The 144179-nt window shown below is 38.9% G+C and overlaps 4 protein-coding genes across 4 annotated transcripts in view; 2 read left to right on the top strand and 2 right to left on the bottom strand.

Moving 5' to 3' along the window:
• The window catches only part of LOC111150780 (ankyrin repeat domain 45), a 47502-nt gene extending 31829 nt beyond the window's left edge, over positions 1-15673 (bottom strand). Inside the window, exons 1-2 of the mRNA XM_022508378.1 lie at positions 15657-15673; positions 6002-6362 (exon numbers count right to left, since the gene is read on the bottom strand). Coding sequence (XP_022364086.1) covers positions 6002-6347 — 346 coding nt within the window. The 5' untranslated portion in view covers positions 6348-6362; positions 15657-15673. The remainder of the gene's footprint in view (positions 1-6001; positions 6363-15656) is intronic.
• Positions 15674-31432: 15759 nt separating this feature from the next.
• On the top strand, positions 31433-96074 carry LOC111150783 (kelch like family member 20). The gene is made up of 12 exons (XM_022508382.1): positions 31433-31480; positions 32399-32462; positions 49408-49981; positions 63642-63800; positions 64556-64650; positions 67444-67559; positions 77715-77898; positions 79804-79947; positions 89121-89254; positions 90212-90420; positions 93273-93379; positions 95689-96074. Exons 2-12 carry the CDS (start codon positions 32440-32442, stop codon positions 95771-95773), a joined length of 1830 nt encoding a protein of 609 aa, XP_022364090.1. The 5' UTR covers positions 31433-31480; positions 32399-32439; the 3' UTR covers positions 95774-96074.
• A 6230-nt stretch (positions 96075-102304) lies between these two features.
• LOC111150829 (centromere protein L) lies at positions 102305-117043 on the bottom strand. Its single transcript, XM_022508451.1, has 5 exons — positions 116987-117043; positions 112798-112974; positions 109469-109720; positions 105488-106030; positions 102305-103299 (listed from the first exon to the last, which is right to left on the bottom strand). The coding sequence occupies exons 2-5, from the start codon at positions 112969-112971 to the stop codon at positions 103228-103230; spliced, it is 1041 nt and encodes a 346-aa protein (XP_022364159.1). The 5' UTR covers positions 112972-112974; positions 116987-117043; the 3' UTR covers positions 102305-103227.
• Positions 117044-117670: 627 nt separating this feature from the next.
• LOC111150773 (aspartyl-tRNA synthetase 2, mitochondrial) lies at positions 117671-143951 on the top strand. The gene is made up of 17 exons (XM_022508366.1): positions 117671-118404; positions 119035-119134; positions 121508-121574; positions 122359-122460; positions 122856-122951; positions 124001-124124; positions 125047-125093; positions 126250-126356; positions 127532-127601; positions 128955-129134; positions 130198-130305; positions 132212-132274; positions 136673-136825; positions 139682-139900; positions 140116-140226; positions 142192-142267; positions 143265-143951. Exons 1-17 carry the CDS (start codon positions 118284-118286, stop codon positions 143477-143479), a joined length of 1959 nt encoding a protein of 652 aa, XP_022364074.1. The 5' UTR covers positions 117671-118283; the 3' UTR covers positions 143480-143951.
• The last annotated feature ends 228 nt before the right edge of the window (positions 143952-144179 follow it).

Below are 144179 nucleotides of genomic sequence, written 5' to 3'. Positions count from 1 at the left end.
GTCCTGGGATCAAGTCCCATGTAGGGCTCCTTGCTTGGCAGGGACCCGGCTTCTCCCTCTGCCTGCGTCTCCCCCTTCTTGTGCGCGCTCTCTCTCTCTGACAAAGAAATAAAATCTCTCTAAAAAAAAAAAGTCATGACAGTGAATACCATGGCCTTGTTTCTGACTTTTTTTTTTTTTGAGAGATTTTATTTATTTATTTGAGAGACAGAGATAGCAAGAGAGAAAGTAAGAAAGAGCACAAACTGGGAGGAGAGGGAGAAAACCACCCTACTAAGCAGGGAGCAGGTCACCTCACACAGGGCTCCATCTCCTGATCTGAGCCAAAGGCAGACACTTAACTTACTGAGCCATCCAGGCACCCTTCATTTCTGATTTTAAAGAATGTTTCTAAAGATTCAATTCTGAGGTATCTGACACTTGATCTCAGCTCACATCTTGATCTCAGGGTCATGAGTTCAAGCCCCACATTGGGCTTCATGCCCTACTTTTAAAAAATTAATAAATAAAAAATAAAGATTCAATACAAGGTATTTTGCTTCAGGTTTTTGGTAGAGAGCCTTAATTAAGGAATTAAGGAAGGTTTCTTCTATCTCTGTTTCCCTAAGAGCATTCATCGTGGCTGAATGCAAGTTTTTTTTCAAAAGACTTTCTGCATCTTTTGAAATTATCATGTGCTTTTGTTCATTCAGTTTTTTAGTGTAGTCACTTATACTAATCTTTTTTTAAAAAGATTTTATTTATTTATTTGACAGAGAGATAGAGTCAAGTAGGCACAAGTAGGCAGAACAGCAGACAGTGGGAAAGGGAGAAGCAGGCTCCCCACTGAGCAGGGAGCCCAATGGGGGACTCAATCCCAGGACTGTGGGATCCTACTGAGCCACCCAAGTGCCCCACTAATCTTTTTTCTAATGTTAAATCATCCTCTCCTTAATGGGATAAACCCAACCTAGTATATTACATTTTATAAAGTACAATCTTAGATTTAATTTGTTAATATTTTATTTAAGATGCTTGCATCTTTGTTATTAAATGAGATTGGCCTATAATTTTCCTTTCTACCACTGTCCTTAACTTGTTTTGCTATAAAAGTTGTTTCTCTCATAAGTTAAGCAGTTTTACAACTCTCTTTATATGCTGTGAACATTGTAAAAATTAGAGATTACCTTTTCCCTAAAAGTGCAGTAAATCTTACCTTTTAAAACGTCTGAGCCCAGAGTTAGGTGGGGGTGGGGGAGAGATGCCTATTTTTATTACTTATTTATTTTTTCAAAATAACCATTGATATAGTCAAGATTTCTATTTTTTCTTGAATTAATTTTGGTAATTTATACTTTATAAGAAAATTCTCCATTTCATCCAACTTTTCAAATGTATTGTCATAAAATTATTTATAATATTTTCTAATGAATTTTTCTTCAAAATTTTATTTAAATTTTAGTTAGTTAACATATAGTGTAATATTGGTTTCAGGAGTGGAATTCAGTGATTCATCACTTATAGATAATATCCAATGCTCATCACAAATGCACTCCTTAATACCCATCACCCACCTCCCTCGATCAATCCTCAGTTTGTTCTCTATGGTTAAGAGTCTCTTATGGTTTGTTTCTTTCTCTCTTTCTCCCCCCTTCCCTTTTGTTCATCTGTTTTGTTTCTTAAATTCCATATGAGTGAAATCATATGGTATTATCTTTCTCTGATTTATTTCTCTTAGCATAATACATTCTAGCTCCATTCACATCACTGCAAATGGCAAGACTTCATCCTTTTTGGTGGCTGAGTAGTATTCCATTGCATATATACATATATATGTATACACACACACACACACACACACACACCCCACATCTTCTTTATTCATTCATCAGTCTATGGATGTAATTATTTTTTTAAAAGATTTTATTTGAGAGAGAGAGAATGAGAGAGAGCATGAGAGGAGAGAGGGTCAGAGGGAGAACAGACTCCCTGCTGAGCAGGGAGCCTGATGCAGCACTCAATTCTGGGACTCCAGGATCATGACCTGAGCCAAAGGCAGTTACTCAACTGAGGTACCCAGGCACCTGGATGTAATTTTTTAAGTCTTAGTTTTTCCTGTGTGTATTCTCCACCCTTTAAAATTCCAAATATTATTTATGCTTTCCACCTCTCTGATATTATCAAATACCAAAAATTATCAAATATTATCAAAGGTATATCAACTCTGTCTTTTTCACTAAACCAGATTTGGTTTTATTGATCCGTTCTATTGTTTCTTTCCTTTCTTTTTTTTAAAGATTTTATTTATTTATTTGACAGACAGAGATCACAAGTAGGCAGAGAGGCAGGCAGAGAGAGAGGAGGAAGCAGGCCCCCTGCTGAGCAGAGAGCCCGATGTGGGGCTCAACCCCAGGTCATACAGCTAATTAAGAGTGAAGCCTGTGGGGGTGCCTGGGTGGCACAGCTGCTTAAGCATCTGACTTTTGATTTCAGCTTAGGCTGTGATCTCGGGGTCGTGAGATCAAACACAGCAGTGGGTTCTGTGCTGAGTGTGGAGCCTGCTTAAGGTTCTCTCTCTCCAAGGGACAGAAGGTTTAACTGAACAAATTATAGCTGAGAACTTCCTTAATCTGGAGAAGGAAACAGGCATTCAAGGCCAGGAGACACATAGAACACCCCTCAAAATCAATAAAAATAGGTCAAAACCTTGACATATAATAGTAAAGCTTGCATAGTTCAAAGATAAAGAGAAAATCCTGAAAGTAGCTCAGAACAAGAGGTCCTTAACCTACAAGGGTAGAAACCTAAGACTGGCCTGTGTACAGGCCTGTGTACAGAGGTAGGCCTGTGTACAGAGACCTGGCAGGCCAGAAAGGACTGGCAAAATATATTCAATGTGCTAAACAGGAAAAATATGCAGTCCAGAATACTTTATCCAGAAAGGCTGTCATTCAGAATAGAAGGAGAGATAAAGAAGTTCCAGGACAAACAGAAACTAAAGGAATTTGTGAACATTAAACTAGCCCTGCAAGAAATATTAAAGGGGATCCCTTCGGTGGAGAGAGAGCCCAAAATTAACAAAGACCAGAAAGGAACACAGACAATCTAGGAGGGAACAGTGACATTACAGATAACACAATGGCACTAACTTCGTATTGTTCAATAATTATTCTGAATGTAAATGGACTAAATGCTCTAATCAAAATATATAGGGTATCAGAATGGATTAAAAAAAAAAAACCCAAGACCATCTTATATGCTGCTTACAAGAGACTCATGTTAGACCTAAAGACACCTCCAAATTGAAAGTGAGGGGGTAGAGAACCATTTATCATGCCAATGGACATCAAAAGAAAGCTGGAGTAGCCCTCTGTATAGATTTTAAACCAAAGACTAATAAGTGATGAAGAAGGATACTATAAGTGTCTATCCAACAAGAAGATCTAACAATTGTAAATATTTATGCCCCTAACTTGGGAGCAGCCAATTATATAAATCAATTAATAACAAAATTAAAGAAATTCATTGATAATATAATAATAGTAGGGGACTTTAACACCTCATTTACAGCAACAGACAGAACATCTAAACAGAAGATCAACAGGGAAACAAGGGCTCTGAATGACACACTGGACCAAATGGACTTAACAGATATATTCTGTTACATATATTCAGAGTATTTCATCCTAAAGCAGTAGAGTACACGTTCTTCTCAAGTGCACATGGAACATTCTCCAGAATAGATCACATACTGAGTCACAAATCAGATCTCAACCAGTATAAAAAGACTGAAATTATACCATGCAAATTTTCAGACCACAATACTTTAAAATTTGAAGTCAACTACAAGAAAAAATTTGGAAGGACCACAAATAAATTGGGATTAAAGAGTATCCTACTAAAGAATGAATGGGTTAACCAGGATCCGTGGGAGCAAATGAAAATGAAAACATGACAGCTCAGAACCTTTGGGATGCAACAAAGGTGGTCCTAAGAGAGAACTATATTGCAATACAGGCCTTTCTCAGAAAATAAGATAAGTCTCAAATACACAACTTAACATTACATCTAGAGCTGGAAAAAGAACAGCAAATAAAGCCTAAATCCAGCAGGAAAAGAGATATAATAAAGCTAGAGCAGAAATCAATGACATAGAAATAAAAAAATAATAGGACATATCAACAAAACTAGGATCTGATTCCTTGAAAGAATTAATAAGATCAATAAAATCCAGGGTGACTGGATGGCTCAGTCGGTTAAGTGTCTGCTTTCAGTTCAGGTCATGATCCCAGGGTTCTGGGATCAAGCCTTGCAATGGGTTCCAACCTAGCAGGGTATCTGCTTCTCCCTCTCCCTTCACCTCCTTTCCCCTGCTCATGCTCTGTCTCTGTCTCTCAAATAAATAAAATCCTTAAAAACAACAACAACAATAAACTCCTAGCCAGACTTATCAAAAAGAAAAGAGAAAGGACCCAAATAAATAAAATCATGAATGAAAGAGGAGAGATCACAACCAATACCAAAGAAATACAATTATAAGAGAATACTATAAGCAATTATATGCCAACAAATTAGCCAGTCTGGAAAAACGGATGCATTCCTAGAAACATAAACTACCAAAACTGAAATAGGAAGAAATAAAAAACCTGAAAAGACCCATAACAACAAAGAAATTGAATCAGTAAACAAAAATCCCCCAACAAACAAGAACCCAAGGCTGGATGGCTTCCCAGGGGAATTCTACCAAATATTCAAAGAATTAATACCTATTCTGAAACTGTTTCAAAAAATAGAAATGGAGGGAAAACTTCAAATTCACTCTATGAGGCTAGCATTACCTTGATCCCAAAACCAGATAAAGACCCCACCAAACAGGAGATTAAGGACCAATATCCCTGATGAACAAGGATGCAAAAATTCTCACTAAGATACTAGCTAAAAAAAAAACATTAAAAGGATTATTCACCGTGACCAAGTGGAATTTATTCCTAGGCTGCAAGGTGATTCAACATCAGCAAATCATTCAATGTGATTCACCACATTAATAAAAGAAAAGTCAAGAACTAATAAAAGAAAAGTCAAGAACCATATGATCCCCTCAATAGATGCAGAAAAAAGCACTTGGCAAAATACAGCATGGTTTCTTGAGAAAAACTCTCCATAGTGTAGGGATAGAGGGAACATACCTCAATATCATAAAAGCCGTATTAAAAAAATCCACAGTGAATATCCTCTTCGATAGGAAAAACAGAGCTTTTTCCCTAAGGTCAGGAACACAACAGAGGATCAGAGGGGAAGGAAAGGAAAAATAAAACTAGATGAAAACAGAGAGGGAGGCAAAACATAAGACTCTTAACTCTAGGAAACAAACAGGGCTGCTGGAGGGCAGGTGGATGGGGGAATGGGGTAACTGGGTGACGGGCATTAAGGAGGGCATGTGATGTAATGAGCACTGGGTGTTACACGCAACTGATGAATCACTAAATTCTACTTCTGAAACTAGTAATACAATGTTAATTAAACTGAATTTAATTTAAAACAGATTCTCTCTCTCCCTCTGCCACTCCCCCCTCCCCCCCACTCACGCGTGCACATGCAGGCTCTCTCTCTCAAAAAAAAAGCGTTAAGTCGGGGCTCCTGGGTGGCTCAGTGGGTTGGGCCGCTGCCTTCGGCTTAGGTCATGATCTCAGGGTCCTGGGATGGAGTCCCGCATTGGGCTCTCTGCTCAGCAGGGAGCCTGCTTCCCTCTCTCTCTCTCTCTCTGCCTGCCTCTCCATCTACTTGTGATCTCTGTCAAATAAATAAATAAAATCTTTAAAAAAAAAAGCGTTAAGTCTGTGTACTTTACTATAAAATACTCTTATCAACATGTATACACATACTCACATATGCATATATATGTATGCATATATAATATATGCAAAACATAAAGCAGGCACATCAAATTTATCCAGCTTTAGGGATGGTACATAGCGTCTTAAATATTCATAAGTAATACTGATGAGCGAAAAAGACAAAATACCTCTGGTGGTTTTTTCATTCAGATTCACACCGTATTTTGCCAAAGCTCTAATCACATCACTTTGCCCAGCCATGCAAGCTGCATACAACAAATTTCTCCCAACGATGTCTTCTTCCAAGAGTAGCTGCATGGCCTGTTCATGACGAGGGTTCTCAGGATCCTCAAAAATCTTCTGCAAACCTTCTACATCCCCTGTGAGAGCAGGTTGTAAGAGGGGATTAAGAGGGACTATTTCCTCTGGTTCTTTTGGTTCTTCTTCATCTTCTTCTTCTTCATCATCGTCTTCTTGCTGTGAGAAAAATGCTTTTTCTGAACTCTCTGATTCTGGAGGTCCTTCTGGCTCCATTAATTCCAAAAACACCTGAGGCCAAGAAAAAGTAATAGTAATCTACTCAAACTAATCAGTATTTGTTTATCTGCTTATTTCATCAGTCAACTGACAATATAGATGGGATAAAAATACTTAACTGGTTGAAAATAATTATAGAATAAGACACTTCATCCATGGAATCAATAGAGTTTATTGTGAACCTACTATAAGTCAGCACACTGCCTGAATATACACTAAAATGCTGAATGTGTGATATAAACAGTAAATTCAACAGGAACAGAAGAAGAAACAGATCAATGTGGCTAGATTTATCAGGAAAAGATTGAAAGAGAATGCAAATGAGATTCACCTGCCTAAACAAGGGTTTATACTGGGGAAAAGTGAGAAATACAGAGGGATTACCAGAGCCAGATTAAAACCTTAAAATTTAGGCAATGACATTTAGACAGAACTATTCATTCAGTGATGGTTACTAAAAGCTTACTAATATACTAAGTGCTGTGTGGGCACTATGTAAATTACGAAGAAGAATCAAATTTATTCCTGCCCTCAACGACTTACTATTTTAAGGGAGAAAATATGAGATGCACAAAATAAGTGTGATAAAAGGTAACAAGAGCTAAGTATCATAAGAAGGGATGAGATTAATTCCAGGCACAATTAATCAAGGAATTCTTTGTGCTCAGTCTAGCAGAACACATATAAATTAGAGTAGCGTAGTCCCCCCTTCATATGTATAAGAATGTTCATAGCATCACTGTTCATAGCAACGAAAATCCTGGGCAGGAAAATGAAGCCCAAGAACAAAAGCATAAACTGTAGCAAGTCACACAAAATAGTATATAGTAATTAAAATGAATAAATTATAGTGACACCCTGTGGTAGGCAGCTTCTAACATGGCTCCCAGTGACTCTCACCCTGTCTCCTGGTATTCACACCCTTGAATGCAGTGACTTTCTTTTAATGAGAATACAGCAAGAGTGATGGGATGTCATTGCCACAGTCAGTTATAGGAGACTGTGACTTTGTCTTGTTGGTATTCTCTCCCTGGCTCTTCTCATGCAATATGACGGAAAGGGTCACCTTTCAAGCAACAGAGGGCAACGTCTGGCCAACATCCAGTAAGGAATGGAAGCCCTCAGTCCATTAGGTTGTGAGGAACTTAACTCTGCCAACAACCACTGAATGAGTTTGGAAACGGATCTGCCCCAGTTGAACCTTCAGATGACCAAAGTCACTGGCAACAACTTGATTGTAGCTTCATGAGAGATGCCAAAGTGAAAGATCTAGCTAAGCTGCGCCCTCGTTCCTGAGCCAGAGAAACATGGAGATAATGCATGTGCACTATTTTACATGTTTGGGGGTGTTTTGTCACCCAGCAGTAAATAACTGAAGCACATAATATGAATGAATGAATCTTAGCAATACAATATTAATGGGAAAAAGTAGATCCAAAAAGATTATATATATCAAGATATATTTTTGTAAAGTTCAAAGCAATTAAAAATGACATTTTAGGAATACAAATAGACTCAGTAACACTATTTTTTAAAAAAGAAGAAAAGCTGACAGGGGCCCCTCGGTGGCTCAGTCATTGGGTGTCTGCCTTTGGCTCAGGTCATGATCCCAAGATCCTGGGATCGAGCCCTGTGTCAGGTTCCCTGCTCATCAGGAAGCCTTCTTCTCCCTCTCATTCCCCCTACTTGTGTTCCTCTCTCTTCATAAAATAAATAAAAATCTTTAAAAAATATATTTTAAAAAAAGAAGAAAAGCAAGATTCAATAGAAGATTCAGGATCATGTTTGTGGCAGGAGGGTAGGAGGAAGACACAGGAAATGGGATAAATAGATTCATATATTTAGTAAAATATACAGCATTTAAGCTGGGCCATAAAAAATGGGCAAGATTTGGCCATTCAAAAGTCAGAAGGAAGGGCAATCTAATTAGAATAATATCTCTATTTACCATAAGCTTACATTAATCTCTACCTTCACTAAATGTGTATACTTGTAAGCTGTTGAAATTAGGAATTCCTTGATTACAGATAACTGAAAAAATAATAAGACTGACCTTCAAAAGTAAAAGATTATTTTTTCACATAACAAGAAATGTAAAGGTGGAGATGGTTCAGCAGCTCAAAAATACACATGCAAGCTCTTTCTATCTTTCTATTCCACCATACTATGTAAGACTTTCATATCATGGCTGTTGCCTCATAGTGACAAGAGGGCTGTCATAACTCCTGGCATCACATCTGCATTTGTGGCAGGAAAAAGAGGGAATCATCGAGAGGATAGCTATGCCATCCATCTTTTTAAAAGGAAAGCCAAGTAAAATCTCTCCTAACAACCCCTAACAGAGGCCAAACTGTATCCCTATATTTAAAAGAAAGAAACAAACAAACAAAAAGCAAGTTTCTCTATTATAATTATTATATTATGATATTATATTATATTATTATATATAATAGAAGCAAACAAGGTAGACGGGATTGGGAATGGGAGTTGTTAGCCAATCAGCCATGACTCCACCATAAGATTTGACCCAAAGCTTATCTTTTTTTTTTTTTTTAAGATTTTATTTATTTGGGGCACCTGGGTGGCTCAGTGGTTTAAAGCCTCTGCCTTCAGCTCGGGTCATGGTCCCAGGGTCCAAGCTGGGATCAAGCCCCACATCGGGCTCTCTGCTCAGCAGGAACCTGCTCCTCTCTCTGCCTGCCTCTCTGCCTACTTGTGATCTTTAAAAAAAAAGATTTTATTTATTTATTTGATAGAGAGACAGAGAGTGAGCAGAATTAGGCAGAACAGCAGGCAGGGTTCTGCTGAGCAGGGAACCCAGTGGGGGGCCCAATCCTGGGACCCTGAGATCAGGACCTGAGCTGAAGACAGATGCTTAACCAACTGAGCCACCCAGGCGCCCCCTAAGGCTGATCTTTGAAACTGTTTCATTTAACTCCTTCATTTTACAGGATAAATATAGAAAAAAATTTATAATCCTTTTGAGTGCTGGCATCTAACTCTCCACCCTCCCAACACACACACACACACACAGACACACAGACACAGAGCCTTCTTAAAGAATCCCAATCTCCATTTTAGAGATTTCTAGTGGAAGACAAAGCTAATTTTCCACTATATAAGCCACAGAAGCAAGATCCTCCTCCTCCCCGTCTCAGCACAAGGTTGGGGACAAAAATGTAAATTAGGCTCTGCCAGTCAGCTGCTCAATCCTAGGATCTTGACACTTTCTGCTGTTGTTTTTAATCATTTCATTTTTTCCCTTCACATATAACACTGTATTAGTTTAATACAACATAATAATTTGATTTATATATCTATTATAAAATAATTACCACAGCTAACATCCATCACCCCATATAATTAAGAAACATTTTCTTGTGATGCAAACTTTTCAGATCTAATCTCTCAGCAATTTTCAAATACAATAATACAATACAGTATTGTATTTAATTCAATGCAGTATTGTTAACTATAGTCCCTATGCTGTACAGTGCATTCCCAGAACGTATTAATCCTGTAACTGGAAATTTTTACCTTTTGACCCTCTTTACCCATTTCACCTACCCCTAACTCTACCTCTAGCAACTACCAATCTGTTCTCTGTATCTGTGGGTTAAGTTTTTTTAGCTTTTAAAATAAGGGACCAGGATCTTGACACTTGAACAGGGGACACAGGAATATGAGGCTAGTTGAAGGTCATTCATCACAGTGACTCAAGGGTGTACTGATCAAACTTCCTGCTATGAGAACAAGCTGTGGTTCTTGTGGTCTGACTCTCCAGAGCTCCCTTGGTTCCTGCTCATTTCCAGGCTCTGCATGATCATGCGAGCCCCTGATATAGTACTCAGACACAGCTGTTGTCCCTAAAATCAGATCTCCCCTTTCTTTAGGAACAGAACCCTACTCTCTTTTTTTAACCACACATTTTTAAAAAACCAATATTTATATTGGAATAAAACTGCTTCCCAGTCTCTTCTACAACATGATGTGGCCATATGGCCAAATGGGAGACCTAAGATGTAAATCGTCATGTAGTATGCAACTTCTAGGAAAGTGTGGTTCCTTCTCACTGGATTGGACATGACTGCTAGCGCTTGCACAGCTAGTTTGGACCATGATGTGGCTGTCCTGTCCAAACACATATATATTGTTTACATATATATTGTATTATACATAGTATATATAAATAATTTTTATGTATTATATAGTATATATTAGTTTATGATATCTTCTTTCAATTTTACATATGTAAATATATATATATATATATATATATATATATATATATATATCTTCTACTAATAGGTTAACCAACCAATTAATTATCAGTGGTAATGGACACTTGGACACTTGTCCTGGGTACACTGCATATATGGGATATACTTGCATGTATATCATTAACCTAAATACCATTTATCCTTACCATATGTAATACACTGATGTCTTTATTCCCATTATATTTTTAAAATTTTTCTTTTTTTTTAAGATTTTATTCATTTATTTGACAGAGATCACAGGCAGGGAGAGAGGCAGGCAGAGAGAGCGGAAGGGAAGCAGGTTCCTGGCTGAGCAGAGGCCCAGATGTGGGGCTCGATCCCAGGACCCTGGGATCATGACCCGAGCCGAAGGCAGAGGCTTTAACCCACTGAGCCACCCAGGTGACCCAAAGTTTTCATTTTTTTAAGTAATGTCTACACCCAACGTGAGGCTCAGATTCAGCACCCTGAGATCAAGAGTCGCAAACTCTACCAACTGAGCCAGGCAGGCATCCCTATTCCCATTATATATATATATTTTTTTTAAGATTTTATTTATTTATTTATTTGACAGACAGAGATCACAAGTAGGCAGAAAGGCAGGCAGAGAGAGAGAGAGAGGAGGAGGAAGCAGGCTCCCCGTGGAGCAGAGAGCCCAATGTGGGGCTCGATCCCAGGACCCTGGGATCATGACCTGAGCCGAAGGCAGAGGCTTTAACCCACTGAGCCAGCCAGGCGCCCCTCCCATTATATATTTTAAGGCTGGTGCCACCCACCAAACTGATACAAGCCACACTGTGAAAAAACATTAGTTTTGAATAACCTCTATGGAACTATACCAGGAAATCAACAAGAGAGAATTTAGCAGAAGTTAGACAGCATGTGTTTATGGTTAATAACTTGGGTGACATATGTTTCAATGTACCCAGGGCAGTTCCAGTTACATCTGTTCCCCTGCTGTAATTTTTAATAGCACCCTCTTTTACTTTCAAAGGTGTCTATCATTACCACACAATAAGTTATTTTGTCACCCTATTAATAACGTTGTGATCTCCTGGAACATATCCACTATAGATATCCATATTCAAACCTTAGGGAACAGAGGCAGAATATGCTTAAAATGCCTTTCCTCACCGGCCTAGTGGGGGCCCAGACAGGAGACCTTAAAGATACTGAGAAAATCCTATTTACATCTCATATATATTCCTGTTACTAGGTCTAGAATAATGTTTCTTTTCCTCCTCCATTCTTACTATCCAAATCCTATTTAGGCCAAGCTATCAACCTATTTTCTTCCTAAAACTTTCCTTGACTCCTCTCTTGAATGCACAGGGGCTCTTCCTCCTATGATCTCCAAAGGCCATTATACATCGTCTGTAACATACAACTTACCAAGTATGGTATTACATTATGTTCTATTTGTTTCAAATGCAGAAGACATCTACTTAATTAGATTATAAACTGGATGGGGGCAAGGATCAAACCTTAGATTTTTCTTGTGTCCCTTCCAGACTTACCACAATTCTTGACGTATGTTCTCAATAACTCTTAACATCAAGCTTGCGATTCCTACTGCTGCTCTTCACAGCCAAGAACAATGGGTTTTGGAGTCAGAAAGACTTGAGTTTACAATCCAATCCTGCAATTAATTTATTAGCTGCATAAATACTAGGTGATTTACCTAATCTCTTGTAGGAATACCACTAGACCTAGTTTGTAGGATTGTTCTAAGAATTAATAAATTTGATGTTGCATATGCCAAGCCCATGGTGAGCACTCAGGAAACAAAACCTATAATCATCATTATGTCATCATTCCTCCAGCAAGAGCATTCATGAAATAAAAGAAAAGATGGTAATACTATTTCTTATTCTTTTTCTTTAATACACAGTTGTCCTATGCATGGTGTGAGTAAATTATTTTCTACTCTACCACCACCAAACATTTGATTACAGACAGATTGCTTTGCATCTAGAGATCAGTGTGGTCCCAAGTTAATTCAGAGATTGATAAATAAACTAGATCAAATCTGGAAATATGATTCAGGCCAGAATACTCAAAGCTACTTTGATATACCCTTGAATGGAACTTAATTTCCATATCATCCCAGAATTAACATGATTAGGGCAGCATTTCTCAAATTCCCTGATCTCAGGGCTCTTTACACTCTTAAAAGTGGAAAGCCCCCCCAAATTTTTATGTGGGTTATATCTATCAGTATTTACCATGTTAGAAAAAAACATTTACCATATTAGAAATTAAAACTTAAAAATCTTTTAAGATATGTATTAGTTCATGTTAAAACAATTACATGTTAACATACAAATTATAGTTTATGAAAAATATATTTTACAAGGAAAATTTGATCAGAAGAGTGGCATTATTTTACATTTTTGCAAATCCCTTTAATGTCTGACTTAATAGAAAAGAGATGGATTCAAATTCCTGCTTCTGCTTTCATTCCCATGATGTGTGATGTTGTGACAGCAACTGTCATTGAGCCTCCAGAAAACCACCATAACACGTGAGAGAATGAGAATACAAAGACAAATGATGTGTAAGAATGAATATGCAGATAGCTTTACCGGTGAACTCCCTGAAAAATGTCGAAAGGACCCCCAGGGAATCCTCAGACCATACTTTAAGAGCCACTGGACTAGGACAAAGTCCTAGGACTTAAGTCACCCTGGTCTGTGGTCAAACCTACAAGACTGTTCTACTCCAAATCTAGACTAAATTGAGATCAGCCTTTCCGAAATAAAAGAGCAAAGTGAAGTCTTCCAGGGCATTTATCCTTAAGCCTGTCTTTTAAAAGACATGTAAGCTGGTGGAAAAAAGTAAACTCTTCTGTCATATGTTTGGTGGTCTATTGTTGATTGTGTCCTTCATCATACTGTTTTTTTTTTTTTTGAAGATAGAGCAAAGAATTCTATTCTTTATGGTTTTTTCTTCTTATAACATAGAAGTTTTAGAATATTTTAAAGTACTTTTACTGTGACTATAAGTACTACTAGGATGATCATAATAACATAGCTTTTCCTTTCTTCCTGTTATCAATATTCTATATATTGAAATGTTTTTTTAAAGATTTATTTATTTGAGAGAGAAAGAGAGTGAGCATAGGGAGAGGGAGAATCTCAAGCCGACTCCCTACTGACTACAAAGCCCAACACAGGGCTGGATCTCACTACCCTGAGATCACGACCTGAACAGAAATCAGGAGTCAGATGCTTAACCGACCGAACCACCCAGGTACACCTAGACTGAAAATGTTTAACTCTACTTCCTCACTAATATTTTTGTTTTAGAAAATACTTATTTTCCATGAGAAATATGTAATTTATATTTAACATATAATAGAATTATTTTTATTATTGTTAAAAGAAGTAACGTGTTTTTAATTCTCAGTTTTAATTTCTAATTCTTACTATATTTTTAATGCTCATTTTATGGCTAGATAAAACTCACCTAAAGGAAAGCTTTTCAGATCAGTAATTTTTTGAGCATGTAATGGAGTACTGGCACCAAAAAGTTTGAGGACCACTGTTCTAAGACATGTTTGAGATCCAGAAATGGCAGAGTCTTCTTGTAGGGGCCGTTGGAACCAGAGTGGAAGGAAAGTCACAGAAGGTTCAGGGCACTGATCAAACCAGGAGAGATCTGTTCACAAGGGACATGACTCCGAACATGACAAAGGGACCTCAGTTGCCCAAAAGTTTCATGAATCCCCATATATCCACACACCAGAACACCATCTCAAGGACAGTATCAGGGGACAAGTTATCTGAGTACCTAAATATCTTTGCATAAGAGAAATTAAACATTAGACAAAGAAGCCAGTTACAGATGTGTCTAAACTTTAAAACCACTTTTAAAAATTATTTTTTTTCCTGATAATCAATGAGTGAGGGCTCACAAAAGAATCTAGGTCACAGACAAAAAATAAATTCTGTTTTCTTTGCCCATAGAAGTTACAACGTAAATCAAAATTGCAACCCAGGTACCTATAACCAAACATTCATAGAGAATGTAAGCACAGAGAGGGGAGACAGGGTTGGAACTATGAAGGCAGAAGGGCAGAGCAGTCTGCGAATCAGAGGGCCCATGCTTTAGTCCTAATTCTGGTATTTAATAATCACGTGACTTTTCTGAACTCACACTCTTTATTCGTGGAATGAGAACAGCACCTGCTCGGCTTTACTTAATTCATGTTGGAAAGCAGGGCTACAAACTCTTCCTTTTAACCATGAAGTGCGAACTCATTTGAGGTTGCTAAGGCACTAATAATAGAACATCACAGGGGCCACGGTCCTACCCCGTAGGCCACTCCCCAGTCCACTGGGGAAGCCACCAGTAAATCGGCAATGACGGTGAGACAGGGATATAGTGGAGATACAAGCAAAGAGCACTCTGAGAGTAAAGACACTGGACACTTAAATTAGACTGGCAGTGGGTAGGTTTGGAAAAGGCTTCCCAGAAGTGGGGACACCCCATGATGGAGGAGTAGGAAGGTGTCTTAAAACGAGAAGAGAAGGGCAACCTAAGTCATGAGAAGGAAACACAAAGGGCAAGGAGGCAGACAAGCTCGACGTTATGATGAATAGATCTTAAGGCCCTTTTAAGCTAATTGAATTCTTCTTCAAAAAAACGTGGCCCCTCGAGGATTTTAAGTCCCAACAAGGAGAGGGCCCCAAAGTGCAGCCCTGGGCCCCTGGGGTTAAACAAAGGAAGGCCTGAGGAAGCGCAAACAGAGTGACAGTCCCATGAGGCCCGGGCGGGGCGGACACCAGTCACTTCTGGACAGAGGAGCTCGCCTTCCGGCCTGAATCCCTCAGGGACACTCGGGGATCTCCGAGGATGCCCGTGGGGCGGGAGCCGCTCTGCAAAGCTCTGGGCAGAGGCAAAGCCTGAAGACGCCGCGGTTGACGCCCACTCCCCTAGGCTCGGCCCCTGCGGCCACACGGAAAGACGCCCATTCCTCTCCCCATCCCATCACCGCCCATTCTGGAGCGCCCACCGCTGCCCTCCGCGCGAGACTCCGACTCACCGCTCCCCAGGCCCCCGACTTCCGCGGTTACCATGGCGACGGCGCACCCGCGCGCGGTAGCGCCGCCCCGAGCGCCGCGGTTGCGGCGGCGCGCGAGGGTCGAGGTCGGCAGGTGCGAGTCGAGAGGGCGAGAGGAAACCCAGAGGAATTCATCCACCTGCGTTAAATCGCTGCGTTCGGGTGGCGGGGGGAGTGTTCTTTATTTTGTAAATTTTCTACCGTATGGACTGTATGTACTCTACAGTTTAAAAAATAATTTTTGAAAATAAGGCGTGCGCATTGGTTGCAGGTCCGTCTTAAGTCTTATCTTTGGCTTTTGAACTAAAGAATTTTTCCAGAAATACGAAGATGGGTTCTGAAAACTACGAAACATTGTAATATAACCGACAGCTTGCTTAGTGTTCTAGGCTGTTAGAAGTCTTTTTCTTATGGTTTATGGTCATTGTCACCAAGTCCGTTTCCTGAGAACTTACAAGTGCCAACTATGTCAGGCGTGGAAGGGCCTAGGAAATTAGTATCTAGCTTGCTTGAGGAATTTAAGATCCAAAACAGACTTTTTTAAAAAATATTTTTATTTGACAAACAGAGATCACAAGTAGGCAGAGAGGCAGGCAGAGAGAGAAGGGGAAGCAGGCTCCCTGCTGAGCAGAGAGCCCGTTGCAGGGCTGAATCCCAGGACCCTAGGATCATGATCTGAGCTGAAGGCAGAGGCTTTAACCCACTGAGCCACCCAGGCGCCCCCAAAACAGACGTTTTAAAAGGGAGGATGGGAAGGGTTGGAGCAGGGGTATCAAAAGGAGACAGCAGAAAAGTGCCACGCTTACCCAGAAACTATATAAATGTCCGCATTAATCACAGAGTGAAGACCGGGAAGTTTTGGAGCTGATTCATGAGTGAAGGAAAGCATTTGTTTATTTACTATTTCTACAAGGAAATAGTTAAGGAGGAGGTAATATTTTAGAAGAGCTCAGAACATCTGAGCTGAAGGCTGAATAGCTTAGTTTTAAAATAAATATTTGGCTCAAGATCCAAGTGAAATATCAATACCATAGGTCTGAACTTCTGGAATAAAAAATAAGTTTGAGAAAAAAATTTAATTATTAGATTTCTCTTATTCAAAGTAGTTGTAAGAGTCAAAATATTAGAGTTTGACATTATAGACAGGAACCATAGAAATTTTGTCGCCTGCTAGCTCACTCCTGCAATCAACACATAGCACATTTGCTCTACTAAGCACTTATTTCCTACTGAAGTTGTTGGAAGAGCAAGATATTTTAGGTATTTCACTTTTAATATGTTATATGTATGTACTATGTTTTTCATAGTCTGGCTGAGGTTTCTTTTTTAGCATCTGGATGGGAGATGACTTCTGATGCATGATCGCGCTTGAATCTGTTTTTAATTTGTCTTCATTGGGTGTGAAGAATTCTCAAATACAACTGTTTATGGAAAGTCTTAAATGGATTCCAATACTGAAAGTTAAATAGAATTCGTAAAAGATTATTTTTAGTGCTCTGAATGCTAGAAAGGATGGGAAGACTCTAAGTAGGTCCGAGGAACCTAAAAGCAAAGGGGCCCTATTCTCTGCTTAACTCCATGTCAGAAACAATTGGATGATTCATTTAGGCAGACCAGGTGAGAAACAGCCTTGCGGAGGAAAATTCTGGCATGGGAGTGGCCCAGATCCAGTAGAAAGATTTTCATGATCCTCTCTAACTCCCATTCCCTCCCCCGCCCAAGTTTGGCATGAGAATATTGAAGAGAGCCATTAGATCTAAAGGGGCCAAATGGATGCAGAAGAGACGAATCTTAGCAACAACCTGTGGGCTCCAACTAATGATGGAGGTCCAGATACGACAGTGAAGTCCTGGTGTACAAATGGCTTAAGGAGCAGATGAGTTAAACAGTATTCAAGCCCCCTCAAAATTAGGTCAGCTCCAGAAAATTATAGTGGGCTGGAGGTTTCCAAATTGATTGAAAGTAGAAGTAGATGTGCCTGAACCCATTTTTATTCTTTTTTCAATTATTACAATAAATTACTTTTTTTTTAGATTTTTTTAAAGTTATTTATTTGACAGAGAGAGAGAGAGAGATCACAAGTAGGCAGAGAGGCAGGCAGAGAGAGAGAGGGGGGAAGCAGGCTCCCTGCCGAGCAGAGAACCTGATGCGGGGCTCGGTCCCAGGACCTTGAGATCTTTTTTTTTTTTTTTTTTTTTAGATTTTATTTATTTGACAGATAGAGATCACAAGTAGACAGAGAGGCAGGCAGAGAGAGGAGGAAGCAGGCTCCCCGCTGAGCAGAGAGCCCGATGCGGGGCTTGATCCCAGGACCCTGGGATCATGACCTGAGCCGAAGGCAGAGGCTTTAACCCACTGAGCCACCCAGGTGCCCCGGACCTTGAGATCTTGACCCGAGCTGAAGGCAGAGGCTTAACCCACTGAGCCACCCAGGCGCCCCAATAAATTACTTTTTTATAGGGGCGCCTGAGTGGCTCAGTTGGTTGTGTCTGTCTTCTGCTCAAGTCATGATCGCACGGTCCTGGGATTGAGTTCTGCATTGGGCTCCCTGCTCAGTGGGGAGTCTGCCTCTCCCTGTCCCTATACCCCTCCCCTCTGCTCCTTCTCTGTCTCTCTGTCAAATAAATAAGTAAAATCTTTTAAAACACTACTTTTTTCTAAGTAACCGAAGAAAGGATTAGATTTCTGTTACTTGTAACATCAATGTCTCATAATATGGAAAGGGGAAAATATAGTATGGCTTTATTTTAGAAACATGCTGTCCATCGAGATAAATTCCCAAAATGAAAGTTGGAAAGGATAAAATTGCAGGTAGGTGTTTTTCTTATAGATGAAAAAACTGTGCATGAATATTATCAGTTAGAGGATCAATGTTAACCTGGAGGCAGGTTTCTAGCAGGATGCTCTAGTACTCTCTCACCCTCTCCATTTCAACAACTTTGTGTCAGTGACTTAACTATAGCCCTATAAGGCACACCTAACAAATGACCCAATGCTCAGAATAATAAATAATATGATAGAGGATAGCAGAATGAAAATCCAAAACTGTGGGTGCCTGGGTGGCTCAGTGGGTTAAAGCCTTTGCCATTCGGCTCAGGTCATGATCTCAGGGTCCTGGGATGGAGCCCCACATCGGTCTCTCTGCTCAGCAGGGAGTCCACTTCCTCCTCTCTCTCTCTCTCTCTGCCTATCTGTGATCTGTATTTGTCAAATGAATAAATAAAATTTTTAAAAAATCCAAAACCAAAGGGTAAATAGAAATTCAAAAGGCAAAGAAGTGGGAAAAAGCATTCCAAAAAAAAAAATTGTAAAAAAAAAATGGAGTCACAAAATAAATAGAGAAATAAATGCATATGTAGATAGAAACAGGCCAAAGATATGTGGTTGAAAGAGGCAGGAGATGTAGTTAAAGGGATTGGAAGGGGTCAGACAGCAATACGGAGAACAGTTTGGAGGAAGGTAAGACAACAGGCACGAAGAGAAGCCAAGGGTGACTCCCAGGTTTCCCCTGGGTGACCAGGTGGCTGGGGGTCTTCTAATTCAGAGAGAGGGTTTGAATAAGGATGATGTGTGCAGTCTTAGACAAGCAGAGGCAGAAATGCCAGTGTACCTCCAGCCAACATACATTTGAATCTAAAGGTCAGTAGAGGCACCTGGGTGGCTCAGTTGGTTGAACTGAGTTGGTTGACTACTCTTGGTCAACCACCTCTGTTGGTTGACTCTTGGTTTCAGCTCAGGTCATGCTCTCAGGTCATGATCTCAGGGTTGTAAGATTTAGCCCCTCTACCTCCCCCACCAGGCTCTGTGCTCTGTGGGGAATGTGCTTGAGATGCTCTCCCTCCCTCGGCCCCTCCCTGTGCCTGTGCATCCTCACATGCATGCTCCCTTTTTTTTCTCTCTCTCCTCAAATAAACAAATTTAAAAAAAAAGCTCAATAGACAAGACTGGAATATAAATAAAAATTTGGGGGTCCTTGGCATATAAATGTTATTGAAAACCTTCAAAGAGTTATCCAGGGTGATGCATAAAAGACCAGAGTGCTAAGGGCAAGCGATGGGAACAGGAACGTTAAGGAGTAGGCAGAGGAAGACAGGGAGAGAATGAACAGGCCCAGGTAAGCGTGGCAGCATAGAAGCCAAGGAAATCGTTTCAACAAAGACTTGGGAAAAAAAAATAACAATGGAATTTGGCACTTGGGGTAACCTTTATGGGATCAGTTTTAGTGAAGGGTAATAGACAAAAATCAAGAGTGCAGTGGACTGAGGAATGAAGGAGGGAGATGAGGAAGTAGTCCACTAGGGATAGAATATTCTAGCTTTGAAGAAGGTAGAATAAAAAGCTTTTTCAGAAAACTGTCTCTTGCAGGAAGTATCTTTATTTTTAAGGTAAGACAGGTTTGGCATTTGTCAGACATAACATCAGTGTGATTGGTTTAATAACAATAATTGAAATGAAGTGATGGTAGAGAATATCTGCTATTCTTTTGAGAAATTCCAATAAGATGTTGAGAAATAAGAAATGGCTCAGTTGTTAAAGGAATACAAAGTATCAAGGGAGATGTTGTGGCAGGGAGAGGTCACAGAAGCCCACGTGTATCTATAATGTGACAGCAAGGAATTTGCTGAAAGAGAAGATTAAGAAAAAAATGACCCATGAAGTAAGATCCTAAGGGAAATTGAAGGGTAAAGGGCTAAATTATCTATGGAATGATGGCCTCAAATAGGAGGAACTTCACTTGCTCTTCTAATTTTGAAGTGCAAAAAAGTAACAGAAGCTTGGATGCAGTTAATTTTTCATCCTTTGGAATTTATGGTTAAAGAAAACCCAGCTTGGGCACCTGGGTGGCTCAGCTGGTTAAGCGCCCGCCTTCAGCCCAGGTCATGATCCCAGGGTCCTGGGACTGAGTCTCACATTGGGCTCCCTGCTCAGCAGAGAGCCTGCTTCTCCCTCTCCCTCTGCCTGCCGCTACCCCTGCTTGTGCTTGCTCTCCCTCTGTGTCAAATAAATAAATAAAATCTTAAAAAAAAGAGAAGAAAACCCAGCTTGATGACCTTGGACTAAGAATGCTTAAACTGAGGGAGAAAGGCATGAGAAGGGTGAGAATAGCATGAAGATTTGCCAAAACAAGTAAAAACTTTGGTTGCATTGAAGAGGTGATTGAGGTTGAAGACTATGAATTCGAAGTCAGCTCAACCTGCCCAGTTGGGTGATCTTCTCCAGCAATGTCTCCAGCAATGCTCAGACACCCAGTTTGGTCTGAAGTTAGTATGACAGAGGTAGGCAGGTACGTGTGGATGAAAAGCGCTGTGGATGAAAAGCGCTGGGCAGAAAAGTTGGCCCTTTTCCCTCAGCTTCTGGGAGGTAACTTCTAAGCCCTTGGAATGAACTGCCTGGCTTTGTTTACCTGGAGCCCTTACACCATGCTGCAAAAGTCTATGCCAACAATGCAACTTACACTAGGACCTGAGACCATGCAGCTTCAGCTCAGCCTATGCCTCAGCTGGAGACTAACCATTTCTCTAACTCTTACAGATCCCTTCCTTCCACTCTGACCCTGCTGCTCATTATAATAATTTTATCAACCTGGCCTCTGATGATTAAGTTACGTCATCTAGCCTCTCTTCTGTGTATGAGGGAAATGGGGCCATCCTGGCATCCTCACCGTAATCAGGAAGCCCAGTTCTATGTCAGCATCTCCTACAGTCAATCTGGTCGACAAGAAGAGAGCCAATACTGAATTTATTAATGGTTCTGGGTACCCCTCTCAATAGCACCTTCCTTATTACTTTGGTAAATGGTCTGTCCTCCAGTCCCTCCCATGGAATATAATTGGTTGGTGGGTCTTCTGGGTTTACATAGGATATTGACTCTAGCATGTTCATTTCTTTGAACTTCTTGATCTCTTATTCTACTGCCTTCCATGGAAATTCTGGCACCTTTCCTTCACTTAGTATGGGTCATCACTTTCCATGCTTATGAAGCCATTTTACAGCATGTTTGCACCATCTCCTGAGATCCTTGCCAGGTTAAATTCTGTATCCCAGCAGAGTGCTTCAAAATTAATTAACCCCCCTGTTCAACTTTGTATTCTGTCTCCCCAGATCCAGTATCCCCAGAACTCAGTCCCGTGTACACTCACCCAGATCCTGAACTCCTGGAATACAGTCCCTTTTACTCTGTCATTATGTGGATTCTCCCATATCCTGAGCTCCTCGGGGTATACGTTGTCCTTTCCTACATTATCAGGCCTAATGTATCCCCAGCTGGATAACTTAAGTGCCTTATTTCTATTTACTAGCCTATTGGTAAGCGTAGACAAGGGAAGATAGGGCTGATCCTCAAAAGGTTCATTTTGTCCTACAGCAAGGAAGGAACATTAGCCTGAGGGAAGAGGGGGCCACTTCTTTGGCTCAAAAGTTCAGGAATCTTTGGGAATTAAATACTTTGGGGTGCAGGAACCCAGATGTCCTCATGCCATATATCAAGTTCCCACTCTTTCCAACTAGTACCCTGTTCTTGGCATAGCAGACTTGCTGATAGGTTCTGCTGCTCTTATGATTAAGTCCTGGAACTGGTCCCAAGCTTTTCCTGCCCTCTAGTTGCAGAAGATGAGAACCTATTTGTTACCTAGGAAATCCTTTGGTTTTCATGCTTTGTTTTTATTTTATTTTTTTAAACTTTATTTATTTGACAGACAGACATCACAAGTAGGCAGAGAGGCAGAGAGAGGGGGAAGCAGTCACCCCCCTGAGCAGAGAGCCCAATTCGGGGCTCGATCCCAGGACCCTGAGATCATGACCTGAGCCGAAGGCAGAGGCTTCACCCACTGAGCCACCCAGGCGCCCCTCATGCTTTGTTTTGAATAGATAATTAATTACTCTGTGTTTCATCAGATGACATCAAATGAACTTAGCCACAACCCACTCCTATTTCTTCTTTATATTTCTAACACCTGATACATTGGACCCATAAGAATGTTTCCTCCCACTGAAATACACAGTTTGCTAATAGTGGAGGTTTTCACAATTGCACTGCTGTTGTGTTAGGGACTAATTACCCTCTTTCCACTACCGGTGAGTATATATCTCTACTAGCCCGGCAAGCTGGTGCTCCAACACCAAAAATCCTGTCTTCCTAACTGCTTCCTGAGCCACTCCTGGCATTCCTAGCACCAACTGTCATTGTGAGGCTACTCCAGAAACATATTCTGAGATGGAGTTTGGCATGCAGGAAATTAGACTTGGGATCAAGACCTAGAAAGAAAGGTAAGGAAGCAGGTCAGAGAGAGAAGTTAGGCTACAGTGCTATCTCAACTAAGGCCTGTGCAGACTCTCTGGGGAACTCTGTAGTTGGGATGGTCTTTCAGAGTTGTCCCAAGATGGGGCAAGGGAGCTGTGTCTTTGTACCCCCGTATCAACTAGTCACTGGCTAAGCCTTCACTGGAAGGGAGGAAGGCCTTGGGTGGGCAGCTCTCTTCTACCAGGGTGCTTCCCACAAAAGGCTAACAGCTGAGATCTGTCTGTTCACGGCACTTCCAGTGACTGGTGGATTACATCCATCATTTCTGAACGGTGCCTGGCTGGCGTGTTACACGGCTCACTATATGCCGTCAATTCGACATGCAGCTCCATCCGTTTTTCAGTATTCAGATATTGCTTTTTTTCCCCAATTAAATCTTGTTTTGAAATTACTGAACACATTTAAATAAAATGCCTGTAATTTTATTGAAATAAAAATAAATGTTATCTAAGTAAATAATAAAATTTTATTCAAATAAAAGAAGATTTCACTTAAACGAATTTTTAGTTATTAAGAGCATTTAATAAATTAAAATATAAAATGCAATACTCTCAAAGAAATCTGACTTCTATCCCTAACCTTTCTGTTATCTCCTTTTCCTCTAGCCAACCATTTTTATTAAGTTTCACTTTATCAGGGTGCCTGGGTGGCTCAGTGGGTTAAGCGTCTGCCTTCAGCTCAGATCGTGATCTCAGGGTCCCGGGATCGATCCCTGTATTGGGCTCCCTGCTCAGCGGGGAGTCTGCTTCCTCCTCTGCTGCTCATGTTCTCTCTCTCTTTCAAATAAAATAAATAATATTTAAAAAATATATATAAATATATATAAATACACATACACCTTCATACACTTACATATCATATTTCCACACCTTGCTTAATCAACGTTATCATGTTACACACATCACGCACTTAGTTTTTTTCACTTAACAATATATCCTGAAGAAGTGTCATGTAACTGTTCCAAGATCTTCCTCATTTCTTTTTACAGCTGCATAATCCTCATTATGTGGATATCCCATTGTTTATTCAATCAGTCCCCTATTGAGAGGCTCTGTGGTTGTTCCCATTCTTTTCCAGTTACAAAGAATCCTGCAGTTAATAACCTTATGTATAACTTTTTGGTTTGTCTTTTTTTAAGATTTTATTTATTTATTTGACAGAGAGAGAGAGAGAGATCACAAGTAGGCAGAGAGGCAGGCAGACAGAGAAGGAAGCAGGCTCACTGCTAAGCAGAGAGCCCAATGCGGGGCTCGATCCCAGGACCCTGAGATCATGACCTGAGCCGAAGGCAGAGGCTTAACCCACTGAGCAACCCAGGTGCCCCTGGTTTGTTTTTTTTTTATATTTTTGCAAGTGTTTCCTTAGGATAGCAGGATTGGTGGGTCAGAGGGTAAATGCTAATACATATAGGCTAATATACATATGTTATATTTATATTATATATAATATAGCTATAGTGTGCATTTTTCTTATTATCAGCAAGAGTAAACATATTTTCAAATGTTTAAGGGCCATTTCTTTTCTTGAGGACTGCCTGTTCATGTATTTTGCCCAATTATCTATATTATATGTTTTTCCTATGTATATATTTGATTATGAATCTTTTGTGATATGTACTGCTAATATTTTTTCATGTCATTTTTTTTACTTCACTTGTAGTATTTTTCCCATGGAAATTTTTTTTAAAGATTTTATTTATTTATTTGACAGAGATCACAAGTAGGCAGAGAGTGGGGGGGGTGGAGGAAGCAGGCTCCCTACTTAGCAGAGAGCCCGATATGGGGCTCGATCCCAGGACCCTGAGATCACGACCTGAGCTGAAGGGAGAGGCTTAACCCACTGAGCCCCCAGGCGCCCCTGTCAGCATCATTTAAGCCACAGTCCACATAATCATAGTCCATATAAAAGGTGGTATGTGAAAGACCACCTTTATCACATACTAAATTCCTGTATTTCTTGGGTCTATTTCTGGATTTCCTACCCTGCTCCGTTTGTCTGTCTGTTCATACACCAAAACCACAGTTTTAATTATAGCAGTTTCAGAACATGCTTTAATAATATCTGTCAGGGTTAGCCTACTCCTTTGCCACTTCTATTTTTAGACTATTTCTGGGTATTTGCATATGTCTGTTCTTCCATATGAACTTTATAATCAGTTTATCTAGCTCTGTCAAAACTCTGATGGTGACTTACTTGGATTGCACTAAATGTATAAATTAACTTATGGAGCACTACCATCTTTGTGAACTTGAGTCCTCTTATCTAATGACATGGAATGTCTCTCTATCTGCTCGGGGTTACTTCTGTTTCTTTCAGGAGTGTCTTATAGTTTTCATTTAACTAATAACCCTTGACAGAGAGCTGTAAAGAATTCAAATTCTATCTGAGAAAACTGAAGACCAAAATGACCAAGTGATTGCTTGAGATCACAGAGTTAGAGCTGGGACTTGGCACCCATCATAGTGCTCTCCTCTGTCCCACCCTCTTACCCTGTGGATACATCTAGGGAACTGGGAAGATGCTCTGCTGTTGTCTGATTTGTGCTCCGTCCTCCTGCATTGTTCCTGAACTTCCCAAAGCATTTTCCCAGTTCTCCAGCTCTGTCTCCTGCCACTGTCTCTAGTGCACTTCTGCCCAAGTTGTCCTTGCCACTCTGGCTTTGTTGTCTTTGCTGAGAACACTCCTCCTCCCCCCAGCTCTGTCACCTAGTAACCCCCATCATCCTTCATGTCTCAACCAAAGGGGCACACCCTCAGGGAAATCTTTTGTGTTAGTTATAACATAAAAATGTTTTTGCTCCATAAAAATGTATCCCCCCAAAACAAACATGTATTATCTCACAACTTTTGTAGATCAGGAATCCAGGCATGGCTTAGCTAGGTGCTGCTGCCTCAAGGTCTCTCATGCTGTCAAGCTGTAGGCAGAGTCTACAATCTCATCTGAAGGCTCATTTGGGAAAGGATTTGCTTCCAAGCTCACTCATGTTGCTGATGGCAAGACTCAGCTCCTCATGGGCTATTGGATCGAGAGCTTCAATCACTTGCTTGTTCTGAGGGAAGTCAGCTGTCATATTCTGAGGTGTCCTATGGAGAGGTTCTCACGGCAAGGAAATGATAGAGGCTTCTGGCCAACAGTCAGCAAGAGGGAAATGAAATTTGCAACCAAAGCTACAGTCCTTTGGCAAACTAATCCTGAACGTGACATTTCATTACTTTTACAGTCTTCTATTTGTTAGTTACTAGGTGTAGCCTACCCTCAAACAAGGAAATTACACAAGGCCATGAATACCATGAGGCAGAGAACATTGGGGGTTATTATAGACAGAACTGTGTGCCTCACTCCCACTCCCAGTTCTTATGTTGAAGCTTTAAATCTCATTGTGACTATATTTGGAAATAGAGCCAATAAGAAGGTAATTAAAATTAAATGAGATAATAACGGTAGGGCCCAAATGCGACAGGATTCATGTCTCTATAAGAAAAGAACTCTCCCTTACCTTCTTCCCACCTCAACCTTTTATCTTTCTTCGGGGATACAGTGAGAAGACAGCCATCAACAACCCAGGAAGAAAACTCACCAATAACCAAATCAGCTAACACCTTGATCTTGGACTTCCCAGCCTCCAGAACTGTAAGAAATACATTTCTGTTGTTTAAGTCACTAGTTTTTGGTACTTTGTGGTGGCAGCCTGAACTAAGACAAGAGCCGTCTTAGAGACTGCCCACCCCACCTTCCCATACCCTCTAGACGAGGTCTGGACTCCTTACTACATAGTTTCTTTAGCATGTGGTAGGTCTCTTTCAGACAATTATCCCACCAGTAATTAAACAATTAATTGCACAACTGATGGTTTAGTTTTAGAATATTTCTGCAAGAATGGAAATTCCATAAAACAAGGAAACCTGTGCGTCTTGTTTACTGCTGAACCTTGGTTCCAAGCACAACATTTTATACACAGCAAACAATGTGTAATTTCTAATTTTTGAAAGACTATAAGCAACCTTTGATGAACTGTTTGGCTCTTGCTACTGCCTCATACCTAGTCCAGATAAAAATCTATTTTAGGATATTTTCAACCAGAAATGCAGGCTCCAGGGCATCTGGGTGGCTCAGTCAGTTAAGCATCTGCCTTCAGCTCAGCTCGTGATCTCAGGGTCCTGGGATCCCGGGATCCCATTCAGTGGGGATCCTGCTTGTTCCTCTCCCTCTGCTCCTGTCCCTGCTGTGCTCCCTGTCTTTCAAATAAATTAATAAAATCTTTTTTAAATTAATAATTAATTAATTAAAAAATTAAAAAAGAAAAGAAATGCAGTCTCCCCATGGGCACACTTACTGAGGGCGCAAAAATCCCCCAGTTGTTGCAAATGCCAGGTTTTTTGTACTCATATTTCTAAATGGAACTCTCTAGGCCTTGATGTATATAGAAAGGGTTGATTCACACTAAACTGCTCCACTTTAAAAAGAAACAGAGTTAGCAGAAGCACAAACCAGATCATAGTGGGCTGGAGAATGAATCACAGCTTTACAAAAGTAGGAGGAACTGCTCTTATCCTGGCTAAGGACTTGAAAATTCTGTTATTGCTTAGCAGCATTTCTTATATTTTAATACCTCCTTCATTATCATTTTCTCATGTTATAAACGAATCTAAGGATCACCTTTGAAGATGTTTGTTACAACAGGCGATTCATAGAAGAGAAACCTGAATTCCAGCCACACATATGAAAAGATGCCTTAACTGCACTAGCCATCAGAGGAAAGTGCATCTAAACCACAGTGAATTACCATTTTAGACTCATCAGATTGGCAAAACAAATTTAAAGTTGGGAAACACCAAGCATAAGATAAGGTAGACAAACAAGAACCTTCACACTCTACTAGTGGGAGAGGCAGCATGCCGCCTTGGCTGAAAACACAGACTCCGGAGCCATTGTGTATGATCTCAAGTCCTGACTCTGCCTCTTTGGCTTACCCTGACTTTGAGCAAGTTCGTTAACATCTTAGTGCCATCTGTAAAATTGAGATGATGATGATGATAACATGATAGATCCTAACTCAGGAGGACTAGTGTGTGTATTAATGAGTTAAGAAAAGCTCCTAGAACAATGTCTGGCATGTAGTTCATGTTACATAAGTATTTGCTAGTAGTTGTAGCAGGAATAGTAGTAGTTGTTATTGTAAAACAAAACAACCACTTTAGAGAGCAATTTGGCTAGTGCTAGCAAAGTTGAAGATATACATAGCATACAACCCAGCCATTTTACTCATACTTCCTATCCTAGAGAAACCCTTACAGATGTACACAAGGGAGCATATGCCAGAATTTACATTGTCTCATTATAATAGGCAAAACTGGAAATAGTCAAAATATCCAACTGCAGGATAATAGATCTTTTTTTTTTTTAATTTATTTATTTGACAGACAGAGATCACAAGTAGGCTGAGAGGCAGGCAGAGAGAGAGAGGTGGAAGCGGGCTCCCCACTGAGCAGAGAGCCCGATGCGGGGCTCAATCCCAGGACCCTGGGATCATGACCCGAGCCGAAGGCAGAGGCCTCAACCCACTGAGCCACCCAGGCGCCCCAGGATAATAGATCTTTTAAAATCTGTGGTACAATGAAAGTGACCGAACAGGACAAATGGTAGTTACACATGTGGTGAGCACAGCATAATGTATAGCGATGTTGAATTACTATGTTGTATGCCTGAAACTTCATTATTATTCATTAACATTGTGTGCCGACTATACTCACATAAAACATTTTTAATAAAAACAAAAAAGTAAACCTCTCCTTTCCCCAACTAAGTCACTCTCCGTAACATCACCCTGTTTTTCTTCTTCTTAGAGAGCATTTGCCACCTAATGAAATTATTTTGCTTATTTGTTTACTTGTTTTTTGTCTATATTCTTTTATATGAATTAGTATGCTTCTGGCTGCAAGTAATAGAAACCCCCAACTCACTTTAAAATGTGAAATTTATTATCTCACATGAGCAGATGTCCAACAATGAGGAAGTTTCTGGGCAAGGGAAGATGAGTAGTTTAAAAATGACATTCAAGGGGTGCCTAGGTGGCTCAGTCAGTTAAGTGCCCAACTCTTGATTTTCTCTCAGGTCATGATCTCAAGGTCGTGAGTCAGGCTCTAAGTCAGGCTCTGCACTCATTGGGGAGTCTGCTTGAAATTCTCTTCCTCACCCTCTGCCCCTCCCCCCACTCTCTCTCTAAAATAAATAAATCATTTTTTAAAAATGACATTCAAGGACCCAAATTCTTTCCATCTCTATGTTCTACCATTTTTATTGTCTAGCTTCTTTCTCCTGTGGATTCCCTCATGTTTGTGAAATGGTTGCAATGGTCCCAGGTATCACATACAGACACAACAATGGCCAGAGAGAAAAGATGCAATCTCTTCCTACAGCTCTTCTAAAAATGGGAGGAAGTCTTTCTCCACAGTCTTCATTAGATTTTCTCTGATTTTTTCATTGGTTAGTACTGAGTAATTAGAAAGTCAACCGCCATAACCACATAAGTCCTCAGTAGAACTTCAGGATGTTGTCTATTTCATTCACGACCGTATTCCCTAAGCCTAGAGTAGTACTTGGCATGCAACTGCCGCTTCCCAATGGCACATGGGAGAAGAATGAGGCACAAACAAGTCGGCTACGAGAGAAAGGGAGCAGGGGCTGGCTGTTGAGAAGACTGCCGCCCCAAATGACTCCCCAGTCCCTAATTTATTAGATAGAAGACAGCAATCAACAAAGGAGTTGAAGGAGATTACAGATAAGCAAGATATGTCTGACCAAGCAGTATAGGATTTGTGGTTGAGTAAACATATTTAAAGGGATCATCTAATTAACTACAGGTGATCTCTGCAGAAGGGGAGATAAGAGAAAAAAAGAAGCAGGTGGTCTTCCACCCTGAGTGGACTGGGCACTCCCAGCTGCTGAGCTGCTTGGATGTACATCATCCTTTCCCCCAGAAGCCTGCTCCTAGTACATGTTTAAGCATGTTTGGTCAGTACATTGTTCTGAGGGATGGTTACATGCAAAAGGTGTTCATTTAATAAATAAGTCCATTTAGGGGGCATATGAAGAGGAAACAAAACTGACCTTTGTTGAGTGCCTACTAAATGCCAGACACACAACATGATCTTCATTATTATTTACTTCTCAAAACAACTTTTTTTAAAAAAAGGTATTATTCTGGGGCACCTGGGTGGCTCAGTGGGTTAAAGCCTCTGCCTTCGGCTCAGGTCATGATCCCAGGGTCCTGGGATCGAGCCCCGCATCGGGCTCTCTGCTCAGTGGGGAGCCTGCTTCCTCCTCTCTCTCTCTCTGCCTGCCTCTCTGCCTACTTCTGTCAAATAGATAAATAAAATATTTTTAAAAAGAGGTATTATTCTTTCACACAAAGAAAACTAATGCTTAGATGAAGAACTTTGACTAAGTTCATAAAGCCAGTTAGAGGACTAGGATTTGAAACTATGGGTGTCTGGATCTAAAGGCCATACATTTCTCACTACAACCTAGTTAACAAAAGGTATTCTTTCCTTTTCAGAAACAACTGGACAAATATGTTAACCCCAATGAAGAACACCTAAAGAAAATCTGATTAAATTCATGCTTAAGCCTAGCAGTTATCAGGAAACCAGCAACAGTCTTTCACTTATATTATTATACTTGTATCCCTTACCCCAATCACTTGTTTATTTTCAAAATGGATAGCAATGATCAGATGGCTGTGTGCTCTGGTAAAATTGGGCAAAGGACAAACTGAAAAAGAATTTTTCCCCTTAATGCTAAAATGAGTTCACAGAAGAAGTGTTTGAAACGTCTGGATAAAGTGTTTGCACAAACCACTTTGTTTTTCTCCTGTTAATCTGTTTGTTTTTGGTAAAGTGTGTGGATAAAACCCTCGTATCTTGAAAGCTAAACTGTGGGAAATCTAGAAGGTCAGGTCTATTTCTAATTTGACTGCGTATCGTCCGCAGCTTGCACATAGTAGGGGCTCACTAGGGTCGACACCGCTTATGCACGCACCAATCATTCAATCCACAATTGGGGACAACGTCGTGCCTATAGTGTGCAATAGGAGACCCACCAGCTACAAATACATCTTTTTGTGACTACACCCATCTTTTCGTGGCCTTCTGCTGGGGAAAACAAAGAAGAAAGGAGGAGGCTTCCGTATTCAAATACTGCCAGATCACCTGTGAACTCGCAAAGTAGTCTCCCTTGGAACAGGTGGAACTGGCTACGAAGACAGGCAGTCTTCGTGGTTATCCGAAATCTCCAGCAAAGGGCGCAGCTACTTCCTGAGCCACACCGGAACCTTTGGGGGGCCTTACAGGTTCCAGAGGGAACGACTTAGGAACAGGACCACTTCCGCTGCTGAGGAGAGGAGAGGGGTGGGGAGGAAATAGCTCGAGGATCTCCATCCTGCTTGCGCTAGCGGCGGCTGAGCGGCAGGCAGAGAGGGGGCGGCGGCAGAGAAGAAAGTGACAGAGCCGGTAAGTTAGCCGCCTTGGAGCAGGGGACAGTGGACAGCGCCCAGGGCTTGCTTTGCAAATCTTGCCCTAAGTTGCTGAGCTGCCGGGTGGGGTAGAGGGTCGTGCTTTGCCCGCCGCTGTCAGTCGGTGCCGAGGAGGGGCTCTTGGGGCGCTGGGGCTGGGCCTCGCGGGGCACTAGACGGAGCCGAGCTGGCTGACCGCCCTACCCCGGAGTCCGGGGAGGCGCTGGGGTTCTCACCCTGGACAGCTTCCCCGGACTAGGGCTGGAAGTCGGAGGGGGTGGGGGAAGGAAATGGGTACCGTGCGTCTCATTTAACCCTTGGGACCTAGTGAGACCTTGCCAGGTGGGTGTTGGACATTGTTTCGGGCACTGAGGGAAAGGCTTGTAAGGAGAATGTGAGTCTGGAGCCAGAGCTTCTCCGACATGTACGTGCTGCCCCGCAGTCGGAAGCGGAGTTGTTTTTAAAGGCAAATGTCCAACCCCCTACACTCTCCGCCCGCCCCCCCCCCCCACCCCGCTCCTGTCACTTCGGGACAAGTTAAAGCTTCAGATCCGTTGTTAAACCTGCGTGTGCCCTATCCGATCTGTCATGTCAGTACGGCTGTGGGTATCTGGTAAGTGTTCTGTAGGCATACTTGATGGTGAGATCTTCAAGCACTTCTTGAAGAGAGGACTAACCTAGCTATTGGGACTGTATAGCGCACTTTACCTCTCCTTCACTTACAATCGTTTCAGCATTCCGTAGCCTTATCCAGAGTAGGGATAGTCATCTTAAAGACACCAAATAAAGGTTATGTTATGAATAAACGCTTGTGGTATAATATAAAATTTTTTCATTGAACGAAATGATTATGTAGAGGTTGTTACTGGAAAGATCAGAAATAGTTTTTTAAGTTCCTGCTTTTCTGTTGTCTTAGGTTCGGCTTTAGAGCGTTGTGAAGGGTACTTTTCATGGTGCATGGAAGGAAAGCCAATGCGCAGGTAGGCTTTTAGGAAGAAAACCTTCGGTTTCACTGATTGAAATTCAGCACGTAATAATTGAGGACTTCATTTAATTTTTTTTTTAAGATGTTTTCAAACTTTACCAGATTCTGCTTGGAACTAATGAGTCTTGTTCTAAAGTAAATAAAAACTATTATCAGGAATTAATCACTTTTGAAATAGGGATCCAGTATAGTACTTAAATTTCTAAAGGACATTCTGAATTTTATGTAGTTACTAACATTTAAATTTCCCTTTTTGCATGGTAATTTTTGGTGATAAATAATCATCAAGTATAATTACTTGATGGGTTCATTGGTCTTCAATTACCTATACTATACGGGTTCATTGGTCTTCAATTACCTATAGAATATAAAATGTTCTGTTGCCATAGTAGAATATTAAGTGTTTGTAAGACAGTGTACTGTGTATCTAATTATGGTTTTGGTTATTTCGTTGATGATCAATAATACATTTGTTCTGTGAAGTAAAATAGCTGCATTGCAGGAAAGATTGTTGAGGGACTAAAAAAAGGTATTGGCCATAATAACTTAGCCCATAGAGAAATAGAACAGAGTGTTTAAAAAAAAGACAATTTTAAGCCCTCCCAATTCTAGAATTTAGTAAGTTTTTTAAAGATTTTATTTATTTATTTGATAGAAAGAGAGATCCCAAGTAGGCAGAGAGGCAGGCAGAGAGAGAGAGAGAAGCAGGCTCCCTGCCCAGTAGAGAGCCTGATGCGGGGCTCGATCCCAGGACCCTGAGATTACAACCTGAGCCGAAGGCAGAGGCTTAACCCACTGAACCATCCAGGCACCCCTAGAATTTAGTAATGTTTTTTCTTAATCTTTTCTAACAAATAGATTTAGAGTCCTTATCAAAACAAAATCAGCCTAGTTCTATTTCTTTGTTCTTTAAACTCATGTTACATTTATTGAACTGAATGTATTCATTAGAGAAACAGGTCTGGCAGACCCTTTTAAGAGAAGAAACATTTCATGATGGGGGAACGACTTGTAGAACCAGGAGCAAGAACCAGAATATCTATCTTTTTCCAAATCTGTTATTGAATTTTTGATTGACCTTGAGCTATTTGCCTTCTCTGTGCCCAAATTTACTTTTCTAATGTGTCTGACCAGGGTATTGGGAACTAATGGATGCTTACAAATGCTTTGAGATCTCCAGATGAAAAGACATTATGGATATAACAAATGTCATTATCTTATTTGTATCTAACTCTAAGTAGGAGTAATAATTGACTGCAAAGTACATGAAGAAATTAACAAAATATATTAAATGCCTAACAACTTCATCCTTTATCATGGATGCAAAAACCACTCATTGCTTCTCTTCCTCAGCTGCCATAAATGTCATATCTTATGTAATTGCTAAAATAAGAGCTTATTTTTTAAAAAGGGAAGGCACAGCGTGGGAATGTTTTTGGTTTATCAGTAATTTCTATATAAGATATTCACTTAATCATCCATACCTACTCTCTCTTTTTTTTTTTTTTATTATGTAATACTTCCAGTTATTCAAAATCAAGTTGAGGGGGGTGCCTGGGTGGCTCAGTTGTTAAGCATCTTCCTTGGGCTGGGGTCATCATCTCAGGGTCCTGGGATCTAGCTGCACATCGGGCTCCCTGCTCAGCGGGGAACCTGCTTCTTCCTCTCCCTCTACCCCTCCTCCAGCTCATGCTCACACGCTCTCTCTCTCTTTAATAAATAAAATCTTTTTTTTTTAAGATTTTTATTTATTTATTTGACAGAGGGAAATCACAAGTAGGCAAAGAGGCAGGCAGAGAGAGAGGAGGAAGCAGGCTCCCCGCCGAGCAGAAAGCCCGACGCGGGGCTCGAACCCAGGACCTGGGATCATGACCCTAGCCAAAGGCAGTGGCTCAACCCACTGAGCCACCCAGGCGCCCCAAAATCTTTTTTTTTTTTTAAATCAAGTTGGGGAATTCTGGTGGCATTAACTGTTAAGCTACAGCTCTTTCCTCATCATTATCACATGGCCAAAGCCCAGCCCACCATTGCTCTCTGATTTAATTTTACTTTTGCTTGCATTAAGTCGCCTTTTCTTCTTGGGATGTTATATTTGCTGCTGCAGCCCAGAAGTGCTGGGCTGTGAAGTAATGTTGATTTTACACTTAGCTGCTATTGGAGGAGCTTCAAATGAGAAGTAACTGTATGTTAAGATTATTTGAATACCTCTTCATCTTCCTACTAGGATATAAGCTCTTTGAGTCTCATATGTATTCCATATGTTTGTGTCCCTGGCACCTAATGATTACCAAATAGTAGTTTAAATGACTACCCAGTATCTGCAGACTTCTCTTCTGAATGCCCCCTGTGAAAAAATATGAACAAGAGGAAGATTGAAAACTATTGAAGAAGGTATTCTGATGCTTAAATATAACGTTTTGTGAGATGGCTTGACATCTTATTAGTAAAGCTTCATTGCATTCATTTATTTAACTAGTCATTATGTATACAGATAACAAAATTTAAAAGCTACAGTAAGATATTCAGTGAAAAATAAGTCTCCCAATGCCAACCCCAGCTCCGAGTTCTCTTTATAGGCCACCACTATAAACAGTTTCGTACTCATTTTTCATAGACATTATAATACATATACAATCATATATAGAATATCTCTCTTTTTGTGAAAACACTAATGTCAGCATATCATGCACATTCTTCTGTATCTTTCTTTTTTCACTTCCCATATTATTTTGTAGATAGTGACAAATACATATAGATCCACAATATTCTTCTTAATAGTTCAATGGTATTTCATTGTCTGTAGGTGCCATAGTTAACCAGTCCTTTTTAGAGACATTTAAGTTATTTTGCTGTTACAACCAGTTCGGCAGTGACTATCCTTGTCGGTGGTTTTTCCCCAAATGTGTATGTATAGAATAAATTCTTAGATATAGAACTGCCCAAAAAGTATGTGTGTTTTTAAATTTTGGTGGATACTGACAAATTTCCTTCCTGGGAGATTATACCAATTTATAGTCCCACCAAGAATGTGCCTGTTTCCCAAGATACTATCTTCTAACCAATTCTTTCATTTAGAGATATTAAAACATTTTGCAATGTAATTTCCTCTTTCTTTAATTATATAAGTAGGAAACTGAGCCTGGTTTTATTAGGAATTAGTTTATTTACCAAACATTTATGCAGTGCTTGGTATGTGCCTGTACAGTGCATATATACAGATGAAGGGATGGGACGACATGTAAATAGACACCGTAATACAACATGAACAGAATTTTAATAGAGATGTAAACATAGAGAAGGGAACTTCCACTCTGTAGAGATGAGAGCATAAAAAAGATGGTGATATTTGAGCTAGATCTTCTAGAAAGGATAAGGATTTGCTTTACAGTAAAAAATGTACTTTTTAAAAAAGATTTTATTTATTTATTTGACAGAGAAAGAGAGAGAGATCACAAGTAGGCAGAGAGGCAGGCAGAGAGGAAGGGAAGCAGGCTCCCTGCTGAGCAGAGAGCCCCATGCGGGGCTCGATCCTAGAACCCTGGGATCATGACCTGAGCCGAAGGCAGAGGCTTTAACCCACTGAGCCACCCAGGCGCCCAGTAAAGAATGTACTTTAAAAGATAAGAACTTAAAGAAGGAAGTTAATTAAAGACACCGTAAACAGAAGGAACAGTCATGGGCCCTGCCCCCGAAAAGACACCAAGACCTCCAAGTATATGACGTGAATGAGGTGGTAAGTATATCAGGAGTGTAGAGTACGTGGGGGCAAAAAAGTGGAAATGGGAAAAAAAAAAAAATAGAAAATCAGGCTGCAACCATGGGAAAGAGTTTGGCTTTATCCTGTAGGTATTTAAGAGCCAATGTACATTATTACACAGATGAGATTTGTTCTTGGGGCTGAAATTTGGGAAGATAGGGCATAGCCTAGAAAGAGGGAAGAAATGATGGCAAAGAAACGAATTTAAAGGAGTTGTGGTAGTTTAGATGAAACCTGACAAGGACTGAAAGTAGATTTATGGCAGTGGGAATTGAAAGAAGAGGATGGACTTTAGAATTGTTTAATAGTAACATCAGAAGGATTTGGTGAATATAGAGTAAGGAAAAGGTAATGCTATAAATGACTCTAAAGATTTCCGCTTGGGGGACCAAGTGCTGCCATGATGAGATAAAAATTACAGGAAGAGGAACAAACAGGTTTCAGTAAGCCAAGAACAGTTTCTCTTTCATACACTTCAAGATTATTATGTCTAGCAAACAGTAGCATGTAATTAGAATATGGGTTTGGGGCACAAGAGAGCAGTTTGAGCTGGAGATTGAAAAAAAAGAAATTTTATGTCACCAGTACACAAGAGGTTCTTGAAGTTGTAGGCGTGAATGAGAGTAGAACAGAAAAGGAGGATGCCAAGGACCAAATCTCAGGGAATACCATTGGTGTTCAAGGTGAGGCCTAAGAAAAAAAGCCAGTAAAGATTCTAAAATACAGAAGAAGCTTAACATTGCTTGGGTCTTATTTTATTTCATTGTATCTATAGAGTTTTTATTGATAATTTTCACTCATGGTGAAAATTAGATGAGTTTCTCCTTGAGTTCAACTTCAAATGACAAAAAAGAAAATCCCATTCAGATCTAGTATCTTTTTTTTTTTTTAATTTTTAAGATTTTATTTATTTATTTATTTATTTGAGAGGGAGAGTCAGAGTCAGAAGCAGACTCCCTGCTAAGCAGGGAACCTGTTTTGGGGCTCAGTCCCGGGACCCTGAGATCATGAGCTAAGCCGAAGGCAGATGCTTAACCCACTGAGCCACCCAGGTGCCCCAAGATCTCACATCTTTAGAATTTCCTGTTTAGTCAGTCTAAAATGTATGTTTAAAAATAGTTGCATGTGCTGTACCTTCTTGATCTGACTCTCCTTGGTGTGGCAGGCACTGTAGGTTGGCTTGCAGAACACCTCTTCCTCCTTTCTTTTACTATGTAGAAACAAGAAAATGAACTAGCATGTTTTGTAGCATCATCTTTGCATTCTGGGTCGGCTGTATAACACCATGCTGCCAATAAAATGTCAGCAGAAGGTGCTAAGAGGTATTCTAGGAAGGCGTTTGCTTTCCTCACATAAAGGGAGACTAGCTTGCTTGCGTGCTCTTCCTCCATCTGGAATCAGGTATAGAATGTAGTGCTAGTGAGTGCCCTTCTAGTAAGCAGAGCTGGCACTTTGGGATGTTATTTCTGCTTTAAGGATTCATATACTCCTATGAGTAGCTTTCTCTGTTCAAGTGTGTTCAGGACTTTAAATGAGGGTCAGTTCAGCTGAATCTTTTTTTTTTTTTTTTTAAGAGAAGTCTGTTAATTTCCAAATTAAAACTTTTGAAGTATAAAAGGGGAGATGTTCCTTTAGGTAGGAAGCACAATTCCAGGCTAAGAAATGATTCTGTAGGTCTTTGGACTATAAGATAGATCTTGATCATGAATGCTTGAGAAGCAGAGACTATGTTTTCTAAACTTTTTATTGTGTTCGACTTCAAATTTTATTAGCCACTTATGGAAGATGGCTCTTTCCTCAGTTAAGACTATTACCTTTGGAAGAGAAGAAGGTCTAAGGAATATGTGACATGATAGTCCTGAAATTTGAAGGCGACTTACACATTTTGGGTGTGTGGAAATATTATTTACTTAGGGAGGTGCCAAAATTTGTAACATTCCTTTGGTGAACATGAAGTATATTTAAGATATCTGATTTGTTCTTTGGTTTGTGCTTCCTTCCTGCGCTTGATTTGGTTATTCTCACTATTATTTTAGGAGATATCAATTTTCATGGAAATTACCCATCCTTTTACCTAGCCTACATTTCCTTGACTTCCTAAACTGTTGTGACTTTGACCATCATTTACTATATACTTCATTTACTTCAGTAATTTATTCCTACTCTCACTGAGAACAACTCTCTCTCTGAAATCATAAATCCTCATAACTTTTTTCCCAAGCATAACCTCTAGAATACCCTTCCATCAGTTCTTCAATGTAGTCACAAGCAACATGTCTTTGGCCCTTCTGTTTTCACACAGTTCACTTCTGCATCCATTTCAACCATTTTCTAGCCATCACTCAACTCCCTAGATTGTGGCATTTCTGTGGCATTTCCCAACTCTTGGTTAATGCAAGCATTTATATCCCCTGGTTTGAACTATTGATTACTGCTGGATGAAGCCAGCCATGGGATATTCGGGCTACTCTAATCAGAGTCTGTAATATCATTAGAGCCAACATTGTTCTCCAGCAGTACTTCTGAAGGTGCCTGCGTAATGCTTATTCATGCCCCACAACAGCTGTGTCACATCTTCACCCATTCTCTCGTGATCCTGTCGCTGCTCCTCTCACTGGCAGCAGCTTCCCAGAAAAAATAGGGGCCATCAGGTATGAACTTTTCCAAACTCCTGATGCCTCCTTACCACAAAATAAATGTATCATTTCCGGGGCGCCTGGGTGGCTCAGTGGGTTAAAGCCTCTGCCTTCGGCTCAGGTCGTGATCTCAGGGTCCTGGGATCGAGCCCCGCATCGGGCTCTCTGCTCAGCAGGGAGCCTGCTTCCTCCTTTCTCTCTGCCTGCCTCTCTGCCTACTTGTGATCTCTGTCAAATAGATAAAATCTTAAAAAAAAAAAAAAAGAATTTAAATGTATCATTTCCACCTTACTTTCCTGCCCCACTCCCTTCCTCTGATCTCTTATGTAAGCCCTTCTACCTTTTGTCTAAGAGTCATTCCTCTGTATTTTGGTTCCATGCACTCCCACTCTTCCAGGATCTTGCTTCATCATTTATTCTTTCCCTTTCATATTTTTAAATTTCTCCCTCCTTCTCATTCTTCACATCAGTATATATCATTTTCCAGTCTTTCTTAACTTTGAACTGACATTGTATTGGATGTCTCTTTTCACAGGCAACCTTTATTCTAGAAATATTCCATACTCACTGTCTCTTTACCTTCAGTGACCACTGCCATTGAATACCTCAGGTTTTTACTGAAAGTTTAGGGATAATGAAGTTTTTGGCCACACATCATTTTCTTACTGGTTGTCCCTCCTTAGATCATAACCTGACACCGTTTTAACAGTCCCCCTTTCCTTTCCCTTCTTTCTTTCTTATTTCTAAATTACTGTTACTTTATTATCCTGAGCAGTTTAGTCTCTTTGTTACAATCCTGGTGTCTCTAGAAGAGGTTAAAAAACAAAAGCTTGTATCTTCGGGTAGTTCATATAAATGTGGGGTACAGCTTCACAAGACAAAGCATGGTGGGGACTGTGGTGAACTAAGAATACAAGCCCTCCTAATGATACTCAAATTCAATTTCAATTTCAATCTCAAAACAAAACAAACCAAAACCAGCAGGCAAATCTTTCTGATTGTCTTTATCATTCCAAGGGGCCCTCACCTTGCCTTTTATAATTAAAAGGCCTAAATACTTGTTTTCTCAAAAGCACCATCTGTCTCTGAAATAAATGTTGTTCTTTTTCCCAGATTATAAAAGAAAAATAATTGAGAATTTTCAATAACAGTTGTTTTCTTCTCACCATATGTAGAGATTCAAATGTAATTATAGTTTCTTAAACTGATTCCATGATATCCGATGCCTGCCTTACACAATTTTATTAGATTTATTGACATTTTGGTAAATGTGAATCCTTCTTGTTTAATTTTACTTTATATGTTTGATAATGATACTTTTACTTTTTTGTTTGCCTTTATACCTGCATTTTGAATGATTGATTTCTCCACTCTGTTATTTCCCCTCAACTTAGGTTAATATTTTTTTTGTAAAACTGACTTCTACAAAAAGAGATTTTATTAGTCAAATTTTATTAGCCTATTATGAGTCAAATTTTAATGTGTGTTAAAATTACCTACTTGTTAAATGCAGATCCTAGAGTCATAAAACCAGAGATTCTGATTCTCTAGGACCTCAGAAGCCTGCATTTTTTACCAAACACCCCTGTTAATCTGGTTTCAGAGAAACACAGTATTTGAAAAGTTAATATAACAGCGTAATATATAATTAATATATAATTACATAATAATATAACAGCCTAATAATAACATTCCTAATAGGAATTGGGCAATTAGCAAATAACAGTATCTTCTCACATATTCACTTCATTTGAAAGAAGAGCCACAAATTCAAGCCATAATTTTAAATCTGTCAATATTATGTTTAGAAAATCTGATAATAATGAAAGAAGACCCTTTGGATACAAGAGTATTTGACCAGTCAAAGCAAGGGGAAATTTCTATATTCAAGTTGGTTAGTACATTTAGAATATTTGGCTGATTTTACTGTTTTTCTATTTATTCTTTCCCTTTGTTTTTGGTATCAAAATGTTTTGGTATCAAAATGTTTTGGTATCATATTTTAAATACCATGTTTTTGGTATCAAAATGTTTTGGACTGGAAGTCCTGACTCAGACTAGTTTAATCAACATGGAAACCTTTTATTTACATACCAAGAAGGCCAGAGGTAGGGTGCGTTCCAAGTTTGGTTTTAACCAGTGGCCTGATAATAGCATCTTGGACCCAAGTTCTTTCTCTCCAATGTAGCTATTACAATAGCAGCTTCATCCTAACCCAAAATTGATCTTCCATCCCACTACCACCTACCAATGAAGAATGCTACGTTCTTCCTTGTTAATGCCCTGCAGAAGAAACTCCCTAAATCATGAAATATAAGTCTGTTCCTGTAGTTTGATGACGAGCTGAGTTAAGAGCATGCCATCAGCTAATTGATTTGAGAGAATTCAGGATTTCTCCTTAAAAGCTAGGGACATGGTCATCTTCCTCTGAAGCAATTGGCTAGTAGAGGAACAAAATCAAGGTTATCTTTCAAGTTTGAGAGAGTTGATGGTGAAATATATTAATGGAATTTATCTTGAAGTTATCCTTTTCATCAGTACTAAAAGAATAAAAAATCTGCTAAGGTTATTATTAGCAGATCTTATACCCTTTGGTTTTAGAAAGACTGATTCTTTCCCAGAATTGACAGTCATTTTGTGAGAGAAGGCAGCAGCTCTCTTTGGTCTCCCTAGTTTGTTAACTGTGGATAGGGTCCAGAGTAATCCTTTCACTTACCTCCTTCAACCTTAAAATACATGTAGATTAATCTTGCAAATAAAGCTAATAAAAATGTTTTTTGGGGTTCCATTTATTTTTGTCTGTAATATCATTAGTTCAGTATTAGAATAGAAAGCTATAGATTGAAAAACCAAATTATTTGAGATCTAGTTTTTGTAGATAAATTTTTACTTGGACAATAAAGCTTGCTGCCTCAAGGTTTAATTAAAACCTTTCATAGGGTTCTGTCCTGGGGAGCAGTTCACACCTCAGTTTACCATCCCACCCCCCAGGTCTTTAGAGTATTTATTTCATCAGATGCCAAACAAAGAAGTTGTGAATATAGATGTGACAAGGTGTGAACACAGTCTATTTCTAGGACCCTTATTATAACTTCCCTTCGGAAGGTGCCCAGAAAAATGTACAAAAATCCCCACTTTTATGCAGTTAGAATCCTGTTGATGTAATGAGAATAATGGAGGGTGTATACTCCGTTTTTTAAAGTACACATTTACAAAAACAAGTAGCAGAACTGTAGGAGAAATAAGTTAGTGTATAGAATTAAATATGGCTTCTAGAATTAAATTGCTAGAATTAAATACTGCTTTTCAGGACATTTAAGATGAGGTATTCCTTAAAATCTCAGCCTGCCCTCTTCTCATTTCTTTTGATTCTTCTGGAAGGGCAACATGGTCCAACCATGTGGCAGTATGCTTGCTTTTTTTCTCCCATCTAAGAATAACAACCACATAAATCAGATTGCCAGAGTCATTTGTATTTCAAATACTCAATCCAGTTGCCCAAGACAGTTTGGGATAATAAAGCACTGACTTTGAAGTCAAAGGACCTACATTCAGAAAAATCCTAACACTGTCACTCCTTGTAAGGTAAGTGTAATTATCCCTACATTACAAATAATGAAGTTAAATAATTTGCCCGAGATTATACCTCATAAATGATGGAGGTAAAGTTTGCCTAGCTACAAAGCTGGTTTTAAGAGAATTAGGTAAGACTTCGGGGAGTATAGTTTATTTTGGCAGGAAGAAAAGCTGAATTCATTTAACAATAATTTAATGAACACTAGATCCAGGTATTGGGGTATAGCAGTGAGCAAAAAAACAAAACCATAAGGGCCTTGTTCTCATGGACCTTACATTCTATTTGGGGGAGAAAACCAACATATTATGTCAATAGGTAATATATTTATGAAGAAAAATTAGACAAAGTGTATAGAGTGGTAGGGATTAAGAGAAGCTATTTCATATAACATGTTGGAGAGGAGGAATTTCCTCTTCCCTTTAAGGTCCTTCTAGCTGGATTTAGAATCAACAATAAGACAGCTTAACAGTAGGAAGTCAAATTTAATAGACTACTTAGGGGGAATCCACACAGACATGGAAATTCCTAAAGATAGTCGGGCAATGAGATACTTCCATGACCTAAGGAGAGGGATAGGGTCTGGGGATACAAAGGGAAAAAAGACCACTAGCAGAAGGGAGAGATGTCTGGAAAACAAAGGTGCTCTCTTTATGTAGATAAGTTTCTTAGATAAAGAGAGATCTTTGTTAATAGCTCTCTTTCTGGAAAAGCAGGCAGTTGAGGGGGAGGTAAAGAGCTTTTTCTGAGTCTGCTAGGTTTGGATTGCTTTTAACTCAAAATAATGTTCGTGCCAAAGTGGCCCAGTTGAGGGTGGCCTACCACTGGTCCCTACAGTGGTCTGATAAGTTGACATTTGAGCAGAGCTCTGAAAGAAATGAGGGAGTGAGCTCCATAGTCATTTGAGGGAAGAACCTTTCAGGAGGAAGCAGTAAGGCTCTGAAGCAAGCGAAGTCTTGGCATGTCCCAGAAAAAAACAAGGAAGTCCCTGTGACTAGAAAACAATGGGTAAGAGGAAACCAGTAGGAGATAAATTCAGAGAGCTAGCCAGGGGAAGAGTCCTGTAGATGATGGTAAGCCTTATATGCTTTGTTTTTTACTATGAGTGTTTAAAGCATTTGGAGCAGAGGAGTGGCATAACCTGACTTTTTTTTTTTAAGATTTTATTTGTTTATTAGAGTGTGCACAAGGGGAGGGAAGGGGTAGGGGAGAGGAAGAGGGAGAGGAAGGAGAAAAGAATGTTAAGCAGACTCTTCAGTGAGCATGGATCCCAATCCAGGGCAGGGTCCCATGACCTGAGCTGAAACCAAGAGTCTGACGCTTAATTAACTGAGCCACCCAGGTACTCCATAATCTGACTTCTCTAAAGGATCACTTAGGTTGTTTAAAGAAGAGAGTATAAATTGGTAAAAGTAGACCAAGAAGACCTTTTATGAGACTAATGTAATATAAAAAACAGAGTGAAAATAGCCTGAATTAGGGTGGGGCTGATGAAGAGGTAGAGAAATAGTTGGAATCTAGATATTATTTGACGGTAGAATGACAGGATTTGTTGATAGATTAAGTTTGAGAGTGTGCAGAAGGGAAGAGGCTACAAGAGGGAAGAGGCTACAAGAATTTTGGCCTGAGCAACTGGAAGAATGAAATTGCTTTTTATTAATCTGGGGAAGGCTAGAAGAGAGACATGTTGGATAAGATAGAGAACCAAGGAATCAATTTGATAGATCATTGAGATCTATTTAATTTATGTGATAAGAGACATTTATATGGATCCAGACTGAGAATTTATCCAGGCAGGAAATAAGGGTCTTTTAGCCATTCATATATGGGTGATGGAAACCATGAGATTAGATGAGCTCCCCTAAGAATGTGTATAGAGAGCAGAGAGGATAGAACTTTAGAGCATGACCACATTTAAGAGATTTTTTTGCAGGTTTGCAAACCAAACCTTTGATATGAGTTTACAGATTAGCTATTATTAAAAAATTTGAATCCATACTAATACAGTAATAATAGCACAATTTTTATTGCTATGGTATACTTTTAAATGAAAAAGATATGTAGAAATTAGCTATGTGTTGAACTTAGGCAAAATAAAAAATTGTTTATAACTGAATTTAATAGTACTATCTTTTTTTTTTTTTTTAAGATTTTTACTTATTTATTTGACAGAGATCACAAGTAGGCAGAGAGGCAGGCAGAGAGAGAGGAGGAAGCAGGCTCCCCACTGAGCAGAGAGCCTGATGCGGGGCTCGATCCCAGGACCCTGGGATCATGACCTGAGCCGAAGGCAGAGGCTTTAACCCACTGAGCCACCCAGGTGCCCCAGTAGTACTATCTTTATGTACATAATTATGGTTACAACAAAAATGTTTTCAACATGCAGGGTCAGTATTAAAATGGGAATTTTTTAATTTGTCTTGTCTTTAATGGTGGTTCTTTTATAAGAAGCTTGATTATACCATTGTTAAGTATGTGATTTAGTATTTCAGCTTCTACTAAGTACAAGGCATCTTTAAGCACCATGGTCAAAAGCTTCCTTGATTGTTTAGTGGGTGGTAAAAATTGTTCTTTAACTGCTCAGTTTTTTTTCTGCCTTTAAATTGTCAAACATATTGGGGTGCCTGGGTGGCTCAGTGGGTTAAAGCCTCTGCCTTCGGCTCAGGTCATGATCCCAGGGTCCTGGGATCGAGCCCCGCATCGGGCTCTCTGCTCAGCAGGGAGCCTGCTTCCTCCTCTCTCTCTGCCTGCCTCTCTGCCTGCTTGTGATCTCTGTCTGTCAAATAAATAAATAAAACCTTTAAAAAAATAAATAAATAAATAAATAAATAAATAAATTGTCAAACATAAACAGTGCTGTTTCTACCAGATGTCAGGAATTTATGAACATTTCATATTCTAGAATACAGAATCACCTGTGGGCTAAGGCCAAGCACAGAAAGATTGAATTTAAGTACTTTGGAAAAACAGGTTGGTGTTGGAGAAAGGAACAACTGTCTTTGCTTTCAGGCTGTGCCTTTGTAATGTAAATATAGTTTCTTTTCCCCAAAATGTCCTTTTCTATTCTTCTCTCCTTCCCTGGGGACTCTTTCAACACAGGTGTTTTATTCTACTGTAGTTCTTGTCGGTGCTAGGAGCCTTAGGGGTAGTAAACTGATAGTGTCCCTTGCAGGCCACATATTAGACATATTAGAGCCTGCTTCCCTCTCTCTCTCTCTGCCTGCATCTTTGCCTACTTGTGATCTCTCTCTCTCGAGCGCTCTCTCTCTCTCTCTCTGTCAAATAAATAAATAAATAAATAAATCTTAAAAAAAAAAAAGAGGGGGCGCCTGGGTGGCTCAGTGGGTTAAAGCCTCTGCTTTCAGCTCAGGTTGTGATCCCAGGGTCCTGGGATCGAGCCCCACATCGGGTTCCCTGCTCAGCAGGGAGCCTGCTTCCCTCTCTCTCTCTCTGCCTGCCTCTCTGCCTACTTGTGATCTCTGTCAAATAAATAAATAAATAAATAAATAAATAAATAAATTTAAAAAAAGAGTTGTATAGAAATTTGGATACCCATAAGGAAGAAAACTGAGAATCTTATTTTGAATTGTTAAATAATTCTATAGTTCACTTTTTTCCCCAACACAGCATTCACATCAATCCCAGTTATTAAATATTCGCAGTGCCTCAGGAGATAGTTGTGGTTTCTCCAAAAGCATCAGGAGACCTGCTCTGCTACTGAAAGGAAAGCTTCATGATTTTAGCAAGTCACCTAACCAAATCAGTTTCTTCACCTGTTAAAGGAGGTTATTATTCTAAATGATCTAATGATCTATTCTGTTTCAAATCTCAGTCTTCATTCTTCAAGCTAGGTAACAGAAAATGTGTGGTTTTCATATTTAAAGACTTCTGGAAAACATTAACATGTAAAATTTACTAATACATTTATACCCTGGTTCTGTGATGCAATGTGTATCATATTTGAGAAATTTACAGGGCTGCTACTACGGCCTCGCCAAAAGTGTGTCCTGTAGCACCGTTAGGGTAACACGTACTTAAATATATAATAAATGCCCAACTTCCAGACTTCCAGAGTCTTTGTGTAAAAGTAGCTTCCCAAGCTCCAGCCATCACCCTACCCAAAAGCCACTGAAAACAGCAGCAACAGCAAATCCTAGATCAGTCCCAAAATGACAGTTATTCTTTTCCTTCTCCTTGTACCTCTTGGCCCTTTTATCTTAGGACTTCAAAACTCAGGTCAGAATTCTGTGTCAGTAGCTTTTGAACTTTTTTGATACAGCATAGAGCCCGCAAAGGAGCCTAATTATACAAATGTGTATGAATTTAAATGTGTATAGAGTACATAGTTGAAACATAGTTATTTAACTAAAAGGAATGTATGCCAATATTTTTTATTTTCTGTTTCATTTTTTTGGTGCTGCTTGTGACACACTGAATTGATTTTACAACTAAATGTAGCCCCCATTTATAGAACTCCTACTAAAGAAAAATACAAACCTCCAGTCGACATAAAATTAAACTTTCAGAAAAGTATTTATTTGTAAAGTGAGGAATGTCTGTTTATGGACCTATACATTTCTTTTGTAATCATACTAAACCTTCATTGATTTTGAATGATTTGATAGGAACGATTGGGCATATGTAGTACTTTTATTGGGGGGGGGGGACAGGTAGAGGGAAAAGGGGAGAGAGAATTTGAAGCAGGCTCTATGCCCAGCACAGAGTCCAGTGTGGGCTTTGATTTCACACCCCTGAGATGATGACCTGAGCAGAAATCAAGAGTCAGATGCTTAACTGACTGAGCCACCCACATGCCCATGACATATGTAGTACTTTTGAACGAATGAGGCTTATTGTCAGATTTAATATCTCTAGCAGCAAATTAGTCTAACAAAATCTTGTCAAGGTTTGTAAGAGTTCTACTAAATAAAAAAGTATTTTGCCTTTCATCTTCTTACCACTTTAATATTCATAAACTATGAAGAAAAGATTTCTAAGTAAAGATAAACTTCAGTCCAAACTTGCTGGATTATCATTAATTCAAACTTTACGTGAAGATTAATTGAAGCATATCAACTCAGGTTTGATTTTTTTTATTTGATTTCTAATATGGATAAGCATAACCACCTTATTTGAAAGGAATATAGATATTTCTATTACTAGAGTAGCTACAATTTAAAATTCTTAACAGGTAGCAAGCTCTGAGCTGGAAGTTATGTACATTCTATCATTTAATCTTTGCCATATGGGGTAGATACTTACCCATTTTAGAGCTAAAGAAACTGGGGATTAGGAAGGATAAGTAACTTGTCCGGTAATTGTCAGTAGCATTTCAACCCAGGTCTATCTGTTCCACAGCGTGCTTTGAGACTTTATGCTAGCTAATGTCAGAGTAGCCATAGTACCTAAGTGTCAGAGCTGTTAGACTTGGGGAGAAGAATAAAGAAATCTTAATTTAAGGTATGGTAAAATAGTTTGAGACATCTATGGTTGGACTAAAACTTAGGCAGAGAAGAGAATTTTAACTCGTTTCTCCCTGCTAGTGGCTTCTAAAATATTTGGTTTGATTCTTTCCCTTTTTTACAAACTAATGTGATTACATAATTATTTACTATGTTTCCTTGCTTATAAGACTACTGGCTCATTTAGTAACTTTTTAGAAGTGTAAATATTGCCTTAAAAGTATGTAAATCTTTTATTAGCTGTTGGTCTAACAAGTATTTATCCATATAATCGATAACTAAGTTTTCTTCAGTATCACAAAGTTTGATTCTAAGCTTTCCTCTCATTCTCAGATCAAAGAATGTCTTGAATTATGTCTGGCCATCAGCAATTTTCTGTAGTATCCCAGCAACAGATTAGTTTTTGGGATGCCTGGGTGGCTCAGTGGGTTAAGCCTCTGCCTGTGGCTCAGGTCATGATCTCAGGGTCCTGGGATCAAGCCCTGCATTGGGTTCTCTGCTCAGCGGGGAGCCTGCTTCCCCTTCTGTCTCTGCCTGCCTTTCTGCCTACTTGTGTTCTCTCTCTCTCAAATAAATAAATAAAATCTTAGGGACGCCTGGGTGGCTCAGCGGGTTATAGCCTCTGCCTTCGGCTCGGGTCATGGTCCCAGGGTCCTGGGATCGAGCCCCACATTGAGCTCGGCAGGGAGCCTGCTTCCTCCTCTCTCTCTGCCTGCCTCTCTGCCTACTTGTGATCTCTGTCTGTCAGATAAATAAATAAAATCTTAAAAAAAATAATAAATAAAATCTTAAAAAACAAAACTAGTTTTTGTAACCCGGACTTGTGATTTTCTTTTTTTAGTTTGTTTTTTACTTAACACCTTTGTGATAGCCTATACAAACTGTGAAAATTACCCATCTTAGAATAAAGGAAATATAGTACTATATATAAAGTTAATTTGGGGGTCCCTGGCCTCATTTTTCTGATCTTTTCATGCAGCATGAGCTATGTTTTATAGCTTTTGTGCTAAACCTGAGAGAAATCTAAAATATTATCTATGATAATGAGAAATACATATTTCTGTGTTTTAGAAAAATAACAAATACCAATATTTTGGTTAAACTAGTTTAAGAAATTAAAGTCCCATAGGTGTGTTTTGTGAAGAGAGAGAATAATTTTACAAGTGTTTTTCATAAATTTTTATTAATATATTGCAGGTAGTTATAGAAGATATGGTCCAAGACAGTCTAGTCTGAATACTTCGGAGATGAAAAAAGAATTCTCCTTTATTTTATGGGAGTGCATAATGAAAGTGCTCTGATTTGGGATTATTAATGTTTGTTCTTCAGAAGACGTTAAGAATGTGTATGAGTTCTGGCGTTCTTAGAAAGGAAGCTCTTTGGGAGCCTTGTTCTCCCTTTTGATTACCTGCAGGTTTCCCCTACTTCTTGAGTATGAACAGTTTATGGCAAGAGTGAGTTTCTAATAATATTGCCATCATCTTTCTTCCCTCCTTCCCCCATTCCTGTAGGTGTACCAACATTCGACCAGGAGAGACTGGAATGGATGTAACAAGCCGCTGCACCCTTGGAGACCCCAATAAACTGCCAGAAGGGGTTCCCCAACCCGCCCGCATGCCCTATATCTCAGACAAGCACCCTCGACAGACCTTGGAAGTGATTAACCTTCTGAGAAAGCACCGGGAGCTCTGCGATGTGGTGCTAGTTGTGGGCGCTAAGAAGATATATGCCCATCGAGTTATTTTGTCAGCCTGTAGTCCCTATTTCCGAGCTATGTTTACTGGAGAATTGGCAGAGAGCCGTCAGACAGAAGTAGTGATTCGAGACATAGATGAGAGGGCTATGGAACTACTGATTGACTTTGCATATACCTCCCAGATAACTGTGGAAGAGGGCAATGTTCAGACCCTTCTGCCAGCTGCTTGCCTCCTTCAGCTGGCAGAAATACAGGAAGCTTGCTGTGAATTCTTAAAGAGACAATTAGATCCTTCTAATTGCCTGGGCATTCGGGCTTTTGCTGACACACATTCATGTCGTGAGTTGCTAAGGATAGCAGACAAGTTTACTCAACATAACTTTCAAGAGGTGAGTTGTACTTGGTGGTTTGAATGCAGTCATAATGTATTGGTCAGGAGAGCAATATGAGTTCATGTTCTGCTAACTAACATGTACCTGTTCGGATATTTACTGCTGATTCTAACTCATAATACCAAAGATAAAAGTTGTTATAAATTCTAAGCCTGATTTTTATTTTAGAGACCAATTTTATGTTCTGTCAATAAAAGTTATAGTTTAGGGATTTGATTCTACCTAGCCGTATTAATAAACTAGTTTATAAGTCAGAATACAGTTTATTAATTCATTAGGAAATCGGTGTCTGATAGGATACCTGGTATCAGTCATTTGTATGAAACATTACCTTCCCGATTATGTGGATTTTTCATCAGAATAAATAATAAATCAGCAGTTACTTGGAGAACTAACAATCAGAAAAATTAAGTTAGAGATGTAAATGAAAAGAATTTTTCATTAAATCTTATTTTTCATTCATTTATTTAATAAATACGTGAAAAGCTACCGTTTCAGACACTGTGCTTGGGAAAAAAGGCTAGACGTAGTACTGAACAAGATGCCTAGAGTGTCTCTTCTCGTGGAGGTTATAATCAGGCAGGGAGTATATCCACTGAATGCATAATTACATAAATAATTATATAATAATTATAAATAAATATAAATAATTATAAATAATTATAGTTAATAGGTGCTACAAAGAAGCCTGGATGATTTAACATATTACAGAGAGATTCAACTTTGGTTCTGTAACAGCTGATTACAAAATTCTGAGACATGAAAAAGCATAACTAGGTTGAGAAACTGAAAGACACCCAGTGAGAGCCAGAGAACAAAAGAGAGGATGTTATTACATAATTTTACAGAAAGAACAGAGCCCCATCATATTGGAGTTAATAGACCATGTTAAGAATTGGAAGTTTAGGGGTGCCTGGGTGGCTTAGTCATTAAGTGTCTGCCTTTGGCTCAGGTCGTGATCCCAAGGTCCTGTTGTCAAGCCCCGTGTTGGGCTCCCTGCTCAGTGAGACACCTGCTTCTCCCTCTCCCACTGCCCCTGCTTGTATTCCCTCTATGCTCTCTGTCTCTCTCTCTGTCAAATAAATAAATAAATAATCTTTTAAAAAAGGAGAAAAAGAAGAATTTGAAATTTAATCTTAAGAGGAATAGAAAACGATTGAAGAGCTTTAAGCAAAGACATGGTCCCTTTTGCACTCTTCTCCTCACCAGGATAACTTCCAGTAGATCAAAGATTTAAAAATACAAATAGAACCATGAGAATATTAGAAGATGATATGGAGCAATTCCTTTTTTGTTTTTTTTTTAGCAATTCCTTTTTAATCTTGAACTGAGAAAGGCCTTTCTAATTGACTAACACAGAAGGCATAGAAGAAAATATAGATAGATTTGACTACATAAAAGTAAAAAAATTTTGGGCGCCTGAGTGGCTCAGTGGGTTAATCCTCTGTCTTTGGCTCAGGTTATGATCTCAGGGTCCTGGGATTGAGCCCCACATCAGGCTCTAGGCTCAGCAGGGAGTCTGCTTCCCCCTCTCTCTCTGCCTGCCTCTCTGCCTACTTGTGACCTCTGTATGTCAAGTAAATAAAATCTTTTAAAAAATTTTTTTGCATGGCAAAACAAAAAAACAGTAACAAGATTAAAGTCAAAGACAAAGTGAGGGCCTGGATGGCTCAGTTAGTAGAGCATGCAGCTCTTGATCTCAGGGTTGTGAGTTCGAGCCCCACGTTGGGTATACAGATTACTTAAAAATAAAATCTTAAAAAAAAAAAAGACAAAATGGAGCAAAATATTTGCAGCTATCACAGATAATAATCTCTTTAATACAGCAAGAAATCTTATTGGTCAATAACGTAGCCAGTGATGTAACCAAAAAATGGGCAGTAAACACATTCAGATTGCCCTTAAACATATAAAAGTCTGCTACAAGTTGTTTATAATAGCTGAAACACAAACTAAAACTATATCAAAGTACTATTTTTCACTTCTCAGATTACAAAATTATAATGTATCAGATTACAAATATCTAGAAGTTTGATTCCACATCCTGTTGACAAGGCCATGGAGACAAGGTAATGAAACTACATTGCTAGTGTCAATATAAATCGAAACAGCCTCCTTGAAAGGAAATTTGCACACTTTTTTCACACTCTTTGACTCAGCAGTTCTATTTCCAGGAATTTGTGCTACAGATATACTGGAGAAAGGAGCAGTTTGAGATGAGATCATGGGTTTTGTTTTAGATATATTTAATTTCCTATATTTATATGTCATATATATATATACACACACATACACATTTATTTATTTATTTATTTATTTTTAAGATTTTATTTATTCATCAGAGAGAGCGCACACACAAGCAGGCAGAGGCGGAGAGAGAAGCAGGCTCCCTGCCGAACAAGGAGCCCAATGTGGGACTTGATCCCAGAATCCTGGAATCATGACCTGAGCCGAAGACAGCAGCTTAACCAACTGAGCCACACAGGCGTCCCTATTTATTTATTTATTTATTAGATATATTTAATTTTGTAAATAGAGATACTGAGCCAGACCACTGTTTATGAGTCCTTTATCTTAGAAGTTAGACTGAGATTAAAATTCATCAACTCATAATGAAACTATGATGACATAATCCTTTTAAGGCAGGATTCAACACAGAAACCATAAAAGATTGGTATATTTGATTGCATTACAATTTAAAACTTTTTGGTAACAAAAAGGCACTATAAACAAGGTCAAAAAATCAGTACCACTGAGGTCACTAAGAAGGAAGAGAGAAGAGAAGAGCTTTAACATTTTTCCAACATTGAAGGATGGTTGGTGAAAGAGCAACTGGTTGAGGAAATGGAATAACGAGAGAAGAGGAAAACCAGGAGTGTGAGATCATGAAATGGCAACAGAGGGATTTTTTTATTTTTAAAGAATGAGGACAATTACATATATATATATATGTAATATATATATTACTTATATATAAGTATATATACTTATATATAAGTATATATACTTATTACTACATATATATATATGTATTGTCCTCATTCTTTAAAAAAAAAAACTTACTGGCTTATGCATTTTATATATATATATAAAGTGCATAAGCCAGTAAGTTTTTTTTTAAAGAATGAGGACAATATATATATATATGTATATATATACTGGCTTATGCATTTTAAATATATATATATATATATATATATATATTGCATAAGCCAGTAAGTTTCCAGAAATTAAGATTAGGGCCATTGACCTTAAGAAATATTAAAACATCACAAACATTTTAGTACTAGAGAAGGTATTGATCTGTTGAGCTGTAAAGAGTCCAGAAGTTGACATTTCAAGTCCGTGGAGGAAAGTGGAATTGTTTAATAAATAAATGTCATTTGGAAAATGGTGATTTGAGGGAAAAAATAAAGATGGAATTCCCAATGGATGAATAATTTAAACCTAAAAAATGAAATTCTAAAAGTTAGTTATTAGTTGGCTGGTAGTAAAAATGACCTTTCCAAGCAGGATACAACCAAGAAGCCATTAAGAAAGATTGATAAATTTGATTGTCTAAAATTAAGAATTTTTGTTCTTTATAATGACAATAACAACAATAAGAGCACCATAAACTAAATAAAAAAATCAATGTCAAACTCATACCTGGAGCATACATGAGGGAAAAAAATAGTAATTTCCATAAAACTCATACAAATTCAGTAAGAAAAACCATGAAAAACAACAGAAAAATAGGTAAAGGGTATAAAAAAGTAATGTGTAAAAAGAGATACTCAAATATAAGTAAACAGGGGTATCTGGGTGGCTCAAATGTAAGTAAACATATGAAAGTTTAGTCACCCTTACATGTAATTAAAGAAACATACATCAGAACAAGATACCTGGGGCCCCTGGGTCGCTCAGTCTGTTAAGCGTCTGCGTTTGGCTCAGGTCATGGTCCCTGGGTACTGGGATGGAGCCCCTCATTGGGCTCCTTGCTCAGCGGGAAGCCTACTTCTTCCTTTCCCTCTGCCTGCTGCTCCCCTGCTTGTGCTCTCTCTCTCTGTCAAGTAAATAAATAAAGTCTTAAAAAAAAAAAAAAAGAACAAGATACCATTGTTAACGGATCAGGTTGGAAAAACTTTAATTTTATTTGAAAGAAAATAGAAATTTATAAGAAATTATAAGAAAAAGAAAAAAAAACTTTCATATATCCCTTACCAAGAATCCCAGTTGTTAACATTTTGCCACATTCGTTACTGTTCTCTCGTTATGTCAAATATTTTTCTCTGAACAATTTGACAGTAGATTGCATACATCATATTCCTGTACTCTTGAACATTTCAGTATGTATTTTCTAAGACCAAGGGCATTTTTTTTACATAGAATTCTCTTACAACAGTTGATTTATCAAATTCAGGAAATTTGACATTGATTAAAAGCAATATTTAATGCATAGTTCCCATAGTTCCCTTTATAACAATTATTTTCCAGTCCAGATTCTAGAGCAGATGATTGCACCGCCTTTAGTTGTCATGGTTTTTGAGTTATAGATAATCTGTAGTAATTCTTTCCACATTTAAGAGCATAAGCAACTTGTCTGATGTTTCCTAATGGGCAGATTCAATATACATTGAATACTCAAAAGTGATATTTTGTTCTTCTCAATGCATCACAGAAGTACCTGGTATCTATTTGTCCCATTACTGATTATGCTAACTTTGATCACTTGGTTAAGTGGAGTCCTAAAGTTTCCTATTAAGTTATTATTTATCCTTTTTAACTAGTAAGAACTTTTACAGAGAGATGCTTCAAATCCATGTCAATGTCCTATTCCTTATCAAACTTCTACTCACTTTCACTTCCATCCATTGATAATTTCTGCCAAATTAGTTATTACTATGATGGTTGTAAAATGGTGATTTTAAAAAATTTTAAAAATGGTGATTTAAAAAAATTTTTAAAAATTCCCACTTTTCTGTAAACATTCTTCTATAAGGAAGAATTTTCCTTGTTCTGAGTGATTAACATTCTGGACTCAGACTTTTATTCTAGTTGATGGATGATAGTCCTTCATTACCATTTATTATTTTGGTGCTTTATAGTCTGATTTATCCTTCCTATGCTTACTTTTGCAAAATTAAGCAGAGATATGCATGTTTTTTATTTCCATTTCTGTCCTACACAAAAGGTAGCATTGTGTACGTTCTCTTTTGCACTTTGCCTTCTATTTAATTTATTCTGAAATTCATTCCGTATCAGTTCATAGAGATCTTCCTTGTTCTCTCTCCACAGCTGTGTTCTTCTCCTTGTGTGTACCACATTTTGTTCAGTCAGTTTCCCGTGTTTGAGCATTTAGATGGTGTTCAGTGTTTTGCCATTATAAATAAGGCTGCAATGAATAGCCTTGTGTGTGAATATTTCAGTGTTGTTGGAGGTTTATTTTCAGGATAAATTCCTAGAAATGCGACTGCAGGGTCAAAGGTTAACTGCGTATGTAATTTTGTTAAATATCACCAAATTCTCCTCTATGGGGATGGAACCATTCTGACCATAATACATGAGGGTGATTGTTTCCTCATAGCCTCGCTAACAGAATATATTGTCAACCTTTTGAGTTTTTGCTAGTCTATAGATGAGACGTGGAATCTCAGTGTGGTTTTAATTTGCATTTCTCTTAATATAAGTAAAGTTGGATATCTTTCATATGTTTAGGGGGCCTTTTTAATATAATTTTTGTTATTGTTTATTATTATCTTTTGCCCATTTTCCTATTCAATATATTTTTTTCTCATTGTTTTAAAGTTCTCTCTATATATTAACAGTGATAACCTTTTATCTGTGTTACATGTTACAAACTCTTTTTCCCACTTTGCATTTGCCTTTTAACTCTGCTTGTGGTATTTTTGGTCATGAAAAGGTTTTTTTTTTAATATTGTCAAATGTATAAATCTTTTACTTTATTGTATCTGGGTTTTGAGGCAGAATTTGAAGCCTTGCCCTTTCCTCAGGGTACAAAGGAATTCACCCATATCTTTTCTAGTATTGAATATGGCCTCTCTGAGTTTTTCTTGTATAGGATATGAAATACTACTTTCTTTTTGTAAATACCCAACTAGTCCCAATATCATTTATTTAACCCACTGAGCCACCCAGGCGCCCCAATATCATTTATTTAAAAGTCTCTTTTTGCCCCCAGTGATTTGAGATAACATTTTTATTATATATTGAATTTCTGTGTGTGCTGGGCTCTAGATCTTCTAGTGTAGGCCAGACAGCACTACCACACTGTTTTCTACAATGTTTTAATTATTGAGGCTTTGTAGTATATATTAATACATAGTAGGGTTGTTAATACCCCTCCCATATAACTCTCTTTCTCAGTGTTTATTTTTCCAAATGGACTTAATATCACCATATCTAAGAAAAAAACTTGATATATTTATTGGGATCAATTTAAATGAGAGATGTCTTTCTGTTTCTTCAGTTCTATTTTTTTTTTATCAGGAATATTTTATACTTTATTTAAATTTTGTGCATTTCATCTTGTTATTCCTAAGTGTATTTTTTTGTTCCTTTTGTAATTTTTCCCATTAATGAAGCTTCTAACCAATTGCCATTAATGTATATGAAAGCTTACCTTACTGAATTTTTATTCTTTGAGTTACTTTTCCCATTGATTCTTTTTTTTTTTTAAGATTTTATTTATTCATTTGACAGAGATCAAAAGTAAGAGGAGAGGCAGACAGAGAGAGAGGGGGAAGGAGGCTCCCTGCTGAGTAGGGAGCCCGTTGCGGGCTCAATCCTAGGGGCTCAGGGCGATCATGACCTGAGCCCAAGGCAGAGGCTTAATCCTTTGAGCCGCCCAGGTGCCCCTTGCCATTGATTCTTTAGAGTTTTCTGAACATCCTGTTGTATCATGTGGATATCAGTATTTTATTTCCTCTCCAATTGTTAATACCTTTAATTGTTTTTTTTTTTCTCTAGTTGCTAGGGTTAATACTTCTAGTAAAATGTTAAATAGCAATGGATTATTGGACATACTTTGTTTCTGGCATTATTAGGAATGATTTTGGTGTTTTCCCATTAAGTAATATGCTCTTTTTAAGACTGAAGTATGAATATCTTATCATATTAAGGAAGTATCCATGTACAACAATTCCTGTTTTCTTAGATACTTTTTATTAGGAATGGTATTGAATTTTCTCAAGGGTTTTCTCAGTATTTATGGAGGTAATGATACGAATTTTCTCCTTAAACCCATTATTATGAATTACATATATGAGGTCCTAAAATTAAAGCCTCTTTGCATTCTACATACACACATTTTGGTCATGGTATACTGTTAATGTGATGTTGGAATCTATTCACTAATATTTTATATAGTGTTTTTATATTGATATTCAGAAGTGATGCTCGTCTTTAATTTTCTTGTGCTGTCTTTATCAGGTTAGATATAAATGTTATACTTCATGAACATGAGTTAGAAGTTTTCTTGCATGTTTTGTGCTTTGAAACAATTTATATAACATTGAGACTATGTCCTTTCTGAAAGTTTGGTAGAATTCCTTTGTGAAACTGTCTAGGCTTGGTGCTTTTATGTGAAGTAGTTTATTGATAATTTTCTCTATTCTATGAAATTTCCCCTTTTTACTAGGATCAATTTTGGTAGACTCTATTTCCCTAGAAAATTATCAATTTTATCTACATTTTCGAGTTTATTTGTATAGAGTTGTACAAAGTAATTTCTTTTAATTGTTAAATTTCTGCATCAATGGTTACTTGCCCCTTAATTTTTTTTTTTTTTTTTTTGAGAGAATGATTATGAGTGAAGTGCAGAGGAGGGGTGCATAGGCCAGGCAAAGGGAGGAGGAGAGAAAGAATCTTAAGCAGGCTCTATGATTGGTACAGAGCCTGACTCCATGTTCAATCTCACGACCCTGAGATCATGATCTGAGCTGAAACCAGATGCTCAATAAACTGAGCCCACAAAGGCGTATCTTACTCCTTGATATTTTACATTTTGCATATATGTGCTTTCAATGTTTCTTTTCCTTGAAAAAGGTAGCTAGTGGTATGTCTGTTTTATTCATGTTTTTCCAAAGAATCAGTATTTCAACTTACTCATTAGATCTACAATTGTTTTCCCTATTTCATTACATTCTGGTTTTACCTTTATTAGTTCCTTCCTTGTGTTTTCTTTTGACTTGCTGTGTTCTTTTTCTAGCTGTTTGAGTTGAGAATTTGATTTGTTTTCATCCTTTTACATTAACTACTATAAGTGTTTAAAGCCATAGTTTTCCTTTGATCACTGTTTTAAATATATTTCATAGATTCTTATTTTTATCGCTCAGTTGTTTTACAGTAACTCCATTTATATTTCTCTCTACGAGGAAAAATTAATAGCAAAATTTTAAATATTTAGGTGGAAAGAGTTTTTTTAATTTCATTTTCAATTTCTAGTTTTAGTGCACTGCAGTGTTTATAGTGTTTCTACTTAATGAAATTTACTGACTTTTTTAGTCACATAATATATGATCAGTTTTTCTGACTATTCCATATGTGCATGGAAAGGAAGTATATTTTCTTGTCTCTATTCTCATAGTATTTGATATATGCATAAAGTCCATCTTATTGATAGCTCTTTTATATTATTTTGTCCACAGACCTATGTATTAGTCTTTTATTATTTATTATTAATTATTATTTATTATATTAATTATTATTTATTAAAGTCTTTTATTATTAGTGTATTTCTGTTTCTCCTTGCCTCATCTGTAGTTTATATAGGTGGTCACTATGTTGCTTAATGCATATATAATCATAATTCTGTATCCTAATTACAGATTGTGACTTTTAGCTTTATAAAGTATCCTCCTTTGTCAGAATTACTTCATTTGTTGTCTTAATTCTACTTTGATACCTGGCTTTCAATTCTTGTTTTCTTTTGTTTCCACCTGCCTGATGTATCTTTGCCCATTTGCCCTTTACTTGTAGCCTTTTTGCATCATGTTTCAGGTATTTTTCTTGAATTTGCATAGAATTAAGTTTTACTTTGTGAGCCAGTTTGAAAATCCTTTTCTTTTCTTTTTTTTTTTTTTTAAGATTTATTTATTTATTTATTTGACAGACAGAGATCACAAGTAGGCAGAGAGGCAGGCAGAAAGAGAGGGGAAGCAGGCTCCGTTCTGAGCAGAGAATCTGATGCGGGGCTCCATCCCAGGACCCTGAGATCATGACCTGAGCCAAAGGCAGAGGCTTTAGCCCACTGAGCCACCCAGGTGCCCCTGAAAATCTTTTTTTTTTAAATAGGCAGTTAAAGCCCATTTCTATCTATTTCTATTACTGATATGTTTACACTCAACTCTATCATACTAATTTTTTATAAAAGGTATCTAATTTAGTTATATTTACTGTATTTCTTTTTCTACATGAAAAATCTGCTCTTCGTTTTTATTTTATTTGTTTTGGTATATAAGAACATTTGTGCTTTTGTTCTAGTGATTACTTTTGTAAAGTAGAAAAAGAAGAGCAAATTAAACCCAAAGTAAGTAGAAGGAAGAAGAGAATAAAGGTTAGAGCAAAAAACCAATGGTTCTTTGAAAAAAAATTAATGAACCTCTAGTTACATTGATCAAGAATAAAAGGAGGGAAGACAAAATTTACCAATATCAGAAATAAGAGGATATCACTACAAATCCCTCAGATTAAAAAGCATAATAAGGGAGTATTAACAACCTTTTGCCAGTAAATTCAACAACTGATGGGAAATGGACAACTTCTTTGAAAAACACAGATTACAGAAACGGACTCAAGAAGAAACAAAACCAGAACAATCCTAAATCTATGAAAGAAATTGAAACAGTAATTTAAAATCCTTCCCACAAAGAAAATACCATCCCGGATGGTGAATTCTATCAAACACTTAAAGAAGACATAATATTAATTTTATATAAAGTCTTTCAGAAAAAGAAGGAGGAGGCTGACAAATAAAGACAAAATCACCCTGATGTCAAAACCACAGATGCTAAAAAAAAACCTACAAATAGAGCTCTCTCATTAATTCAGATACGACAAAATTTAATAAAATATTAATAAATTGATTCCACTTAAATAGAAAAAGTGGAATACACCACGACTAAATGGAGTTCATACCTCACTAAAGTTAATAGAGTTAGTTTCTCATTTAAAGTAATCTAACTACTTCATACACTTTTTAAAAATAGATTTGACTCTTAATTTCATCCCACTATTTTCACATGTCAAAATCCACTCTCTAAAACTAAAGATTTGCCAGCACTGAGAATTTCCAAAATAATTTGCCAGAGTCAATGGACGCCACATTAAGAATTGCCGGCTTTTAGGATGATGGTAATATTTTGTATCTTGATTGAGATCATGGTTACATGAGTACACTGTTCAAAACTGATTGATCTGTACACTTAAAATAAATAAGGTTGATTTTTAAAAATTTCCTGCCTTAACCATAGCTTGTGTTTTGGATCTAAAGTAGTAGCAAATGTCTGAAGAATATCCTTAATAGTACAGAAAGTTTTAGAATCCCTTCCAGTTCTAACCGGGCCTCTCAAGTGAACCTGATATATACCATAATGAAATCCCCTTGTTCATGGACTAAAATGCACTAGTTTTTTCACTAGTTCTGTGCAGATAGAAAAATTGTCACCATTTGGGGCTTAACACGTGACTCATTTAAATTATTCTCTAACTTAAAACTATATTTAATTTCCTTCTATTTCATTAGACCTAGCTTAATTCATGCAGTGTTATTTTTGTCCATAAACATAAATTTAAAAATTGTCTTTCAACATTAAGTTTACCATTCACTTCTAGATGACTTTGCTTATTCACTCTTGTTGCTTTGAGCTTTATTCATTCTTCAAATTTCATCTGTATTCATCTGAAGAAACTAAAAGTAAGCTCATTACCAAAATAGTGTGGGACTTAAAATTCAGATCTCCTATAAACTTTTACTTAAAACAGATACTTTCAAGAATTATTTTCTTGGGGCTCCTGGGTGGCTCTGTTGGCTAAATGGTGGCCTTCAGCTCACGTCATGATCTCAGGCTCCCTGCTTAGTAGGAAGTCTCTTCTTCCACTGTCCCTCCCTGCTCCTCATGCCTGGGCGTTCTCTCCCTTCTCTCTCTCTCTCTCAAAAAATAAAACCTTAAAAAAAAAAAAGGAATTATTTTCTTAAACTGGTTGTTTGGTCAAGGATAGACTTCAGTGCTAGATTTGCTTTAATCGTGAGCATTAGTATCTTTTTCCTCTTGGTGGAAAAAGGAGAAGTGACAATTTAACCAGACCGGACTTTATCAAAAGTATTGTTTTTACTCTTTGCTAAGTGCCAAACAAATATTTTCTCACACAGATTTTTATGTTTTCTTGCCATTTAGTGTTTCCAGTAGGTGACTAGTGAATATAATACTGATTTATTCATAAACTTTAAATTTGGTGATCATTGGTTTATAATCACTAAGTTGGGAAAAAGGATTTATACTTCGAACAAGATTCAAAAGAATGCTAAGGCGCTTCACAGAGATATATGATACCACCTTTGTGTTTAAGAGATCAGAGTGAAAATATTCATAAGGGGAAAGTAAGATACAGCCATGGCTACAGGGGGCCAGCACACTTGCTGTGAGGGCCAGCACACTTAATTTGGGGTCAGGCCCCGAATTTTGCTCTTGGTTTTATAACCCTATCATGGGGTTATCAGATAAAAAACAGGGTGCCCAGTTTAAGTATAAATTTCAGATGAACAACAAGTAATTTTTTAGTGTAAGTATGTCCTTTGATTTACTAATTCTGACAACCCTGCCACAGAGAGTACAATGCAGTCATTCTAACTACTGAGTCACCTGCGTGAGCAACCTCAGCTAAAATATGGAGGTAGCCTATTTAATTTCCTGACCTCCAGAAGGTTTCTCACTCAGACGATTTGAAAATTTGTGCCTATAAAAATCGTAGAGTTCATTAGTATTTTCTACTTTAAGTACAGCTGACCTTATGGCTCTCATGGTTTTGGAATTTGCATTTTTTTCTGACGTACTTGGGAAAAAACATTCTTAATCAAATATTCAAACTGCTATGGCTTATCTCCTATCCTGCTAAATATTCTGACTTTTTTATCCTAAAAAAAGCCCTCTTAAGAGGGTACATCTTCTGGGGCACCTGGGTGGCTCAGTGGGTTAAGCCTCTGCCTTCGGCCCAGGTCATGATCTCAAGGTCCTGGGATCAAGCCCCAAATCGGGCTCTCTGCTCGGTGGGGAGCCTGCTTCCCCTCCTCTCTCTGCCTGTTGCTCTGCCTACTTGTGATCTCTCTCCCTCTATCAAATAAATAAATAAAATCTTTTTTTAAAAAAAGTACATCTTCTGCATTAGAGGTTACACAGTAGGAATTAGAGCTCACACAGTAGGAATTAGAGCTCTTAATGGTATCCTTCCTGCACTAATAAATAATAGACATGACAGGTAGCACAGTCTTCTGAATGGGAGAACTGACCACATGGAGTGTAGCAGTCCTGTTTCCCTCCCTTCTCCACCTTGCACCCTGCCCCCTTCTACTCTACATACCGATGACAAGATTTACAAGATCTTGGGATTTGTGGCTGGACTGCACAACAAGGTAATATCCTTGTTGCCATTTCATCCCTGCGGTTGCTCCTCAGAGTGGTTTGATATTCACAGGTTTTCATGGGTCTAATGCTCTCCTGAGTATATTTGTTCTTGGTTGCAGAATTGTTAATACCCACATTCTTTTTTTTTTTTTTTAACTGGCCCCTTTGTGTTTCTGCCCCAGACATTTCTCTTTCAGCTACTAGTCTTCCTCTGAAAGCTTCCTCTGATTTTTTGTATGCCTCATATTTCTGGAGTTATAATTTGGTGTAGTTAGTTTGGTTTATTTTGAATGTAAACTTATATTTTGATACTTCATTATAGAAAAACAGAATTCCTTTTTCTTAAATAGCTTGAATCACAAATTATTATTTTTCCTCGATTTTAATTATGTCCTTGGTACGCTCCTTTGTTCCCCCACCCCTTTTTTTAATAAACTTTATTTTTTTAAAGATTTTATTTATTTTAGAACGAAAGAAAGTACGCGGAGGGAAGGGGCAGACTCTGTGCTGAGCATGGAACCTAACGCAGGTCTCAATCTCACAACCCTGAGATCACACCACCCATGAATCCCTAAACTTTATTTTTTTAGAGCAGTTTTAAGTTCATGGGAAAATGGAGCAGAAAGTTCAGAGTTCCCATGTACCCCAATTACACACACACTGTTATCCCTGTTATCAATATCCTGCACCAGAGAGGTATGTGTGTTACAACTGATGAACCTACATTCACATGTTATCATCACCCAAAGTCCATAATTTAAATTAGAGTTCACTGTTGCTGTTATACGTTCTATGGGTTTTGACAAATGCTTCCATCATTGTAGTAATATAAAGGGTAGTTTCATTGTCCTAAAAGTCCTCCATGCTCTGCCTATCTTTGTTCCCTTTTCAAAATTTTTTTCTTCTCTGGTACTCTTTTGAACTGCAGCTCCATTATGAAATAGAGCTTTGTCCCATAACCCTGAAGAACAATATCAAAACAGTACGTTAAATGTGGTCACAGGGTCTTTTCTTTATTCTTACCTAACTTTGAACAGGTGATGGAAAGTGAAGAGTTCATGTTGCTTCCAGCCAATCAGCTCATTGATATAATATCTAGTGATGAACTAAATGTTCGCAGTGAAGAACAGGTGTTCAACGCAGTGATGGCCTGGGTCAAATATAGTATTCAAGAAAGACGTCCTCAATTACCCCAGGTATGATGGAAATGTTTCTCCACGTAACTGTCTTTTTTGTAGTGGATGAAATAGTATATATTTGACTTGCAAAAAAGAAACAGTTGTCACTGTCCCTTATGTTAGACTGTAACAGAGATCATCTGTCTCCCAATAAATCATTAGATAGTGTTTAGAAACATTTTAAGTGTTTATCACTATGTACTTTTGCTCCTTGGCTTCCTCTCTATTTTGCCTCAGCTGTAGGTTACGGTATAGGACTAGTCAGAATCCGAATGGTACTAAAGGGACAAAATAAAGCAAGGATGGCAGCTATCTTGCTTCCCATCCCAATGTGGCTTGGAAATCCTATCTGTTGAAGAGTACAGGGATGGTATGGGCCATAAGTGGTCACTAGATGAAATGTTTAAAGTTCTTGTTATTATGACTATATTTTTAGCAATTTAATAGGATATTCTTCCAGATTGTTATAGTCCAGTTATATAAGGTAATTATAAAAGAGCTTATAACATATTGCTGAAAGCTCAAAATAGCATTCTAAATTGATATTAGTATGCTTTCAATTTTCTGATTATTCTGATTACTGAAATGGTAGAATAAATTTAGGTTTAGTATTTGTGCCTTCCCTCCCTCTTTTTTATTTATTAATTAAATCAAATTAATTCAGTTAGATCCCAAAACAATTGAAAACACAGTATGGGAACATGGGTTATGTATTCTCTTAAATACCCTGCAAGTGGGAGCTCATGCCTTTAACAGTATTTATTACCTCTTAGGTGCTGCAGCACGTTCGTCTGCCTTTACTTAGTCCCAAGTTCCTGGTGGGCACCGTAGGCTCTGATCCCCTCATCAAAAGTGATGAAGAATGCAGGTATGAGTGGCTCTGGGTGGGAAAAATCAGCAATGAGTGTTCCTGTTTTCTCCTAATTTCCTTATTTGTGTTGCTTCCTAAATATTTGTATTTCATAGTGCTGACACCAGGGCAGTATTTAACAGGTTTTTCTTCTGGGTTAGGGTCAAGAGGAGGAGATGGAAGAAGAGAGAACTGAGCTTCCAGGATTCCATTCCATTAGTTTTTATGTATGATGCTAATTGGTGTAGAAGTGGCAATAAAGAGGTAGATTTCTAAGGTTTTAATGCAAGCTTGAATTTGAAGAGGCAATTCTCTGCTAATTTATGTTTTTCTTGAGATAAATAATGCTGTTGACTCTTGTCAGAAAGTGTCAGGAGCAGTTTATCATTCTATCACATATGCCTGCCTAGGGAATAGGACCAGCTTTGCTTTCTGGGGGTGTGGACAGAGTCAAAGGACTACTCCTCACACAGCTGTGGAAGGGGTTCCACTAGAGGTTGGTGGAGTAGTTTCATAATGTATTTTGACTGAAAAAAACTCTGAACACTTTTATAATACAAACAAGATACCTCTTTTATTGGGCTATTTCTATAAAATAGACATGATTTAAAAATTACTTTTCCCAGTATGATAGGTTTTAAGATTTAGATTCCAGTCAGATCATACGGTGTTTTTAACCATTCCCCCCCCCCCCCGCACCAGCATGTTCTGTATATAAAAATGAAAGAGCAAGTCAATACTCAGAACTCCTTAAACTGTATTGACCTTTGGGTCTCCCTTAGTGACTAAAGAAACTTGCTCTAGTATTAGGAATCCCTAGAACAGAGGTAGAACATGAGGAATCATTTGCCTTTCTTCTGTAATCTGAAGCCTGTCCCTTTAACAAGGTATGTCAGAGGGGATTTAGATATTTGTCTCTTAAATTTAAAAAGCAGACAGATGGCAATTAATTCCCTCAAATATTTACATTAGCAGAAGGAAAACCGCATGAATTATGGATTCAAAAATCTAAAGAAACAATGCAAAGTGCCTCTCCCCCATAAAACATAAATCAGATTGTACTGATTCTGATGCACAAAGTGGTACTTTGATGCACAAAGGTACTTCCAAAGTCACTTTTAAAAGAAGCTCTTTCCTGAATTCGGAGTGGGAGACAAACCATGAGAGACTGTGGACTCTGAGAAACAAGCTGAGGGTTTTGGAGGGGAGGGGGTGGCGGGACAGGTGAGTCTGGTGGTGGGTATTATGGAGGGCACGTATGACACGGAGCACTGGGTGTGGTGCATAAACAATGAATGCTGGAACACTGAAAAGAAATAAAATAAAATAAAATAAAATGGGGGGGAAAAAGTTTCTAAAATAAAAGAAGCCCTTTCCTGGTATCCTGACCTCATGACATTTATTAGTTGTGAGACCTTAAGCAAGTTACTTTAACCTCTTTCTTCTATAGTATCTTCATCTGTAAAGTAGGATGACAATAGTACTTATTCCATCGGGCTGCAGTGGGGATTGGCAAGTTAATACATATTAAGCCCTTAAAACAGGAATTGACACATAGCTGTAAGTGTTCTTGTTCTTACTATTAATTTTGGTTGGCTTGCTAAGTATTAGCTCTATAGTACTCCTTCTAGGAATCCCTGAGCACTCAATTAAAAACCAGCTATTAGGGGCACCTGGGTGGCCCGGTGGGTTAAAGCCTCTGCCTTCAGCTCAGGTCATGATCCCAGGGTCCTGTGTTCGAGCCCCACATCGGGCTCTCTGCTCAGCGGAGAGCCTGCTTCCCTTCCTCTCTCTCTGCCTGCCTCTCTGCCTACTTGTGATCTCTGTCTGTCAAATAAATAAATAAAATCAAAAAAAGAAAAAAAACCCAGCTATTAGGAGATCACAATCTTTGTTTTTAAGGCTGAGGAAACTTGAAAAAGCTCTTGGTCATCAGGTTGGGATTTGGGGGCAGGGGTTGTTGGTTTTTTGGAAGAGTCTTATCAAAACCATATATTAGAAGTGCATTATTGGGTCATGCTTGGGACTGGTCCTGCAGGAATGAATTACTCTTTGTAACATAAAAAGCTAGAGAAATGAAAATATATTTTAGGAAACACTTCCAAAGTTGAGAAAGAATAGCATAACAGATTGAATTTACACTGATTAGGCACTGAATAACTCGGAGGACTCAAGTGAGCGGAGTACATACATGAATGGTTTGTATTTGGATATTGTATTCAACAAGTATAATTACTAGGATCTTCTCAGAAAGTACCTTAATAGGCAGAAAAAAAAATTTGTTCATCCTCAGTAGACTTGTTGAGAGCAAACCATTTCATATGGTACTGGGTAACAACTTAATTATTAAATGACAGTATAGTTTTTCTTTTTAGCAATCCAGTTTTTGACATAGTTATATTGTTTAATTACAATAACAAATATCTAGTGCCAGAGCTGATGTACTGCTTTGCCAGTATTCTGCAGAATCTAGTAAAATTCATTAGAAAGCAATAAATATGCAGGCTGGTAATTGAGTTGTAAGTTTTAGTTTCCCGTAAGTTGTTGTTGGCCCCAAGCATATTAAGTTTTAGGCTAAATTTTATACTAAGATAAGAAGTCATGATGGAAATACCAATCAATTTACAACTCATAGTGTGACTGGCATCATTTCTCTTATATTTGTGACTTTTTAAATACTGGCTGGCATTCATGATTTGGTTTGATTTATGCTTGTTCCCCTTTGCCAACTTACATATTCCTAAACCATATTGGGATTTGATTAACAATGTTATTTAGACATTTGGAATAAAGGCAAAATTTCCTCCACAGAGACTTGGTAGATGAAGCTAAAAACTATCTCCTATTGCCTCAAGAACGACCACTAATGCAAGGACCAAGGACAAGACCACGGAAACCTATTCGATGTGGAGAAGTACTCTTTGCAGGTTTGGGACTTACTGTACTGTGACTAAACTGAATACTTTCCCACATGTTAAACTGTCACTTGATCTATGCTTTGGACAACTGTGATATCCACTGTCATAAGAAACACATAATAAGTTACCTTGTAGCTTGACTGTTAACTCATGATCCAACACTGGTATTCTCTGAGAGTGCTCTATTTTATATAAGTCTAAAAATGTCATGCAAAGGATGTTTTGTTAAAATGAGTCATATGCATTAATTTTATACCAGTGTGCAAGACACCTCATAATTATCTAGAACTGTCAAAAAACATTACATTAAACAGTTACATGCTTTCCTAGCTCTGTTGAGCTAGACTGAGCCCAAGACAACCTGCTCTATCATTTTGCTCCTACTCTCTATTCCTAAATCTCTGAGAATTTTCAGCCTCAGATGTTTCCCTTCCATCTATGTAAATTCAGCTACCTCGCTCACTTGAATAGTCAGACTACTTCTTACTAGTTCTTTCTTAGTTCATTTGGGCTACTCTAACAGAAACCCAGGAACTGGGTGGTTATAAACATAAATTTATTTCTCACAGTTTTGGAGGCTGGGAAGTCCAAGATAATAAACATAAATTTATTTCTCACAGTTTTGGAGGCTGGGAAGTCCAAGATAAGTCACCAGCAGATTCTGTCTTATGAGGGCCCACTTGCTTCTTCATGGAAGGTTGTCTTCTCATCTTTTGGCTGTGTTCTTTCTCAGTGGTAGGGGCAAGGGAACTTTTTGAGTTCTCCTTTATAAGAACACTAATCCCATTCATGAAGGCTCTGCCCTCATGACCTAAGCACCTCACAAAAGCCCTAATACCATCATACTGGGGACTAGATTTCAACATACAAATTTTGATGGGATACAAACATTTAGTTTGTATCAAGTTCTTTGAATATTTTTTCTAATTCTGATTCATGGAGCTAGCCAGGATTTATTGTAGTATTTTTATTTTAATTCCCAACTTTCTCTAATTCCATGGCTTTTTAGATGTAGACATGCTTGGATTCTTTTGTCCAATTTTATTTTTTATCTAGCTATCTATCTATTTATTTATTTTTATGTGAAGTGTTCTATTCCTTTTCATCACGGAATTTTGTGCAATCTCTGGGGCATAGTATCCTTTTCCATCAGCCTAACCACTGTCTATCTTTTTCTTTCCAGTTTAATTTTCTGTTGGCATGTGGAAATATATTTTCCCCTATATTTTTAGAAGAAGAGGCACGTCGGTAGCTCAGCCGGTTAAGTGTCTGACTCTTGGTTTCAGCTTAGGTTATGATCTCAGGGTCTTGAGATCGAGCTCCAAGTCAGGCCCGCAGTCATCATGGAGTCTGCTTGAGATTCTCTCTCCCCGGTCTCTTCCTCTCCCTCTGCCCCTCCCCCTGCTCTCTTTCTCTCAAATAAATAATCTTTTTAAAAAAAGAAGAAAAATGTGATAATTTCTGTTTTGAGTTCTTTCTTTTTAAATTTTTTCATCTAAATTTCTTCTTGTAGAGGATATTGTAGTATTTCTTTTTTTATTTATTTGAAAGGGAGAGAGAGCGCACGTGTGAGAACAGGGAAAGGGACAGAAGGAGAGGGAGAGAGACTCCCAAGTAGACTCTGAGCCCAGAGCCCAACATGGGGCTTGATCCTATGACGCATGAGACCAGGACCTCAGCTGAAATCACAAGGTGGACACCTAACCAACGGAGCCACCCAAGTGCCACCCCCCCCTTTTTAAAGATTTATTTATTTATTTATTTGAGGGGCATCTGGGTGACTCAGTCAGTTAAGCATCTGCCTTTGGCTCAGGTCATGATCCCAGGATCCTGGAATCAAGCCCCACATCAGGCTCTCTGCTCAGTGGGGAGCCTGCTTCTTCTTCCTCTGCCTGCCCCTCTGCCTATTTGTGCTTTCTCTGTTGGTCAGATAAATAATTTTATTTATTTGAGAAAGAGAGAGAGTAGTATTTCTTCAAGAAGAAAATTGATGCCAAGTTTTCTTTTTCTCCTTAATCCTCATCAGGCTTTTTTTTTTTTTTTCTCTTTTGAAGGAATTTCTTCATTCTTGTTTAAATTTCAGACTTAATTATTAATTCACTATACACTGAATTCTCCCATACTCCTAGTTGTCCGTATGTCTCTGGTGTTATTAATAGATTGATCATTTGATTTAGCACTCTTATTTATTACTGTGTCTTTCGTTCCTATGTGTGCAACAGGTACATATTCACCTGTTGATGTGGGTTTATGCAGACACTTGCATGCTCACACCTACATCTTGCATCCTTGCCCCCGCATACAGTCTTAGAGTTTCTCTTTCCCAATTTTGATATTTTATTTAAAAAAAAATTTTTTAATAGGCTCCACACTCAGCATAGGCTTGAACTCACGAGCCTGAGATCAAGAGTTGCATGCTCTATCCAACAGCCAGTCAGGCACCCCCTCTCTTTTCTTTCTTTCTATTTTTTTTTAAGATTTTATTTATTTATTTGACACAGAGAGAGAGAGAGAGATCACAAGCAGACAGACAGGCAAGCAGAGCGAGACGGGGGGGGGGAAGCAGGCTCCCCACTGAGCAGAGAGCCCGATGCAGGGCTCGATCCCAGGACCCTGAGACCGTGACCTGGGCCGAAGGCAGAGGCTTAACCCACTGAGCCACGTAGGCGTCCCCCCCACCACCCTGCCGCCGCCTTTTCAACTTTAAAAGTCAATTGTCTGTTTTTAGAATTAGAAGACTGCAAGATCTAATTATTTGCTACCTGTGGCTTCATGATGTATTGGTTTTAGGAATGTAGTAGTAGGGCCATCTTTGTGGAGTTATGTCCATTATTATGAGCTCTATTAACTGTTTTGTATGGCTGACTGTTAGTTTTAATTTCCAGACTAGGGATGACAGTACAGTACTGTTTCATCAGCCTCAGAACTTTCTGGCAATGATTAAGAGCAAGATTAAGGTAGAGGGGAAGGTGACAGGAACTCAAACAAATGAAATAGAAGAGAACCTCCCTATGATGAAAAGCTAGAGGCTAAGCCAAATAGGCATATGGAAAGTATATTTCGTGTCCAGGGTCCTCTCTGGGTTTGGTGGGGATACCAATCCAGTGGAACTAGACAAGGTATACCTTTGGGAATGCTGAGAGACACTAATGTAGCTCCTTTATTATTTTTTTTTTAAGATTTTATTTATTTATTTGTCGGAGAGAGAGAGAGAGAGAGAGATCTAGAGAGAGCACACACAAGCAGGCAGAGGCGGAGAGAGAAGCAGGCTCCCTGCTGAGCAAAAAGCCCGATGTGGGACTCGATCCCAGAACCCTGGGATCATGACCTGAGCCGTTGACAGTGGCTTAACCGACTGAGCCACTCAGACGTCCCGATGTAGCTCCTTTAAATAGAAATTTTTTGTTTGTTTGTTTTAAGATTTTATTTATTTATTTATTTGACAGAGAGGGAGAGAGAGATCACAAGTAGGCAGAGAGGCAGGCAGAGGGAGAGGGGGAAGCAGGTTCCCCGCTGAGCAGAGAGCCCGGTGGAGGGCTCGATCCCAGGACCCTGAGATCATGACCTGAGCCGAGGGCAGAACCCACTGAGCCACCCAGGTGGCCCTAGATAGAAATTTAAACTTGACTTCACTTAGGTTATTCAATAGCTGTCATCTTTATCCTGCTGGTTTCTACCATATTTTTCCAATGTGACCTGATTATTAATTGCCAGATGGCATGTTTCCAGTGTGTAACCATCTTCGTGAAAATCTCATTTGCCTCTTTGATTAAATCATGGTATTGGGTGACTAGCTTGCTCAGTTAGTGAAGCATGTGACTCTTGATCTCAGGGTTGGGAGTTCAAGATCCACTTTGGGTATAGAAAAGAAAGAAAGTACCCTTTGAGCAGCTGGCTGGCTCAGTGCAGTATGCGACTCTTGGTCTCAGGGTTGTGGTTTTAAGCCCCATGTTGAGTGTAGGGATTACTTAAAAATAAAATCTTTAAGAAAAAAAGATCATGTTATTAATAAAACCACATTTTATCTTTTTTAGAAGCCAGCTAAATTGGATCAATTTTATGATCTCAAATTCCTCCTAGTTATCACATAATTTCACATTGCTGATTGAATATCTGATTCCTTGACAATGTTGTTAATTATTTGAAGGCAAAGACCATTTCTATTTTTTTTTAAAGATTTTATTTATTTATTTGACAGAGAGAGATCACAAGTAGATGGAGAGGCAAGCGGGGTGGGGGGGAAGCAGGCTCCTTGCTGAGCAGAGAGCCCGACGCGGGACTCGATCCCAGGACCCTGAGATCATGACCTGAGCTGAAGGCAGCAGCTTAACCCACTGAGCCACCCAGGCGCCCACAAAGACCATTTCTAATATAGCTTTGTAGTTTCCGGATTGCCGAGCAATCTTGTCAAACTAGGCACTCAGTAAAGATTAATTGCTTGCTGTTGATCCTGAGGAATACTAGTGAGAAATGAGCATCAACCCACCATGACTGATGGAAAAAGAAAATTGGAAAGTACATGCCAGGAACTTTAATGGATTACTAATATCACTTTGCATATGAAAGATAACCTATTTTTAAATGACACCTTTGGGGCACCTGGTTGTCTAAGTTGTTAAGCATCTGACTTCAGCTCAGGTCTGATCTCAGGTTCCTGGGATTGGGCCCCACATCGGGCTCCACACTCAGCAGGGAGTCTGCTCTCGCTCTGCCTCTGCCCCTCCCCCCACTAGAGCACACACACTCTCTCTAAAATGAATGGATAAAATATTTTAAAATAAATAAATAACACCTTTATTTTTCTGATAATATATATGCAGTGTAAAATTTTGATTAACAGAGTGCCTGGGTGGTTTGGCCGGTTGGGTGCCTGACTTTTCATTTTGGCTGAGGTCATGAGCTCATGATCATGAGATCAAACCTGGTGTGGGGCTTCACTGGGGGGCAGAGCCTGCTTGGGATTCGCTCTCCCCCTCTCTGTCCCCCTTTCTGTCTGCCCCTCCCCCACACATGCCCATGCACACACATGCTCAAATAAATAAATAAGAAATTTTAATTAATAGAAAAATATAAAGAAGAAAAGTTAAATTATCTGCTATCTTTTTTTTACACTATGAAGCTTTATATTTTCATTTGTAGAGAAAAGACATTAGGTCTTTTCCTTTACATTGCTTTGGTTTTTCCAGCCTTCTCTATTTTCCAGATCTGAATATCATTCTTGAGTGATACTGTCCACTGACATTATTTTCGATCTTGACCTGTCTCTACTTAGTAAAGCTTAATGTTCAATTTCTTTTGGTTTTTATTGCAATTTTGTTTTCATTATCTTTAGAATGCCAAATTACCAATTCTCGCTTAACTTTAGAAAATTTAGCCTTCCTTTCTTCATCACTCTGTGGAAATAAACTCTGGAAACCTAAGATATAATCTTAGTAGCTTTTTACTCAGGAGCATTTTACTTCTCTTACTATCTTCTGGCCTGTCCTCTTGTTTTCCATTAGACTTCTTGATACTTATCATTTTGTGTTCCTATTTTGTTTAGGGGTTTTTTTTTTTTAAGTTTTCAGGGTTCAGTGATCCTCATTTCTAAAAGTTGCCTTCTTTAAGGTAATGCTTTTTGACCAAATCTGTCTTTGAAGTAATTCTTTTTATTGTCAACATCTCACCCATATAAAACTACATGTTTCTTTATTTTTCAGCAATATTTTTTCTTAGGTACATTGCTTAACTCACATTGAGATTTCTCATGGCAAGGACATACGTACACTTTATTTTGCTAAGTACAGCTTGTACTTAGCTTATAATAACTAGTTCTGTCGCAGCTATATCATCACTTATTGCCTCAGAAATCATAATGCAGGTGAAGTTGCCCTGAGACAGTGGAATTGATCCTTTCCTTTTCTTGTTTCCTCAGGTCACAGGAAATATTTAAATTTTCTTTCCTAAAGGCCCATTTTTTTCATTAGTATCAAATAACACAATTTATGAAGTGATAATAATTTGATTTGGAGCCAGATAATCCAAAATAATTGGTTTTAATGGCTCCCATTATAAAATTATGCCCAAGTTTGGTGGTTAGGGTATTTGATTCATCTTAAATGCTTATAACCCTCACATTTGCAGCCAAATTTTATTTTGGATTTTAAGATGTTTTCTCTGATATTGAAACTCCTGGCATATATCCTAGAACAGAATTAAAATTTAAGCAAATTAAAATACACAAACTTCCTGTGATTTAGTATTTTTTTTAAATTAGTTAACATGAAGCACAATATTGGTTTCTAGAGTAGAATTCAGTGATTCATCACTTACAAACAACACTCAGTGTTCATCACAAGTGTCCTCCTTAATATCCATCCCACATCTAACCCATCCCCCACCTTGCTGTGATTTAGTATTATTTGAATATTCTGATTTAAATGCAACCATAAGGGGCACCGGGGTGGCTTGGTTGTTAAGCATCTGCCTTCAGCTCAGGTCATGATCCTGGGGTCCTGGGATCGAGTCCCACATTGGGCTCCTTGCTCAGTGGGGACCCTGCTTCTCCCTATGCCCCTCCCCCTGTTTGTGTTCCCTCTCTCACTGTCTCCCTGTCAAATAAATAAAATCTATAAATGAAACCATAAAAAATAAAATGTGTACAGCACATTGAGATTTGAAATACAGAAATGAGTTTTCACATCCATCTAGAAGAAGATTAGAAGCATTATAGAAGCCACTATTTATCAAGTATTTTGAGACTAAGGTATTCTTACTTAACTTCTTAAGCTCCAGAGTATAGCTCTTATTTTGGATTGGAATAGAGATGATTTGAAAGAATAACAAATATATCTGGTATAACTACATTTTTTTTTTTCAGGTAGAACTCAGGTAGTACTCCAAGAAGCTCTGTGGAACTCATTTTGAACCTGTCATTCTGGTTATGAAAAATGTAGTTTTTTCTAAAAGTCTTCTGACCTTAAATGTCATATTGGATAATGTAGAATTCAGTACAGATTGAAGATTAAATAAAGTATTTTGTAGTGTGTATCATAAGAATTTTTGTATGATTTTTAGTCACAAGAGGACCTATTAAGAGACCATGAGTAGATAAGTAAAAAATCCCTTCCCCTATTAGAATAAAAGCAAACCTAAGCTTCTGGTTTATAGTTTTTTAAAGTATAATTAACATAGTGTTATTTGCAAATATCTTCTCCCACTCTGTGGGTTGCCTCTTTGGTTGACTGTTTTCCTTTGCTGTGCAGAAGCTTTTGATCTTGATGAAGTCCCAAAAGTTCATTTTCACTTTTGTTTCCTTTGCCTTTGGAGACATGTCTTGAAAGAAGTTGCTGTGGCCGATGTCAGAGAGGTTACTGCCTGTGTTCTCCTCCAGGATTTTTATAGATTCCTGCCTCACATTGAGGTCTTTTATCCATTTCAAGTTTATCTTTGTGTATGGTGTAAGAGAATGGCTTGCATTTCATTCTTCTATGCATAACTCTCCAGTTTTCCCAGCACCATTTATTGAAGAGACTGTCTTTTTTCCACTGTATATTTTTCCCTGCTTTGTCGAAGATTATTTGACCATAGAGTTGTGGGTCCATATCTGGACTCTTTACTCTGTTCCACTGGTCTTTGTGTCTGTTTTTGTGCCACTACCATGTTGTCTTGGTGACCACAGCTTTGTCGTAAAGCTTGAAATCAGGCAACGTGATGCCCCCAGTTTTGTTTTTCTTTTTCAACATTTCCTTAGCAATTTGGGGTCTTCTCTGGGTCCATACAAATTTTAGGATTGTTTGTTCCAACACTTTGAAAAACACGAGTAAAATTTTGATCGGCTGATATTCAAGATCTATAAAGAACTCCTCAAACTCAAGACTCAAAAAACAGATTATCACGTCAAAAAATGGGCAGAAAACGGGGCACCTGGGTGGCTCAGCGGGTTAAGCCACTGCCTTCGGCTCAGGTCATGATCTCAGGGTCCTGGGATCGAGCCCCACATCGGGCTCTCTGCTCAGCAGAGAACCTGCTTCCTCCTCTCTCTCTGCCTGCCTCTCTGCCTGCTTGTGATCTCTCTCTGTCAAATAAATAAATAAATAATCTTAAAAAAAAAAATGGGCAGAAAACATGAACAGACACTTCTCCAAAGAAGACATACAAATCACTAACAGACACCTGAAAAAATGTTCATCATTATTAGCCATCAGGGAGATTCAAATCAAAACCACATTGAGATACCATCTTACAACAGTTATAATGGCCAAAATTAACAAGACAAGAAACAACAAGTGTTGGAGAGGATATGGAGAAAGGGGGACCTTCTAACACTGTTGGTGGGAATGCAAATTGGTGCAGCCACTTTGGAAAACAGTGTGGAGATTCCTTAAGAAATTAAAAATAGATCTACCCCATGACCCTGCAATTGCACAACTGGGTATTTACCCCAAAGATACAGATGTAGTGAAAAGAAGGGCCGTATGTACCCCAATGTTCATAGCACCAATGGCCATAATCGCCAAACTGTGGAAAGAGCCAAGATGCCCTTCAACAAATGAATGGATAAAGAAGATATGGTCCATATATACAATGGAATATTACGCCTCCATCAGATAGGATGAATACCCAACTTTTGTATGAACATAGACTGGACTAGAAGAGATTATGCTGAGTGAAATAAGTCAAGCAGAGAAAGTCAATTATCATATGGTTTCACTTATGTGTGGAGCATAAGAAATAACATGGAGGACATTAGGAGAAGGAAAGGAAAAGTGAATTGGGGTAAATCAGAAGGGGAGATGAAACATGAGAGACTGTGGTCTCTGAGAAGCAAACTGAGGGTTTTGGAGGGAAGAGGAGTGTGGGAATAGGTGAGCCTGGTGGTGGGTATTAAGGAGGGCACATACTGCATGGAGCACTGGGTGTGGTGCATAAACAATGAATCTTGGAATACTAAAAAAATAAAATTAAAAAAAAGTATAATTACATATAGTATCTTGTTAGTTTCAGGTATACATCATAGTGATATTCATATTTTTATGCATTACAAAATAATCCTTGTTACCCTGTGTCACCACCAAATGTATTACAGTATTATTGACTGTATTCCTTCTGCTATACCCAATGACTAATTTATTTTAAATTGGAAATTTGTACCTCTTAATCCCCTTTCCCTATTTCAGCCACTCCATAAACCTTCCTCACTCTGGTAACCAATAGTTTGTTTCCTATATCTTTGAGTTTATTTCTGTTTTGTTTTGTTTGTTTGTTTTATTTTTTAGATTCCACATAAGTGAAATTGTATTCTGTTTGTTTTTCTGTGTCTGACTTATTTCACTTAGTTGGATCCCTCTAGATTCAACTATATTGTTGCAAATGGCAAGATTTCCTTCTTTCTTTTTTATGGCTGAGTAATTTTCAGTTGTATATATGTGATACATACCCATTCATTTATCAGTAGATACTTAGGTGGCTTTCATATCTTGCTATTGTAAATAATGCCACATTGAAAATTGGGGTTCATGTATCTATTTGAATTGGTGTTTTCATTTTCTTTGGATAAATATCCAGAAGTGGGATTGCTGGATTGTATGGTAGTTCTATTTTCAATTTTTTGAGGAGCCTCCATACTCTTTTCCAGAGTGGCTGTACCAGTTTGCATTTCCACTAGTATTAGAGGAATACATGCCAGCATCTGAGGATGCCCTTTTCACCGTATCACCGATGTTTGTTATTTTTTTGTTCGGTTTTAGTTCTTTCAGTTTCCAATAACGAATTACATTTATGTAGTGTTTTATTCTTTAGAAAGCAGTTTCGTGTGTATATTATTTCACTTTTAGTTTTTATTCCTTATTTTACAAAATAGGTAGTTTACAAGATAGTCCCAAGATCATATTGCTTAGTAGAGATAACAGTCAGACCCCAGTTTCCTCCCTAAATAAAGTGCTCGATCAATTAAATGCCACATTACCTTTCAGTCCAATTTAAATTAGTGTCCTTGCCCTCCTGTGTAAAATGGACCTAATACTAACTTATTTAGAAAACTAAAGTTATAACAACCCTAGTAGAATAAGTAGAAGTCATAACTTATGTTTTGACCTGCTTCTAGAGATAATTGGTTTTGCAGTGAGTGATACCTTCTGTGCTTTAGGACAGGTATTCTCCTGACCACTTCTATTACTTCCCCAGTCGGTGGCTGGTGCAGTGGAGATGCCATTTCTAGTGTTGAACGATACGATCCACAGACCAATGAATGGCGAATGGTAGCTTCAATGAGCAAAAGGCGATGTGGAGTTGGGGTCAGTGTTCTTGATGACCTGCTTTATGCAGTAGGAGGCCATGATGGATCTTCTTATCTCAATAGTGTTGAAAGGTAAGGTCAATTTGAATTTTTTTAAATTGAGATGTTAACTAGGAAACAAATGTGATTGCTGCTTTACTGTTACATCTGTGACTCTAGTTGGCAGCCTTGACCCCTTAGCATGACATATGTCCTTCATAATGTAACCTCGACCTGACCTATTTTTGCAGTCTGTCTCCCCCGGCCACACCACTGTTCCCTAGTGCTACTCCAGATCCACCAAATTGCCTGTAGTTCCTTGGACACACTAAACTCTTTTATTGCTCTTTGCCTACCCATATGCATGCTGTTCTTTCTTCCCTGGAATATCTCTTCAAGACTCAAATATTATTTCCTATAGAAAGCCTTCTCTGACACCACACAATTAGTTACTCATTCCTCTGCCTTTTTGTAAGTATTTTGAACATAGTTGTACATATCTGATTGGCTATCATTGTTAAAATGTCTTTCCCTTATCTGTCACCATGCTTGGCACATTGGAATCCTACAATAATTGTTCTAGTTTCTTGCTTTCATATACCCTTCTTCATTCAACTGTGTTTATTTACAGTGATTCTTAACAATTCTGTGACATCTGCAGCACGGAAAGATCTAGATTGTATAGCTGAAAAATAAAACAGGGATCAGCTCCATAGAAGCTAAAAAAAAAAAAAAAGCACACTTAAAAATAAATTGAGTTAGAGGTGCCTGGGTGGCTCAGTTGGTAGACCATGCAACTCTTGATCTCAGGGTTGTGAATTCAAGCCCCACATTGGGCATAGAGCCTACTTAAAAAAATTGAAAATATAAAAATAAAAAAGAATGGAAATGATTAAATATTTACAGCTTAATAACAATTAAGCCCAAATATATCAAAATGTGTGGACTGCAACTAAGGTGTATTCAGAGGGAAATTTATAGTGCATTTTAACTTAATATGCATTCATTTGAAAATAAGAAAGATGAGAAAATAAATCATGCTTTTAAATTATGAGGTTATAAAAAGAACAACAAAACCCAAGAAAATAGAAGGAAAAGAAAGAAATAGAAAAAAAGAAAAAGTTAATTAAATTGGAAACAAGTAAAATTAATGTAATTACACAAAGAGCAATTTGATAGTTTTTTTGACAGCATTTTTTTAAATTGAAAATGATTCTACCCTGTGCCCCATGATTCTACTTGTCATTGTCTATTTACTCAGGTAAAAATATATAAGGGCAATCACTGTTTTTAATAGCAAAATGTCAGACACAATGTAAGGATACATCAACAGGAATAGTAGTGGCACACACAATTAAAAAAATCTAGAATATTATCTATTAGCATAGATCTCAGAAGTACATTGAGTAAAAAAGCTATGATTACTTCAGTATTATTTATGTAAAGAAAACATACTTGCATATAAATATACCTTTTTAAAAGTATTTTACTGGGGCGCCTGGGTGGCTCAGTGGGTTAAAGCCTCTGCCTTTGGCTCAGGTCATGATCTCAGGGTTCTGGGATCGAGCCCCGCATCAGGCTCTCTGCTCAGCAGGGAGCCTGCTTCCCCCTCTCTCTCTGCCTGCCTCTCTGCCTACTTGTGATTTCTGTCTGTCAAATAAATAAATAAAATCTTTTTAAAAAATAAATGAATAAAAGTATTTTACTGATAAGTCTTGAAGGACATACACCAAGTCACAATGGGAAGAGACCAGAAATTAGTGGAACTCAAAGGAAATTTTAGCTATGGCTATAACATTCTGAAAAAAGTTTTAAAGAAAATATATTCATATGTAATTTATATGAGTAAAAATTAAGTTTAAAAAATAAAACCTAAATTAGCTTTTCATATGCTTTTGTTATTAATCAGCCCATATTTAGAGGAAAGAATAGAGAATATGTAAATATAGCCAGACTTTCTTTGTGAAATACAAACTGCTCTTACTGTGTTCTCTGCAGGTATGACCCCAAAACCAACCAATGGAGTAGTGATGTGGCTCCTACAAGTACCTGCAGGACAAGTGTTGGCGTGGCAGTGCTCGGAGGCTTTCTCTATGCTGTGGGTGGCCAGGATGGCGTGTCCTGCCTCAACATTGTGGAGAGGTGATTATTTTTTTTTAAGTCATTTTCAATTTTTTAAAAGAATATAAAGGGTATTTGGCCAAAGGATGTAAGCATAGTGATCTGAAGGGGCACCTGTACCCCAATGTTTATAGCAGCAGTGTCCACAATAGCCAAACTATGGGAAGAGCTCAGATGTCCTCCGGCAGATGGATGGATAAAGAAGATGTGATAGATAGATAGATAGATAGATAGATAGATATGCACACACATACATATACAATGGAATATTACTCAGCTATCAAAAAATGAAATCTTACCATTTGCAACAATGTGAATGGAACTAGAGGGCATTATGCTAGGTGAAATCAGTCAGAGAAAGACAGTTATCATATGATTTCAATATTTCATTCATAAGTGGAATTTAAGAAACAAAATAGAGGCTCATAGGGAAAGGGAGGGGAAAATAAAACAAGATGAAATCAGAGAGGGAGACAGTCCGTAAGAGACTTTTAACTTTAGGAAACAAACTGAGGGTTGCTGGAGGGGAACTGAGGAGGTGGATGAGGTAACGAAGTGTTGGGCATTAAGGAGGCCCCTTGATGTAATGAGCACTGGGTGTTATATACAACTGATGAGTCACTAAACTCTACCTCTGAAACTAACTAACTAACTAACTAACTAAATAAATAAATAAATAAATAAATGTAAAGGGCTCTTTAAAGGAAACAGATTAGGATACCAGGGAATCCAACATTCAGTGGATATCCCATGGGCTTTCGGGGAATGTTTTCAGATGATCTTAAGGGTCTAAGAAGATGAGAGATATAACCTGATTTTTCAAACTGTTTGTTATACTGATGGAGCCTAACTGAAGAGTTGGAATCATATTCTAAATTATAATCCATATAGGATATTAGGCATAACACTTCTGAAATCTGCTCTGATTTTTTTTTTCCCCAGTACTTGGAGTGTACTTAATGTATGACTGCCCAGACTTCCTCCAAAAAAAGTAATTAAAGTAGTAATACTTTGTTTAGCACATCTTATAAATACCCTGAAGTATTTTGTATATGGAGTCTCATTAATTCTTGAAGTGTACTTAGGGAAATCTAGGTTGGCTATGGAAGTTTAATTTATTCTCTTACAAATCAGTTAATTTTAGTGAAATACATCCTGGTTCTTAATTTCTTGCTCCATCACTTTTTTGTCATTCTGCCCTAGAGATTAGATTTTGGAGTCTCATGTGTTCCATATTTCTTTTTTTTTTTTTTAAGATTTTATTTATTTATTTGACAGAGATCACAAGCAAGCAGAGAGGCAGGCAGAGAGGGGGTGGGGGGAAAGCAGGCTCACCGCCGAGAGAGAGCCCGATGCAGGGCTCGATTCCAGGACCCTGGAATCATGACCCGAGCCGAAGGCAGAGGCTTTAACCCACTGAGCCACCCAGGTGCCCTGTTTTCCATATTTCATCTTCACTTCATAAAAAGAAATGCTTCATGACTTTTCAGAATTTTTCAAATACCATTTACTAGTTGGGTTGCCATGTTTAAGTTGAAGTGTTTAACCATCTTAAATAGAGATAAAGTTGTAGGTAATTCTTGAAAGCTACTTCTTTTTTCTGTTAGGAAACTTATTTCTCCACTTTCAAAACTCTATGCAAGGGGCGCCCGGGTGGCTTAATGGGTTAAAGCCTCTGCCTTCGGCTCAGGTCGTGATCCTGGGGTCCTGGGATTGAGCCCCGCATTGGGCTCTCTGCTCCGTGGGGGGCCTGCTTCCTCCTCTCTCTCTCTGCCTACTGCTCTGCCTACTTGTGATCTCTGTCTGTCAAGTAAATAAATAAAATCTTTAAAAAAAAAAAAACTCTATGCAAGAGGATTCTGGGAAGATAACAACAATAGCATAATTCTTTAATCTCTCCAAATACCCACAGAAGAACAGAGCAATAGATAGCAAAGCTAAAACCCATGGACAAGTTACAGAACTTGGTTCAATGACTGTGAATGTACCTAACACTGCTGAACTGTACATTTAAAAATGGTTATGTTGGTAAATTTTACCACAACTTAAAGAAAAAAAAAGCCCTATGGACATTTAAAATATAACTAGGGGAGAGAGGATTTTCATAAACACCAAAATACGAATGGGCAAAGGCAAAGTACCGAAAGCCGCAAGACCTGCATGATACCAGTGTCTATGCAGGAGAAAATACAGAAAAGCAGTCAGAACTATGACAGATCTAAGAACAGAAGACCCCCAAAGCAGGCAATGTTTATTTACTAGAAAGAGTGAAGGGAACATTTATGACCAACAGCTGAAACAAAGAAGGGTTTGGCTCAATCCCAGTATAGAGTGCAAGGGACCTGTAATAAGATCTGAAGGATTAGAAGAGGGATGCTCAGCTTCAGCACTACTGCCATTTTGGGCCAGATAATTCTTTGTTGTGGAGGCAATCCTGTGCATTGTCAGATGTTCAGCAGCATCCTTGGCCTTGGCCCACGAATTGCCAGTAGCACACACCTGGTTGTGACACCAGAAGTCTGTAGACATTGCCAACTACTCCAGGGTGGAAAGAGGAGTGGTGCAAAGCCACTGTAGCGGGGAACCAGCTGGGCTAGAGCCATCTAGTCCCTAGGAACCCTCAAAACTGACCAACAGTATGACCTTCCCGAACAAGGCCCACACTTCTGGTGCAGGCTCAAAAATGAGCAAGACAAGATTAATATACAGTGAGAAGAGAAGGCCAAGATAAAAAGGAGGACCAGTGAATAAAACCCGTAAATCTCAGGAGGCTATACTTTTTTTTTTAACACTATATGAAAAAACTAGAAAGAGTTCCATGAAGTTAGAAAATTACCATGAACCACTACCTCAGGAAAACTCGTTTCATATAAAAATGAACAACAGGGACGCCTGGGTGGCTCAGTGGGTTAAGCCGCTGGCTTCGGCTCAGGTCATGATCCCAGGGTCCTGGGATCGAGTCCCGCATCGGGCTCCTTGCTCAGTGGGGAGCCTGCCTCTCTCTCCGCCTCTGCCTGCCTCTCTGCCTGCCTCTCTGCCTGCTTGTGTGCTTTCTCTCTCTCTCTTTCTGACAAATAAATAAATAAAATCTTTAAAAAAAATAAAATAAAATAAAAAATAAAAATGAACAACAGCAGAGTACCCAGGTTAGATCCAATACAAAGTTATTGTAGAGAGAATAAGCAGCAGAATAACATCTCTATAGACAGTGAAAGCACAGCAGAAAGACATACCCACAGAGCAGATCAAAAACAGTGATCAACTATTTCACAATGTACTAACAGACATTAGGAAAGTGATATAAGACATGAAAACACTACGTAAGTCAGAATTTGAAAAACCCAAATATGAGATGACAAAACTCAGAAAAATATTAGAAATAAGAGAATTAAACTAGAACAAGTAAACTAAACAGATAATACTGGAAGACAGAAGGTGAAAGAGGAAATGTTTTAAAGTCAGAAATATAAAAAAGAAATAAAAAGGATATGTGATAAAGCAACAAGTATTGACAATAGGTTAAAAATCCAATATACAGATAATAGGAGTCTGTGAGGAACCAAAACAAAGCAAAGGAATAAAACAAATGCTAATAACTATAATTCAAAATTATTTTCCTGTTCTAATAAAAAATTTGAAATTGTTTATTGAAAGAATATACTGTATTCTCTGAATACTGACCCAGAACAGTCAACACCAAGACATATTCCAGTAAAATCATGGGACCTTGAAGAAAAAGGAAACAAATTCTTTAGTTAATCAACAAAAAAGTACGCTATTTATTTTATAGGAAAAAGATTTAGATTACTATCATACTTTTTGAAAGCAATATTTTATGCTAGAAGAATATGGAATAACATTTAAGATATTCAAAGAAAATGTAAGCTAAGGATTTTATACCTAGAGAAAATGACTTTGAAGTATGAAGGGCGCAGACAAACTGTTAACACGTAAGAAATCGCAATAGTATTCCCATGAGTCCTTACTGAGTAATCTACTACGGAACAAGCTTCAGACAAAATTACTAGAGACATTGATGGAGGGTGAGCATGAAACATAGAGGGAATTGGAGAACTCTGAGTAAACAGAGTTAAAAGAGAGAGTAGTATGCACTGGCTATATGCTCAGTCTGTGCAGATGTGGTATAAATATTTTCAAAAGTGGGAGGAGAAAGGGAAGAGATATGCAAAAAGAATTTTAATTTTTCTCAGGGATACTGAAGTGATAGTATTGCTAATCCAAAATATAAAGTGGAATAAAGGAAATGGGTATAGGTTATTATAATTCTGTCATCTCCTATGTTCTTGAAAACTAGGGTTCTTACTATGGAAGAATAATAAATGTAAAATAGAAGAAGTTAAGTAAAAGGACCCGTAGTCCTGAATTTCAATTTGAATTAAGTTCTTCATTAAAAATAAAATTATATTCTAGTCAACCAAAGAGGCCTGGAAATAATGACCAACTAGTGGCAGTGAACAGCTCCGTTCCTAGATTGTGTTTTGAAGTTCCATTTCCCTAAAAGAAATAAGGGATTCTTGGAGAAATATCTGATTCCAGATTTAGGACAGAAAATGTACCAATAAGCCTGGGCTAGCTTGTCATACCAGATAATAAGCAACCTATCAAAGACTAGGAGATGTCTAAAAGACTCAAGAGAAAACTTGAAGATGTTCCCATGTGACCAGAGATGAGATAGTTTTTGGTTTGTTTTGGTTTGTTTTTTAAAGATTTTATTTATTTATTTGGAGAGAGAGCGATCCCAAGTAGGCAGAGAGGCAGAGAGAAAGGGGGGAGCAATCCAGGACCCTGAGATCATGACTTGAGCCGAAGGCAGAGGCTTAACCCACTGAGCCACCCAGGCGCCCAAAATGGGACAGTTTTAACTTTAAAAGAGATAATAATTGTGAATGATTAAAATCCAATAAATATATTTAAATCTATGAGTTCCTGTTGATGTTTAAAAAATAAAAACCCTATTTAGTTGCCTTCAGAACATCACAGGGAATGAATTTATCATGTTGAGTACTAGTAAATAAAGTGAAAGAAGCACACATATACCCAACCTTTCTTGTATAAACTGTATCACATATGAATTGGATACAAAACAGTTGATGAAAGGATTTTTTCTTTTTTTTTTTTTAAGATATATTTATTTATTTAAAGAGAGAGAGTATGAGGGGAGGGGTACAGAGGGAGAGAGAGAATCCTAAATCAGACTCCCCACTAAGCACAGAGCCTGATGCAGGGCTTGCTCCCAGGACCCTGAGGTTATGACCTGAGCCAAAATCAAGAGCCAGCCACTCAACCAACTGAGCCATCCAGGCACCCCGAGGATTGTTTCTTTATAAAAATATTCCAAAAAAAGAAAATAAATGGTTGGATATGACCATTTTGTAACACTCAGTAAATAAATGGGCCTAAGCATTAATACTTAGCAGTTGCTAACATATTACCTTCTGTAGTTTTGCCAAAGGGACCAAATGTGTCTGATCAAACTTGTGGATCCAGCTGCCAATTTGTGGAACATACAGAGGACAAGCCAGTGTGTGCAACTGCACTATGAGTGTCTAGCCAGTCAAATCCTTGTTGTGAGGGAAATTGCGGGTCAAATGCCCCAGGTTCTAAAAGATGAATTGGAGTGGGGGGCGGGAGGAAATGGGAAATGGAGGAAAAAAATCTGTAGATAAAAAGAGACTTTTAAAAAAATTATAACAAACACAAATAAGGGATGCACACTTGGGTGGGAAAAACTATAAAGAAACTCAAGGAGACGATTACTGTAAAAATCAGGATAATGGTTATCCTTTGGGGAAGAAGGCATTGAGTTTGGAAAGAGACACATGGGAAGGCTTCCAGTGTGGCAGGCAAAGTTATTTTTCTTGGCCCAGGTGATGGGCTTTCCTTATAATAACTCAATAAACTGCACATTTTTGTGGCTTTCTGAATCAATGTTTTATTTTATAATTAAAAATTATGCAGAGACTTATGCTTCCAAGTAGCATGCAGTAAGTAGTGCCAGCCATCACTCCCACTGCAACAAGTAGGAAAAAGTGAGAGTACAAATATATTTTTTAAAACATCAGAGACCTGTGGAAATAACAAGAATGAGATGAACTAAAATTCCATTGAAGAGAGAGCCCATTTATGTGAGCTGAGATCATCAGCTGTTTTCTTCCCTGGGGATATTTGCCAAGTCTGAAGCATTGAATATTGGACTTGAAATATTGAAAGGGATTCACCTGGAGGAGAGGTAAAACAGTAGAACTTTAATAGTCATACAGGTTGGAATCTAGAACAGTTCCAAACATACTGCTGTTTTTCTCCATGAGATGGTTGCTGAGTGCTGGGGTAGCTCAGGAGACTGGGGTACTAGGGGGAGTGAAATTTCATGCAACCTGACAGTGCTTAGAAGATAAAGTCCCGCTGTGGGGGTGGCGGGGCTGCGACAAATACAGGATAGCTTTCATCCTTGCGACATTTGAAAATTGAGGTGGACTGAGTCTAACAAAACTCAATTCCTGATTGGACCAGGGTGATCAATATTTCATCCTCCCTGCCTAATACAGGAGAGAGTGGATCCACCGCTGGTGGCTGGGAGGGGTGTGTGCAGGGGCGGTGCAGTATGAAGGGATAATATCAACTTCAATTTCTAGAATTCCATCCCATTATAAAAATGTCCAGCTAAAATAAAAAATTACTAAATGTGTGCAGAAAGAAAAATATGGCCAGTAGCTGAGAGAAAAAATAGACAATAGAAGCAGACTTACCTACGTTTAAGGGCTCCTGGTGGCTCATTCAGTAAATGATTCAGTAAATTTCAGCCCGAGTCATGATCTCAGGGTGGTGAGATCGAGCCCTGCATAGGGCTCCATGCTCAGAAAGGAGTTGGCTTGAGATTTTTCCCCTTTCCCTCTCCTTCTGCCCCTCTCCCCACTCACATATGTTCACTCCCTCTCTCTCAAATAAATAAATCTTTTTTTAAAAAAAAAATAAAAATAAATGATCTGCAGAGTTAACAGAAAAAAAAAACTTTAAAAGAAGTATAATGAATACATTAAATAAAATAGGGGGAAAGATTAAAAATGAATAAAAGATTAGAGAATTTTAATATAGAATTGGAATCTAAAGATGTGCATTTTACAACTGAAAAATATATCTAAAATTAAGAACTCATTGAAATGAGATTAACTAGACACAGTAAAAGTAGACCAGACACAACAGAAGACTGAGTTAATGAACTCAAAGACAGATTAATAGAAACCATCCAAACAGAGGACGAACAGAGAAAACAGAATGGAAAGAACAGGCTGTAAGAGACTCATGGGATACACAAACAGTACAACATACATGCAATTGGAGTCCCAGAAGGAAAGGAGAGTGAGATAAGACCAAAAGCAGTATTTGCAGATAGAATTTTCTGCTGAGAATTTTCCAAAAGGGTTGAAAGATAGACTTTATTCAAAGTGCATGAACTGGGGTGCCTAGGTGGCTCAGTCATTAAGCATCTGCCTTCAGCTCAGGTCATGATCCCTGGGTCCTGGGATTGAGCCCGACATTGGGCTCCCTGCTCAGCAGAGAGTCTGCTTCTCCTTCTCCCTCTGCCCTTCCCCTTACGCTTGCTCTTTTGCTCTCTCTCTCTCAAATAAATAAGTAAAATCTTTAAAAAAAGAAAAGTACATGAACCTCAGGAGACCATCACTGACTTAAAGACAACCTTTCTCCAGGACCTCCAGGATTTATATTTCTGCTGCATTCATCTGTATTAGTGACTACGTTCGCAGAATCTGTTGGAGGTTTTTCCTTAAAATGTGCTCCATCTCCCTCACTTGCTTCTTAAGAGCGAGGTCTATTTCCAGTATCATTTGTTGTGTATTTCCTGCAATAGTGGTAGAGTTTGCAAACAGTACTTAATAGACTAACAGAATTTCCCACCCATGCAATAAAATGCCAACACTATTCCAAGTGATTTTTGTCATATTTCTGAACACTAGTAATTTATCAATCAGGACTCAATAAAGAAAACAAGCCATACCAGTTATTTTGGTAGAGAGAAATTAGTATTCAAAAACTGGCTAGCAGATCTAGAAAGGCTGAAAAAAACAGAGGACACTGAATTAACTGTATGAACCTAGATCTGGGAACATGAAGGAGAGAGAGGAGAGTTATGGGAGCCTAGTAGCCTAGAGGAGAGATGCCATGGAGCTTGAACTGTGACACGCCTCCACGAAGGCTTCTCTTCCTGGCTGATTGTGGAAGATTTTCTTTTCCGAAGGTGGTAACAGCACCTGTCGTTTCACATGCTGTGTATCATTTGGACACTCTTCTGATTGAAAGGTAGGATTTCCGTTTTCGCCTCTTGGTTCTGGGCTGCCTTACGACAGCGGCCAAGATGGCACTGTGTGTGTGACTTTTGAGGCCGGGTCATAAAAGATGCATCTTTTACTTGGATCTCTTGGGGCACCTGGGAAGCCTTGAGCTGTCTGAGGTTGCTGTGCTGGGAGGTCTACCCGGAGAGATCGTGAGGCTCCCTGGAGGGACGGCCAGCCAGCCGCCCGCTGCTTTAGTGCTCTGCTCCTCCAGCCGCAGCCACAGTTGGACAGCAACCACGTGAGACACCGAGCCAGGACTTCCATGTGAGGCCCCTTCCCAAATTCCTGACCCCGAGACAGGAAAGGTAGTAAAATTACCTGAAGTCACGGAGTTTGGGGTGATTAGAACACGGGTGCTGCCTCCAAGAAGCACCAGGCTAGTTTGGGAAGTGCCAGGAAAAGGCTAGAGACTGGAAGTAGCCAGTTTAGTCAGAGTTCAAGGGCCATGGCTGAGGCAGCACTACCAGGATTGGCAAGCAAACAGGAGTCTGTCCCTTCTCCCAGAGACGTCCAGCAGCTAGTCCTTCCTCTCGGCAGAATCTGACAGAGAGCCAGCTTGGCAAAGGAGAAAGGTTGTTTTCAGAGTTCCGGTCCCAGTACCACAAGTCAAGAGTGTAGAAAACAACTTAGGTAACTGACACAGGCACAAATTCTAAGACTTTTTACCCTAGTAACTAAGTAAAATCTGCTAGATTCTCATTGTGCATTTTGACCATCGCAGGTGTGTGTAGCCAACATGTCTTTTTAGCATGATTTCACACCTTACGAAAAAGGCCTCACTTCAGAGAAGCAGGCATGCAGTCTTCGGTTTCTCCCTCACTGCAGGTATGATCCGAAGGAAAACAAATGGACGCGAGTGGCTTCTATGAGCACCAGAAGACTAGGTGTGGCCGTGGCTGTGTTAGGAGGGTTCTTATACGCTGTGGGTGGCTCTGATGGGACGTCTCCACTCAACACAGGTTAGTCCCTTCCAGCATCAGTCCGGTTCCCCCAGAGCAGCACACGCCTCAAGAGACCCCCCCCCACAGAAAAGTATAAAAAGCCACATTATCCTATAATCTTAAATTGTAAATATAAATTGTAAAATTAAAATGATTTGTATAATCATATTTATGTAAATGATATGATTATTTATAATAATCTAAATAATTGAAAATTGTTTTCCCCTTAGGAGAGTACAACTCCCAGCTCTTCCTCAGCTCCTTCTGCAGCCGTATTCTTCCAGCGTATTCCCAGAGTACTTCTTTCTCCCTTCTCTTTATAAACTTCTAGGAATTTATAACGAATCAAAGAACTATTTTCCTAATATGATTATTTCTCTGCCTCACCCCCAACCAGCTCTCCTTAAAAAACCAAAACCAAGAAAAAGACAAAACCTATATTGTAATGTAAGAATAAATAAGAAGTTATAGCTATAAGCTGGTTTATGTGTTAATCCTTTCTGTTGAGAGATAATGGATATTTTTACCTAAGGACATTAGTGTGGCACTTGCATCAGACGCATGGTCACATATCTCGTCTTCTGCTTGGAATACAGTAGGAATACAGGCAAAGGGAACGCAGTGTCTGATTATGACAATCGGTTACTAGTATGGAACGGTGCTACAGACCCTGTAGTCTAATCCCCTCATTTGAAGATAAGGTGAGGCCACGAGTCATGTAGTCAGAACTAGAACTAAGGTACCTTGACTCCAACACACGCCCTTTCCACCATCCCTTACACAAATGAAACCAGTAGTCCCTGATGAGATTATAATGGTTTTGTCCAAGGGTACACAAGTCCTTTACAGAAGCAAAAATCAGACTGTGTATTAAAAATCTGTATTACCACAAAGTTTTAATGGCTATGAGGAAAACTAGAGGTGAGAAGAAATGGTTGAATGGTCACTTGCTGGGTTTTTTTTCTCCCCCTGCAGTGGAGCGCTACAATCCTCAGGAAAACAGATGGCACACCATAGCTCCTATGGGGACGCGGAGGAAACACCTAGGCTGTGCGGTGTATCAGGACATGATCTATGCCGTAGGAGGCAGAGATGACACTACAGAGCTTAGCAGCGCGGAGAGATACAACCCCAGAACTAACCAGTGGTCTCCGGTGGTGGCTATGACATCCCGCCGTAGCGGAGTAAGTGTCCACCTGCTGAAAACTGGAAAAAGCACCAAGACAGGGCTGCGCAGGAGAGCTCCGATCTATAAAATACTGGCGCAGGAAGGAGGTGCACTGTTGAGGCAATACAACCCCTGCTACTTTCTTTCATCCTGGAAAAAATTAATTTCTCCTAATTGCTGTTATCTCAAGTAGTTAAATATCTTATAGTCAATCGTATCCTTAATAATATAATTATTTTTTGTGATTTATCTTTCATCAATTGTTTTCTGGAAAGACCTTACCCTATCTTATCCACTACCTTATCTGACTTCACCTATATTCATCCCTCTCGATTAGAGCTAAATATTCCTAATGAATGTTCCTAGGTAATATTGTAAGTAGGTGGCACACCAATACAGATGTTTAGTCAGAAACACATCTGGTCCCACCACCAGTCTCCACAGACTGGTTGGAGCCTGTCCCATCTGTGGTCTAGACCTGGTCAGGGTGACCTGTGTCATGTTCTAGACCACGGATGACATGTGACTCCAAGAGACTTCCAGGGAGAGTTCAGCATTCATCCATCCTAGGATGTTTGGTTCAGAGTGAAATGTAACCCATAAACCACTGATTGTGTCAGGAGTGCATCGATGTAGGACAACGGGTGGGAGAACATAGCAGCAGCTAAGACTCCATAATCTGAGGAGAAAAGGGAGTAAATTCTGGTTTGTGCAAATTGGGGACTATCAGTGGTAGGCATCAGCGAGTCAAAACATTCCCACATCTGTGGCTCTCTTTATTACTGGTGATTAACAGCTTCTAGGTCACATTCCTATTGTTTTCACTGCTACATTTGGCAAATATTTATTTATATATACAAATACATATTTATATATATTTAGCAAATATTTATTAAGTGCTTACTCTGTGCTAGGAAAGAAAAAAGTAAGTACAACCCCACAGGGAGCTCCCAAGTTAGTGAAGGAAATGGAAATGTTTACAACTAACCGTTTAAGAAAAATAAAATAAAAAAACCTCATAGTCAGGGCAAGTGCATTATAAGAGAGCCTGGGAGATTATGCTTATTGTGTTTGGGGGCAGTGAAGAGACTTACCAGAGAAAGTCTCATGTAGGCTAGGCCATGAAAGAAAAATAAGATTTTCCAGAAGAAGGAAAGAAGACACCAGCCAGGAACTACATGTACAAAGTATGGCGGCATGAAAAACGTGGTCTTTCTGGGACTAGCTGTTGAATCAGTCTTCTTGCAGTGGTGGGTACCTAAGGCAGTGAGACTAAAACGTGGGCTAGTATGGATTTCTGGAGGGCAGTAGGGAGGCCTAGAAAGTTTTAGAGGAGAGTGACAGTGTGCCATGTGCTCAATGTTCCTGAAGAGCTATATACAACAAACAAATGTCTCTAAACAGAAACACACGTTAAACAAAGGTTATGCAGTAGTTGGTTGATGAAAATACTATGACCAAAAGCTTGCGGGAACCTGTGTATTATTTCCCCTAGGAGGGATGGGTCAGTATTCACAAATTCAGGGTCTGTGGCAGTTGTATGGAGCAGAACTCCCACGAGTAACATGAACTAGCTGTACAATAGTCCCCCTTATTCATGGTTTCACTGTCCCCAGTTTCAGTGACCCATGGTCAGCCATGGTCCAGAAGCAGATGGCCCTCATTCTGAGCACTGAGCTTGCTTGGCTGGGAGCCTGGTTCTCCCTCTGCCTGCTGCTGCTCCCCTCTGCTTGTGCTCTCTCTTTCTGACAAATAAATAAAATCTTAAAAAAAAAAAAAAAAAAAAAAGATTGACAGCAGCCTAACACTACATCACGTGCCAACATCGCTTACCTCACCTCCTCTTAACACCCAGACAGTTCATCATCTCACATCATCACAATTAGAAGGATGAATGAGTACAGTAGAATTAAGGTATCTTGAGAGAGACCACATTCACATAACTTGGATTGCAGTACATTGTTATAATTGCTCTATTTTATTGTTGTTAATCTCTGTGCCTAATTTATAAATTAAACTTTATCATAGGTATGTATGTATAGGAAAAAACATATTTAGGGTTAAGCACTATGCAGTTTCAGGTGTCCACTGGGGGTCTCAGTGTATCCCCCTGGATAAAGGAGGACCACTGTATGTTTTTAATCTGTTATCTTTATATCAGATTTTGGTATTAAGATAATGCTATCTTCATAAAATTAATTAGCAAGTTTTGCACCCTTTAATATGGTCTGGAATCATGCAAACACATTAATTTCTTTCCTTGGGCCAATCTGTAATCAAGGCCAAACCCTCCCTATTCTATTTTCCAACCTAATTACATCCGGCCATATTGTCAGAGTTTCTTCATGGTAATGAGCTAATCCAATAACTGTTTATATAAAATCTTTTGTTATTTAAGTTAATAAAATTCCAACAACATAAAGTTACTTCACATTTGAATGAAAACCCCTTCCCATTATGAATTTCTTCCTGAGAAATTAAAATTTGAAGATTAACTTTAAAAAAAAAATGGTTAGATCTGTAATTTAAACAGAATTTTAGGGGCAGTTTAGATAGTGGGTTAGAATAGGCAAATACCAAAAGAAGTGAGAGCAGTTTGGAAGTTCTTGCCCATTCCCAGTGATGCTTTTCCAAAAATTTAAGAAATTTATGTTTTTGACTGTAAAAATATTCTAATTGTATATATAATTTTATTGTTCCCACGATGTAACAGATTTTTGTCATTACTTTTTTCTCTGTGTCCAAGTAAACCAGAATGCAAGGTCATAAAGAATTATCTTTTGTTATGAAGATTTATCTAGAAACTAGTCCAGATTTTCCCATTGATTCTCTGGCATCTTCAGCAGCCGCTGTGTTTTGGTCCTGTAGGTTGGCCTGGCTGTAGTGAATGGACAGCTCATGGCTGTAGGAGGCTTCGATGGCACCACATACTTGAAGACCATTGAAGTGTTTGATCCTGATGCCAATACATGGAGGTAACCTTTAAGCTACACTGCAGAGCACGTCAGTGCTGAGTTGAAAATCATGGGCATAAGGTCTGCATGACCATCAAAATGGGGATGGTCCGTACATTGAGAAGTGCTCTTATAGCTCATGAGAGAGCTCCAAGTTGCCCAGATTTGATGGCTTATTGTGACTTCATTGCTCTGAAGTGGCTGACATTTTACAACCTCTTCCCTTTGGTAACTGTTCAGTTTTATAGTGGAGATGGAAAACACAGAAACAAAATAATTTCCTCTCTAGCCCCATCATGTTCCACTGAGGTAAGTGAGGCACTGAGAAATGAAATGAAGCAAGTTAGTGATAGAACTTAGATCTCTTGCTTCTAATCTGTCACAGTTTTTTTGGTGTTTTTCTGGGCAGCTTTATGCCCAGGAAAAAACAAACTACAGTTACTTTATTTTTATTTTTTACTCATTTATTTTTTAAAGATTTTACTTATTTGAGAGAGAAACAGAAGGACCGAGCCAGAGAGAGAGAGAGAACATGAGGGGAGTCAGGGGCAGAGGGAGAAGCTGACTCCCTGCTGAACAGGGAGCCTGATGTAGGGCTCCATTCCGGGATCATGACCTGAGCTGAAGGCAGGTGCTTAACCAACTGAGCCACCCAGGCACCCCTTACTTTTTTCTTAAATAGCTTATTTCGGGACACCTGGGTGGCTCAGTTGGTTAAGCATCTGCCTTCGGCCCAGGTCATGATCTCGGGGTCCTGGGGTTCAGCTGGGAGCCTGTTTCTCCCTCTGCTTCTGCCCTTCCCCCTTCCACCCATGCATGCTCTCTCTCAAATAAATAAATAAAATATTTTAAAAAGTACAGTCTTCGTGTCTTGGAAAGCCACACTTTTACAGATGTTTAAATGACATTCTTTGGATTCTTCTGCCTTTCTCTCATGGCTCTGTATGACTTGACCACAATACTGAAGTCAGACTACAAGTCAGGTCACTTTTGGCTTCTACGTCACATTTTCACAACCTTGTTAAGTAGAGGTGTACTGAGTGTTCTAGACATCAGGGATACAACAGTGAACAAAAACAAAATTCCCTGCTCTCCTGGCTCTGATGTTCTAGTAAGGAGACTAACAAGTACCATGTCAGGGGGTAGAACCACTATGGGGAAGAGCCAAGGGAGTGGGGCTGTCCAGGGATGAGTTTCTTTTAAAATGTGGCCTAGGAAGGCCTGATTGCAAAGGTAACATTTTTAGCAAAACCTGATAGAGGTGAGGGAGAGAGAGATAATCGGAGGTTTTCCTGAAGAGGAGCCTCCCTCTTGTGGCATATTTTCTTGCATATTCAGCTTTCAGTGTTTAGATCTTTGGGAAGATTGCCAGATTTACTTTTGCTACTTAATCACTATGATCCTACATAAGGACCTATTTCTCTGTAGCTGTCACTAAATAGAATTAGTAATATGTGACCGAGTAATATTTATGAAATTCTTAAGGATCTGTTGAGAATTACGATCTAAATTTTTGTAGAATTAAGATCTAAAATTTTGTATCCCAAACTTAAAACCAGTTTAACCTTACAGCTGACAGAGGCTCTATTATTCTTTTCCATGTAAATCTTTAACTTTGGAGATGATCTTGTTCACAAGTCAAAAATTAAATGCTAGGGGCACCTGAGTGGCTCAGTTGGTAAGCGTCTGCCTTTGGCTCAGGTCATGAATGATCTCAGGGTCCTGGGATCAAGCTCCAAATCGGGCTCCTGCTTACGGGGAGCCTGCTTCTCCCTCTCCCTCTGCTGCTCCCCGTTTGTGCTCTGTGTCTCTCTGTCAAATAAATATATAAAATCTACAGAAAGAAAAAAAAAAACCTAGATGGCTGACTTTATTTACTTATAGCCAGGTTTGTTCTATAAAGGAGGAGGCTTGTAAGAATACATATAAGATATTTAAGGATAAAAATAAGTTATCAGTGTTTAGGCTGAAGGAATTGTGAGTAGGAAAATAAGATCGCTGTGGTCAAAACTAGACAAAAATGTAGGATATGATTCTATGTAATTGTTAAAAGTCAGTTTAGGGTGTAAAGGTATAAGGTTGTTATGCAAAATAATGGATACAATGCTCTTTTATTCTTAAAACAGTATCCTAGAAACAAGACCTTTTCACCCAGTGTCTGACATAATTCTGTTACTTGCCAGTGCTCAATTCCAGATCCTAATCTTTGGAAGAGATGTATGAATCTAAAAATATTAGTTATGATAAAAAAACATGTGTTTTATTAACATCTAAGTTACAGAAGAAACAGTGCTTTTTCCACTTTGAAATCTGATTTTCTTTCTTTGCAGGTTATATGGCGGGATGAATTACCGTCGGCTAGGTGGTGGTGTAGGAGTTATTAAAATGACACATTGTGAATCCCATATATGGTGAACATCTAGAAGACAGTCCATGCTCCTCTGTATTCTGGAGAGCTTTGACTTTTGACTTTGGAGCTTTGTATAGCTCAAGAAAACATTAGAACAAATTTTATTCGTTGCCGGTGCCTCAACATATGGAAATACAATGAAAGTACTTCAACTGCAAGATGCCATCTTTGCACAAAAATTCTCAACTCTGTGCAGAATATTTATTTTTGGTTTTAATTTATCATGGGTTTTTTGTTGTTGGGTTTTTTGTCATTGTTTGGTTTTATTTTGCTTTGGATTTAGCCTTCCTCCCACTAAAAAAGGACAAAAAAAAAAAAAAAAAAAAAAAAGGAAAAGAAAAAAAGGATAAAAATTCCAAGCAGTGAAAGTTTATTTTTAAGATATTAAGTTTGAAAATACTAATAAAGGGAGAAGGGCTCTACACGATCTGGTTATTTCCAGGCACTCCATCCACACGACTCCGTGACTTACAAGGACTACCAGTGACAAAGATAGGTATGCCAAGGGCACTGTTTAGCCATCATGCTTACACTAAGCACCAGAAGACTTGAAAATCTACAAACAAAACAAACAAAAAAAGAAACACTCATTTTAAATAGTACAATTCAAAAGGAATAGTAAGTAGATAAAAGCAGGACTCAGACTCTAAAGTTTTCATCAGTGCAAGTTTGCATCTTGTTTCCTTCCATATGAACTTGTTTTCCAGTGTATTTACTCTTTTTTCATAATATTTTCATAGAACTTCTGCTAGCTCTAGAGCTCTGCTCAGTGCCTCTATTGAAACAGTATACCCTTCTTATATGCTGTCTTGAGAATCCTCCGATAGAATCATGTGCTACTCTGCAAAAGTTTTTGCTCAAAAATATTACTGACTGAAACAACTTTCCTTCTTGTTTCCTTATTGCTACTAAGGACCAGCAGGGAGAAATATCCTCTCCCCAGCAGTGAATACTGTTATGCAATTTACACTTGACGCTCAGGCCTGCTGAAGCTGAGGCTTACCTGTAATCACAGCCTCCAAGGGAATGAATTCTTCAGTTCATGTAATAATACACGCTAATGAGTGTGAAATTGAGGCATTTTATTAATAAAATCTTGGTTCTTTTATACAAACTATATATCATTATCCTTATCTGTAAAGCCACTGTTACTACTTTAAAATTGCACTTTCTGGTGAAAAGTTAAAATTTTTAAGGAAAAAAAATGATACAAATTTCAGTGGTCAAGTGTTCACAGACCAATTTTTTTTCAATGTATTTTGCAGGAAGATCTTTGAATAAGACTTTAGCCACAACCAAAAGGAATAACCTTCTCCTTCTCCCCACCCCCACTACAGAAATGTTTGGCAACTTTGTGTTTACATTTAAAGATCATTTGCACCTTTACAAGGAAAAAAAGTATTTGGTAAACAATTGTTTACATGTATCATTTATGCTTTTTTCTAGCATGTATAACTTTTTTAAATAAAGGTAGTACTTACCATAAAAAAATTGGGGGCTGATGTTTTTTGGTGCTTGTGTCTTTGCTGTTTAGTTTCTATACCATTTATATGTCCTTTATGTAAAGTTGCAGGTACTTTCAACCTGAAGGAATAAAGGGACTGCCAGCTGGAATTCTGAACTTATGTATTTTACATAACAGTACTATATAACCTAACCTCTAAACTTATTTTCTGGTGTAGCACTTAGAACCATATAATTTTGAGCTAGAAGGACTCTTAACAATCATCTGGTCCAAACCCATCTATTTCTTTGCTCTAAGCCTGAAAACCAAAGATGTCCTTCCTAAGAGTAAATATAGTCAGTGATAGGACCAACATTAAAAATCAGTTCCCCCAACTCCCACTCCATTTCTCTTTCTGTGCCATACTGCCACTCCACCCCCACTTGAAACACGGCCTAGAATTAAACGTACTAACAGACTTCAAGTAAATCTGGTATGTAACATTAAAAAAATACAAGCACTTCATGAGATCCTTAGAGTGCTGCATCATTAAGTCAGTCTTCAAGATAAAACTCACTTACTTCCCAAGATTCTACTATTGCATGTACTTTATAGGAGCAATTCACATGGCAGGGGTTCAATAGAGACCCAGGAACTATAATACTGACCAAAGTGTTCACTGGAGCCTAAAGGGTTATTTTTTCCCTCCACTGAAAGTGGTCCAGTTTTATTATTGAGAAAATGTACCTATTATATAGTGTCACTGCTGTAAAAGAACATTTGCCTATGATTTCCACAACTGAAGTGAGCTCAGAATTGGGTTGGGTTGGCAGTCCACTTCATTTTATAAATTAGTAAATTGAAGCCTAGAAAGTTTAGAAGGACATGTTAGAAACGGAACCTCATATCCACATCCTGATCCCAAATCCATTCATTGTTCTTTATACTACTCTCCAATGTAGGGGACAGCAGTTTACCCTATGTCCTCCCCTCTTACGGATCCAAGAAGAGTTGTTGATTTTTCCATCTCTTCAACTTTTTATTTGTTAGGACACAGTGGCTATCCTCCTAGGAGGAACTGGAAACTGGAAGCAAAATGTGTAGCTTTAAGTAAAAAAAAATATGAATTACCTCAATAGTGCAGGAAAATAATTTGACAAGATCCAACACAGATGCATAATAAAAACCATCAACAAATTAGGAAGAGAACTGCTTTAACCTGACAAAGGGCATGTATGAGAAACCTACAGCTAACATCATATTTAACAGTGAAATATACACTAAGATCAGGAACAATATAAAACTACCTTCTCACCACTTCTATCTGCCATTGTGGTGGTAATTCTAGCCAAGGCAGTTCGGCAAGGAGAAGAAATAAAAGGCATCCAGATTGAAATTAAGTAAAACTTTTTATTCACAAATGACATTTAGTCTTGCATACAGAAAATCCTAAGGAATTCACTGAAAAAATTACTAGAATAAACAAGTTCAGCAAGATCACAGGATAAAAGAGCAATATATACTCACAACAATCCAAAGATGAAATTAAGGAAGCAATTCCAAATGTGTAAAAGTGTAAGCATATTTTTAAAAGGTGTTCTCTTCAAAAACAGAAAACACATAAAATTATCTGTCATTATCGAGTATGGATGGACATGGAGTTCTACTTTGAAACTCCCTGGCTACTGACCTATCCAAAATAATTTTCACTTATTTTGAAAAAAAAATTTGTGCCATTCTCAATAGCATGAAATAAATACTTAGGAATAAATTTAACAAAAAAAAAGTGCAATACTTGTATGCTGAAAACTCCAAAATGCTGCTGAAGGAAGTCTTGAAATAAATGGGAAAATACCCATGCTCATAGACTAGATATTAGACTTAATACCATTATGACGGCAGTACTCCCCAAATTTATCTATAGATTGAACACAACCACTATCAAAATCCCAGCTAACTTTGTTTCAAAATTGACCAGCTGATGCTAAAATTCTTTGGAAATGCCAAAGACCCAGAATAACCAAAACAATCTTTAAAAAAAAAAAAAAAAGGAAAAGCTGGAAGACTCATACTCCCTGATTTCAAAAGGTACTACAAAGCTACACTAATCAAGACAGTGTGCTACTGGCATAAAGACTGACATCAATGAAACAGAGTTGAGAGTCCAGAAATAAGCATCTATGGCCAAATGATTTTTAAGAAAGGCGACAGAGGTGACATGGGAAAACAAGTCTTTTTAATAAATGGTACTAGAACAAATGAATGATAAGAATGAATGAATATGCAAAATGATGAATCTGAATGCTTACCTCACCCCATACATAAAATCTCAAAATTCTGGATAACAGACCTAAATTTAAAGCTAAAATTGTAAGATCCTTAGAAAAACACAAGAGTAACCCTTTGGGACCTCAGATTAAGCAATGACTTCTTAGACACAACACCAAAGGCATGAGAAATAAAATAATTGATAAGCTGGACTTAATCAAAATTTAAAACTTTGACATTTTGAAAATAAATGAGTTCACCCTGGTATCTCCAATTCAAATTTAACATTACAGAGTTTCTACTGAGCTTACTTTACTTTATAATTGTGTATCTTTTATGCTCAAAATCTTGGTTCATAACATTGTTATGTTTTATCTTATTACAAACAATGATAAAAGAATACCAATATTATTAGTAACAAGGTAACTGAGTACAACTTAAATTCCTCTGCTGCTCTTCTTTTCCTAAGATATAGCTGACAATATAAAGTCAAAATACTAGGATTTAAAAATACTAAAAATAATTCTTTGGTGATTATGGCATGAATTAAATATAGTTAGGTTTATTTATTTTCAGTTTTTAAGGATCACTTTTTCTTTTTGATCCGATTTTGTTTCTAACTAAATAAAACACTTACATAGTTCTAAACTCTAAACAAGGAACAATCAAGTAAGTTTTAACTTCCATTCCTGTTCCCTTTATCCAGTTTCTTCCTTCCCCCTAATAAGTAACATTTTTATTTGTTTTTGGTTTATCCTTCCATTGTTTTTTGGAAACATAAAGGAAATACACACAAACTCATATTTTACCCATTTCTCCTATAAAAGAGAGCATACTGTATTTACACTGTCCGCATACTCTTCCAACAACGCCTCTTAGAGATCAAGATCACTCCATGGTAGTATTAGATTATCTTCCTCAAACCTTTTTATAGTCAGATAGTGGTAATTCACTGTGCAGCTACACCATAATTTATTCAAACAATCCCCCTTTGATAGGCATTTGGGTTTTTTTCAGTCTTGCTATTACAAATACTATTGCAATAGATAGCCTTGTACAGGCTTCATTTATGTTTTGCCAGTGAGTTTTGGGGATAGAATGCCAGAAGTGGGACTGCTGGTTAAAGGGTAAATCCCACATAATTTTGCTAGATATTAATTTCTCCGTAGCAGTCGTACCATTTCAAACAATCTTTTAACTGTTTTTCCTTTCACTCTTGTCCACCTATAACTCATTCTCCCTCAAATCTTATAAAACATGTTAGATAATATTACTCTCCTGCTTAACACTTCAATGGTTTCCCATTGCATTTAGAATAAAATCCAATTTCTTCACAGTATCTACAAAAACTTAGATGATGTAGATACTGCCTAGGTTTGGCTCTGAGCAAGAGACCCAAAATAGCAACAGCTTATACAAGATAAAAGTTTACTTCCCTGGGGCAGTGGATGGCTGTCAGTTAAGCAGACCCTTGCCTTCAGCTCACATCATGGTCTCAGGGTTGTGAGATCAAGTCCTGTGTCGGGCTCCGTGCTGGAGGTGGAGACTGCTTAAGACTCACTCTCTCTACCCCCCTGCCCCTACAACCCTCCCTCTCTTAGGAAAAAAAAGTTTACTTCCCCGACACATAAGTCTAGAGGAAAACTACCCAGGGGTGGCAATGGTTCAGCTTTAAGAAGTCCCTGAAGCGGGGTGCCTGGGTGGCTCAGTGGGTTAAAACCTCTGCCTTCGGCTCAGGTCATGATCCCAGGGTCCTGGGATCGAGCCCCGCATTGGGCTCTCTGCTCAGCGGGGAGCCTGCTTCCTCCTCTCTCTCTGCCTGCCTCTCTGCCTACTTGTGATCCCTGTCAAATAAATAAATAATATCTTAAAAAAAAAAAAAAGCACAAACTCTTTTCAGACCATGCTCCACCACCCCTATGATCTAACCTGCATCCCCGTGACCACAAATAATGGCTAGAATTCTAGTCACCTATAGTCATTATAGGTGTTCCAAGCAGAAAAGATGGAAGAATAATTAAAAGGCAAAGGGTACTAGCCCACTGTTTTTTAAGGAAGATTTCCTGGAGGCTCTACACAATCCTTCCATTTATAGACCATGGGTCGGAACGTAAGTCATATGACTACCCCTAGCTCTGAGAAAGGCCGGAAAAGGTCATCTTTATTCTAGACAGCTACATGCCAAGTCAAAAATTGGAAGACAGTCAGTGGAATAAGTCTCTGTTGCACAATTTCTTCACTTTCATCTACTACTACTCCACCCTTACTCTGCTCAAGACACACACAGACTTCCTATGTTCCTCAAATGAGCCAAGTTCTTAGCCATCTCAAGGCCTGTGCTCTTGCCATTTCACCTGCCTAGCACATTCTTCCACACACCTTCCCACAGCTGGTTCCCTCTCACCACTCAGGACTCAGCTCAAATGTCACTTCCTCAGAGAGACCTTGGACAACAGTATAAAAAAATCACCCCTTTCCGTAATGTACTGCCTTACTTTCTTTATAACATTCATCTCAACTGAAATTATTTTTACCTTCCTCCACTAGAATATAATTTCCACATGACAGGGATATTTTCTGTCTTCATTGCTATACCCCTGTTGCTCAATACAATTTCAAGTACAACATAGGAGCTTAATATTAGTTAAATGAAAATACTGTCTGACTCCAAAGCCCATGCTTTTTCCACTATCCCTGCTATTTATGATATATGTGAAATAATACCCCAATCCAGAAGTTAACCTTTGTTTTTAGAAAGACAGCCTATTAAAGTTATTTTCTTTCAAACAAATTTTAAAAAACATCATTTGCAAAGTAAAACAAAATATTCCTATGCTCAATAAATTAAAATTTAGAGACATCGATATAGCAAGTTGGGCAAGTCTCCCAGGTTGCTCGAACTCATAGTTTGCATCTATAAAATGGAAGAGCTGGTTAAAATGCGTTCACTTAACCTGCAGATATTTACTAAGTACTGTGCTAAAGCAAGATTAGGGACATGAAAGTTAAGATAATTTCTGCCCGCAAGAGACTCACAGTTGCCTCTGATTCTATATGATTGTTGGCTTATAACATTTGTGCTAGAGAAAAAGACTACAATTCTCGTTCTTGATACATTAAAGATCTGTCACCAAGACACTGATAAACACACTGCTTCATTTTAAAAATATTTAATTCAACATTGCAATAAGAATTGAACAGTATTAAAAACAGAAGCATATTAGTGGCTTTAAAAAGTGTATGTTAATCTCCAGGTTCCTTTGGAGATTTTAATTGCCAGCTCTCTACAGTGAAATGATACTAGGAAAATGTCTTTAGAAGACAGAAATTCTTTCTGGATCCAACTCTAAAATGCTTAAAAGGAACTGACGGTTTTAAACATCCAAATCAGAAATAATATTAGAGATACCTCATTTGAATCCTAAAAATTTGATGTAATAAACATTACATATTTTTTAGAAAGATGGTCCAAGAAAATAACAACTCAGCATTTTCTAGACACTGCCATCCCAGATCATCATGACTATTATGGAGCACCTGGCTGTGATTCATTCACTATCACCTTCTTTTTTCTTCTAGATCCTTCTTGAATTCCATTCCATCTGGGCAATTCCAAAGGCACTGAGAGGAAAACAGATGCAGAGACAGATGCTTATTTCTCCTGCGGGGCCTCTCAGAATAGCAATTAGGCAAATAATCAGTGAGAAAAAAAGCATATAATCCATCATTTATAGTCCCCACAAGACTTCAATCAATTTGAAAAATTGCCAGTTCTGTCAAATATGCCAAGACTCCAATAAGGTATTTATGACACAGAATCTGAAAAAAAAAAAAACAAAAACACACACACACACACAAAAAAAAAAAAAAAAAACACACACACACACACACAAAAAAAACAGATACTTAAAATCAGAATTATGATAACAAAGCAGTTTGCTATTTGATAAATATTCCAGGCTTATTTTAAATTCCACATCTGGAAGCTAAGATGAACCCAAACCACTGCTGCTCTAAGTCAAATAAATTTTGATCTATTTAATGAAGACTAGTAACTTTAATAAATACACAACTATTAGTCAGTGGTGCTTAGAAATAAGTAAAATTCTTAATTTTTTCTGATTTCCACAGATGGGCTAACTATGTATATAAGGAGTAAGGAGAGGAAGGGGATATCCCTGAACCCCTTGGATTTCTATGCAAAATAAGTATGTACATTTTCTACAAAGAGGTTCCATACCTTCCTTCTTTTCAAAGGGATATATGATTCCAAAAGTACCTTGTAGAAACTAAGCAGATAGCAGAAACCTGGTTAATATACTAATTTCAAACTTTTGAGAGGCAGTACACTGTTGCAGTTAAAGGCATAAGCTCAGATGACTGGGTTCAAATTCAAACTCCACTTATTAGCTATTTGATCTTGGGGAACCTACTTATCCTCTGTGCTAGTTTCCTCTTCACAACCTATCTCAATAGGTTGTTGTGAAAAACTGAATGAGATGGTATATACAAAATGCTTTGTATGCCTGGCACCATTACTGCTTAATAAAAGTTCACTATCAAAAAAAATGTTTAAATGTTAGCTATCACCATGGCATTATATGAAGGTAGGAGCCAGTCACCATCTTAAATCATTAAGAGAGGCTCTTAGTGGGGCGCCTGGGTGGCTCAGTAGGGTAAGCGTCTGACTTGATTTTGGCTCAGGTCATGATCTCGGGGTTGTGGGATCGAGCCTGGCGTCAAGCCCTGAACTGGGCTCCACACTCAGCATGGAGTCTGCTTATCCCTCTCTCTTTGCTCTCCCCTCCCACTCACTTGCTCTATCTCTAAAATAAATAAAATTTTTTAAAAAAGAGGATCTTAGATATAGTATAGACCAGATAAAATCAATGTGTTTAAGAACCACCTTTATATTCACAATAACACATTATATGAAGCAGTTTTTATAGAGTGGGCATATGACCACAAAATCTTAAATACACAAGGACTTCATGAACACTGAATTCTGAGGTGCTAAAATGGAATTATTTTCCTTTTATAATATCAAATTAAACAAGGTATGGTATAATCTTTCAAACGTTTCACTGAAAACCAAAGAAATAAACTTAACGTCATGACCCAGTACAAGCAAATGTTACCCTTACTACATATGATACAGTCATTTTTATATTTTCTATTACATATCTTTCTTTTGTTTTTTAAAGCTGGTCTCTTCCCATCAAAATTACTTTCCAACTTACTATTGCAATAGGACCTTCAATTGAAAAACACTAATACAGTGTTTATAGAGTATGAGCTTTTTGGAACCTAAGAGATAAGCATTCAAATACTGACTCCTCCTCTGACTAAGCTATTCTGCTGGTATCACTTTCACCTAACTTGGCCTGTTCCCTTGTTTTAAAAATAAAATGTGGATAAAAACACCTACTACAGGGTTGCTCTAAAGATTAAAATTAAGGTGTATTAAACTCCTAGCACAGACACAAGCTCAACATTCACTGTTTACTATGGCTACATTTTAAAACATTTTAAATATATTAATATATTTTATTATATTTAGGTGCCCACTCTCTTATTTCTGATATTTCCTCTAGTAAGTATTTCATAGAGAGTAAAACAATGTCAATTATTTCCTTCCTAGGGAGAGAAAAGCCTAGATGACATCTTAGTTATGTATTTCTGGCTATAATTTTCTGATCTCACATACAAAATCCTCTGTTGCTCCGATAATTATTTCCAAGTTTGACAAAACAATTTTTAATATTTCAAAATTACTACAGAATAATTCCTATTTTCAAAGTCTGTAGCTCACAGCATATAGTATTCTCCCATTATAAAGCTATATCTAGAGACTGAAGACTTTCTAGTAAATTATTTATAAAGCATAAAATATCCTACTGTCTCGAATTAGCATTCAAATGTGTTTCTTCAATGTAGCAAATGCATACATTTTGAAAGCTACGTAACAATAAGGAAAAATTACTTAACTAGATTTGTTCAAACTAACCTTTATTTTTCCATCAGTATGTGCTGAAGCTACAGATGTAGAAACACGGACCAATCTTGTGGCTGATAAATGAATTTTGAAATGCCTATGGAAATGTGAATAAAGGCAGTCCATAAATAAGTCAACTTCTTCCTGAGTAACTTCCCCAGGGGTTTTGTGGACACTGTCCCACAAAGCTTTTGCATCCTCTGGATGTATGGCATAAGAAATGTCCAGACTTTGAGGGCTACAGGGTACAGACCAAAGAAATTCGGTAGCAGCCATATACTGGTCCATTTTGCATGCAGTCCACATAGCAGCCATCCAGGAAAGATTAAAAGCATTGATTGCTAAGGGACTGAAATAACAATCGAAAGTTTTCTGAAACCATGTTCCTACTATGGCTGTATTTGTCTCTGCTCCATTTGCAAGGAATAAGGGTACACAGGTGAAATCTTCTGAAACAGTCTCCAGAAGACTGTCTCCAAATATACAGCAGAACCAACCAGTCCACAACACTTTAAGTTCTCTGTTCTCAGATGGCAATTGAGATCTTGACAGAATCTACAAAGAAAAAAAAAAGGTTCATTAAATTCAAAAGTACACTTACTCCAAATTACAGCTTCTCAAAATTAGTACATTTAAAAATAAGAAGATATGTTGTACTGCTTGCCAATAAAACACAAAGGAAATAATCTCCCTAATCATCATTAGGCTTTATCAAGTTAATTGACATTCCTCCTAATAGTCTTATTAGGACATGGTATATGGATGGCAAGATCTTGGTGCAGCCAAAATGCAAAATATGGAATGCCAATATAGTGTAACCAAGTACACTATGCTGAAAAAAAAAAATCTCAAAATCTCAACTTCAGAAGGGACTATAAAAAGTCACCAAATCCAACGTGCTTGAATTCTTCCATAAAGGAAGAATTCAGGATTTCCCAAGGCAGCTCTATCAACTTAAAAATGTTCTTTCATTGGTTAGGCCCCCAGTTTCCATCCGTAGGTCCTGTTTTCTTCCTTATGTGCATGTAGAACAAATCAAATTTCTCTTCTACAGTCAAATATTTGATGATCTGTATCATATGTAATGTCAAGTTCAACATCTCTAGTTTCTTCAACTATTCCTCCTATGAGATACACGTCATCCTGGTCACTCTGAAATTCTTCAGCACGGGAGTCATTCATAAGTGAATATAATCACTTCAAAAGGATCTGATTAAAGGACTGCTACCATCTTTAACCTAGATTTTACTGCTATTAATATAATCTTAGATTCAGTAGTGTTCTCATTTTTAGTTGACAGCTTTATATAAATTATCCCTATTCATTTTTACTATGAATAGGTAAATCTTAGGGCACCGGGGTGGCTCAGTCAGTTAAGCAGCCAACTCTTGATTTTGGCTCAGGTCATGATCTTAGGGTCCTGAAAATGAGCCCCACATCAGTGCTCAGCAGGGAGTCTGCTTGAGACTCTCTTTCTTTCCCCTCTGCCCCTCCCCCTGCTTGTGCACTCTCTAAAGTAAATAAACCTTTAAAAAAAAAAAAAAAAGTAAACCTCCCCTAATATAGAGAGGCGATATATTTACTCCTATTAAAATTTTAATCTCTTTCAATTTGACCCATTGTGCCAATCCATTCAGATTTTTTAGAATCCTGATTATGTTTCCCAGCAGACTAACATTTCAAACTTCAAATCTCTAAACTACAGGACAAACGTACCTTCCAGATTCTCATAGTTTTAAAGTCTGACCAGGATAAAGTGAAGATCATAGCCTAGTTTCCTATCCCTTTAGAGATAGTCATTTTAACAACTACTTTTAGCATATTTCTCCTTCTTGTTCAAGAGAGTGTAAGAGACTCAAAAGCCTTGAAGCCCAGATAGGTCTATCACACTTTCATAACCTAAAAGTTCTGTAATAATACGAAGAAATGAGATTTACTTCGGTCACTATTAGGACACTCTACTAAGAGCTCAAGAGGTCATGTCTATTCCTGAAAGAATATTTGCCTGTTGACATGCAAATCACATCCCTTCTCTGGGAATTTGACAAAGACTGCTAACTGTCTACCCGGTACCTACTTTTCCTTCCACAATAAAACTGTGCTTTTAATGAGGTGGCAAAGTACCCACTAAAAAAGAAAAAATTCCTAGTCTGCCTTCCAACTGGGATGTAAAGAGAAGTTGTTGGGTCTTAGTCTCATTAAAGGTTTCCTCAGTGGCAGGCACCCTCTTTGCCCTCCTACTTCCTGCCTGGAACTTGCAGACAATATTTAGAGTTTCAGGAGCCAAGTCAGACTACACGCAACCTTACGGAGAGAAGCCATGCACCAAGGATGAGAGAGAAGGCAGAAGGAGCCTAGATTATTCATTCATAAAGCATATGCCAGCTTTGAACACCTTACCTCCACTTTTTTGTAAGACAAATAAGGCTCTATCTATTAAACCTCAAGACAGACATTTCATTCACAGTTATTTAGGCTTTCTGTTTTATGCAGCTAAACCTAATCCTAGGAATCTTGAAGATCCTTGTCAATATCATGACCTACAGCAGGGGTTAGCAAATTTTTTCTGTAGAAGTCAGATAGTAAGTATTTTAGGCTTTGCAAGACATATTGTCTCTGCAGCAAATACTCAAACGTGCTGTTGGAGCACAAAAGCAGCCGCAGACAGTATGTAAACAATGAGAGGAGCACTGTTCCAACGAAACCTTATTTACAAACATAGCAACAAAAACAAAAACAAGTAACATGTCAGATTTGGCCTGTAGGCCATAGTTTGCTGATCCCTGATCTACACAAATAAGCAAAATTAGGCCTTTTTGATTATTTCAGAACTTAATTTATAATGATTAAGATGAGTTCACTCAAGAAACAGAAGTAGCAAGCATGAATAATAAATCCAGTTTCTTAATCAATCCAAAGATAGTCCTACTACTTTTAAATACTACACACAGGAAGGAACGTTACATTTCTTTTTTTTTTTTTTTTAAGATTTTATTTATTATTTACTTGACAGACAGAGATCACAAGTAGGCAGAGAGGCAGGAGCAGAGAGAGAGCGGGGCGTAGGCTCCCCGCTGAGCAGAGAGCCCGACGCGGGGCTCGATCCCAGGACCCTGGAATCATAACTCAAGCTGAAGACAGAGGCTTAACCCAGTGAGCCACCCAGGCACCCCAGAACGTTACATTTCTAAGAGTAACTTGGCATGATACATCACAATATATGATGATAGATTATATATATATACATATCTTATATATGTATATACATATACATTTTTTTTGCTAAAATTCCTCTTCTAGGAATTTAGTCCAGATTTATGCAGGTTTCCTTACAAACATGTAGTATTCTTAATGACATGAGTAATTATAATATTATTATTAATTTTTTTTAAAAAGGCCATATGCAAAAGTGTGGGCAATATAATCCCAATTTTAATAGATCCAGATAGCCACACAGACGTATCTATGTTCATGAGAGATACTGACCTATAGTTTTAGTAATCTTCATGTAGTTTTAGTATTGGGTAATGCTGGCCTCACAGAATGAGTTAATCTCATTCTATTCTCTGAAGAGACTGTAGAGACTGTAAAGAACTGAAATAACTCCTTCCTTAAATGTTTGGCAGAATTCACCAGTGAACCCATCTGGGCCTGATGCTTTCTATTTTGAAAAGTACTGACTCAATTTTTTAATAAATAGAGGCTTACTCAGATCGTCTACTGTCAGACGTATACCAAAATGTTAAACTGTGGTTTTCAATTTTCTTTATATTTTTATGTATTTTATGATAAACATGACTATAATGTAATTGGAAAAAAACTTACGTTGGCCATATCTAATCACTGTAATTTGGACAAACGAGACATAAGATAGGTTATAAATCACAACCTTAAGTTTCTTTTTTTTAAACGGTAAGAAAATACCACAATTTCTAAACCAAGACAGTGCAGATTCTTTCCCCCTGGGAAGCAAAGACTGATTATATAACATACCTGGACGAGAAAGGCTTCAGAGTCTCTTTGTGTTCCTTTCATTCCTAGGAGAGTGGAGAAAGTCACTTTGATGTTGAAGTCTTCTCCCACTTCCACAGCAAGCCCTTTTTGCTTCTCAGCAGCAATAAATGCACTCAGAAGTCTAGAATACTCTTTGAGATTAGTATAGGAGAATTTATACAGGGGAGTTAAACTATATAAAGTCCATTGTTTATGCAGAAGGAATGCAACTTTTTGAGGATCATTATCTTCCTACAGAAAAAAAAAATCAAGACAAAGAAGTTTAAATTCTCATTTACTAATATTTCCTAATTCTTAATCACAGTATTTTTAAAATATTTAATATCAATCCATTACTGGGTACCTAATCTTTACACTCCAGCCAAAACAGAGTTTGCAAGACTCTGAAGATCCCTGAACAAGCCTTTTCATTTGCTATATCTTCACTTTGGAATATTCTTCCCACATGTGTTCATATGGCATGTTCCTTTCCCTCACTCAGGTCTGTCCAATGTCACTCAAGAGGCCACCCTATCTAATTTTGTCTCACTCCAATTTTGTCACTTTACAGACGCTTTTTTTTTTTTAAATATGGACTGCTTCATGAATTTGCATGTCATTCGTGTGCAGGGGCCATGCTAATCTTCTCTGTATCGTTCCAATTTTGTTTTTAAGATTTTATTTATTTACTTGACAGAGATCACACTCAGGCAGAGAGGCAGGCAGAGAGAGAGGAGGAAGCAGGCTCCCCGCTGAGCAGAGAGCCCGATGTGGGACTTGATCCCAGGACCTTGGGATCACGACCCGAGCCGAAGGCAGAGGCTTTAACCCACTGAGCCACCCAGGTCCCCCTATCGTTCCAATTTTAGTATATGTGCTGCTGAAGCAAGCACACTTTCTAGCTCCTTAACCCGCTTTTTTTTTTTTTCACAGCATTTATGACTATATGACATGATATGTTTACTGGATTTTTATTGTTTGATTCCTTACTAGAGCATGAGTATGATAAGAACAGGGATTTTGCCTATTTTACTAGGTATTATATCTCTAGCATCTAGAACACTTGCTCAATAAATATTTATTGGATGAACATTTACGTTTCACCTTTAGAAATTTAAAATTATAGATTTTCAAAATAGTAACTATTCCTGGAGCATTTAATTTGATTAGTTTTAATTATGTAATTTTTTTTTAATTTTTTTTATTTTTATTCATTTGACAGAGAGAGAGATCACAGGTAGGCAGAGAGGCAGGCAGAGAGAGAGGGAAGCAGGCTCACCGCTGAGCAGAGAGCCCGATGCGGGGCTCGACCCCAGGACCCCGAGATCATGACCCGAGCCGAAGGCAGAGGCTCAACCCACTGAGCCACCCAGGTGCCCCTAATTATGTAATTTTCTTAAACGTTTGGCAGTAAATCTACTCTACGAAACAATGTCAAATTCAGCAGATTAAATAAAAAGATACTTCGGAGCATTTCTACCATGCTCTATTAGAACCACGGGTACCATCAAAAACAAAAACACTTCCTTCCTATTGGCCCTATGGCATTATTGAGGGTCTTCATACATCCCCATACAGGTTCCTACTTTGATACTAAATTGAAATTTTCTATAAAATCCACACTTTCTGACAGTCTTACAGCTCCAACTATCTTTTGGAACTTTCATTACAGTTGTCTACTTGATAGAAATCTTTCTTCTGACTAGAGTGTTCATGGAAACTTTTATAAAACTTGTATAAAAAGGGGCGCCTGGGTGACTCAGTGGGTTAAAGCCTCTGCCTTCGGCTCAGGTCATGATCCCAGGGTCCTGGGATCGAGCCCCACATCGGGCTCTCTGCTCAGCAGGGAGCCTGCTTCCTCCTCTCTCTTTCTCTCTGTCTGCCTCTCTGCCTACTTGTGAACTCTGTCAAATAAATAAATAAAATCTTTAAAAAAAAAACTTGTATAAAAAGCTATAAACTTTTTTCTTGTTATGATCAAAAGGTATGGGGAAATTACTTATTTCGCAGTGGTAAGGAAATGAATTGAACATTCCAATCTTTATTTTATATGCAATTTCTATTTTATGGTTAGGAACCATCACTTTCATTACCAGCACTAGTAATTTAAGAAACTTTTCAGAAAGAAGCAAAAATTTTCCCATATCTCAAGAGATATGAGGCACACAACATGGAGAAGAAAATAAGACTCCAGGGAGGATGTGGGTGACTGATCAACCACACTCCTTGCTATGTTCCTCAAAACCAAACACCAAACCCACACTGTCTAGGGTTTTATTTCATGTTCCAGTGAAATCACAAATTACTCATGTTCTAAATGTTCAGAGTTGTTTATAAATAATCAAAACAGAGAATGTTGCTGTAGACAAATTGGAGACAATATAAACACCAAAATAATTTAGTAATGATTTAGAAAGTTTTGAAAAACAAAAATTAAGTCTGATAAATTACTAAGTGGGGAGAAATAAGAAGCGTTTACAATAGAATGCCAAAGGCTGGTTGGTAAATAGGTAGCAAATGGGAGTTGGAAAATCATGATACTGTGACCATAATGATAAAGATAGAATCAAGCAAATATTATCGATGGATGTTAAGTATGAGGGGAAATTTAGAGAGGAACGGAATATTTACATTATCCTAAAGTGTCTCCCAGACTGCTTATCAGATGCAGAGATGAATAAAACAACAATTACTGAGCAACACCTTGACAGGATGATCAAAACTGACATCACCTCTGTGCTACCTGATGTTATTCCCCAAGAAGGACACGACAGCCTCTACGCTGCATTCCAGCCAATATGCGGCTTCAATCTAACCACGAGGAAACATCAGACAAATACAAAATGAAGAATATTCAATTTAAAAAGGAAAAGGGAGGAAACTACATTCTTCAAAATGTCAGTGTCATAAAAAATACAGAAATACTGTGGAAACGCTCCAGATTAAAGGACGTTAAAAGACATAACAGAGGTGGTATTGATAGTGTGAATAACTGTTTTTGCTATTTCTCATTTTATTACCTGAGATTAAGAAGATACTAAAAATACTATTAAAAAGTAACAGAAGTCGGGGCGCCTGGGTGGCTCAGTGGGTTAAGCCTCTGCCTTCAGCTCAGGTCATGATCCCAGGGTCCTGGGATCGAGCCCCACATCGGGCTCTCTGATCAGCAGGGAGCCTGCTTCCTCCTCTCTCTGTCTCTGCCTGCCTCTCTGCCTACTTGCCTGTCAAATAAATAAATAAAATCCTAAAAAAAAGTAACAAAAGTCAAAATGTTTTGCTCACAGATTTTCTCAATTATTGAGTAACATGAAGGAACACAAAAGGCATACCTGTAATTGTGAACACTGAGGAATTTTCCTTCGAGGTGGCGTTGGGATAAATGAAGTCTGCTTCCTGACTGATTCTAATCGTTTCTGCAAAGGGGTGGCACCTATAAAGTAATCTTTAAGCCTTGAGGACGCACTGTGCCTAGGAGTCGATCCTGGTGTATCATAAGAATCCATGATCTACATAAAAAGAAATAAAACCAGAATTCTGAACACTAAAAAATTAATTCAGGCTCACAGCTTCACTGATTCTTCTTCTCCTTGCTATAAGTTCTTTCTTTCCCTTTCATTCCCTGCCCTCCCCCCCCACCCCAGTTTTGACTTTTTAACCAAGTTCTCATTGGCTATAGGCTATTTTTAAGAATATCTTACCAGGGGCGCCTGGGTGGCTCAGTGGGTTAAGCCTCTGCCTTCAGCTCAGGTCGTGATCCCAGTGTCCTGGCATCAAGCCCCATATCGGGCTCCCTGCTGGGCAGGAAGCCTGCTTCTCCCTCTCCCACTCCCCCTGCTTGTATTCCCTCTCTTACTGTGTCTCTCTCTGTCAAATACATAAATAAAATCTTAAAAAAAAAAAAAAAATCTTACCAATGCCTCAAACACAGAATGTTCAAAACTACATTCAACTCCCTCCCATTCTCCTCCCAAAATTAGCTGGTCCATTTTCAAATTCCTGTCAATTTTCTATGTTAAAATTCATTTAAAGTGGCTCTTGAACATGTAGTCATTAAGCAGATTCTTTCTAGTTTTTCCTTCAACAGTCTCTGTCATCCACTCCCAAAGCTACTTCTAGGTTCTGATGACCATATCTAAGGGTAATCCACTCTTCAGTAATGACACTTTATCATTAGTCACCTGTGCAAAAAACTTTACAGTGATGAGAAAAATGCTACTTCTCTGCTATTTAAGATCTCTCATAATATAGCTTGCCCTTATCCTACTTCTCCTAGGCATAAACATATTCTTGTCTTCATGTTTTTGCCTGTCAATCATGTTCCTTATCTGAAGTGTCCTTTTTCCAATCCACCTCCTTTAGGACCATGCTTGAATTTGATCTCTTTCCAAGTAGTAGGGTTTTGTTAATCTTTTTGCCCCAGAAGTGTATATTATACACTTCTGCCTGTATCAATAGCTCATTCCTGGAAGCAATGTGTATAGGGGCATGGCTGTGTGTTCATAAAATGTTTAGAGATTAATAAAATGCCATTCCACATAGCTCTCCTTGATCATCTTGTCTATACCACTCATTTTGGCCCACATTCATACACTTCCTTGTATAATTTTTTTGGTGTGCATTTTTTCTCTTCCCAAGAAGACAAAAATACTTTGACTGAAATCATGCTTTTTATGTCTCTTGTATAATTATCCTAATATAATGCTGAGTGTTCTTTAATTGTTAGCAAGTATTGTGGATTGTCTTTTTATTTGTTTTGCAGTTTCAAGTTTCTCTTTAAACTCCAGTTAGTTAACATACAGTGTAATAGTAGTTTCAGGAGTAGAATTTAGTGATTCATCACTAATATACAACACCCAGTGCAAGTATCCTCCTTAATACCCATCACCCACTTAATCCATCCTCTCTCTGCCCACCTCCCCTAACAAGTATCGGTTTAAATGAACAGAAGAATTTCCTAGACCTCTGAAATTATAATTTTCATTAAAAGAAATTATGATTTAAAAATTACAATAAATAAAAATAAAATAATTACTCCCAAGTATTGGCACAGTTACCCTTTGATAAAAGTTTTTCACAAATGAAAACTTGTAGGGGCAACCTGGGTGGCTCAGTTGGTTAAGAGTCTGCCTTAGGCTCAGGTCATGATTCCGGGTGCGCTCGTGCACACTCTCAAATAAATAAAAATCTTTTTAAAAAATGAAAACTTGTATTTATTACTATATTTAAATTTCATTATGTCAAAATAGGGCACCCTCTGTATCTTGCACAAAACTTCACAGGTTAAATATTATTTAAATATATATATAATATATATATATTTTATATATATTTATAATATATAAATAAAATATATATTTAAATATTAAATATTAATTCACTTTTTACACTGTCACCAATACCCAAATGTTCAGATAATACCCAAGGAACATCATACACCCCACAACTTAAATAGCAGCTACTTTAAAGCATTCTACCTTTAAATGCATACTGAATTACATCTTTAAAAGGCAGTTTTAGAGCACCTGGGTGGCTCAGTCAGTTAAGAGTCTGCCTCCTGATTTCGGCTCAGGTCATGATCTCAGGGTCATAGATTGAGCCCTGTTTCGGGCTCTGCACTGGGCATGGAGCCTACTTGATATTCTCTCACTATCCCTCTCCCTCTGCCCCTACACCTACCCCTCACTGGTGCTCTGTCTTTAAACAAACAAACAAACAAATGGGGGGGATTTTAATCAGTCCCATCTACACAGAATGCTTCTCTCAAATTTTTATTTGGATTAATGGCTAACATTTATTGAGTATTCATCAGGTGCCAGGTACTTGTCCAAGCCCCTAACAAATTCTGTCTCATTTAATCCTCAAACCCCATGAGGTGGTTTATTATATTCCCAGCTGACAGACAAAAAGACAAAGAAGTTAAGTAATTTGCCAAACTCATACAGGTAAAGAAGGCCAGAACCAGGATTTGAGCCCAGACAGTATAATGCCAGAGAAGGTGCTCTTATCTCTTTCTTTCACATTGCCTTTCAATAGAGATCAATTTCAAGGCAAAAGATGCCCTGATGAATTTGACTCCTTAAAAGAAAAATGCTATGAATTCCAAAAAAAGATTTTAAAAATCTGTCTAGGTGCGATAAAGACTATTAGCACTGAGACAGTAGGTTTTTTTTTTTTTTAAGATTTTATTTATTTATTTGACAGACAGAGATCACAAGTAGGCAGAGAAGCAGGCAGAGAGAGAGAAGGAAGCAGGCTCCCTGCTGAGCAGAGAGCCTGATGTGGGGCTCGATTCCAGGACCTTGGGATCACGACCCAAGCCGAAGGCAGAGGCTTTAACCCACTGAGCCACCCAGGCGCCCCGAGACAGTAGGTTTTGAGAAAAACCGTCCCCTAAGTATTTAACATTATGGTAATGTGAAATATCCCAGTCCACACATGAAAGATCAGAAAATGACTTAACGTTTATTTTACCCTCTCACTCTGCACTCCGTAATGGGCAATTTTGCCCTGCCCAATAAGTTAGAGGTTCAAAATATATCTTGACTCATTATTTTAGTGTCCCAGTCTTAACCCCTTTCCCCAGTCCATAACCAGTGATCCATAGACCCTACTTCTATCTTGTCATTACCTTGCTGGAGATCCCATAACAATTCCCACTCATCTTTCAGATGAAGTCAGAACTTCTCCGAGTTTCATGGTACCACATTATGTGATCTTATTATCTGGCACTATTAAGGTTCATTTTCCACTCCAGGAGTTCTCAGCCCAAGATCTATGGACAAAATCCAACAACCCTAGGTTGTATGCAAAATGTCGTATGCATGTGTATTTGGTGGTGGAAGGGCAGGAAGAAAGGTCTCACAGACAATTTTTGCAAAGGTTAAGAACCACTGCCCTAGGGGCACCTGGGTGGCTCAGTGGGTTAAATCTTCTGCCTTCGGCTCAGGTCATGATCCCAGGGTCCTGGGATCGAGCCCCGCATCAGGCTCTCTGCTCAGCATGGAGCCTGCTTCCCTTCCTCTCTCTGCCTGCCTTTCTGCCTACTTGTGATCTCTGTCAAATAAATAAATAAAATCTTAAAAAAAAAAAAAAGAAGAACCACTGCCCTAGAGAGATCATTACCCTACTACCCCCCTTCGTGCCTGTCATGTTCGCCTCTGCTCCCTGACTTTTTTATTCAGCCTACAGCCAACTAAGAATGCTGCTCTCCTCCCATACGCCTGACCAAATGCAACCCATCCTGGAGGTTTCACGTCCTCAGAAGCTGGCCGGTATCCAGAGTTATCACCAGCTCTTCTCGCACTTGTAGTTCATAACACACAGTTACAACTTAGTTGTTTTTCTTGTGGTAGGCCCTGACTTAATTCACTTTTTACACTGTCACCAATACCCAAATCCGAGTGCCAAGCACGCAGCGTGCAGCCATCTAAACACACAAGTGTTGTAAAGAAAACGGGCACATTTCAGGGCACAACATAAAGTGTACTGCCGGGCCTGGACAAAGACAAAGGGTCTTACCAATAAGATGCCGTGATGACGCTGTCACCCATTCTGGCTTCACGAATCATTCTTCAAGTCTGGTTCCAAAACTAGGTAGAAACTAAAACCCCCTGAAGTTTAAAAAAAAAAAAAAAATCGCCAAAACGGCAGCTAAGAGAGAGTTCGGAAGGAATCCTTGGCCCCTTCAAATTCCCTCTCGCTCCACAATAACCGGGTTCACCAGGGACACAAACTGTTTCCTCAGACGTCCGGCGACTTCACCCCAGGAGGGGCATTTCCGCTGACCCACCCACCAGCTCTGCGACCCTCGCTCCTGCGGAGTCGGCTTCTGCCAGAGAAGAGAAAGAATAAGGGGCAGCGGGTCCCAACTCAACCCCTCTCCACTTGAGCCCTTCAGAGGCCCAGCTAGCTCTGAAATCCCGCCTTTGAGAAGCGGCACCCCAGGGCTCAGCCGCCGCCTCAGTTTAAAATAGTTTCCCGTCTCGCTCTGCGGCCGGACGCCGGAAGCCTCCCTGGTACGGATTACACGTTAGTGAAGCTACTACGGTCGCCATTTTAACTGAAGTCGAGCGACCTGACCGTAATTGTCAACGTGGCTAATAGCGATGCGTTAGTCTTCAGAACTTTTCTACCTGCGTGAAGCGTTCCGGCAAATTTCCGCCCATAATAAGCATGGCGACGGCACCTCTGCTCTGATTGGTTGAATGCCTTCACCGAATCTTGGGCGCTTTCAGGCGGAACAAGGAGTGTTTGTCTCTCAGCGGTCGTCTGCGTTTGGGTACTGGATGTGCGAAAGTTTTGGGTTTGCTGGCCTTCCTGTTTCTGAAGACCGGAGGCCGGCCGCCAGGTCTGGGAGATTTGAAACCTGAGGCCGAGTTCCTTGCTGTATCCCAAGTTCGGCCTGCGGGGACCTTCGGGGAAGCGTGGAAGGAGAGGAAGGGCGTGCTCCTAGTGATCAGCCCATTCGCCTCTGCATGGTCGCGGAGACCCCCTTTGCCCTGCTGTGTGGAAGGGTTCTGTCGGCTCTTCTGGCCGCAGTTCTGTTGGTTAGAAGTGGAAACTGATGCACTGAGATGGAAAAAGGAGCTTTCCCCTACCCATTCTCCAGGGGCCCCAAAGAACTTGCAGATTTATCTAGTTTCTAGACACGTGTACTTGAATGTTCAGCGAAGGAGGGCTTAAATATTGGAGAAGAGAGCGAAAACAACTAGCATTTTAAGGGATTTGTGTCTATTTCCAAAACTGACTTTCGACCATCATCCAGCACCGGCTGCTTGGGATTCCTGAGTGTCTCTTGCCATCCAGTGGCTCCAACATGTTCTGTTGGTTAAGTCGGCTCTACAGGGGTTTTTCCACACCCACCGAAAGGATCACCCACCTGATCCGGAGTTCTCTCTCCAGAACGCTGGTGCTCACTTCACAGAGGAGAATTCCAGGTGAAAGCAGTGAGGGGCCCTGTCCTCTAAACAGTACTTCTTCCTGGTCTTTGCAGTCAGAGTGCTCTTACTCCATTTCCCTGTAGTCTGAACTGGATAGCTTTATGTGTAGAGGCAGATCTTTCACTCTCCATTTCTTACAATGTCAGTTTTTCTCTGGAGTTTTAAAAAGTAACCACATGAGTTCTGCTTTTAGCTGATGCTGTTAATAAGCCTAAAAAATTCTTTAACGTTTGAGAGTGTTTCGTATAGTCTTTTCTGTCGTGCAAGTGACCGGTTTCACTCTAGATTCATACCATCAAACTTCTGTTATTTCCAAAACCTCATTTCATTTTGGAAAGGAATGTGCACTATTGAGAATAGAGTAATTTTAGGTCTCAATGCAAATGCTATGTGATCAAAATTTACATTTCCTAATGCAGGGCAAAACTATACAGTAAGACCGTTAATTCACTTGGATTTTGACACATCTGCAGGTAAATTTAATAATGACTGAATCAAATTACACACTTGAACTTAATTTATAAATTCCATTCATAGACATTAAATACTTAAGATCATATAATTTCAGGGTCTTTATTTTCAAGCAATTTGGAAATAATATGTTTTTAATCTTGCTTTTCTTTAAAGAATTCAGTAGCTTTGTTGCTCGGACCAACACGTGTGGAGAGTTGCGTTCTTCTCACGTAGGCCAAGAAGTCACTTTGTGTGGATGGATTCAGTACCGAAGGTAAACTGGCCTACGAGTATCTGGTGGTGAGGGGTGACTGGGTGGCTGAGACAGTTAAGCTTTCAGCTCTTGATTTCTGCTCAGGTCATGATCTTAAAGTCCTGAGATAGAGCCCTGTGTTGGAATCTGCCTGCTTAAGATAAGCTTCCTGCCCCTCCCTCCCCCAAAAGAATGACTGGAGGTTGTTTTCCCCCAGTCAATTCCAAACTTTTATTAAAGTTTCCAATCAGAACAGCAAAAGCTTTGCAACTCCTGCAGGATTCTCAGAATTCCTTGAGTTTTCAGATCTGTTTTGCAAGACCCAAATAGAGTCACTGGAGTGGCATGTGTTGAAGGGTGTAATAACACGTGTTCCACCAGTGGACTGAAATGTCCCTTAGCCTACTCAAGTTGAGGAGTTTCTAGGAGCAGTAATTGGGAGTGGGCCAGCTGGTAGCTTCAATAGCATGAAAAAGTTTTATTATTCTAAATTTAGGTAGAGAAAAAGCCTAAAAACATGAACAGAGATTCGTTAAGATTAAAGCCTATTTTGTTGTTCATCTCGATATTCTAGCACATACCTGAATAGTACATTAATTAACAATGAAGAGTTCCAAAATACAGAGACTGTGTGGCCTTCCTGAAGAATATGTTCCAAAGGGGGACACTTGAGTGGCTCAGACGGTTAAGCATCTGCCTTTGGCTCAGGTCATGATCCCAGGGTCTTGGGATGGAGTCCCACGTCAGGCTTCTTGCTCAGCACGGAGCCTGCTTCTCCCTCTGCCTGCCACTCCCTGTACTTTGCACTTGTGTGCTCTCTCTGACAAATAAATAAAATCCTCAAAAAAAAAAAAAAAAAAAAAAAAGAGTATGCTCCAAATGGGTGGATATTTGACCCATAAATGTGGTGACTTCTGAACTCAAAATCCAGAGAGGTTTTCTGTACCTGCCTGGTCCTAAGGATAGTATAAGAAGTGCGGGTTGAACACTAAAATGTTGGGATTTGGGGAACCTTCTTGATGGTTTGTGGAAGTATTAGTACTTGGACCACCTGTAAAAAATTATAGTTGTATTTTTTAAGAAAAGAGTTTATAAGGACACATGGGTGGCTCAGTCGGTTAAGTGTCTGCCTTCATCTCAGGTCATGATCCCAGGGTTCTGAGATCAAGCCTCACTATGGACTCCTTGCTCAGCGGGGAGCCTGTTTGTCTCTCTCTCTCTCTTCCTGCTGTTCCCCCTTCCTTATACTCTCTCTCTCTCTCAAATAAATAAAATCCTAAAAAAGAAAAAAAAGAAAAAGGAAAAGAAAGAGAAAAGAGTTTATATTTCTATATTTAAGAAATGACCAATTGGATATTTCTAATATCCTAAAATATCTTCGGATTTTAATACTTGAAAAGTTTCCAAATTTAATAAAATTTTCTTATAAAGACTTAAGCCAATGAAAATTAAAAATTTGCCTGTTACTAACAAGCCAGCTGGATAACATTAGCTGCATGTATAACCAGTAAAAATTGAAATTGAAAATGAAAAGCCTGGGGTGCCTGGTTGGCTCAGTGGGCAGAGTGTGATTTCAAGCCCTTCTTGTGGAATGGAGTTTATTTTTTTAAAAAAAATTTTTTTTAAAGATTTTATTTAGGGGCGCCTGGGTGGCTCAGTGGGTTAAGCCTCTGCCTTCAGCTCGGGTCATGATCCCAGGGTCCTGGGATCGAGCCCCACATCTGACTCTCTGCTCGGCAGGGAGCCTGCTTCCCCCTCTCTCTACCTGCCTCTCTGTCTACTTGTGATCTCTCTCTCTCTCTGTCAAATAAATAAGATCTTTAAAAAAAAAAATAAAGATTTTATTTATTTGTCAGAGAGAGAACGAGAGTGGGAGTGAACAAGCACAAGCAGGGGGAGTGGCAAGCAGAGGGAGAAGCAAGCTCCCCACACAGCAGGAAGCCCAATGAAGAACTCCCATTTTTTAAAAAAACAGGAGCATCTTGGGCAGCTCAGTTGGTTGAATGGCTGCCTTTGGCTCTGGTCGTGATCCTGGGATCAGAACCTGGTGTTGGAGCTCCCTGCTCAGTGGGGAGCCTGCTTCCCCTTCTCCCTCTGCTCCTCTGCTGCTCCCCCTGCTTGTGAGCTCTCTCTCAAATAAATAGATAAAATCTTTTTAAAAAAATTTATAAACAGAAGATTAAGAAAATAACAAATGCAAAGTCTGGTTTTTTTTACATTAATAAATTTATATAGATAATTGCATGAATGTAGCACATAATGAAAACATATAATTATTTATTATAAAAAGAACATGGGAAATTGCATGCATTTTTGTTTGTTTGTTGTTTTGCCTGCTTAAATTTTTCGCTCAGAGATTTTTGTCCTCACATGTTCATTTTCTTCATTGATCAGGCAAAACATCTTCCTGGTCCTAAGAGATTTCCAAGGGCTTGTTCAAGTTGTCATTCCCCAGGAGGAGGTAATCGAAGGATTCCTATTATTATCTGAAAGCCTCTTTGATGCTGTGGTAGAGTAAGCTAAGTATGTTGGATAAGCATGTGTGTGTGTATGTGTGTGTGTGTGTGTGTGTGATGAAATGTTCCAGGAATAATACATTGGTTATCTCTGGGAAAGGCAACTTTTTACTGTCTATCTATCTATACCCTTTGAATTTTGAGCCATGTGAAGGGTACTACCAGCTCAAAAAAATTTACCATAAAAATGAGATAAAATATCTCTCATCATGCTTGTTGGGCAATATTGGTTTGTCTTGTAATGTTTACAAATGCATGTATACCCAACAAACATATGGTTTACTCAGTTCTTAGTCTTTGAAGTAAGTAAAGAGCAATGAATTAACTTTCAGGGATCAAGATTCATAGACGAACATAGGCACCCAGGAGAGTTCCTTTCAGTTGGACTCCATTATTGCTATTGGATGTAACTGTCCCTAAGCTAACTCTGGAGACAGTTGCCTTAAAAGTATGTAGGAATTGTTTCCATCGATCATTCTTCTCCTTATTTTCCTTTAAGGAAAACAATTCTAAAACCCTTAACTAATAGTTTTTACCTGGTATATTATGTATAGTCAAAATGGGGATGCAGTTTACAAAATTCTTTGAGAAAGTCATTAAGGGCAGCCCCAGTATTTATGGCAATCTAACTATGAGTGTTAATATTTTTCTAAACCATAGACTGCAGTTACTACATATTCCTTTAAACTCATTTGTTTGTCGGAACTGTTTTTCTCTCTCATTCTGTAGTCAGCTGCTTCTGTGAGGAAGATTCTCTGTGAAGCCCCCGTGGAATCTGTGGTGCAAGTATCTGGGACAGTAATTTCCCGACCTCCAGGACAAGAGAATCCAGTTAGTAGTTTAGAAGCGGTCTATGTAAATTTTACCTGTATACCTGTGCACTGTCTACACATTCAGGCAGCAGCGACCAAGTACCTATTAGACATCAGGCACTGAAAGTTCTGCAGGTTCTACAAATGAACCTGCAGATTCCAAAATCTTCACCAGAAGCACACACCAATGTGCACAGGCATGTTAAGACCTCTGTCAGTGAGCACATCGGCCCCAGATACGCATAAGAATGTCAAAGCCACACACAGACAGGGATGCTTTAGACTCTGCCCTCCAAGCACCCACACACTTTACATATGTAAATAAGTGCATGCGTTTTACAAATGACCACTGTGTACTTGTCCTGATGAGAGATTTTTTTTTTTTTAAAAATAGGTCTTTTCTCTCTCTTTAAGAAAATGCCAACAGGTGAGATCGAAATCAAAGTTAAGACGGCTGAACTTCTGAATTCCTGCAAGAAGCTGCCCTTTGAAATTAAGGACTTTGTGAAGGTGCCATCCTCTGTTTTTTTAAGATTTATTTATTTATTTGATAGAGAGAAAGAGTACAACCAGGGGAAGCAGCGGAAGGAGAAGGAGAAGCAGGCCCCCCGCTGAGCCCAATGTGGGACTCCATCCCAGGACTCTGGGACCATGACCTGAGCTGAAGGCAGACGCTTAACCAACTGAGCCACCCAGACATCCCATCCTCTTTTATTAATAAAATAGAGTATCTTATGAGTATCTTAAATTCTCAATACTTCATCTTTTAGTTAGAAAAAGCAATATAATTACAGGGCTGACATTTTGGGGGGGGGGGGAAGGAAATATACAGTTTTCCTCCAGCTAAGCTTTCACAAAGAAATGACAGTTGTATTTCTGATTAAAAAGTTGTCAGTGCAGAGAGATGCAGAGATTTACAGCTTGAAAATAAGCAAACCTTACTGATTCCTACAAGTACCACAGTGGAGATGCCCTCTGCTGTTCCTTGCATTTCTTACACTTGTAGCTCCACTCAGGTAATAATGTCATAGCTGTTTTTACTGTGGTGTATATATATTTTTGAAGATTTTATTTATTTATTTGAGAGAGAGAATGAGCAGGGGGAATGACAGAGAGAGAGGAGAAGCTCAGTAGGGATCTTGACTCAAGGTTTGATCCCAGGACACCCGGATCATAGCTTGAGCCAAAGGCAGATGCTTAACTGCCTTTGAGCCACCCAGGCACCCCCTACTCTGGTGCATATTTTGAAACGATCGTTGAAGTCTTTAAATATATTTTTCAAGACTCAACTATGGGCTTAAATGAACAGATAAGTGTTTAGTGAGGGTAGGCAAATTGTGATCCATGAGGGGTAATAATAATAATGAAGAGTAAAAAAAAACATAAAATCTATGCTAGTAACAAACTTAGAAGCTGTAGGAATTAAGGATGGTGTATTCGTGAATGGTGGAAAGTAAAGACAGAACTGAAGTTGTTGAAAATCCAAGCTCTGTATTAAAGTTAATATCTTTTTAATATTCAAAAAATATTTAAACATTAAATTCTTCCCATTTGTTTAGAAAACAGAGGCTCTTCGTTTGCAGTATCGCTACTTAGACTTGCGAAGTTTCCAAATGCAGTATAACCTGCGACTGAGATCCCAGATGGTCATGAAAATGCGGGAGTATCTCTGTAATCTACACGGTAAGGGACATGCCTGAAAGTTCTTAAGCACTTTTAGCATCTCTTCTGTTCATTCAACGTCTTATTGCATCTTCTCTTTAGCACGATTGAGTCAGAAGTTGTCAGACGTCTGGAATTTACTTAATGTGTAAAGCAGTTTTTGAAGAAAGGTTCATTTCCAGGTGTTCTGTCCTAGGGCATAATTTGGTAACTTAGAGCGTAATTTCGTTCTACTAGGTCACAAATACAGTCTTTTAAAGATACTGTGTGGAAGGTAGAGAAGCCCCTTGTTATTTGTGAGTTTTCTTAATTCTTTTTTTTGTTGTTTATAAATTTTTATTTTTTAAAGTTTTATTTATTTACTTGACAGACAGAGATCACAAGTAGGCAGAGAGGCAGGCAGAGAGGAAGGGAAGCAGGCTCCCCACTGAGCAGAGAGCCTGATGCGGGGCTCGATCCCAGGACCCTGGGATCATGACCCCAGCCGAAGGCAGAGGCTTCAACCCACTGAGCCACCCAGGCGCCCCGAGTTTTCTTAATTCTTTATCACGTTTATAATAATTTGTCGGGAGCTCAGAAATGTCCTGTGAATTAAACGAAACTGTTCAATCAGTCCTGGGCGGGTGGGGGTTTCTACTATGTTTGAGTTATTTTTGCTATCCAAGCAGAACATTTAGAAAACAGAACAATTCAGTAAAGAATCCATCAAATAGTTGGAATTATTTCACAACAAAAGTGTCACTTTATGAGCCAAATAGGGTTTTATGAAAATCTTAAGCTTCCATCTTGGTTGTGTGGAAATCAGTATTCAATGAGCTTGGTAACTTCTTTTAGGCAAAATTCCTAATTAAAATGTAGGAGTTTCAGATTTGTTGAACTGTACCCTAGACAGCATATTTGACAAATTCCTAATTATTAAATTCTGATGCTTCTCTCTTTTCAGGATTTGTGGATATAGAAACACCGACATTATTTAAGAGGACTCCCGGGGTATGTATATCCCTTAAATCAACCTACCAATAGTGTCTTATTAGTTATGAAATTGGACCACTTTGTTTTTATATTCATGTGGCTATATTTTTTTAATATTTACTGTTTGACAGTGGTCACATTAACTGGGTTTTGTTAAGAGAGGAGAAAATTATATGGGTATTTTGACTCAGAACTTTTCTCCTACATGAGTTTTCTTTCCCTTAATGTTTATAAATGCAAACCAATAATGAATTATTTCCTTAAAAATAAACCTCTTGTGGGGTGCCTGGCTGACTCAGTCAGGAGAGCATGTGACTCTTGATCTCAGACTTGTGAGTTCGAGCCCCAAATAGGGTATAGAGATTACTTAAATAAAAAATTTAAAAGAAAATAAACTCCTTATTCATTAAGAATTGACATTTCTAGGGTGCCTGGGTGGCTGAGTCATTAAGCATCTGCCTTTGCCTCAGGTCATGATCCCAGGGTCCTGGGATCAAGTCCCACATCGGGCTCCCTGGTTGGCAGGAAGCCTGCTTCTCTCTCTCCCACTCCTCCTGTGTTCCCTCTCTTGCTGTGTCACTCTCTGTCAAATAAATAAATAAAATCTTTTTAAAAAAATTGACATTTCGGGTGCCTGGGTGGCTCAGTGGGTTGAGCCTCTGCCTTCGGCTCAGGTCATGATCTCAGGGTCCTGGGATCGAGTCCCGCATCCAGCTCTCTGCTCAGCGGAGAGCCTGCTTCCCCCCTCTCTCTGCCTGCCTCTCTGCCTACTTGTGATTTCTCTCTCTGTGTGTCTGATAAATAAATAAAATCTTTATAAAAAAAAAATTGACATTTCTAAACATTGTTATTTATACAGTCCGTGGACTTATAAAAACATAGTTTAAAAAAGCAGTTAGCAATTACTGGATAGGAATTGCACAAAATTCTTTCAGATCATAACAGAATTGGGAATTCATTTCAGCAAGCGTGTTTATTACTTACCATGTACAAACATTGTTAAAAGCCTACTATGTGCAAGCCTTTTGGAGCACTAAAAGATGAGCAGGAGATGATCTCTATCATTTGCTCTTTAGTTAATTTCATTTGTGATGAGCTGAAGTATCAAGTTCCACCAGGTCTTAGGTTCAGGTTTTTTTTAACCATATTTCTGCTCTCCTTCTCTCATTAAAAGGGTGCGAAAGAGTTTGTAATACCATCGAGGGAACCTGGAAAGTTTTATTGTCTCCCTCAGAGTCCTCAACAGTTTAAACAGCTTCTGATGGTTGGTGGTTTAGACAGGTGAGCCTTCTGTGTGCTAGTAGTAAGTTGTCAGAAAAAGAAAAGGGAGGAAGGTGGGGGGAAAAAAAGGAAACACAAAATCATCTGATCTCTTAGAAGAAGGTAGAAAATGGGGGCGCCTGGGTGGCTCAGTGGGTTAAAGCCTCTGCCTTCGACTCAGGTCATGATCTCAGGGTCCTGGGATCAAGCCCAGCATCGGGCTCTCTGCTCAGCAGGGAGCCTGCTTCCCCCCTTTCTCTCTGCCTGCCTCTCTGTCTACTTGTGATCTCTCTCTCTCTGTCAAATAAATAAATAAAATCTTAAAAAAAAGAAGGTGGAAAATGTTTGAGCATTTGGAAAATACTTGTAAAATACCCCAAACATTTGTAGTCATTATTTAGTAAAGATGTATTGGGTAGCTGCCATGTGCAAAGCTATATGCTAGTAGATGTGCAGGGAATTAAAAAAAAAAAAAAAAGCAAAAGTTTTAGGGGCACCTGGGTGGCTCGGTTAAGTGTCTGACTCTTGATCTCAGCTTGGGTCTTGATCTCAGGGTCGTGAGTTCAGGCTCTGAATTGGGCTCCGAAGTGGGTATGGAACCTACCTAAAAAGAAAGAGAGAAAGAAAGGAACAAAGACAAAAAGTAAAGATTTTGCTCTCCAGGAGTTACTGAATATAGTAAGACAGAGTAGGGTAATAAATAAATAAACCAACTGTGATAGAACCCAAAAGTGAGTTTGTCGACAGTGGCAAACTAGGCGTTGTTTGGGGACATATTATTAAACAACTTTGTGAGCAAGGCCTTCTGGGACAGTGCTGCATCCCAGCAGATGAAGATGCGAATGGGACTGGCATAGCACAAGAAAGCTCAAGTGTATTCATGGAGCAATAAGTATTTTGATTTGGGCAGAGCAAAAGAGTCTATATAAAGAGGCATAAGCTGCCTTGCATGCCAGTCTACTATATGAATATTGAAAGGTGCCATTGTATGTTTTTAAAACTGCATAGATTAGTTAGTTTCTTATGGGTCTACCGTACATCTGCTTAGAGCATCATGAAGAATTTTTAAAATTTCATATGTCCCTTAGGTACCATTATTAATTTATTTCATAGACTGCACTGCCAAGAACTTTTAGGGAAAAGTATGTGTATCTTCCTAGAATCATGACTCAATTCATGTTATTTTTCAATTGTAGATATTTTCAGGTTGCCCGATGTTACCGAGATGAAGGTTCGAGACCAGACCGACAGCCCGAGTTTACTCAGGTACTGCGTGATACTCACTTCTGTCTCTTGGTCAGCCTTGCTCCAGCCAAGTAGTTCAAGACCGGGCAGTAATTTTTATATGTAGGCAGACCTTGTTTTGTTGTACTTTGCTTTATTGTCCTTTGCAGACGTTGTGTTGTTTACTGATTGAAGCTTTGTGGCAACCCTTCAGAGCAAGTCTGTCAGCACCATTTTTCCAACAGCATTTGCACACTTCGTGTCTCTATGTCACATTTTAGTAATTCTCACGATATTTCAAACTTTTTCATTATTGTATTTGTTTTGTTGACCAGTGATCAGTGATTGTGGTTCCCTGAAAGCTCAGATGATGTTTAGCATTTCCTAGCAATAAAGTATTTTTTGATTATGGTACATATATTTTTTGACATAATGTTATTGCACACTTAATAGACTACAGCATAGTACAAACTTAACTTTTATAGGCATTGCGAAACCAAAAAATTAATTTGACTCACTTTATTGTGATTCTGCTTCATTGCAGCAGTCTGGAACCAAGCCCACAAGAGCTCTAATGTGTGCCAGTGCTTTACTTCTTATCACATTTTATCCATCAGATATTTAATTAAACGAACCTGCAGTTGAGACACTATTTAATTTTTGATTCATTTAATGTGTCCTTCTTAGAACGCTTATGATCATCAACTAAGAAATGCCAAAGATTCCTGCAGTGTTGTAATGGTGTTGCTACGATAAAGTTCTTCTTCTTTTTTTTTTTTTTTTAAAGATTTTATTTATTTATTTGAGAGAGAGAGAAGAGAGCATGAGAGGGTCAGAGGGAGGGAGCCCAATGCAGACCCCATCCTGGGACTCCAGGATCATGACCTGAGCCAAAAGCAGTCACTTAATCAACTGAGCCACCCAGGCACCATAGGATAAAGTTCTTTAAAACAAATCCCTTGTACATTAAGAGCCAAGATTTCTGTATGTTGGCATTTAATCTGACTCATCAAAGCTGTCATGATTTGGTTTTTATATGATTGCATGTTAATCAGTGTGGTAAAGGGGCAAAAATCATAAACTTTGGAGTTGGACATACCTGGGGTCAAGTGTGGCTTCACTACTTACTAACCACATGTACACAGTTAAGTTACAAAGCCTCTCCGAGCCTTAAGCCATGAGGAGAGTGATGGGAACTAAACAGGTTGATCTGAAAGCATTAGGAAAATGCCTGACACAAAACAGATGTGCAGTATATCCTCCCAACCCCCATCCATGGATTAAGTATTTATGTGCAGAATCCTGTGGTAACTTGAAACCAGCAGAATGTATAAATATGTACATATTACTACTGTGACTGTCCAAGTTAGTTTCCCTGTGTTATTTTGGTTTCAGATTGACATAGAGATGTCTTTTGTAGACCAGACTGGAATCCGGAGTTTAACTGAGGGCCTGCTCCAGTATTCCTGGCCCAGTGACAAAGATCCTGTGGTGGTTCCTTTTCCTTCTCTGACTTTTGCTGAGGCATTGGCCAGCTATGGAACTGATAAACCTGACACTCGCTTTGGGATGAAGGTACTTCTCTTCACTTTTCCAGGACTCTGTCCTACCATCGTCCTGCAATCTGTTAAACCACTTTGAAATTTACAACCAGTTACACACATTGTTACATCATATTTTTTGTTGTTACCTTAGCTTGTTACCAAACTAGAACAAGAGAGAATAAAAGCATGTTAGCACTACAGTACTTTTGTCCTATCTACTATGCTCCAAGACCGTTTCCAAGAGTAAGGTGTTCTTGCCATAAAGTTTTTATTATTGACAACTTAAGGTAATTATATGGACATGAATGGTCACTTGAAAGGAAAAAAAAAACAAACCTATTCTTTCCTCTTTAATTTTTCTTAAGCTAAACTGGCACTTGGAAGACAAATGATTAAGATTTATTCTTTTTCCCTAGCCTATAAAGAGCTCAAGTATATGGAAATGTTTATTCAAATTATTGAGATCTATACATATTTTAACTAGGGGTAAGAGTAGGATTTATATGGAGCAGTTCCATTAACAAGCCTCTCCTTATTTGCTCTTAGAAAGCAGTGACCCTTTATGTCTATAATGCTGTTGGCATTTCTCTATCTCAGTTCTCAGTGCAAATTCCTTAGAAATCAAAGTTTCATTTCATCTATAAATAGGCAGTGTTCGATTCTTGGGATGAAAAAAATACACAGAATGTTCTAACTGCCTGTTTACAGCTGCCAACTTAACCATGTCTTATTTCTTCTTTTGTAATATGGAATAGGGGTGCTAATTACGTCAGAGTTCTTGAGTTAAGTTCCAGCTCCGGGTTGTCTTGGCCGAGTTATTTTCTTCTCCGTGCTTGGTTTATTCCTGTATTACATGGGGATAATGAGAGTGCATATCTCATACTTTTGTTATACTGATTAAATGAATTAATAATGATGAACAATACATTAGTACATTAACTCCTGTCATAGTGCCCAACCCATTAAAAACTGACTGCACTCTGTAAATGTTTAACATAATAAGATCTACTTGCTTTTTTAGACTCTTGTTTTTTAAAATTCTGAGATAAAAATTACCTCACATTTATTTACTTTTTTTGTTACCCATATTATAGATCATAGATATTAGTGATTTGTTCAGAAATACAAAGGTTGGATTTCTTCAAGACGCACTTAGTAAACCCCAAGGAGCCGTCAAAGCCATACGTGTCTCTGAAGGAACAGTAAGTGACTCGTAATTCTGTTTCTCTAGAGTATATATTCGGGAAGTAAATATGTTCAACATCGGCACATTAAACTTCAAGTAGAAGAGTTCTTTTTTTAAGAATATATATCTTTAGGGCACCTGGGTGGCTCAGTGGGTTAAGTGTCCAATTCTTGATTTCAACTCAGGTCATGATCTTAGGGTCCCACCATTGAGCCCCACGTTGGGCTCTGCACTGGGCATGGAGCCTGCTTGAGATTTCTCTCTCTCCCTTTACCCCTCCCCCACTTCTAAAAAAAAAAAAGAAAGAAAATACATATTTTTATATAAAGTAGAGAATAAAACCTTGTGAGTGTGAGTTTACACTCAAGATCTAGAGTTTTTGTCTTTCTTTTAAAAAATGCTATAAAGGGACACCTGGGTGGCTCAATTAGTTCAGCCGCTGCCTTTGGCTCAGGTCATGATCCCAGGGTCCTGGGATCAAGTCCTACATCAGGCTCCTTGCTCAGCGGGGAGCCTGCTTCTCTCTCTCTGCCTCTGCATGCCACTCTGCCTGCTTGTGGGGTCTCTCTCTGTCTCTCTCTCTTTGACAAATAAATAAAATCTTTTTTAAAAAGGCTATAAAGTCTCTTCTACTTCATTTGAGATCATTCCCACCAGTGATGAGCATGAAATAGTATTCATATGTCTTCCAGCCTCAGTTTACCCAAAGGCTCCCAGCCCATATCAGCTCCAGGATCACCCTTGCATGTTGGTTCTGGGTCTTCCGAGGGCTCTGGTCTCGGTTGCATTCAGTTGCATTAATAACAGCAGGAGGGGGGCGCCTGGGTGGCTCAGTGGGTTAAGCCGCTGCCTTTGGCTCAGGTCATGATCTCAGGGTCCTGGGATCGAGCCCCGCATTGGGCTCTCTGCTCAGCGGGGAGCCTGCTTCCTCCTCTCTCTCTGCCTGCCTCTCTGCCTGCTTGTGATCTCTCTCTGTCAAATAAATAAATAAAATCTTTAAAAAAAAAAAAAAAAAAAAAAACAGCAGGAGGGCGAGGAGGTGGAAATGTGAAAAGCCAAAACGAGGGGAAGTGAGGGCAGGAGAAAGAACGGCTGGGCTAGGCAGACCCCGACTCTGAGGTGATGAGACACGTCTGTTTTCCGTAGTTAGCACACCTGCGTTGAACAGGATGTGAGAAGAGGGGTTCTGGAAGTACTTTGGATAAAATTACTGTTTTGAAAGACTACTCCTTTGTGTTCTTGAGCATATTAGTGTATTCAAAGTGGGAATAAGAATTCAGTCTCATTACTTTTTATTCACTTCGTATGGTTAGTGGAAAGTAATTTGTGTCCGTACTCTAGCCCAGACATAATGAATGCGTTCAGGTAAGCTCAGTTTAACATATACTGCTTGGTATTATTTGCCTCAATTTGAGTATGTCCAGTCTTCCCCAAGCCGACTATAAGAAGTGCAGGAGTGTGAATCATGTCTCTGCCTTTCCGTATCTCCCATCCCTAGTCTAGTGCCCCGAGAATATTAGTTACGATGATAGTCCTAGTGTTTGTTACAAAGGCATTGAGATAACTTTAAAGAAGTAAGATACAAAGAATTTTAAGTGACCTGAAATAAGCAAATTCTGAGTCCTCTTTCTGATCTGAAAATGGTTTTTTCTTACACAATTCAGTTGTAAAGATTTGAACATGATCCCTGCGTATTCCACAGGCAGGCTTTTCTGTGGACCACGTTTCCAGCCGTTGCCAATGATTCCTACATAACTGTGGGGAGAGGGGGACAATAAGCCCTGTACAAGCTCTAAAATGTTGTCATTTGGAAGCAGAAATTAAATTTTATATTAAATCCTATTGTGGTGGACACAAAATGTATTTGTAGCCCATTTGATACCATAGACATGTTTATGAAGCTGAGTTTACTGTCTTTTCAGAAATACTTAAAAAGGAAGGACTTTGACTCCATTAGAAAATTTGCAGCTGACCATTTTAATCAGGTAAGGAATTAATTACAATAGTTGTTTTTTCCCTATTAGGGATTCCATATTTTTAATAAGTGTTTGAGCTCTTTATATAATCTCTAATTTTTGAGGTCTTACTATGTCAGACCATTCTTCTACTTTTCTTCTTTTAAGGTTCCTCTAATCCCAGGACAAGACTCTAAGATTTTGACTTAGTTGAATTCACCATTGATCAGAATGTGAAAATTCAACCATAGTTTTTTTGTTTTGTTTTTTAAGATTGTATTTGTTTATTTATTTGTCAGAGAGAGAGAGAGAGAGAGAGAGCGAGCACACAAGCAAGCAGGGTGGCAGGCAGAGCAGAGAAAGAAACAGGCTTCCTGCTGATCAAGGAGCCTGATTCGGGACTTGATCCTAGGACCCTGGGATCATGACCCGAGCCAAAGGCAGCAGCTTAACCGAGTGAGCCACCCAGGCATCCCTCAACCATAGTTTTTAAAATAAATGTGGAGGGGCACCTGGGTGGCTCAGTTGGTTAAACTGTTAAGCATCTGCCTTCAGCTCAGGTCGTGATCAGGCTTCACGTCGGGCTCTCCCTGGTCAGTGGGGAGTCTGCTTCTCCCTCTGCTTCTCTATCCACTGGTGCTCTCTCTCGCTCTCACACTCTGTCACTCTCTCTCTCAAATAAGTAAAACTATTTTTAAAAATAAGTAAGTGTGAAGTTTTAATCCAGTTAGGATTAGATTAGAGCCTCATTTGCCCAGGGCTTGAAGGAAGCCTGTATTCATTGTTCTTCCTGTACCTTTTTTAAAATTTTTAAAATTAAAAAAAATTTTTTTTTTAAGATTTTTAAATTCAGAATTTTTAAAATTCTGAATCCACCTTTGACAGACACATTTTGTGTTGTTGGCTTGGTGAATGGAGGAACTGAACTACAGAGGAGTGGGAGTGGCAAACGGGCCTTTCTTATCTTGTCACTGGACCTGGAAATTGTCTCAGCCTTCTCGGAATCAGTAACTTTAAAAATAGTCATGCCCTCTGAGTCATTAACTTTCTGTGACATACTTTGTAGAATACATTCTAAATCTGAAGAGAGTATGCTCATTATAGTATCCTTTACAATAGGAATAAGATGAAATTATATGGGAATACTTAAATTAAGGTATAATCAAAGGAATTGATATGATTAAAGTTCCTTTTTTAAAACTTTGTCTCCAAAGAGTTTGTAGCATGGGGGATATGTTGATATTGTAATGATTTGTAAGAAAAGGAAAATACAGAATTTTATATAAACACGGATCATAACCATGTAAAAATACAGTATTTGTGTACTGAAAATGGACCACCCACCTCTGCCACCACCACAGCCAAGCCTCATACCTCGGGCTTAAAGGGATTTTTCAACAAGAAAGAAAGATTAAGATAATGGTTTCCAAAATGGGTCAAGGCAAAATGAGAAAAGTCAGAGCAATATAAAAAGCTTTTCATAAAGTTAAATGAATTTAAAGAATTATCCTCTACTTCTCCTTGTTCTTTATTGTAAAGACGTATGTTCTTTTATGAAATGATGCTAATAGCAGATAATGTTTTAAGTTTATTTTATGCCTTTGATAAAATTCATAAGTGGCAACTCTAGATCTTCCAATTTTTTTCTTTACTTTTATCTTGCTAGTGTTTAGAGTCTGCACTTAGTAACGACAGGACCGGGAAATAAGCCGGAAGGTTAACTTCAGTAACCTTCAGTTCATGAAACTCTTACTACATGTTCTTTTTTTCCTTTTTACCATTTCTCATTAACTGATTTTTATAGAAGAAATGGGTAACACTTCTGTTTTTTTAATGTATTATTTTTACTTGATTTTTTTTTTTAAATATGTGTCTGAATTTTTAGCAATATAGCACATGCACAGAGTTAAAAACACAAGTAGTAGGATGCCTGGGTGACTTAGTCCGTTAAGTGTCTGCCTTTGGCTCAGGTCATGATCCCAGGGTCTTGGGATCAAGTCCCACATTGGGCTCCTTGCTCAGTGGGGAGCCTGCTTCTCCCTCTGCCTGCCACTCCCCCCGCTTGTGCACACGCTCTCACTTTCTCTCTGACAAATAAGTAAAATCTTCAAAAACAAACACACACACAAGTAGTAAAGGATTAATGAGATGCATAAGTGTGTGCTCTAGCTCACATCACTCCAGTCCCACACCAGCCAGAATGTCTCCGTTTTTTAGAAATATATCTGCATACTGGTGTTTTTGTTTGTTTGTGTTTGTTTTTACTTATCCATTTTAAACTTGATCTGTTAACGTCTGCATAAGCGACAAGGCTTCCACACACAGGCCTTACCTAGTTATTCCATACCTCCTGCACAGCCGTCTTTCTGGACCTTTCCTTCATTCCTCTTTTGAGTTGAAGCCACTCTCCCTGGATCCCAGATCTTCCTCTTTCTTATTTGTGTTGGAGTAGATCCTCAAGTAACTTCCTAAGAAAGCACACAAGAGATACACTTGCTTCGCCTAAAAATGTCTTTATGTTCAAAACCTCACTCTTGATGACTAATTTGGCTTAGTATAAAATTCAGAATTGCAGTCACATCCCTTTAGAACAGTGCTACCCAGGGCACCTGAGAAGCTCAGTTAATTGAGCCTCCAACTCTTGGTTTCTGCTCAGGTCATGATCTCCTGGGTCATGGGATCAAGCTCTGCATCAGCTCCACACTTAATGGGGAGTAGGCTTGAAGTTTCTTTCCTCTGCCCTTACCCCCACTTTCTCTTTCACAAGAGCCCTCACTCTGTGCTGTCCAACAGAACCTTCCTTGTTGGTGGAAATGTTTTGCTTCGGCGTCATCCTATATGGTAGACCCTAGCCAGGGCAGCCATTCAGTGCTTGAAATGAAGCTAGTTTACCTGAGGAGATGAATTTTTAATTTTATTTCATTTCAGTTAAATAGGTATGTGTGAGTGGTGGCTACTGTATTTGACAGCACAGCCTTAGCTTGCTGAAAGCATTGCTTTTTTCTGTTGTACCTGCTATTACTGATGAGAAGCCTGATGCTGACACGAATGTGTTCCTTCACAGCAAAGCTGCTTGTTTTCCTTTGGAAGCATTCAGCCTCCTGATCCTTAATCTTGCAGAATTTCAATTTGTGTACGTTTGGGTCGTTTTGCATTCATGTGTTGTACCCTACAGGGGTTGTTTCAGTATGATGGCTCATGTCTTTCATTTGTGGAAAATTGTTCTATTACTGATTGTTTTGACTTCATCATTCCCTCTAGTCTCTTTTTTTTGGAATTTCTTTTAGCCATATTTGGACCTCCTTTTGTAACTTAACTAGTATGTCTCTCTCTTTTTTTTTTCCCTGTGTTCTTCCTCACCATTTTCTTTTCCTTTTTATTCTGAGAAATTTCTTCAACTCTTCTGTTGATTCATTTTAGCAATCATGTTTCAGTCCCAGTAGCTGTTTCTTTTTCTTTTCCATATTTTATTCTGGTTTTATTGATAGAATATATTTTTGAGGGCCTTTTGAGGATTCAGTCCCTAAACTACCTCTTTCCTCTTGCGTCCTTTTTTTTTTTTTTTAAATACTGCAGCATTTCTTTGATGTATGGTAACTGTTGATTGTATATATTTAGAATGAGGTGGGTTTTTTTTTTTTAAGTTCTTTCTTGAATTCCAGTCAGTTAACATGCAGTATAATATTAGTTTCAGGTTTACAATTTAGTGAGTCGGCATTTCCTTACAATACCCGGTGCTCGTCACACGTGCACGCCTTTACCCCCATAACCTGTTTCACCCATCCTCCCCCAACCTCCCGGAACGTCCTCCCCTCACCTTCCAGAATGAGGCATTTAAAAAGCTGGCTGGTTCACTTGGTAGAGCATTCAACTCTTGATCTCTCTATCTCCAGGTTCCTGAGTTCAAGCTCCACATTGGGTGTAGAGCTTACTTAAAGGAAAAAAAAAAAAATATTTTTTTAAATGGTTAGGAATACAGGGTCCTTGGAGGGGCTTTGTGAATGGGTACGTTCAGTTTAGGGGGAACAGCAGAGCCACTGGCCCCTACCCTGAGAATCCAAAGCTTCATCGGAGTCCTGAGCCTACCCTCTGGGCTTCTGCAGGATAAAATCCATCCCTTCTGCGCTGAGACGCCTCCATTCGCTCCAGGCCAGAGCTCCCTGTAATCGTTCCTATTCCGTTCACTTGCAGCCTGCCACAGATTTGCAGAAAACTCTTTGCCAGTGTCTCCCCAACTTTTATTCCCTTTTGTTTCTGATTATGGTGAGATGACATCTGTAATTCCTCTAGTACCAGTTTGAAGGGGTTGAGGGAGGGAGTGAAAATCATCTCGTGTCCTGTTGGGAGCAAGAAATCTTTCTATGACAAGAAAAATAAATCACCCCCACTTTTTAAAAAGATGTAACTAAGTCTTTTTCTTTATCACAGGAAGTCTTACCTGTATTCCCAGAAGCCAGTAGAAACTGGAATTCTCCAGTTGCTCAGTCCATACTGGAGGAGCAAAGATCGGGACTAATCAGACTAATGGAAATCCGAGAGGATGATGTGGTCCTGCTGACTGCTGGGGAGCACAAGAAAGCAGTAAGAGGGGGTGCCTGGGTGGCTCAGTGATTAAGCATCTGCCTTCAGCTCAGGTCATGATCCCAGGGTCCTGGAATAGAGCCCTGCATGGGGCTCCCTGCTCAGCGGGAGGCCTGCTTCTCCCCCTCCCACTTCCCCTGCTTGTGTTCCCTCTCTCGCTATCTCTCTCTGTGTGTCAAATAAACAAATAACATCTTTAAAAAAAAAAAAAGAAAGAAAGAAAGCAGTAAGAAACACCACCTGTGAACAGCTGTGCTATTGATGCTGTGTACATAATACATATTTAAAATTGACTTAATTTCATAAAATGGGGCTGCTCTATATGAGTTTTTCTATTAATAAATACCTTTCAGCACTTAAAAACAATGCTTAAAAACAAAATCACTTAAAAAGCACTTAAAAACAAAAATCCAAAGAAGTGTTTTCTTCATCAGCTCCCAGCCTCTATCGGAATTGCTCACACAGTGATAATTACGATGTGATGATTGGCATTGTTCACACAGATTAGATATGGCTCTGATTAGGAAAGCCACTCAGGTCAAGGGCCATTGGTATTCCTTGTAGGACTGTGAAAAAATGTTTTCACTTTCAAGGTTTTGTAGATTAGGAAGATTTGGTAATCCCAAACTTTTGTAGATAATGCATTCCTAAAACTGTGGAGGGAGAGATCAGACTGCTGGAAGGCTACTGGGCTGGCAGACATCTCCAGCCCTACTTGGTCAAGACCAGACCCTTCCTCCTCAGGAACAGCTGCTGGGAGGTGATGAGTGCTGCCATGCCCTGGCCATCTCACCACCCTTCAGGAGATCTGTGGAGTGGACTGAGCCATAGAGATCACTGTAAAAGGTACAGAAGGATGGAATGTCAGTCAAACATGAATATCGAAAATACATTGGAAAGGTCAAGTGTGATATAAATTCACGTTTGCACTAAAGTATAATATGATTTCTTTATAGCAGTGGTGTTTGATTAATACTTTATCAAGTCCCTTCTTCTTTTTTTATTTGTGCTGTACATATCATTGTTTCTTCCAAAGGAAAAGCTTCAGAGGTCAGTTTCAATGCAAAGTGTAACCCACTATCCAGCGCCGGGCCAGCTCAGTCGAAAGAGTATGCGACTCTTGGTCTTGGGGTCATGAATTGCAGCTCCATGTTGGCTATAGAGATTACTTTAAATAAATCAATAAATAAAATTTTAAAACATTTCTTTTGAATAAGTAAGTAAATAAATGTGGAACCCTCTTTCCCTTCACCTGCCATAATGGTAAAGAAAGCTATTTAATTACAAATTTGGTTTGATGCCACAGTCATGTTTTGTTTTGTTTTTTTAAATTTTTAAATTTTTATTTATTTGTTTGACAGACAGAGATCACAAGTAGGCAGAGAGGCAGGCAGAGAGAGAGGAAGGGAAGCAGGCTCTGTGCTGAGCAGAGAGCCAGATGTGGGGCTCGATCCCAAGACCCTGGGATCATGACCTAAGCCGAAGGCAGCGGCTTTAACCCACTGAGCCACCCAGGCGCCCCCGCAGTCATGTTTTTAATGAATTCATTTATCAACATTATTGTTTAATACCGTCATGAACAGCGCCGATAAACTTGCTGGGGAATGCACCAGTTAACTACAAATTTTACTGTCAATGAGTTTCTTACAAAAGAACTTGGGATTTTGTATTGTATAAATACCCTGCTGCAAACTTACTGGTCATTCTGCTTTCCCCTGGTATGAGGTGAAGCTGATGGTGTTCTTCTCTCAGGAAAGTGCCATTTGAATTCCTGCTAGGACTCCTTGAAAGAACTAAAAATTGGACTCAAGAGAAATAGCATTAGCACTCTGAATATGCCACAGGTCAAGTGCCCCAGGGGCACATGTAAGCTAGAATAGGCCCTGTGGTTGTTTCTAGGCATGGTTTCCTTTCTCAGGGAAGCTCCGCATATCGTAGTGAGCACTTCTGTTTGCTCAGCACTGTTCTGTGTACTTTGTGGACGTTAACTCATTTAATCCTCATGCCAACCTTATGGGAGAGAAGGACCATTCTAAGATCAGAAAACAGAAGCATGGGGGCGCCTGGGTGGCTCAGTGGGTTAAGCGTCGGCCTTTGGCTCAGGTCATGATCCCAGGGTCCTGGAATCGAGCTCCACGTTGGACACCTGCTCAGTGGGGAGTCTGCTTCTCCCTCTCCCTCTGCCTGTCCCCCCACCCGTGTGCTTGTGCTCTCTGCTCTCTCAAATAAATAAAATATTTTTTTTTTTAAAGAAAGAAAGAAAACAGGCATGGAGGTTAGAAATGTGTTCACATGCAACCAGGCAGTAGGGGAGCAGGTTTCTAACCTATGAAGTCTGGTTTCAAAAGTCACACTCTTAAATGGACCTCTTACCCATACTGCCCCTCTGATCATAGCCAACATTTGCTGGCCATCAGCTGGGTGCCAGGCACCCCTTGGAGCCTCACTGCACCCCGCAGGAGCAGTCAGGAGAATAATCACAGAACAGCCTCCGTAGGTATCTCTCTTGATGTTCACAGCAGCATTTTGGAGTAGATTGGTTTTTCTCCATGGTCCTCCGGAAAAAGGTGTGGAGAAGTGAGTCAGTAGCCAAACCGAGATACAGCCCAGGTGAGTCAGACTCAGGTGTCTGTGCCCTCTGTCACTGTGTTACCAAATTCTCACCCGATCTTCCGAGTGTGACAGTCCTTCTCAACCATGTTTCAATCCGATCATCCTCAACTCTTTGTCTCCTGAGAGGCTCAGAGTGTCTGAGTCCCTTCTCAGAGGATGGCCTGGCTGTAGAGTCCAGCTTGTGTCATTTGCTGCTTACTCTGTCATAGTGGTTAAATCAACATTCGTATCTTCTGTTTACAGTGCTCTGCGCTGGGAAAATTACGACTGGAATGTGCTGACCTTCTAGAAACGAGAGGATTGGTGCTACGTGACCCAGCTCTCTTCTCTTTCCTTTGGGTTGTGGATTTCCCACTCTTTCTTCCCAAGGAGGAAAATCCCGGAGAGTTGGAGTCAGCCCACCACCCATTCACTGCTCCACACCACAGTGACCTGCAGCTCTTATACACCGAACCCGAGAAGGTACCATATCTGTTCTTCCACATAAAAAGGAAATGGGGAAACAAAGGCAAAAATGGTCTGATTTCACAGTCTCACCCAGTTCTGGAAGCCTCAGAGAGGTGGTTGGGTTTGAGCACATAGTAAATACATTGTCTCTGAGTAGCTGCACTGTCTTCAACCTGTAGAACTGAAAATTAGAAATTTTCCCTAACGTAAAGGCTCTGTGAATCTTGTAGGTCCGTAGCCAACACTATGACTTGGTTTTAAATGGCAGTGAGATAGGCGGGGGTTCTATCCGAATTCATGACGCAGAGCTCCAGCGCTACGTTCTGGCAACTTTACTGAAGGTAACATCATCTTCTAACCTGTTGTTGTTGTTGTTGTTTTAACCAGAATATTTGTTGTTCTAGCCAGCATTGATGTGTATAGTGGTGAGCATAGCTGCCTTCCAGAATGTTTGTGGGATTTGTTTTTTTTAATTTGTTAGGAATGAAAGACTCACTAGATAGAGAATAGTGTTGGCTTGTCTCTCTACCTTTAGTGTAAGACTTTGAAAAGTAATTGATCATAATAGTCGTTTATTAGTAGGGACCGTTGTGTGCTGGGCATTAAGTACTTTATATGCACAGACACATTTAATCCTCACAATTACCCTGTTCTGCCCATTTTAGAGATGAGTGACCGAGGCAGATTGATAATCTGCCCGGAGTCACACAGCACAGAAGTCACCAGAGCCATTATTCGAATCCAGGCCAGGTGGCTCTTGAGCCCAAGCTTCTAACCTCCGAACCACCACACTGCACAAAAAATGATGTGGTCAGAAATGCATGGAAGTGTTGATTATGCTAGATAAAGAGCCTGGCTTGAAAGAATTTTGTATCATTTCATATGGGTGATAAGATATGACAGAGAGTGGGATAATCAGGATTTTTAAAAGAAGAGTCTCCACAGATGCAGGCCTAAGAAACTGCAGTTTCTTGATGATTCGATGGAGGGCCAGGTTAGATTTCAGGAAAAAAATTGTCCAAGGAGAGTCTGATCTTGAGCGATTATTTAGTGGGATTAACTAACAGGTGTGAGGGAGGATGGAAGAACTTTTCTTTTTTTTTTAAGATTTTACTTATTTACTTTATTTACTTATTTACTTGACAGAGAGAGACACAGTGAGAGAGGGAACACAAGGAGGGGGAGTGGGAGAGGGAGAAGGTTTCCCTCCCCACTCAGGTTTCCCACTGAGCAGGGAACCTCATGCGGGTCTCCATCCCAGGACTCTGGGATCATGACCTACGCCAGAGGCAGACGCTTAACGACTGAGCCCCCCATGTGCCCCTAGGATGGAGGAACTTCACTGAAGGCAGGGTTGGAGAACTCCAAACCACAGACTCCCCCCATCAGCCTTGAGGACATTGCGACGTCCCATAATATTTCTCCTCCCAACTCAAGGCATCCAGTCATCAGTTTCCCAGCCAGGTTTCTTCCTTCCTTTCATTGTCAAGCTTCTTAAATGAGTCAGTGAGAATCCATGGCTTCTGCCTCTTCCCCACCACCCGTGGTTCTCAGCCCTGCTGCGCACTGGAACAGAATCAAGTGGAAATTGTTAAAAACAAACAAAAAAAGACCACCCCACTACTCCATCCCAGGTCAATTACAGGAAAGGTTGTAAGTGTGAGGCTTTCGCTTTCATTCCTTAAAAGCTCCCCTCTTGTTTCAGCTCTGTAGCCTGGGGAGAGAACCACCGTCAGACACACTTTCAACATTTCCACACACATTGCCCCACATAAGTTAACTCGCAGAGCCACCAGATCCAGCGGCCTGTTCTTAGCCCCCAAGCTGTCCTACCTCCCAGCAGCATTTGACGTTCTTCCTCTCTCTCTCTTTTTTTTTTTTTAAAGATTTTATTTATTTTATTTGACAGGCAGAGATTACAAGTAGGCAGAGAGGCAGGCATAGAGAGAGAGGAGGAAGCAGGCTCCCTGCTGAGCAGAGAAGACGCTCTTCCTCTCTTAATACTGTTCTCTTACCTTGGCCCTGTGATAGGACACTTCCTGCTTTTTATCCTACCCTTCTGAGCCCACACCTCCATGTCCTTGATAGGCGCTACCCTGTCCCCATTCTCAGTGTAATACTGGCTGCGTTATTGTGTGCCAGGCATCTCTCTACATGTTTCATTCTGTGACTTGTCCTAGTCTCTTGCAAAACCGTAAACAATCTGAAGGTGGTTTTTTTTTTAACTCGTTTTTTTTCCCTTTAGCATCTACGCTTACTGTGGACCCTCAGTGTGTATTCAAATTGAATTCTGTTTTGAATTTCAGGAAGATGTGAACTTGCTCTCCCATCTGCTCCAGGCTTTAGATTTTGGGGCGCCCCCTCATGGAGGAATTGCCTTAGGTAAACAACTGTCCTTTGACAAGCTAAATTTCATTCCGTAACCTTATGTCTCAAATTTGGGCTCAGTTTCCAGGCAGGGGCAGAGGTGGAGAGGAGGGCATAAAAAGGATAGGGTGCGAGCCCAAGAATTCTGTAAGATTTTAAGTTTCTATTTTCCTTTCGTTGATATAGTGTACTTCTAAAATGTACTTTAATATGTACTTTACCAGCTAAAGGTAAAACTTTATAATTTGCACTTGAAAGATTTCTTTTTTTTCTTTTTTTTTTTTTTTTGTCAGAGAGAGGGAGAGAGAGAGAGAGAAAACGCACAAGCAGTCAGAGGCAGAGAAAGCAGGCTCCCTGTGGAGCAAGGAGCCCGATGTGGGACTCGATCCCAGCACCCCGGGATCATGGCCTGAGCCGAAGGCTGCGGCTTAATCAACTGAGCCACCCAGCCATCCCTTGAAAGATTTCTTAATAGAATAAAACTTCAGTGTTAAGTCAATATTGTTCAAGTCCCTGGGGGCTCACAGACGCATTCATAGGCGACTGGAAGGCACTGCTCCGTGTAGTATTCAGCTTGTGTGAGAGCAGGAACATGCCAGTGCCCTTCTGCCGTCGTTGCTCACCTTGCTGGTTTTATCAAACGAGGAGTGTGAGAAATTCTCGGAAGCTTACCTAGATTGTAGGCACTCAACAGCAAGGACTTCCGTTTGTGTTCTTGGAGTGCCCTGCACAGCACCTGGTTTTTGTCAACCTTTAGAAAACCCTTGCTAAGGACTCATTAATTGCTGTCACTTCATTTGAGCATGTGAATATTCATCCTCGGCATTCTTCTAGGATAAGACAGAAAAGAACCTTTCAAACACACAGAAGTTCCCTAAAAAAGGCTGGGAACTCTGCTTGGCTGCAACTAAAGATTCTTATTTAAAAGTTCTCTACAGCCTTTGTGGAAAAACTTAGTCACTCCCAACCTTAGATTCCACTCTCATCTGTTACCTTTGTATTTTACTTCCAGGGTTAGACAGACTGATATGCCTTGTCACTGGAGCACCAAGCATCAGAGATGTCATAGCCTTCCCCAAATCCTTCAGGGGGCACGACCTCATGAGCAATGCCCCAGATTCTCTCCCTCCTGAGGAACTGAAGCCCTATCATATCCAGATCTCCTGGCCAGCAGACTCAGAAGCAGAAAAGAGCTCGTTGAATCAGCCATCCCATCCAGAAAGCTGAGCTTTTGAGTTTTGTCTGCTTGGCTTCCCAAGGCTGAAATCAGATGCAGAGTGCTGCCACAAGCCTGGTGAGCAGGTCTTCAGGGGGAAGGAATCCAGACAACATTCTTCACCACAACAAAGAAATAGAAGGTATCTAATTTTGACTTGATAACACGCATTACTAGGATTTTTTGTTTGGGACTTTTGTATAGTTTCTGTTACCTGGACAGGTGTGAAAATGGCCCTTTGTCTGAGTAATATAATAGCTTAGTGTTTTCTCATCATGTTTTTCATACCTGGATAGTAGATCGTTTACTTGAGACAGAGGTAATCAGTAATCAGACCATGTGAAATGTGGGGAGATGCTTGCCCCTTTAGTCAATTGATGAGGGGGTCATTTCAACCAGCTTCATCAAGAGAGTCCTGTAAAGGAAGCTAAATAGTGATATCTCAACAATAAGCATAATATAGTGAGAAGCATCATGATAGAATACCAAAAAAAAAAAAAAATCACCAAAATGAAAGTCATAAAATCTTGGTGTTTCACCTTGAGCAAATTATATAAGCCTCCTTTCCTGCTTATATGAAATGGGAACGCTGCTTGTCCTGGCTACCTCACCAGGCTCCTCTTGCCAGAACCAGAGGAAATGATGTATGTGGAAGGAATTGTGAATAAAAATAGTTTGAAAAACTATAAAGGATTACACAAATATAATAGA

The sequence above is a fragment of the Enhydra lutris genome, unplaced genomic scaffold (genome assembly GCF_002288905.1).
Source record: "Enhydra lutris kenyoni isolate GAN:26980312 unplaced genomic scaffold, ASM228890v2 scaffoldscaffold24, whole genome shotgun sequence".
Lineage (NCBI taxonomy): Eukaryota > Metazoa > Chordata > Mammalia > Carnivora > Mustelidae > Enhydra > Enhydra lutris.
This window is presented reverse-complemented; position numbering and strand designations above follow the sequence as displayed.

Bases quoted from the DNA above. Each gene is read 5' to 3' on its own strand.
- LOC111150773 (XM_022508366.1), top strand. From the start codon at position 118,284: ATGTTCTGTTGGTTAAGTCGGCTCTACAGGGGTTTTTCCACACCCACC. The intron at 129,135-130,197 runs GTACTTCTCTTC...CCCATATTATAG, and splicing joins ACACTCGCTTTGGGATGAAG to ATCATAGATATTAGTGATTT. The intron at 130,306-132,211 runs GTAAGTGACTCG...CTGTCTTTTCAG, and splicing joins TACGTGTCTCTGAAGGAACA to AAATACTTAAAAAGGAAGGA.
- LOC111150783 (XM_022508382.1), top strand. From the start codon at position 32,440: ATGGAAGGAAAGCCAATGCGCAG. The intron at 64,651-67,443 runs GTATGAGTGGCT...TTTCCTCCACAG, and splicing joins AAAAGTGATGAAGAATGCAG to AGACTTGGTAGATGAAGCTA. The intron at 90,421-93,272 runs GTAAGTGTCCAC...TTGGTCCTGTAG, and splicing joins TGACATCCCGCCGTAGCGGA to GTTGGCCTGGCTGTAGTGAA.
- LOC111150829 (XM_022508451.1), bottom strand. From the start codon at position 112,971: ATGGATTCTTATGATACACCAGGATCGACTCCTAGGCACAGTGCGTCC. The intron at 109,721-112,797 runs GTATGCCTTTTG...TTTTTTCTGTAG, and splicing joins CTCAGTGTTCACAATTACAG to GAAGATAATGATCCTCAAAA. The intron at 106,031-109,468 runs GTATGTTATATA...TTTTCTTTGTAG, and splicing joins CTGAAGCCTTTCTCGTCCAG to ATTCTGTCAAGATCTCAATT.